General features: G+C 50.8%; 2 protein-coding genes across 16 annotated transcripts in view; both read left to right on the top strand.

Annotated features, from left to right (window-relative positions):
* The window catches only part of GHRHR (growth hormone releasing hormone receptor), a 19,892-nt gene extending 12,442 nt beyond the window's left edge, over positions 1-7,450 (top strand). For 2 of the 3 annotated variants that reach the window (XM_032286872.1, XM_032286871.1), the window contains exons 11-13: positions 14-143; positions 771-812; positions 2,616-3,024. In XM_032286872.1, coding sequence (XP_032142763.1) covers positions 14-143; positions 771-812; positions 2,616-2,741 — 298 coding nt within the window. In that variant the 3' untranslated portion in view covers positions 2,742-3,024. Of the gene's footprint in view, positions 1-13; positions 144-770; positions 813-2,615; positions 3,025-6,935 lie in introns of those variants that run through there. The other variant, XM_032286873.1, reaches the window with a different exon arrangement.
* A 64,235-nt stretch (positions 7,451-71,685) lies between these two features.
* Positions 71,686-128,877, top strand: ADCYAP1R1 (ADCYAP receptor type I). 13 transcript variants are annotated; one of them, XM_032286858.1, is made up of 19 exons: positions 71,686-72,033; positions 73,051-73,141; positions 82,480-82,601; positions 84,079-84,184; positions 96,097-96,204; positions 98,662-98,682; positions 99,748-99,789; positions 102,120-102,229; positions 102,696-102,793; positions 103,265-103,397; positions 104,326-104,479; positions 104,869-104,929; positions 105,533-105,602; positions 110,332-110,423; positions 113,386-113,469; positions 117,753-117,833; positions 120,825-120,954; positions 122,428-122,469; positions 124,050-128,877. In XM_032286858.1, the coding sequence occupies exons 2-19, from the start codon at positions 73,087-73,089 to the stop codon at positions 124,236-124,238; spliced, it is 1,698 nt and encodes a 565-aa protein (XP_032142749.1). In that variant the 5' UTR covers positions 71,686-72,033; positions 73,051-73,086; the 3' UTR covers positions 124,239-128,877. The 13 variants fall into 13 exon arrangements, with proteins under 13 accessions (XP_032142749.1, XP_032142757.1, XP_032142750.1 ...); XM_032286867.1 differs by lacking the exon at positions 71,686-72,033 and adding an exon at positions 81,580-81,709; XM_032286866.1 differs by lacking the exon at positions 73,051-73,141.
* The last annotated feature ends 12,560 nt before the right edge of the window (positions 128,878-141,437 follow it).

Below are 141,437 nucleotides of genomic sequence, written 5' to 3'. Positions count from 1 at the left end.
GTCTTTCCTGCAGGCGTCTCTCCAAGTCGACACTTTTTCTTATCCCACTCTTTGGAATTCACTACATCATCTTCAACTTCCTGCCTGACAATGTCGGCCTGGGCATCCGCCTCCCCCTGGAGCTGGGACTGGGCTCCTTCCAGGTGAGGGCCCCGCAGGCACTCTTTCTCTCCATGGGAGGTGCTAAGGGAGCTGCTGTTGCCCACAGGCCTTGGCTGGGTTCATGACAGGGTGAGGGCTATTCTTTTTCATCCATCTATTAAACTGTCTGTCCATCTTCCAGTCACCTATCTCTCTATTTATTCAACTACGCATGCGTTCATCCACCCACCCATCCATCATCCATACATCCACCCACTAACCCATCCATCATCCACCCATCCATCCATCTACCCACCCACCAACACACCCACCAACCCATCTATCCATTCATCCATCCACCCCCTCATCCATCCATCCATCCATCCAATCTATTCGGCTCCTACTGATCCCCTATTATGTGCCAAATGCTGTGCTCATCCATAAGGGATGCAGAAATAAAGTCAGAGAAATGAGGCCAACAGTACAGCCCTGGCAGGCTTGCTATGACAATTTTATGAGACAATATTCCTGGCACATAGTAAGTAATGAATGCATCAAAATTCCCATTTCAATCAGACCTGGCCCAAGCCATAGCCTGGGGGTGAGTAGGGAAAGAGCAGCAGGAAGACTGGACACCTTGAGGCCAGGCCAAAGTGTTCTGACGGGGTCTTTCCTCTTTGGCCACACAGGGCTTCATCGTTGCCATCCTCTACTGCTTCCTCAACCAAGAGGTGTGTGACTTTCAAGGATATCCCTCATGGAGTCCCCCTCCCACCAGACCTAAGGCCCCTCCTTCTCTCCCCCACTCAGGCCCTGTAAACCCCAGCTCAGGCCACACCTTGACTCCTATGAGCCTTTGTGGTAGTCTGTCCTGAGCTTCTGGATCAAGCTGAACTTGAATGCTTCCTGTAAACATCTCTTATCTATCCCTTCTCTGTGCTGGGCCAAGTTCTACTAGCCACTCTTCAGGAGATGGAGGCAGCTTTTCAGGGATCAGGAGCGGGATTAGGGTAGGGAGTCAGAAGGAATCCCCCAATTCTGTGTTTCTAAAATTGAACATAAAGGGAGCCCGGGAGGGAGTGTGCCAGCTGAAGGAGAGGCAATCAGAGAGAATGGATAGAGGAGCCAGGCAAGTCAGAGGTGAACATACAGGGAACTAGGATAATAATCAGATGCAGAGACAAAGAGGAAGATCTGGAGCCTGGGAAACAGCACGCGAAGGAAACAGACACACAAAGAGAATGGATGGAAGGGGAGACAGACATGAAAAAACAGAACAGATGGTGCTGCTGCACACGTGGACATGTGGAAAGATGCCAGAGACCGGCTCGAAGTGAATTCCACCCAGGAGACACTGTGAATTTCCAAATCTCCCCCTTAGGACAGTCTTGCTCTGGGGAGAGGGGCTGGGGAGAATTGATCTCAATGCCCTAGGCTCCCAAGTTCCACCTCTGTGCACCTGCAGGCCCCTGTGCTCCCTCTGCTGGCCATGGATTTGCCAGGGGCTCTGTATTCTGTGAGACCTGGCCGCAGGTGCCCTGTGTCCCTCACTGTGGAGTGTTGCTCCCTGCTCCCATCTCATCTCTCGCTTCTGTCCCTGACTGCTCCTTCTCCTCTCCCTCTCTTCACTCCTCACCAGGCCTCTCTAAGTCCCATGCAGCCTTATCTGGTGTCTGGGTGTAGCAGACCATGGGCCCTGGGGGTCCTGGGTGGGGCAAGCAGCAGCCCAGGCTGAGGCTGGTGGGGTGTGGAAAAAGTGTTTCCACAGAGGGTAGGGAGGGGAGCTGTCTTAGGAAGCAATGTTGCAGACCAGGTGGTTACATACTTCTGGTGATGGGGAGCTTACTACCCTGCAATAGCTCTTTCTGTTTCAGGCAGCTGTGTCCCACATAGATTGTCTCTGTGTTGAACAGACATCCGATTCCTCATCTTGCACCACAACTGTAGTTCCGCTCTACTGCATGGGGCAGTCTCTCCACACCCCGTGCCCCTGAAAGCCCCTTGGAGATGAAAAGATACAGACAGCGCCCCCTCCAATCCCACCCTTCCACATTGCCCTAGGCTACTTTTCTTTCAGTTCCTTTCAGTTCCCTCAACTGAAGCCCCGCAGACAGAGTTCTGAATCTTCTCTCCCTTCAGGTGACGTCCTCTGGACAGGTTTCACAGTGGCCAGAGTTGAGCTCACAAAATTAAGCCCCAGAGCAAGGAGTGGTCTAAGTGATTCAGAAGGAACAGGGTGGTTATTTGGCCAGGAACTCAAGAAAGCACCCAGAAATGCCTTTAACTGGGCTCAGACAAAGGCAGGGCTAAAAGGCAGAGAGAGGAGCTGAAAGAATGGTGAGAAATACTCACAGGAAGGAGGAAGTAGTATCCTCCAGAGGTAGTACTTAGCAGTGCCTGTGGCTAAGCATGGCTTTTCCTGCCCCATGTCTCTGTTTCTCTTACACGGCCTCTCCCTGTACCTGAGACTTATTGGGGTTGAGTAGCAAAGCCCCATGGGGACCTTCCTAACATCCTCTTCCTTGTCCCTGGAGGTGAGGACTGAGATCTCACGGAAGTGGCATGGCCATGACCCTAAGCTCCTGCCAGCCCGGAGGACCCACACTAAGTGGATCGCGCCTTCCCGCTCGGCAGCGAAGGTGCTGACATCTATGTGCTAGGCTGCCCCATCATGCCCCTGGAGTCCACACTTGAACTTGGGCAGCTATTATGCATTCACCACACTCTGGAGGAGCAAGGGGGCCCCCAGGGACCTTCAGGTCACAGCCCCATCCCGGCCCGGGACAGGGGCAGCCCTATCCTCCCTGTCTCTGCCCCGACTCTCTTTCGAGGTCTGCCTCTGACTTCTGTGGTCCCTCTGTGTCTGTTCTCATCCATAGCCCAGGCTATAGGCCTGGGGCTCTAGCCCAAGGCTAGCGGAGCCAATAAACCTGTAAATGAATAGACGCATGTTTGAGTGAGTAAATGGCCGCTAAAGGGTAGTGCACCTGCATTCTTTATTTGGACGGCTGGTGCTGAGTTGCGTTCATCGTTCCTCAGTTCATGCTACATTTTGATTATTTATCTGTGCAAAGGGCCTCTTGTTTTATTTGTTCTTAAACTGTGCTCTCTTTTGTCTTCATCACTGCTCCCATTCCCCTCCTCTCACAGGCAAGCAAGCATGTTTAATGTGAATACTTGTGTTTCTGGGTGTCTTGCAAAATACGTGTTTTGTGTGTCTGTACTTTAATTTACATCAATGCTGTTGGTCACTTGCCTCATCCTGCTTCTAACATTTCTCCCCCTCAGCACTGCGCTTTTAAGAGATGCTCTTGGGCTGTATGCATTGGCTCAGGTCTGTAATCCCAGCACTTTGGGAGCCCGAGGCGGGTGGATCATTTGAGGTCATGAGTTCAAGACCAGCCTGGCCAACATAGTGAGACCCTGTATCTACTAAAAATATAAAAAATTAGCTGGGCATGGTGGCAGGCGCCTGTAGTCCCAGTTATTCCGGAGAATTGCTTGAACCCAGGAGGTGGAGGTTGCAGTGAGCCAAGATTGCACCCTGCACTCCAGCCTGGGCAACAAGAGCAAAACCCCATCTCAAAAAAAAAAAAAAAAAAAAGATGCTCTCGTGTTGCCCTGCGCACATCTGATCCATCGTTTTGGCTGCATGTGGAGCTGCGTGGAGTCACCGCCCATGTCTTCCTGTCCTGTGTCCCCCGTGCTCTAGTGAACATGCACATGCCGGTTTCCTCCTGGACCTGTGAGAGTGAGCCTCTGTCCAGGACTCACATCCAGGAGGGGCAGTGCTGGGTGTCCTTCATGATTAGGCGATGCCAGGTTGCATGCTTCAGATCTGCACTACCACCAGCAGCTCTTGAGCTTCCTAAATCCCACAGCCCCACCAACATTTGGCATTACATGGCTTTTTAATGCTCGCCACCCAAATGGTGTAAAGTACCATGGCACTGTTGTCTTAATTTGCATCTTCCTGAAAGCTAATGGGTGTAAACATCTCTTGCTGTACGTGCTTGGCCTTTGCGTTTCTTCTGAAAATTGCTTGCATCTCTTTCCTTCTTTTTCTCTGGGGTGGAGATGCTGGAACTCCAGGCCTTTCTTTTATGTCCTCCCCATTGTGTGTCCTCTTGGGTCCCAGTGTACTGCCTGCTGTCTCCCACCCAAGTGAGGACTCCTTTAATGTAACACATCTGTAGAGTCCGTCCCTCTTCCACTCTCCTTCTTGGCAGCGGGGAGGAGAAGGAGACCTGGGCTCTGTCTGTGGGGACCTGCTTATTGACTGATAATGGTGGCGGGAGATTCCAGTACAGAGAACAGGCAGAAACCGACATAGTCAGGTTGGAGTGAAACCTCCCCCTTCTTGGTCTACCCACAACAGACCCGTCCTGCAAAACTCAGTTCCATTTCCCCCACTTCCAGGAAGCCTTCCCTTACTACAATTAGCCTTTCTGGCCATTGCTCCTTTCTCCGACTACCCTGAGAGTCCAAACCTTCCCCTCCAGCCTCTGCCTACTTGGGCTGATTGCCAGGTGCCGTTTGCCTGTCCTGGCCCTTGTCTGGGAGCCTCCCTTCTCTGTGATCCCTGCATGCTGGCCCTGTCCTCTGCATGGAGGATCTAGCTTGTCCTCCATGGTCTGCCTGGACCAGGTTTCTTTCCTCATGCACTGGGAGGAGAAGGAGTAGGCATCCCTCACCCTTGCTGGTGCACAAATGTGCTTCTGATGGAGGCAGTGGATGGACAGCCTCTTCCCTTACAGTCGTGAGAGTTCCAGGGAATGGAGACGCACCTACGTGAAGCTGCCCAAGGTCACACTGTCGCCCATGCCGCCCGGCTGCCTGGCACCTTCCTGGTCAGACAAATGTCAAAGTGTGGGCCCAGTCTGAAAACCCATCATGCATTCCTTCCTTCACTGTCAAACCATGAAAGTAATTCATATTCATGGCAGGCATTTAGGAGGTATCAAAGGATTTTTTAAAAACTCGATCATCATCTTATTACCCAGACATTCACCACTGATTCTTTTGTATGTTTCTGAAAGATTTTTTTTTCTTTGTTTTGGAAACATCTTGAGATCATATATTTATAAAATTGCATATGAATTGTTTGCATAAAAACAATATACATTATCTACAGATGCCCAATAAGCACATGAAAGATGCTCAGTATCATTAGTCACTAGGTAAATTAAAACCACAATGAAATATTGTTTCACATCCATGAGGATGGCTAAAAAAACAAAATAGCCAATAACAAAAATTGGCAAGAATGTGTGGAAATCGTACATTGCTGGTGGAACTGTAGAATCATCAGGCGCTTTGCTAAAAAGTTGCACAGTTGTTCACAAAGTCAAACACCGAATTATTCAGAAAATCCACTCCTAGGTACATAGGCAAGGGAATTGAAAATGCACATCTACACAAAGCTTGTATATGAATATTCATAACATCATTATTCATAGTAGCCAAGAAGTGGAAATAACCTGAACATCCATCAACTTATGAATTAGCAAAATGTGGAGTATCTGTATGATGCGATGACAGCTCCATCTTTTCTGTTTGAGGTAATACAAAGTTCTAAAATCAGTGATGATGGTTGCAAACTCTGGGAATACATGAAAACCACTAAATCATACACTTGAACAGGTGAATGTTATGGTACGTGAATTATCTCAATAAAGCAGTTATTAAAAATGAGTAAATGGGGGTTTGCTGGAGAATACTTACAATTTTTCTGCTACATAGTTTGAAAAGTCTATATAATATTATTTATTTAGCCAATAGTTATTTAACATATTGGTGAAAGTTTCTCTCAATTTAAAAAATCAATGTGTGATGGTAAACTTCCTTGCATACTTTTTTCCATGTACACCTTAAAAAGACATAAATTTAAACTCCTAGACCTTCAGAATAAATTCTCCTAACGTGGAAGAATGTTCGAACAAATGCAATGCACATAAGTCTTTTAGTACCTGTTGGCAAATTGCCTCCCAGAAAATTGGTCTAGAGAATTCTTGCACAAACAATTTAAGTGTGGTGGTTTTTCTGCATTGTTATTGTATTTTGAGACAGGGTCTCACTCTGCAGGCCAGGCTGGGGTGCAGTGAGGCCATCGCAGCTCACTGTTGCTCAACCTTCCAGGCTCAAGTGATCCTTCTGCCTCAGCCTTCCCAAGCAGCTGGAACTACAGGCATGCACCACTGTACTGGCTGGTTTTAAACGTTTTTGTAGAGATGGGTGTCAGTATATTGCCCAGTCTGGTCTCAAGCTCCTGGGGCTCAAGCAATCCTCCTGCCTCAGTCTCCCAAAGTGCTGGAATTACAGGCGTGAGCCACTGTGCCCGGCTGGCATTAATATTTGTTTCTCTGAGTTTTAACTGGTGTTAGCAGTAGTAATGGTGTTAGCATAGTGGTAGTTACTAGTTAGTGTTAGCTTGGTTAGTGCTCATTTAGTTGTGATTAATTTTAGTGGTTAGCAGTTGATAGGGTTAGTGGCTAGTCGTTAGCATTAGTTAAGGTTAGTCGTTTGTGTTAATGATTTACCAGTTAGTTTGGCAGTTAGCTGTTAGTTAACGTTACTTAGTGGTTAGTGTTACTGGTTAGTTAGCAGTTAACGGTAGTTAGAGGTAGTTAGTGGTAGTGGTTAGTTAGCAGTGAGTGGTTGGTGTTAATGTTAGTAGTGGCTAGTTGGCCATCAGCGTTGGCAGTGTGTGGCATTGGCAGCAGACAGAAGCCGCTCCCCCTGTGAATTGTCCATCCCTCGCCTAGAGGCTTCACAATGGCTGCAAGTTCACCACTTGCTCCCTTTTAGTTTCAACTGGAGCCTCAAACTCCTGTCACTTTTCTCTTCCGTGACAGGGATTCGCAGACTGGGCCTAGGATGCAGGTTCCTGGAAAGATCCCTTGACTGGCAAGCTCTTCCTCTCTCAGGGCTCCAGCTTCCACATCTGAGCGGGAAGGGGAGCAGGTTGCTCGGCAGGCCACGTCTCGGAGTCTCACCAGGGACACCGGACGGCCGGCAAGGAGTGGGGCTGAGACGCGCAATGCTCATTGCGGCCACCAGGTGGCAGTCTAACTGCAGCCAAGAGCCCTGGCTGGGCCGGCGGTGCTGCCTGCAGGAGCTGATGCTGGACGTGCACGCAGGACTCCAGCGGCCTGCCTGGGGCTCAGCGAGCCAAGGCTGCTTAGGTGGGGAGGGAGGGTCCTGGCAGGGGCGTGGAGGAGCAAGACATCTCCACTTCCCCCTCCGCCTGCAGGCCCCAGTGCTGATGAATAAGAAGCAGATTAAGAAGAGGGAGAACTGAAGAGACAGGAGGATCAGGGTCCACTAGAGCCCGCCTAAGATCCAGAGCACAGGGCCTTCCCTGGGCCCCGGGCTTTCTGCAGGACGGCTCCCCGCCACCTACCCCGCTGTCCTTCCAGCCAGCCTCCCTGCAGGTCCTGGGAGGAGAGCTTACTAAAGAGAAGAAAGAAACTTGGACTTCTCCCCTGTTAAACGTTCAGGCTCCTCTGTGGGAAAGAGGAGGAGAGAGGAAAATGAAGGGCCCGTTCTCTGTCTCCAGAGAGCCCCCAGAAAAGTTGGGAAGATCCACAAGGATGAGCCTGAACCTAGATGAGAACTGGCCTGCTGGGATCGGACCCTCTGGGATATGGAAGCTCCGAGGACCGGGTGTAGGTGTGGGCAGGAGCAGTCAGTGAAGGCTTCCTGGACGAGGGGACTTAGGCAGGGGATGTAGACCCTAGAGCCCCAACAGGCCAGGCTGCACAGTGGTCCCTTCCCACCATCTGCTGGGCAGGAAGTGGAATGGAGCTGATCTCAGTTTAGAGAGCAATACTTGGAGGAAGGTTTGTGTAGGAGGGTGGGGTCCGGTCCAGGCTTCATCGTTCTTGGGTATTCCTGCCAGGGCTGTGGGTCTGCATGTGGTGAGTGTTCACTGAGTACCTGGGGGAAGGCGCCTTGCTGGAGTCTGAAAATACAGCTACAAGCAACTCGCAAATGTTCCTCTATGCAAGGGGCTGAGGGTCTGGTTGGCAATGGCCAGTTTTACATGTCAACATGACTTGACCACGGGAACCGCAGGTATTTGATATCCAATTAGTCATTGTTTGTGGGTGTGTCTGTGGCAGTGTTTCTGGAAGGGCTTAGCATTAGAACTGGCAGACTGAGGAAAGCGATGGCCCTCACCAGTGAGCAGGCACCAGCCGGCCCTTGACGGTATGGAGAGGAAAAAAGAAGTCAGAAGGTTAAACTTGAGCTTTCTCTGCCTGGCTACCGAGCTGGAACATCTCTCTTCTGCCCTCCGGATCCTGGTTCTTAGGCCTTCAAATACACCACCTGCCCTCCGGGGGCTCTGGCTTGCAGAGGGCAGATTGACTTTTCAGCCTCCATAATTGTATGAGTCAATACCACAGAATAAAGCTCTTTCTACTGCGTGTGTGTGTGTGTGTGTGTGTAAAATGTTGGTTTCATTCTCTGCAGAGCCCTGACTGATACAGAAGGGATTATTTAGGGCTCTCTGTTGCAGACAGCTGGACCCACTCTGGCTGAGCTAAGCAAAAACATGACAGATTCAGGGACATCGGGTAGCTTCCCTGTCTCCAGGAGGGCCCGAGCTTGGGCCCAGAGGCAGTGTCCCTTCCACACCAGGGGCCACTGTGGCAAATTCCTCATTTCACCATTTTTGGTCATAGACACAGCTGCTTACACCACCAACACAGGGAATAGAATGCCAGAACCACCACATGGCTGTCCTGAAAAGCCAAACTCCTTCCCTCCCATGCTGGCAAAGATGTGATTCCACCTGGCACCAGCTCCCTCTTATTGCTCTCCTCCAGATCTAAGTTCCACAGTCACCCCTGATGGCACAGTCCAGTGACCCCGCCCCCTAGCTGCACGGAAGGCAGGTATAGCAAGTTCAGACCTCTAGCCCGGAGAGGGCCCTCCTGTTGTGGCAAGGTTCACAGACACAAGAAGGGCGATGGGAATATGTTGGCTGGCCGCAAGCATGACAGATGTGTGGCAGAGAGACAAGCACACCATCCAAGCAATCACATCATAATGGAGACAGATGCAGAAAGAGCGGCGAAGTATTGGCAGAACAAGTATCCAGAGCACCAGACCTAGACTGGAAGTGTGAAAAATAAGTAGGCTTCCTGGAGGAAGTGACAGCTAAGCTGAGGTTGGAACCATGAGAACGAGTTGACCAGGCAAAGAAGTGGATTTGAAAATCCCAGGTAGAGGAAACAGCATGTGCGAAGGCCCCGAGGTGGGAAGGAGCTTGGCGTGGGAGGAGATGAATATCAGCTACTGTAGTTGGATCTTAGCTAGAAAAGGGGAGCATAGGGCAGGCAGCACCCCGATCACACAGGGTCAGGAAAACCATGTTGAGGTTTCATCCCAAGAGCTGCTGAAGTGTGTGATGTGATGAGCCTTAGTGTTCTACATGGTCCACCTGGCTGGTGTACAAAGGCTGAATTTCAGCAGAGACCTCCGCTGGAAGCAGGAAGACTGGAAATGGAGGCATGGGCTAGGGTGAGGGTGGTGGAAGACAAGGATGGCACCCGGGGTTGTCTAACTCAGGGATGAGGCTGTGTGAGAGCAAGAAGATGGACGGAGGCTTCCCAGAAGCCTACGGGAATGAGGAGAGAGAGGAGCAAGCTTTCCAGGGAAGAGCGGGAGCTCAGTCTGGCCACGTTGGGACTGGGATGCACTGAGACAGCCAGCAGGACGCCCAGGAGTGGCTGGAGTGAGAAGCGAGGCGTGGCTCAGAAGGGGGGTTCTTGAGTGGCCGGCACATTGGTGGCGTTTGATGCCAAGGGCATGGCTGAGGCCACCCGAAGTGAGAGTGCGGATCAGGACAAGACGGGGACTGAGCTGAGCTGGAGGGAGCCACACATTCACAACCCCACGGGGGAGCAGGGGCCCCCCAAGGAGGCCGTGTGGGGAGCCGGGGGAAGGAGTATCCAGAGAGGTGGCAGGAGAACCAGACGGCTGTGGGATCCTGGGGCCCAAACAAAGAGCGTCCCAGCGAGGGGCTGGCGAGCTGGCTGCGTGCTGCTGAGCAGCCTTTAAGAGCGGATTCGGAAGCACAGCACACAGCAAGAGCGGATTGTCAGAGGCTGGGCTGGGAGGCTGGGCTCCAGGGTGCGGAGGGAGCGGCTGGGGCAGTGCAGGAGAACCAGCCTTTACCAACCCATTATCCAGGCTCTGCTGGGAGGGCGGGGGGAGCCAGAGGGGAAAAGGAGGAGTCATTTAGTTTTGTGGTAAGAGGATAGCCCAGAAATTACTAGAAGTGGATGTGGGATCATTGAAGAATGGGGGGCATGTCGTGGAGGGGGTGGCCGAGAAGGAGTGAGGAGGCAGGCCCCGAACCCAGCGTGGGGGTCTTGGCTGGGAAAAGGGGCTCTGCTCCAAAGGCTGGCAGGTGGGTGTGCGGCCTGGGGGTGTGCAGGCGAAGGAGGGCGGCTGCTGGCTCCTGCATTCATCATGAGGGTGGGTTCACGGCCTGCTGTGGTGGGAGCCAGGGGGTGGGAGGGCACGGTGGGTGGGTCTCGAGAGTGAAGAAGACTGGAAGCAGCCGCAGCGGAGGGGGGACAGCAGAAGGATAACATGCCGTGGCCAGGCCGTGTGGGAGGGAGCTCCCCTGAGAGCGGAAACCTGGGGCGAGGCCACTTTCTCTGGGTGGGATGTCTGGCACAGACAAAACTGACTGGCGCTTATTCAGGGCTGGGTTTTGCCCCAAAGGCCAAGGCTTGCGGAACTTCTAGGTATTTGTCAGAGAGCATTTGCACAAAGCCTTAGGGTCCCTGCTGGAGGGTCCGCTGGAAGGGAATGGAGTATTAGGTGGAAACTGGGTGGAGGTGCAGAGGAAGAGTTCTGGGAGGACAGAAGGGTGTGGTCAGAACAGGATGCTTTGCAGCACGGCTGGTGTGACTTCTAGCAGTAGCATGGGGCTCCGTGTTGGCATGGGAGGGGGTGTGTGCTGGGGGTCACGGAGGTCCCTGAGAGAAAGAAGGCAGGGACTGCAAGGTCATTGGGTGACAGGTCGTCAGCCTGAGCACTGCCGTCACCCAAGATGAAGGCTGGAGTCGAAGGGCAAGGAAGGCCTTGGAGCCAGAGCCTCCAGCCATGAAGTGGGTGAGGGGGGCTGCAGGAGCCTGGGGGCTGCAAAGAGGAGGCTGGGGCAGAGATAGGATGCATGGAGGCAGGAGGACGGGATGCATAGAGGAGAGTCCAGACAGGGTGGGGTGGAGAGGGCTTAGGGCTTGGAGCAGGAGCCTGGAAAGCCCCAGGCACTGGCCCCTGCCCTCCGGGTCCCGGGCAACCAGTCCAGCCATCCTGCCATGGCTTCACCCTCCCAGTTCTGGGGCTGCCAGAGGCCCAGACCTGGAACTGTTAGGAACAGGGCTGCCTTCGGGGCAGATCCAGGCTTTGGAAACCAACAGGAAACTGCAGATATTATTTTTTGACAGTCTGCTCTGTCTCATCTGTATGACACTGTCACGTGGATTTTTCTCTTCTGGCTTGCTCTTACACACTCTGTCTCTCTGCATTTTTTCCTTTATGAGGCCCCAGATTTCAGCTGCAGGGAAGCAACAGAGCAGCCCATCAGGCAGCTGCCCGGTCTCCATGATACCAAACATCTGGGCCTTAGGGCTGGCCGGAGGTGGCCAGAGCTTTCCACGGGCGTGCAGATGGCCTAGCCCCATCTGTCAGAATTCTCCAGAGTGCTCTCTGCCCATCCCCCATGCCATCCCTCCTTCCCTCCAACTCTCCGGTCTTCTCCTCATGGTTATCCCCTCCCTGGCAGGGTGCTGTGCACGTGACGTAGGGGCTGTGTGACTGTCAGCCTGCCGCTTCCCTCCCTGGTGGGGGGAACAGGTGGGAACTTGCTTGGGCTCTGGCTTCCCCACTGCCATCCCTGGGAGTAGGTCAGGGCCTGGGTGTCTCCCTCCCTCAAAGGCGTTGCATAATCAGCCTGAGGTCCTGTGCACATTCCCATGGTTACGGAGCTGGGAAGGCTGGCAGTGGTGGCATCGCCATGGCACCAGAGTGCCCGTTGGCTCTTCTGGGCGTGGCATAGGCGCAGAGGGGCTCTGGGCTCTGGCTGCTGGAGATATTGCTGCACGGACAACCCTCCTCCTGACTTCTTGCAGAGCACCTCAGCTCAGCGGCCACGGTGACCTGAGAGCAAACCCCTGCCACACTGGCTGGCTCAGCACAGACCAGACTCTGAGCTGTGGCCTCAGCTCCAGCCCTCGTCCTTTGCAGCCCCTAGCTCAGTCCTAACCTGGGCCCAGTTGGATCACTCAGGGAGCACTGCTGGGCCCTTCCCCCAGCCCTGCAGGCATTTCCACCTGCACTCTGGCCATGGCTGCAGTCCTCCTATCCCCTGCACACCCCAGCCCCCACCCCTCAGTTCAATGTTAAGGAATCAATAATACATATTAAATAAGCTGTCTGTAAACAGAAACAGACATAAACCAAGGTTACCTATCGATCAGTTGACTAAAATGTTGTGACCACAGGCTCACAGAACCTCTCTGGTTTGCTCCCGGTCGCCATGGCCACCTAGTGAGGTGCTCTGGAAAGGGTCAGGAGGAAGACGGTCCCGGCAGTGATCTCTCCAACAGCCAGACCCCAGAGCCCCTCCATGCCTGCACCATGCCCAGCAGAACTGTGGGCCATGCTGGTGCCATGGCGATGCTACCACTGCCAGTGCTGTGCCCATCACAACCAGTGCTGTGCCTGGGGCCTCACAGGGTGGAGGGGAAGAGCAGCAGACCCAAGTCTCGATTTAGGGGGCAGAGAGAGGTGTGTGTGTGTGACTCAGGCCATCAGAGCTGCGCGGGTTCAAAAGTCAGAGGTCAGTTGGGAGTTGGGGGTCAGAGTGGGCAGGAAGTCCTCCTCAGGGAGGCAGTGATGGGTGTGTGGGGCTGGAAAGGCTGGATGGAATTTGAGGAGGGGAAACGCCAGGGAGGAGGAACAGCCGCCATGAAGGTGGAGCGCCCAGAGACCAGAGCATAGGACCCGCAGATGGAATTTGATCTCTCAAAAACAGACTGTGTAGAAGCTTCTCCAGGCTTACCTCTGCGCAGCTCTCACCCAGGAAGCATCTGATGGCAGGGGCAGGTGTCGGTTCACAGGGTTCAGGGAGACAGGGAGACCCCCTATAGGCAGCATCAGCAGAAAGAGCTTCATGCAAGGCACACGAGAGACCCCCACGTATGGCCCCTCCTGAGCCCAGAACCCTCTGTCCCGCTGCCTCTTTGGCTGCCCCTTGAGCTCAACGGCAGACTCCTCACCACAGCCCTCTCGGCCCTCACAGGGTACAGCCTATACAGCAGTAAGGACAAAACAGATCCCGTCAACTCCCTGCTTTCTGATTTGACCAGAAAAAAATCAATCCAAGTTCCTTTCTGCAGCCTGCAAGGCCCTGGGCGTCCTGGGCCCATCCAGCTCTCCAACCTCATCTGCCTCCATCTTCTTTCCCTGTGCTATGCCCTGGCCACACTGGTGCTTTTGCTGTCTTGTGCTCATTTCAGCTCAGCTGTTGCTTGGAACACTCTCCTCCTAATGCCTCCCATGGCTGCCTTCTTCCATATAGTCCCCATTCAGTGCCAATGTCACCTCCCCAGAGAGGCCTGTCCTGGCTGCCTAGTGACATCACTGTCACCATTGCATTTCCTCGTTTTATTTTCTTCATGCCGCTTATCAGTAATTACAGACAATGCTCATTATTTGTGGTAGTTATGTTCCATCGCCACCCTGAACACTGAATTAGCAAGCATGGAGCCATTGCTCCTAGGGGATAGGCTCCTGTGAGCCTGTGGTCACAACATTTTTGTCAACTGAGCGATACAATCGATACTTAACCTTGTTTCATGTCTGTTTCTCTTTACAGATACCTTATTTAGTATGCATTATTGATTAACATTGAACTAATTGCCAACAGCACCGTGACTCATGTTTGAGTGAGGTTTCTCGGGCACACACGTTTTCCTCATAAGCCATATCACAGCCTTCTTGCACTTAGGAATGCTGGACAGCACTTCAGCCTACACTCGGGGGTCACTTGAAATAGTGAAATCAACAAAAAGCACAAAAATGTGAAACCCATGACACTCAACAGACCATGTGGTGACAGTAAGTAAACAAGGGTATGGACCCTTTTCCCAGTCTGAGAGCTGTGACAAGAAGTCAGAGCATCCCCTGCGTGGGCCTCTGCTGGGAGGTGTGCATTGGGCCAAATGCTTCTCCACGCTGCGAGGGTTCAAGAATGACGGTGGAAGCACTGCCAGTGTTGACGCTGGGGCTAGAGAGCAGGCGAATTCACAGATGGGGAATGTGTGAGTAATGAGGGTCAAGTGTGTGTCATTTACGTGTTTTTGTGTGATTGTTGGTTTTCCCATTGTCTTACTCTCTGCTGCATCCACAGCACCTGAAATAGGTCATGGTCAAGATTCACAGTAGATATCTTTTTATTATAATTTTTTATTTTTTTTTGAGACAGACTCACTCTGTCACCCAGGCTGGAGTGCAGTGGCACAATCTTGGCTCACTGCAACCTCTGCCTCCTGGGTTCAAGTGATTCTCCTGCCTCCGCCTCCTGAGTAGCTGGGACTACAGGCGTGCATCATCACCACACCCAGCTAATGCTTTATATTTTTTAGTAGAGATGGGGTTTTGCCATGTTGCCCAGGCTGGTCTCGAATTCCTGGCTCAAGTGATCTGCCTGCTTTGGCCTCCCAAAGTGCTGGGATTATAGGTGTGAGCCCCGAGCCTGGCCCTATTTTTAAATTTTTTTGAGTTGGGGTCTCTCAGTATCAAGCTGCACACAGGCTGGGACTTGGAGTGACTTCTCAGCACCCAATCCAGGCGGGAGTGCAGTGGTGTGATCACAGCTCGCTGTAGCCTTGACCTCCCCAGCTTGAGCAGTCCTTCTGCCTCAGCCTCTAGAGTAGCTGGGATTTCAGGTATGCACCACCTCACCTGGCTAATTGTTTATTTTTTGTAGAGACAAGGTCCCATCATGCTGCTCAGGCTGGTTTCAAACTCCCAGGCTCAAGTGATCCTCCCACCTCAGGCTTCCAAAGTGCTGGGATTACAGTCGTGAGCCACTGTGCCCAGCCTCACAGTAGATGTCTAGTATTTATTGATGGACTGCCCTGCTCCCCCCCCCCCCACACACACCATACACACAGTCCTCAGGAGTTCTCAGAGCAGAAAACAGATGGAGTATTCCTTCCTCTGGTGCTCCTCTTGTGGGCACCACAGGCAAGGGGGAGAAGGAAGATTCTGGAAGGAAAGTGGGGTAGGTGAGAGCCCTTGTCCTAAAGCGTTCCCATCTCTGTCCTCCATCTCCTTATGGTCAGACCTGTTGCTCAACACAGGGAAGGCTGGTGTGCACCTGTGGTTGTGTCCACCTTGGGAAGTATCACCACGGGCACAGGCAGTACGTGTCCAGCCTGGCCGAGGTCACCAGTCCTGGTCCTGAGGGACTGGTGTATGTGCATGCATGTGTGTGTGTTTGTGTGCACGCGTGCACTGAGGGTGCAAGCACGTGCGTGGGCATGTGCCCGAGCCCTGCCCTGACAAGGCCTGCTGGCTCCCTAGCAGCTGGAGCACCTACTGTGCTGACAGGGCCTGCAATCACGGGAAATTACCAAGCTCAGAACTAAAATTAAGGCTGCTGCTGCCGCTGCTGCTACAGAACCTGTTTGTGAGCCAAATGCCTGGAAGAGGCCCCGGGAGGAGGCACTCCAAGGAACTGGGACTGCTGGGGAGGCCATAGGGAGAGGAGGAGCCCCAGCTTCGATTTGGCGGGTGCTATGGAGTGAAGTGTTGGGGGCTGCGCTGGTAAATCTCCACGTTTTATTTAAACCCCCAGCACAATGGGTAGGTATGGCCCCTCTTATATCAGTAGAAAGCTGGGTGTCACAGAGGTTAAGGCTCTTAGCTGGCAGAGCTGGGGTTTGAAGGTGGAGCTGACACTGGGACTGGGCTGGATCTCTGGACCCTATGGGTTTAAGTGGGGATCAGTCCTGCAAAAGGTGTGATGCTCTGGGTTTAGTACAGTATTTGATGTAAGGAACACCAGAAAGCAGCCCTTGAGTCTGTAATAGCCGTCCCCCTGCCTGTGACATGACCGGTAGCTGGACTCTGTGGGAACTTACACATGCCTCCAGGAAGGACAGTGAGCTGAGAATTCACACCAATTCTAGGGAACCCGTTCCCACGCACAGTCCTCCCACCCACATCATCACCAGTGCAAGGCTCCCCGGTGTTTATATGGGGGCTTGGGAGGGTGCAGTATCAAGCTGCACACAGGCTGGGACTTGGAGTGACTTCCCAGCACCCTGTGACCCCAAAAGGCCCCTAGCCCCAGAAGGACCCACCTATGATCTATGAGAATTAATCTCTCCCTCCTCCCCTGGCTAGCTAGCAAGTGATTAATGAACTGTGGGGGGTGTCTGTTGAGGGCCTCTGGTTGAGGGCAACGGCAGGTGGGCACATACCCATGCTGTTCCCAACCCCGCCAAGCTCAAGGAGAACCTGGCTCACCAGGTTGGAGGCTGCGGAGAGAGAAAGCTGGGCCCTGAGGCCATATGGCATTTGTTGGCACACAACCTGGCTGCCTCCAGTCAGTGCCTTCATCTGACTTGGCATAAAAATGACAACAGTGCACTGTTCCAGGATGCACATACCAATACGCAGTCCTTAAAGGGCCCTTTGAGCAGGGATCATCATCTTCATCTTACACGTGAGAAAACTGGGGCATAGAGAGGTTAAGTGATGTGCCCACAGCCATCCAGCTGGGAGGCCATGGTGCCAGGACATGGACCGTCAGCCCGGGCAGCCTGGTAGCAGAAGCTCCGTGCTGACCCCCATGCTACATTTTCTCTCAGGTCCCCCAGTCCCTTGGTCCTTCCCAGGCCAGATTCACACTGTGCAGGTGGTGATGGATGGAGGGCCCTCTAGCCTCTACCTAAAGACGGCCAACATAGATGCTCACTCCGCTGCCCCTGAGCTGGCTCTGTGGGGCAGAAGGCCATCCTGGACAGGGCCTGAAGCAGCTCCCCAAGGGCATCGTCTGTCCACTCGCTTCCGCTGCCTCCTGGATCTGCCCCTCCCACCTCTTGGTGGCCCTCTGGGGACCTGAAGAGGACAGTCACGATGGCTGTGGACCTGCTCGCCCACCGGTCCACACAGCCCTGGTGTAGTCTGAGGGGCCAGTCGTGAGACCAAGTGTGCTCCAAGCCCAGGCTTGCGCTTTTCATTAGCTTTAAAAATTTTGTGTTTGCGCTGTGACCGGCGTATAATATTTTTAATGGAATAGAAGAGAACAGAAACTAGAGCATGAGAGTCAGTACTGCTTCTTGAAGGTTGTAATTCCGTGTTACATACATGCACGCGTTTATGCTGAGTCAGAGTGAAATGTGAACTTCTCGCTGTGGGAAAGCGGAGAACAAGTTAGAACGACATTCAGTCCTATAGGTTGCCTTCTTCCTTCTTGCTTCCTATTTTGATTCCTGCATTGACCTCCCCAGCCAGACCAGGTCTCTTCTCAGGCTGAGTTCAGAAGCTTCCCACTGCTGGCCCTGCTGAGCCAAGTCCAGATCTGGGCACACAGGGAGACAGGAAGCCTTGTGGACTGGGTGATGGGAAAAGGAGCCACTGCGTGATGTGCGCTCACCACGGGCCAGGCTCTGTGCTGAGTGCTCCACTTCCATTGTCTGTTAAGCCTCATGAAGTGGGTGGCATGTTCTCTCCATTCCACAGATGAGGAAATGGGTGCGGGGTGCTCCACCTGCTTGCTCAGTCATGCTGCTCATGGGCACGTCATCACTGGGCTCAAATCCGGGTCTGGGTGCTCCCCCAGTCACCCTGTTTGCACCTGCCTGCAGCACTGCTTGGAAGTGGTGGGCACCCAGGCAGGTGGTGCTTAGGTGCTTGCCTGACCCTCCCACCTCACCTCCCTAGGCACCTCCTCCTCCTCCTGCTCCCTACACCCAGAGCAGTGGCTCCTACCCAGTTCTTCCCTCTAGGGCCCGAGGGGTTCAGTGAGTCTAATTGGAAGCAGCTTCTTACTCCTATGACCCGGAGGCTTGCTGAGGGTGTGGTGAGAGGACCAGACTGTGGAGAGCCCGGCCTGAGGCCAGCAGAGTCTGTTGCAACCACAGACTGCACAGTCCCAGCCCAGGAATTGCACCCCTCCCTTTACCCCATTCAATCCACAATGGCGGCCTGTGGGCAGACATTGCATTCCTGGCACTGTGGAGGCTAAGTCACCAAGAGGGCCACACACTCCCTCCCAGAGCTGCTCAGAGCTCTCTCCACCCTGGTCTGGGGCTCAGCCTTCAAAGCCGAGGGCCTCTTCCTCATTTGCCTCTCCCTTCTCAGAAGCATGTGCTCCACAACTGCGTGTGCCATTAGTTACACTTGGGTTCAGGCCAGGGCTGGGGGCACAGGAAGACATGGTGGCTATTCAACCCCAACCCCAAAGAAAATCCTGCTGTGACTGAATAAATCCTATCATTTGTCAAGCCCTCTCCGTTTCACTCACAGTAAAATACCAAAGGCCTTACCGTGGCCTACACAGGACTACAGAGACCTCCAAATCTTGCCTCTCTGGATGAATCTCTTCTCTTTCATTACTCAGGTCCATCGGGTGCTGATCTCCCTGCAGTTCCTGCCCTAGGCCATTTGTACTTGTCACTCCCTCCGGAGCAGTTCCCTCGGACGCCCACGTGACTCACTTGCCCCTTCACCCTTGCTCCCCACGGCAGCCTCCGCAGTGGCTTATGCCCTTTCTTCAGTATTTTTCTCCATGGCGCTTATTACTAACATGTCACATAACTTATTTACTTTTTTATCATTTCTCTTTCTCCATTAGAATGTAAGCTCCATAAGGGTGGAGTTTTTTGTTTAGTTTGTTCAGCAGTGCCTAGCCTAAGAAAAATGTCTGTGGAATGAGAAACATGTTTGTGGAAATGAATTGAAATTGAATTAAAATAGTCATAAGTATGTCTAGAATTTGAATTTCTCCCATGATTTCCCTGAAGTTCCCATATCAAATTATTTAAAACCAAAGTCACCTTAAAAAAAAAACCTTTCTGCTTTCCTTTGGGTGAATTCCAGCTCTGATTCAGGGCACAGCCCCACCATGGCTTGTTACAAACAAGCGCTTGGAGGGCTCCTGAGGCCAGGCAGGCTCTATGCTGGGTGCTGTAAATAGAGATGCAAGAGAGAGAGACACCACCCCGCCCTCCGGAGCTCACAGCTTTGGGGGAGGCCCACAGGAGCAGATGGCAATGATGAGGGTGTGACAGGGAAGCCTGGGGCCGTGGGCGCCCAGGGGAAGGAGAAAGCTTCAGAGGAGGGAGTGGTCAGTGCAGGTATCTTAACTCCCTGGAGCTGTTTCCTCCCGGTAAGGCTGAGCCTGTGGGCTGATTTGCAGAGCAAATGAGAGACCAGCTGCGGGGAGCCCCGCAGGTGACAGGCAGGTGCTGCGTTTCATTTCTTGCTCCTCACTAGGGAGGCAGGAAGGCAGGGTAGAGAGTAGTAAGCACATTTTACAGATTTTGCCATGTTTATGATGTATGATAAATAATTATTTATTTATTAATATCTTTTCCTGCATGTAACTTCTTCCCCCACTTCCTCAAATTTTAGTCACATTGAGAATTCCTGAACGGCTGGGACCCTTCCACTTCTCTCCTTCCTTCTTGCTCCCATCTCAGTAGAACCCAGATCCAGCCTTGGTAAGTTAGGGCATTGGGACTCAGAGAGGGAGAGTCACTTGTCTGTGGTCACACAGAGAATCAGAGCTTGGGCAGGGGCTGAGGCCAGGCCTCCTGCTTCCTAGTGCTCTTCAGAACCCCTGTCTCTAGGGTTCCCCTGGAAGAAGCCATGGCCCCTGACCCTGCTAAGCCTTCTACTCTTCCAGCACCCCTGGGGCCATCAAGCTCCGAGCTGCAGGCCTGTGGGGCTGGCCGGAGGCGTGGGAGTCAGGGCAAAGCCGGTTCTCACTGAGGCCTTCGCGTGCCTCCGCCAGGACTCCCCAGTGCCCTGGCTGCTCCCTTCCTCCTCTGAGGATGGCCCGCTCACTGGAGCAGCTCTGGGGAAGACCACAGTTCGCCCTTTTGCAACAGACTCCCCCAAGCTTCAAGAAAACTGATTTTCAGGGCTAGATGGGCTACCATAAAAATTCAGCATCATGCTTCTTATCATATAGACGAGGAAACAGGATTAGAGAAAGCAGGTGACCTGCCCAGGTATGGGGGCCTGAGGCAGGACTAGGTCTGCAGTTAGAGTTCCGTGTCAACGCTGAGGATGAACGTATCTGCTCTTTTAAGGCCTCTAGTGTGTTTCCTCTGGGCAGCAGCCTGGACTCGTGGTGTCTGGCTAACCTCGTGTGTTTGTTCATTCTCATACTGCTATGAGGACATATCCGAGACTGGGTAATATATAAAGGAAAGAGGCTTAACTGACTAAGTTTTGCAGGGCTGGGGAGGCCTCAGGAAATTTACAGTCATGGCAGAAGGGGAAACAAACATGTTCTTCTTGACGTGGCGGCAGCAGGAAGACGTGTTCAGCAAAAGGGAAAAAGCCCCTTTTAAAACCATCAGATCTCAAGAGAACTCACTTGCTATCACAAGAATAGCATGGGGGAAACCGCTTCCATGATTCAATTACCTCCCATCAGGTCCCTCCCACGATGTGTGGGGATTATGGGAACTACAATTCAAGATGAGATTTGGGTGGGGACACAGCCAAACCTTATTACCTCACATAGCTCCAATGACATGGTGCTCACTACCAGTCTGTGCTCTCTCTCGGTTCCTCTCCATTTCTATTCACTTGAGCCCTGGACCCAGGCCTTAAGAGTCAGGTTTCCTGTGGCCTTCCTTCATCTCCCATAGGGTGCGCCTAAGGACCTCCCGGGCTTCTTTTTCAACTCATATTTATACAGGGGGCTCCTGACACCTCTTCTCTGCTCTACACAGCACTCTGGGGCCCAAGACAAGGTGTGCTCATTCTTGTCATTCATTTATTCAAAAATATCTGGGAGTGGTGGCATGCACGTGTAGTCCCAGATACTCTGGAGGCTGAGGTGGTTAGATTGCTTGAGCTCAGGGATTCAAGGCTGCAGTGAACTGTGATTGCACCACTGCACTCCAGCCTGGGTGACAGAGCAAGACTGTCTCTAAAAGAGAACAAACAAAAAAGCCACCAAAATGTTTATTAAACCTACGATGTACTGTGTACCAGGTACTGTTCCAGGCATCACGGATACACTAGTGAAAACAAAAATATCAGACCAAGAAAAGACGTGCGCAGACCCCAACTTAGATGTCTCGCTATCATTACAGCTCCTCTTACAGCTGTGAGACTGTAACCAGAGGGGCAGGCTGTCAAGGCAATCAAGAGACAGATACACAGGAGAAAAAAGTGTTTGAGACAGAAATAGGGTAAGGCACAGGGGAAGCTTCGCAAAGCATGGGTTCCGAGGTTAGCCACAGTCCTTCACTACCAGGAAATGACAAGGTTATCCTTTGACCCTCTTCAGCACTTGGAGGCGGAAGAGCCCTTGGGAACATCTGAAACATCTGTAAGCCATTCTCTTCCACTGAGGACGACTGGGCCAGGGCGAGTATGGGCAGGGGGTGGGGACTGGGAGGACAAACAGATCCAGCGGGACACCCCACAGGCCTCTTCCTGCTCCCAAACTCCAAATGTTGCTTCCAGAACCTGAGCGGCCTGGAGCTTTCCCAGCCTCACTGCAAGACTCCCTAGTCCTGCCTCTGGTCTCCACACCCTCTGCAGGGTTCCTCCCAGGCTGGGGGTGGTAGGAGAGAAAGCCGCAGCTGTGTGAGATCAGACGTGGAAGGGCAGACCAGGGAGGAGGCTTTCTGCGGGAGACGGCAGGACTCAGAGGAACTGAACGAGGTGGAGGCAATAGAGGGTCCAGGTAGAGGGGGGATAACAGAGGGGCAACTCCCACTCCAGACTGACAGTGACATGAATTGAAACTTGCCCCCTACCCCTGCTCTTAGGGTTGAAGCTTGAGGATGGAAGGTGTAATAGACTTAATTTTGTCCTCCCAGCCCCCAATTTATATCCCAACCCCCAGTGTTTCAGAGAGTGATGATTATTCAGACACAGAACCTTTAAAGAGATAATTACATTAAAACAAGTTCATTGTGCTGGGCTCTAATCCAATGTGACTGGTGTCGTCAGAAGAGGAGATTCAGACACAGACAGACAAAGGAGGAAGATCATGTGAAGACATAGGCAGAAAACATCTGTCTACAAGCCAAGGAGAGAGGCCTCAGATTCCTCAGAGTCAACCCTGCAGATTCCTCGATTGCAAACTTCCAGGTTCCAGAATGATAAAGAAATGACTTTCTGTTGTTTAAGTTCCCAGTCTGTGGAATTGGTTATGGCAGCCCAAGCTGACCACACAACAGTGAAGCTGTTCAAACAGGGCACCATCCATTGTCTTAGGCATGGGTACTTTCAGCTCACTGGGACACCCCACTGTCTGGGCACGCTCCCAGGAAAGAGACGAACACACCTTCAGGATCACAGTCCCAGCTTATGATTTCCCATGGATTGGGGTCAAAATTGGGGCAATGGAGAAGTTAATATTCCTCATTTGAACTAGATAGGGTGATCTTTGAAGGAAATCAGTCTTCTTGGTGGGTTGTATTTGCTTTCAAGAACATAGGAAAAAACCAGGCACAACATTGCCGTACAGAGACCAACCAGAGGTGGAAGAGCCATTGCCTTCCTCTTGGACTCTGAAGGGATAGAAGTGTCTTCTTCCTACACAGAGCCATCAGACTCAGGGACTCATAAACATATAGGAAACTACTGAGGCAGCGTGGTTCACAAAACTATAGGACGTACTGGGCTGCTGAAATGTCTTAATCTTGAGGGGAAGGGTTGGTTGTCCATGGAATAATTATGCAACTGTGAATTCTTTCCTATTCCAGACAGTGGTGACAGACTGCATGTTCTAAGCATGTCACATGTGTCACCTTAATCCTCACAAAGCCTCAGGCACTATCAGCATCTCATTTTACAAATGGGAAAATTGGGGCAAAAGCAATGATATGACTTGACCAAGGTTACGCCACCGATAAGGAGTAGGGGTAGGAACACTAGATGGAGAAGGCACATGAAGAGGGGACCTCCGGGGAAAGGGTAGGGAACAGGACAGTGGCTACGTGAGCTGCCTTCTGAAGTCTTGCCCCTCAGTTTGGAGTGCCTTTAGGACACTTATTTGAATGCTTCAATAAAAAATGAAGACTCCTTTTTGAGGTCCAGAGAGAATTTAGTCTGAGGAAGACAAGCCCTGCAAGACATGATTGTTGAGACAACCAAAAATGTCAAAGTGGACAGCCACAAACAATGACACAAAGACACCTTAAATATTTGAAGACAACTTAAAAAATATATAGATTCATTAAGCACTCTTGATGTGTGGCCAAGGCCTCTTTTTTGAACAGGAGTCTGCTGGCTGATGAGAGTTCTTTCATATTTTTATTTAAAAAAAAAATCACATGCATGATGCCTCATCTTTGATTTCCTGTTCTGGTTTCTTTATAGAGTAGGGAAAGCATAAACACCCTTGCTGGCAGTCATAAGGGCTGAGTCCTCATTCCCTCGTGCTCTTTTTGTGTGTAGTATAGAATGGCCCGTTGGTGCCCATCTGCAGTTAGTTATGGCCACATGACTTATTTTGAGAGTTGGTTAAGGTCAGGCATGGTGGTTCACGCCTGTAATACCAGTACTTTGGGAGGCGGAGGCAGGCGGATCACCAGAGGTCAGGAGTTGGAGACCAGGCTGGTCAACATGGTGAAACCGTGTCTCTACTAAAAATACAAGAATTAGCTGGGCACTGTGGCGGGTGCCTGTAATCCCTGCTACTCGGGTGACTGAAGCAGGAGAATCGCTTGAACCTGGGAGGCAGAGGCTGCAGTGAGCTGAGATGGCGCCACAGCACTCTAGCCTGGGTGACAAAGTGAGACCCTGTCTCAAAAAAAAGAGTTGGCTGGGCATGGCTCAGGCCTTTTATCTCAACATTTTGGGAGGCCAAGGTGGGAGGATTTCTAGAGCCCAAGAGTTTGAGGTTACAGTGAGCTGTGATCACACCTCTGTACTATAGCCTGGCTGACAGACCGAGATCCTGTCTCTGTTTTTCAAAAGAGTTGATACATACTTCACCACGTACCTACAACCTCAGGTACCGGCAAAGTTCAGATATTGGCAGAACCACCCATTTGGGCCTAAAGCGGAGCCCCATCTAACCCACGAAGGGCAGGTAACATGAGTAAGAAAAAAATCCGTGAGATTTAAACTACTGAGATTTTGAGGGTATTTGTTACTGCAGCCTACTCTTTCTTATCCTGACACACTCATGAAGTACTGTTAGTATAGTCTTATTCTTGGCTAGATCTATTTAGATATGTTTCTCCAGTATTTTAATATTTAGATATGTTTCTCCAGTATTTCAACATGGGTCTCACTCAGACCTCATTCCACAACGATTCTTCTTAGATACTTGCTTTCACTGTTTGATATCCAGGAACCCAGCCCTTCTTCCTGACGTTACTTCTATAGTGAAAATGTGGAATGGCAAGGAGGCACCCACTGTGCATGTACAAGGCAGCTCCTATGGGTATGGTCATCTGGAGCATCCTGAGGGCAGGCACAAGGCCCTTCTCTCCTAGTTGAGAGAGACAATTGCACCTGCTGTGAGAGACAATTTGCCATACCATGAGAATCCCTGAGCATTCTTGCTGAGTGTGCCAAGAATGCAAGGCTCTGGTCACTTTACCTGGGCTGTTTCTCAGGGCTGTATTTGCCATGAACAGCCACGAGAGATGTAGTAACACCTCCCACCAGGAAAAGACCAGGTTTCTTTCCACTTGCTAGAAAAGTGGCAAATGTTCCAAGCTCAGTGTTACTCTTCTGTAACACAATCCACTGGGTGACTCACCATCATGGGGCCTTTGCATTGTCTTTGTGGGACTTGGGTGACGTTGGAGAACCGAAGCAATCTTATGCAGCTCTGGCTAGTGCTTTTGCTGTGAGTGATTAAGTCCTTTGTCTCTGACCCAGGAGTCTTGTATCTTTCATTGGCATCCATGGAACAATAGCAGGCTGGTTAGCTCGTAAATTGGGTAAAAATCTCAGACGCTGCACTGTTCCTGACACCCGAACTCCAATTCAGCATAGGACTGGGCACGTAGTGGACTGATGGGACATATGTCTTGTGCTTTTCACACATTGATCTCGGGGTGAGGGAGTCCCAGGACAGCCTTTCTCTATACCTAATTCTCTGGTGGTCATTTCACTTCCTCAGCCTCCGTTTTACCCTCTGCAATGGCGATAACAACCTAGGCCCCCCAGTTTATACTCAGGGCTCTTAGATTTGAGAGTTTGGGGGAAGATGACTGCTGCTGTCTCGTATCCACCAGCTGACTTCTGCCTTTCCTTGAGATAATGCTAGTGAACTTAGACTCCTCCCAGAGAGACTTAGGGTAGAGGAAGAAGTCGCTGCCAGTGAGAAAGAGGAAAATGCCCAGGAGAGATCCAGTTGGCTGCAGAGTCTTCCCTTCTGGAGCTCCACACAAACAGGACAGAAGCTTGCATGTTTTCAGGAGGCAGGCTCAGACTGGATATCTCCCAGGGCTCTGTTTGGAATTGGAAGCATGACACCCAACTCCAGAAAGCTGATGGGAAGGCCTTGCCCTAGTTTCTAGCCAAGAATTTGAGTTTGCAATGTCAGGACAGCTGCAGTGGCCCAGCAAGGGTAGATGGCAGCCAGAAACAATGTGAGCTGCATGTGCCATCTCTCCCTAGGCAGTGCTGGAATTTGTCCCCAAACACATACCTAGCAATGCCAGAGTGCATGATACATTTCACATTTAATAAATCTTGAAAAAATAAGTCGGTGGAAAATTGGAGGAAAAAAGGGAAGGGATAGTTGTTCGTCTGTGCCCTCTTCAACTGTGGCATCTTTGCTATGCCCTCAATCACTGTCACATGGGAACCCATGTGCCCCTGAATTCCTCTGCTACACTTCAGGAAAGGAGGCTGGCTTAGGGACACTGATTTGTGCATGCTTACAGGTGGGACTGGAAGGCATGAGAGCCGAGGCAGGAGGATGATTGCAGCAGCCCTGGTGAAAGGGGAGGAGGGCCTGAACTAGGCAGGAGTTCAAGGACATTGCTGAGGTTTACTTCTCAGCTGGGGATGCAGCTGCTGACTGTCTGTGGGGCCCCAAGGTGACATCCATGAAGACCCCTCTGTCTACTCAGCCCCTGCACCTGGCTGAGGGCTTCCTCTTCTGCAGAGGATTCTGGGAAATGTTGGCCCTGCCAGCCTTGGTCCTCAGGGATGGGGGTTGGGCCAGGCTCAGGAACCCAGCCTGGGTCTCACCATCCCAGACCCTCCCCACACCGCACCAAGGAAGGGCCTGTCACCAGGAGAAGTATGACCCTCCCATGTCCGAGTCCCCATTTCACTTACAGCTCGGCGCTAATCCAATTGCTGGCTCTAACCTAATTCTCCATTGTTGCTAGAGTCCTTTGCCTGCCGATATTAAAACTCTTTTCATTTAATTGTGCAGAAGATAGATCCTCCTCAGCCGTCAGGTGGTAAATATAGAATAGCTGATGTGAAGCTCTAATTTCTCCCCTGGCAGGCCTCCTGCAGCTCTGAGTAATTAGGGACCAAGACGCTCTGGGTGGAAGGAGACAGGAAGGAGAGAAGAGGGAGGCAGGGCGGATAGCTGGGCCCTTGCTATTGTCAGGAGGGTACAGATCAAAGGGACCCGCTCAGTATGTCCCTTTCTGCAAGGCCAGTTGTTTTTCTCCGGAACCTCTCATGTTACCTGGTGACTAGGGTCCTGAGACATTGCATGAGAATCATGCATTCCTCCAAGGAGGAAGGTCATGGGATCCCCAAGTCACCAAGAACCACAGGTATTTGATACACCAAGACCCTTTGTGATGATTGAGTATAACCCTCTGATTTGGGGACCACATGGTTTCCCAGCTGGGCACTGAAAGACTTGATGACAGAGGGCAAGCATCTTGATTTTTAGCCAAGGTAGGAAAACTATGCGGAACACTAGCCACTGTGTGTTCCCATGGGAGAGGGACAGTGGCATTGCAATGATGTTCTAGGAAGCATTAGCAGACTCAGGGTCTGCTCTCATTTACCCAGCAAAGGGCGGGGCTCCCGTTCAAGTTACTGGCCTCACAATTGGCCACCAAGGAAGAAGGAAGCATCCTAGGAAGAGCCACTGGTCACCAGACACTGCCTCTCTGTCGGCTCAGTCCCAATGGGGGCCTCCCAGGAGTTCACAGCTGCCAGGACTCCCGGTGCTCTGGAGAACATGGCAGCCTACTTCGTCTCTTGGAGGGAGGGCTACAGCTTCCTCTTAGCTGCATGCTCAGCTCTTCTGACATCCCAGCTCCTCGTGACTGTCCACTGGTGGACCTGAGTTTCTGTGACTGCTCCTGCTGCACCTCAGCCCCTGGACCCCTGTTCTCTCCACACCACCCTCTGACAGGCTGCAGGGGCATTCCTCCTCCTACACGGGGGACCTCAGGTACCCTTTCCTTCCCGTTTCCCTCCTGCCTCAGAGTGAGACACAGATATTTATGGGAGTGCCTCTTTCCTGAGCACTTAGGGGATTCTTGGGGCTCCATCCCTGCCTGGCCCCGCCACCCCAGGCCCTCTGGGTAGGCCGGTGCTCTGACTCCACCCCCGTGTCCTCTCCAACACCAGCGCCTCCTCTCCCCCACCACTGGGTTTTGTCCCCCCTCTCCCCTACCCTTCTCTACCTGCTGATGCCAGATCCTTGGGGGAAGAGGAAGGAACTCTCTGGGCTAGGGAGCTGCTGAATCCTCTGACCAGGACCCGAAGAAGGTGACTAAGGTGGTTTCCAAGATCCTGGCTTGGAACATTCCCACCGCCCTTCCCTGTGAGTTCTTCTCCATGGCTCCTGCATTTTCAGAACAAACAACAGCAGAGCACGTGACTGCTGGAAACACCCAGATGGCTCCAGTCACAGGATCCCTGCATGTTCGGGCCAGAATGGCCGGCACAGCTGCCCCCTTCCCTGCTTTCAGATGAGGAAAAAGACAGCATGTGGGAAGGCATGCTCAACCAGGCTCATGCAGTGGCCCCATGCTAGGACCCTGGCTTTCTGGCTCCAGTCTAGACGCTAGGCATTTCTGTTTCTGTTGTCGGAATGATAGAGAATTCACAAGGATGGGGGTCAGGATGACAGAGTGCCAGAATTAACTCTGCCCTCTGCCAGCTGTGTGACCTCCAGCAAGTTACTTAACCTCTCTGGGCATCCATTTCTTCATCTGTAAAATTAGGGTGACAATGGTATCTGCCTCGTGAGGTGACACGAGAATCTGCTTAGAGACCTCTCCCAAAGCCCCAGAACAGCATCTCTCACATGGTAAGTGATGATTAGCTATCACAAAATTCAGCTCCACTGGATTGAAAATTTCTACTCAAACCAATGTGCAGAGCATTAGCTTTTCAAGCAATGAGCAGGCATTTACTTTACTCAGAAAATTAAAGGGTTCTGTGTCGGGGAACTATTTGGATGACTTTTCCAGAAAAAGAAGGTTGTGCAGATGTCTTTTTTCCCTCCATAGAAATTTCCCAGCATAGAACAGGGCAACAGAGTCCTGCTTATCTAGTGGCTGCCCCTGGAAGCAGAAGGAGCCACCCAGGCCAGGCTGCCACTGGTCCTTCTCTGGAAGGCCTGCAGAAGCTCAGGTGGGAAGCCCTGTCCTGCCTCCCCCGAGGCTTCAGGGCAATGACTACACCGAATTGTTCAGGCCCTGGCAGGGCTTCAAGCAAAAATGCCGATGTTTAGGGTCTGGGCTAAAGAGTGCCTACTCACTTGGGGTGCAAAAGTTAAGGAGTGCCCCAAACCCCATAATCAACATGCATAATGTCTTATATTTAAAAATCACAATTTAAAAATCCACGATGAACAAAACATCAAACTTAAATAAAGGCAGCATTTGACCTTGTCCCGGCAGGAGCCTGAGAACGATTGCCTTTCTCATTTCCCCATACCACAGCCCTGAGTCTTGGGACTCCTCCCACATCAGTGGAGTTGGCCTCTTTAGGAATGGAATCAAGATGGGAATATCTGGGAAAAGCTCTGTAGGTAATTCTGCTGTCAGAGGGTTGAGTACTCCCATTCTGAAAGAAATAATGAAGACCAAGGGTCGCAGAGGGGAAGGGATGGGAGATGACATGTGGCCCCTTCACCAGGGACTGCAGCCGTTGAAGAGTTATATGCAAGCAAACAAGAGAGGTCCCATTGGCCAAGAGGACTGCCATTCTGCTTTTCTGCCTCCATCCCTTTGGGGCTTTCTCTGAATTCTGTTAGAATTCAGAAACTCCTAGAATGATTGACTGACACAACAAATTAACTTGCTCTGTCGTTGAAGACCTTCTGGTCTACCCTACTGCCTCCTACTCCAGAAAACTGGGGTCCCTCCCTCTGCTCATCCATATCCTACACAGACCTCTAGGCCCCGCCTATGTCTTCTGTCTTCCAAGAAGCCTTTCCACATATCTCCTGTTCCGGGATCTCTCCCTCCATTCCTTCAGTAGAATACATTGAGATCCTACTACATGACAGGCTGGATTATGGATATACAGGGACTGAATCTTTAAAAACTGTACTTGGGGAATTCAGAATAATATTTTCACATAATTAAATTTTATGAGAAGGTTTAGCAGGAAAAGCAGCAATCTTTGGTCCCTGTTTCTCCAAGGCCCAGTGCCTCCCTTAGGCTCTAACCACCCTTAATTCTCTTGCTCCCTCTAGTATTTAGCTCAATTTAAAAATATATGCTTACGCAGCATTTTGTTTTCAATGTATCAATTTGTGCATTTGCTTTTGACTTCCTGCCGTGGTAAATAACAGGTAGAGCTCCCATCTCCCTCCTGCTTCCCCTCCCTCCCTCCTCTCAACATTGTTGCGTTCCAGTTTTTCACTGAGGACAAGCTCTATCGAGTCCATTGCACAGTATGACCAAGCATTCTTTTTCATCCAGCCCTCCTTTGTTCTGGAGTGAACCACCCCCTTTTTAACTTGCCTGATGTGTAGCATCTATTGTTAACTTTTTCTAAGTGCTCCGCATCTCTGCCTAATCAGAAATCGCCTCCCTTCAGTTGAATGCATTCCTTTTGTTTTCCCCTCTGTTTCCTGGCTCTTCTAGGAACTCCTTGCGTGCTGGACCTGCTACTCCACCGTCCTCTTAGGATCTCTCTTCAGTCTGAAATTTACCTTCACTGTCCTCTCTGTTAAGTTCCTCATTTCTGGAATCCCTTTTCTTTCTCTTCCTTGGTCTGTTCCCTGTTTTGGTGGCATACATCCTCCCATCGTGTTCTGAGACAGGGGACATGGGAAGAAGCATGTTCTATGCTTTTACATCTGAAAATGTTTCTCCTCTCTGAACACCTGATGGATGGCTTCCCAGGGCATAGGTTATCTAGGTTGGAAATACTTTCACTTCACAATCTCAAAAGTCCCGACTATTGTCTTCTAATTCCCTGAGTTGCTGAAGAGCAACCTAATGCCATTTTGAGTCTTTGTCCTTTGTGACTTGCTTTGTCACTGTGTTAGGCTGTTCTCACATTGCCATAAAGAAATTCCTGAGACTGGGTCATTTATTAAAAAAAAAGAGATTGAATTGACTCATGTTCTGCAGGCTATGCAGGAAGCGTGATGCTGGCATCTGCTCGGCTTCTGGGATGCCTCAGGGGACTTACAATCACGGTGGAAGGCAAGGGGGAGCAGGCAGGTCACATGGCAAGAGCTGGAGCAGGAGTGCAAGTGGGGAGGTGCTACACACTTTCAAATAACCAGATCAAGAGAACTCACTATCACCAAAGACAGTACCAAGGGGCGGTGCTACACCATTCATGACAACTCCGTGGCCACGATCCAATCACCTCCCAACAGGGTCCTCCTCCAATGCTAGGAATTACATTTCCATATTAGATTTGGGTGGGGACACAGATCCAAATCACACCGGTCACACCTTGGAGGCTTCTCAGGTGTTTTCACTGCCCTACCTCTGCTTGTCTGAGTATCCTTTTTCATCCATTATGCTGGGTGCTGAGTATCCCTTTTATTCCAGAAATCCTGTCCTTCTGTGCCAGTAAACTTTTATGTGCAGTTTCTCTGATAATTTCTTCATTTTTTTTTTCACCTTATGTTCTGAAATTTTCTTCAGCCAGATGTTGAACTTTCTACAGCGGAGCTCTAATTTTTGTTGTTCTATTTTCCTCTATGTTCCATGTTTTTAATTTTTTAAAAATAAATTTCTTATACTTTATTTCCCATTCTTAAATTGATTTGGTAATTTACTAATACTTTTTAAAAAATTTCCAAGAGCTCATTTTTCTTCTCTGTTCCTTCTTTAAAGCTTTCTTGTGTCCGGATGCAACATATATATATATATATATATATATATATATATAATTAAGAATGTTAATCATAGTTTCTGTTGTTATTTTTCTTCTGTTCCCTGCATTGTCTCTCTTTTCTCTAGGTTATTTTTTTCAGTTTGTTTGTTTGGATGTTGGTCTTTAATGCTGGAAGATTTTCTCAAATGTCTGGTGATCCTTGACTGCCAGTTTATATTTAAGAGAGACTCTCAGATGCTGACTGAAGCCTTCTGTGCCTGGGCAGGACAGGGCATGGCAGGACAGGGTAGGACAGGGAAGGGCAGGGCAGGGAAGGGCCACTGGTGGGATTCACACAGTAAGCCTGCCTTTCTGTTAGGGGACACCCAAATGTCAGATCTTACCTTTTTTTAGGGCTTTGTTCAGGCCAAAAAAAAAAAAATTCTTCTTGAGAAGAATCTAACATTCTGCCTGAGTAGGGGCTACTGGCTCACTGGAATGCAGGAGCAGTGGTGGGAATCACCTGGGAGATGTTTCAGAAGTGAAATTCCACAAGGCTTATTTCTTTCCTGAAGAATTTTTTGTTTGCTTGTTGCTTACTTATCTTTCTATATACCTATCATGAATTCTCCCTCAAAATCAACAAAACCTAAGGTGGCTTTCAATTCTGCCACTGCCTTCAGGGAATCTATAAATTCAAATTGTTTTTTTTTCTGTTTTTGGAAACATGTCCCTTAGAGCCTCCTGTTACTGCCTAGAAAGGATGCTCTTCAGGTCTCCCCAGCTGTCATTCTAGCACTGTCCTTCCTCATCTTGTTGAAGGCTTTCTTCTCTCTTACTAATTGACTCCACTGTGTCTTGGAGGCAATGACTTCCTGCTTCTTTGCTTGGGTGTAGCACATTCTCCAGTTACTTCCTGAAAAACGTATACAGAAGGTACATTTGTGACTCTTATGTCTGATTATGTATTTATTTTACCTTTCATTTACTCTTTGTTTTACCTACAAGATGTATAGTTTGGTTAGGTATGAAATTCTAGGTTGCAAAAAAATTTCTCAAAGATTTTGAAGGCATTGCTCAGTTTTCCCATTTCCAGTATTGCTGTTGAAACATGTGATGCCATTCTCAGTCCTTGTCCTTTGTATGTGACCCTTTCTCCCTCTTGTTTTTAGTTTTTTCTGCCCCTGATACTCTGAATTTCATGATTGTGTGCCTTGGTATGGGTCCTCTATGAGTTGTTCTATGACTCCTGAGTGCTATCAAAGCAGAGACTCATGTCCTTGTGTTCTTTATCTTGTATCATCTCTTTGAAAAATGTCCTTTTCCTCTGCTCTCACTTTCTGGAACTCCAATTAGTAAGAAGTTAGAGCTTAATGATTTGAACCTCCCATTTTATAGAAAAAATATTTGTATCTCTCTTATTTTTTAACTTGCCATCTTGTCCTATTTTCCAAAAGATGTTTTCAACTTAATCTTTGTTTTTCAATTGAATTTTTTTTGGGACATACTTCCTCTCTGTTGCCCAGGCTGGAGTGCAGTGGGGCGATCTTGGCTCACTGCCACTTCCACTTCCTGGGTTCAAGTGATTCTCCTGCCTCAGTCTCCCACACAGCTGAGATTACAGGTGCATGCCACCACACCTGGCTATCTTTTTTTTTTTAATTTTTAGTAGAGATGGGGTTTCACCGTGTTGGTCAGGCTGGTCTTGAACTCCTGATCTCAAGCAATCCACCCTCCTTGGCCTCCCAAAGTGCTGGGATTAGAGGTGTGAGCCACCAGGCCCGGCTTCAATTGAATATTTAATTTAAGCTATGATATTTTTCTTTTTACTTTCTAGAAACTTGTGCCTATTCTCTGGATGTTTCCTATAAAAATAGTATTCTGTTCTTCCCCACCCTGCCTGCCAACCCCCATATATTCAATATATTTTATTAATTTTCTGAGGGTATTAGCTATATTTTAAGTTTTTTTCTCCTACTTCTGTTTCCTTGAAGCCTGTCTCTGTCTGTCTAACCCTTTCCTAGCTCCTCCTCTCCGGCTACTGTCTTTCATGTGGAAGGCATTTCTATAATGTCTGGAGATGCTTGGCAAGAGTCCACAGTTAAGACAGAGGCACCAACAATCTGACAGGACAGTCCGTGTGCATAGCCAGGGTTTGTCCTGGGATGGGCTTTCGTGGAAGTGATCAGGCGGCAAGCACAAATGCCACTGTCTCTAGGTCTTTTTCCTCTTGGGCTGGTTAGCTTTTCCAGAGGAGCTGTCTAACTTCCCTCTGGGGGTCGTTAGTGTCCTGCAAGTGGAGTAGCAGCTAGGGGCTGGACTCCTGCAACCGTGTGTGGAATCCCCTGTGTTCAGTATGGTGTCTCATCCTCCACCCTGCTTCACAGCCCTAGAGTCACCAAGACCTGAGACTTCTGGGTGCACTTCTCCCGAGAGTAAACTTTCCGTCATCAGCCAGGTGGGAAGGGAATTTAGGGGTGCAATGGGGTGTGAAGTCCTTTTTAAAGGAGATGCTAACTACTGCTTCTGTGTCCAGCCTCGCTCCTGCTTTTAGAGGAAACAGGAGCTCTATATCCCGAGTCTTTCCAGGCGCCCAGGCGGAATCCATCCCCCGACAAGCACTTAGCTTTCTGCCTTCTCAGCTCTGCCAAGGCGGTTACTGTTCCTCCACCTTCCTTTTCAAACATGTTGCTTCCCATTGACTCCTCTGTCTTCTCCTGTCACTGCAGTGGAGGCTTTGCAGGGGTGTGTGTAGGGAACATAAATGACTGTTGTGGATCCAGAAGTCTCCTGAAGGCCATCTAGACAGGGCCGCATGAGCCTCCGGGCACCTCTCCATGCTGAAGACCCCTGGTTTCACTCACCACCCAGCTGTCTCCCCAGAACCCTGGGTGTGTGGTATGGACCACAGGCCTTTCACATTCAACACCCTGGAAGCTGATCTCATCACCACTCCCTCCAAATTTGCTCTTCATCTTGACTTCTGCCATAGGGGTACCCCTGCCATTCACCTCATGCATCACACCAAGACGGGCAACTATCATGCACTTCAAATTCCACTTCCTCTTGACTCTGGTCACCCCCTTCCACTGCCACCTTGACCAGCCTGGCCCATGCACCTGTCCTCCATTGGACTGCAGCTGCCTCTGAAGTGGTGTTCTCCTGAGTCTGGCTCAGAGACACCCCTCTGAATCTCACCATGCTGCTCATCCCCAAATACACACGGACGCTCCCAGCAGTTCCTCACCACTCCCACCCAGAAAGCTCATTGTCAGGCCTGTCTCATGCATCCCCACTTCTCACCCCAAGTGCTCTGGGGTCCAAACAGTGCTCATCACACCAGACGCCTCACCTCGAGCCCTTAGGTCGTCCCTGTCTCTTCTCCCTGTTCCTTCCCGGTCTGTCTTCTTCTCCTCACCTCTTTTCCTCTGCCTGACCTCCCTTCTTCATCAGGTGTCAGCTTAAACGTCACTCCCCCAGGAAGCCTTCCACAACTCCGCAGCTGTCCCCACCTCACCAAAATTGCATGGTGCCCCTTCTGCCCGTCCTTCTTCATGCAACATCCTCCCCGTCCTTGTCCTGTCTTCCCATTGGGCTGCAAGCTCCGTGGAAACAGACTCATGACCGCCATGCCCAGGGTGTATGAACCTGCCCGCCCTGCCTCCAGAGTGCCAGTGCCTGGCAGAAAGTAGGCATGGAGTTGTTAAACCCATTATAGTTAATTTATAATTATATATAGATTGTATGTTATATATTTTTGTAAATATATTTGGTATATAATTATACAGGTTATAAATTAATGTTACAATGTATTTAGTGTTAAATCAAGGACTTGTTAAATTATGGATGGGTGAAGTCCACTGCGGTCTGGGCAGGGGTAGCATTTTACCTGAGGAGGGAGAATCACCTCGGTTTTCAGGAGCCTGTGATGGGTGAGAAGTCCCTGTCAATTACTGAGCTCTGGCCTCAGAGGGACCCAGGTCTGGGTCATGAGGAACCCCAAGGAGAAAGGTGCGTCCTGAGTAAGTGGGGACATTGCTGCTGCTGCTCTTGCTGTGATGGTGGCCTCGCCCCCCGCTGTTGCTCCTCTCTGCCCTCACAGTCTTCCCATTGCAGCTCTAACTGGGACCGCAGAGAGGCTGGGCAGATCCAGGGCAGCTTGGGTGGGGACACTGCCGCTAGTGTGTGCCAACTCCTCCACCTCCACCTGGGCCTCAGTGAGAAGGTCAGCGAGGTGCAGCCACCTCAGTGGGGAACAGTCCCAGGCAGTGCCCCAGCCCTTTCCCCATTGCCACTGCTGTCACTGCTCCCTCACAGCCTCTTAATGAAACATCACCTCCAAGTATTTCCCCAAACCACCTCCTTCTCACTATTCCCACCACCCCTGCCAGCCACAGGTTAGGCTCCAGCATGTCTGGTCTATGTTTTATTTGCCCCCAACAGCTGACCCATTGCCTGTGCTGGGTGGGCAGGAGGCAGGAGCACAGGATGGCCAAAGGCAGAGACTTTGGAGCAGCTGCCTGGATATGAAAACCAGAGTCCCAACACCGCTCCCTGCCTCAGTGTTCTCACCTATAAACATGTATGAATATAACACTAGCAAATTAGATTGCTGTACAGATTAAACTAGCTAGTGTATGCAAAATGCTTAGAACTGGGTCCAGCACACATGAGCCTTACAAAAGTGTTGCCCATTATCATGAAGTGGGCACTGGGGAAATGCTGGGAGGAATTGTGTCAAGGTGCTAGAGGTGGGCTGTCCCTTCTGCTCGGGAAATGCTGGGTGGAATTGTGTCAGGGTGCTGGAGGTGGGCTGTCCCTTCTGCTCTGGACAGCCATGGCCTCCCGGGTGGTCCCCCCGTCCTGCTAACCCTCTACCAATCTGCCGTCTCCACTGTTGGACTGCCAAGGCTTTCAGGAGCTTGAGCCTTTCATGCTCTGGCTCCTTCCCACTTCTGTTTTTCTCAGTCATACACAAACACGTGCACACACACGATACATACATATGCACATGCACACACACCCTTCCCATGGAGCCCATCCTCTAGGCTTTGCTAGATCCTCTCTGCCTGCCAGCTGCTGCCCGTTTTTTGCTCCATGAGGTCCTCATGTTGGTCTTGTCACTTTCTCTGGGATGCCTCTTCTGCTCAGATAGCTCACATTCAGGGAGAGGTGAATCACATTCACCCGCCGCATTACTCTCTCCCAAAGCTCACTAAGGAGACCTTCCACCTCCCTGCGGTGATGGAGCTGTAACTGTTTACCTGGGGACCCCCTGTCAGTCAGTGAGCATCTAAAGCCCCTGCTGGGCTTTAGGGGCTGGTGTAAGTCCCACAGGGCATAGCAACTTCCTTCTGTCACTGCAGTTTCTGACTCAGGGACCATGGGGCCAGGAGTTCCAGGCAGAGGCAGCTCCTTGGCCTGTCCCCATTGGCTGGGCCTTGGCCACCAGCTGGGGCTCAGTCCCCACCTGCTTCTGCTCCTGACCTCCACTCCCACCACCTCTCCTTCCTCCTTATCCTTCCTTCCTTCATTCCACAACCTGAATTGGGAGCCTGGGGTCCAAGTGAAGGTGAGGTCCCACGGAGCCACAGTCTGGTGGGACATCATCCTGCCGTGCTCTCCACCAGGGTTCATCCAATTCTTTCCTCAGCCTGGAGGCTGAGGCCCAGGGAGGGGACACTGTGCAGAGGGAGCTGAGGGCAGAGCCAGGACAAGACCCCACTTCCCTGTGCTCACAGGTACAAATGCGGGTTCTAAGGCTGTCTGCCCTCTCCTGTCACCCTTCAGTCCCCACCGTTCCTCCCCCAACACTCCTCCCCGTCCTGCTGCCCAACCATTGTGTTTCAGAAGCTGCTCCACCCTAAGGGAATGAGGTGGAGGGCACGCTGGTTGTTGGTGATGGCTGTCCTGCAGCTCACACGGTGAGCATTCAGGCAGTGGCCCATGCTGGGGGTTGGTCCCCTGAAGGGACTGGCTTGGGCAGTGGCTGGGGTTGGGCAGAGTCAGGCTCGCTCCCTTCTTCACCATGTGGGATCTCAGAAAAGTAGAAAATGCTTCCTGATGTCCAGCCTGGCTCCTCGGGACTGAAATGCCACCATCACAGGCCAGCTTCTCAGGCCCCTTAATGCCTTATCAATCACTTACGCTTTGGTGTGAATGAAGGAAGGGGGAGTAGGGAGTGAAGTGAGAGGATTTAGGGAACCAGAGAGGGAAATGCCTTGTCTGAGATCACACAGCCTGGACCAGGCCGAGATGGGAAGCTTGGGCTCTTTCCGAATCTACATCCCAGGGCTAGAGCCGCTCCCTCCCCTGCAGTCCTCTGCCCACCATCCTGAATAGCTCCAGGTCAGGTAGATACTATGGAGAAGCCCTGGGGCAAATGTGAACCACCAGTCAGTATGCACAAAATGGATTACAGCATAGTAGGAAAAACGGAAAAGCCCTTTGGAACTGCCCCACCCACTCTGCCTCTGGTCCTGTGTAGATTCCCAGATTCCCAGCACTGTACTGCTTTTGGGGGGATGTGGGGGAAGGGCCTTGCCCTCCTTCCCTCCTAGTGGAGGGTGGAGTTTTGTTGTTTTTGCAGTGTTTTTGGCATCAAAGGTGAACTCTGGTTGTCATGGGAACTCCAGCAGAGGGAGTGAGGGAGGGAGGGAGGGAGAGGGCCTGAAGGGGATCAATTTATTCTGGTGTTGGCTGGTTATCCAAGTGGGAATGTGCAGGGGGAGGTAAGGAGTGAGGGTCCCAGGAAAGACCCTCACCCAGGAAGACCCCTTAGTGCCCCACGTGTCCCCTGCCCAGCCTGGCTCCCACATCTGTCATGCAAGCATTCCTCCTTTTGGGAGGAGGCATGGCTTCCCCTGCTGCCACATGAAGTTCTCAGTCTAGAGAAGGTTGTCTTAGCTTGGGCGAAGAAAGAGAAGGAGGGAGCCCCCTGAGAGAATGTCAGCAGGCTGGGGGCCTGTGCAGATCCCTCAGTCCTGTTGGGGCAGCAGGAGCAGCAAGTAGGGCAGGGTCAGGGGTTCTCTGAGGGACTTGAGAACCCCAACTCAACTGCTAGAAGCCTCAGGTTGGGACGTCCAATCAGAGCACAGGACCAGGCAAGCAGTGGGTGGACAAGTTGTACTTTGGAAGGAAATAGTCTCCTTTTGCTATCTTTTCTAAAACACACATGTCCTCTCATCCTCCAGTTCAATTTTCTACCATTGATAGTGACACAGTGATAGAGTAATTGTTCTCTACTAAAGCCACAGCTCCTGTCCCGTGGTGGATGGCAGCTGGCATTAGGGATGGGGAGCAATGGGGAGTGGTGAGCGGTGTGGTTAAGGGGAGAGCATTAGCGATGGGGAGCAATGGGGAGTGGTGAGGGGTGTGCTTAAGGGGAGAGCATTAGCGATGGGGAGCAATGGGGAGTGGTGAGGGGTGTGCTTAAGGGGAGAACATAAGGGATGGGGAGCAATGGGGAGTGGTGAGGGGTGTGGTTAAGGGGAGAGCTTTGGTTCTAGATGAAGGGACCGTTTTTCATGCTGCATCTGACAACTGTCACATGCTGGGTCAATGCTGCCAGATTGTCCAACTGTTCAGAAATCCAGATTATGTGGATTTCCCTGATGTTTATCTGTCTTATCACTATAATCCTCATTCCAGCTTCCTGTGCCCACCTAGAACCAAGACTTTTAAAGATCAGGAATGAGGGAACCCCTGCTGTTACCTTGAACAGTTAAGATACACCAAACCCTTAGAAATTGTCCCGTTTGTCTCATCCTGCTATAGACAGGGAAACTGAGGCCCAGTGGGGCAGAGACCTCCTTAGCCAAAGGCACTGAATGGGTTAGTGGCCAGCAGCAGCTGGAAGTATCCAGGGAAGACAAACAGAAGGACGACCCAAGACACAAGAATGCATGCGATCCTGTGAGTACACAGCTAGCGATGTACCCATGGAGGTGAGACGAGACCACAAAGGTGTGGGAATGATAATTTTAGCCCACATTTATGGGGACAGGCACCAGAACAAGCAGGGTTTGAGTCTATTGAAAACATTTTATTTTTGTATCACACAGCCCCTTTAAACTGCACTATGGGAGCAATCTTTGCTGGTTTTATGAGCTGAAAACTCAGGCAGGTCTCATGTCTTTTCTGCTCACTCTTATGTCACAGACAAGACGTTCATTAAAATTCTGAAATTGATTCAATGTCACATCTTTTCCCCATGCCACACTCAGGGCTGGAACCTGCAGTGGGAGGGGCAGGGGGTGGGGACATGGCCGGTTTCTTTGTTCTTCTTGGCCTTCTCTCTTCTAGCCACCCACCCTCCCGTTTACAAGCTGTTTTCTGACCCCTCCTGGGTGCGGGTAGGGCAGGAGGAAGGTGAGAGAGAGGGCTGGTAATAGAAGGCAGAGTCTGGCTGGAACTGGCTTTGCACTCTCTGGGCCTCGCAGGTGGGTAGCACTGGCTCCTCTTCTGCAATACTCAGTGGGGGCTGCATCTGTTCTGCCCTGCTGGGGAAGGAGATGGCATTCATCATAAGCAGCAATGCCCACCAAACCACGGGGCACACACCATCTGGGGCATGACTTGTGTCAGATATCTGATGCCCTGGCCACTGACTGGCTGTGGGACTTTAAGGCCTCACATAGCCTCTCTTGGGCTTAGTTTTCTCATCTGTTAAATAAAGAGCTTTGCATAAGGTTGTCTTCCTGTGGCAAGGAACAATCAGGTCCTCCGAGGAGCAGGAGGCAAGAGAGTTAACCTTTTCTCCTGGCTCTCAGCTGGGCCCAAGCAGAAGGCCAAAGCCACTTCTGAGCTGCTGGGGGACTCTGGAGTTTTTCCCCTCCACCATTCCCTAGAACGTTTAGAGCTCCTGCTGTCTGCCAGGAGCTCCTCCAGCTCCTGTGGTCTCCCACGCCCTGTCACTTTATGAACCAGGAGGGAGGGTAGAAGGCCCTGCCCTCACCTATACTTCCTCCCTAGCTCCACCAATGCCAGGAGCAGCTGCTGGCCATACGGGAGTGGGGCAGGGGGGTGGTGAGGGGCACCTGGGAAGATGCGAGGCAGGAGTACTTGACACCAGGTGGGGCTCTGGACTTTCCCCCCCTCCTTGTCCTGACCCTAGCCTGCCACTCAGGACAAGGCCATGCTGATTAGGAAACTGGCTATGGATCAAGGTGAGGACCCCAGAGGGCCAAGTCAGTGCCCAGATGTGTGGTGCAGGGGTACAGGGTGAGGGCCCTGGCTGGAGCTGGTGCTAGTCTTGGCGGAGGAGAATTTGCTATGATACAGAGGACAATGGGTGGAGGCCTCCCAAATGGGAGATGAGAACTTTGTGCTTTCTTTCAACCTCAGTCAGAACGCTGGGGAAGTAGTGCCTGCCCTTCCTTTTCTGTGCCCCTGGCCTCCCTGGGCATCAGCCATGCTGGCTGGGGACAGGAATGTGGGGCAGGGTAGAGATTGGGTGGGAGACGGGTCCATCCCCAGGAGTCCCTGATCCTCCTTCAAGCCTCAGCTCAGATGTCACAAATGCCCTGGTATATAGGTCATCAACACATCCATGTTTAAATGAGATGAATCAGCTCAGGGCCACCAGGAAATACCCTTGGTGGCTTTCCAAATACCAGAGAATAGGCTCATTCCTCAGGCTCCACGAGCCTCTCTATGGAGGCCTCTGTATACCCTTCGCACAAATTGCCACTCCTCTGCCACCGGGGCCTGGGCTGTGTCCTTTTCACCTCTGACCCCCAGGCCCAGGCCTAGTACCTGGCACAGAATAGGCACTGGATCGGTGTTTGCTGAATGAATGAATGAATGAATGCAGGAGGAAGGTAGATGGAAAGAAGAGAGGAGAGAGAGATGGGGCAGGTGTCCTGGAGGAGAGGCTAGGTGTGGGTATCACTTCTGGCCAGCTGGGATCCTCTGGCCAGAAATGACCAGAGAAGGTGGGGCAGGGGGTCCAGGATGCTCAAGCCCCAGATCTGCCCCTGCTGGCCTTTGTGCTGTAAGCTCTGCAGCCAGGGTCAGCAGCAACGCACCCTCCTCATCCTCCCACCCTCCTCATGCTCACACACTGTCCTTGTCTGGGAGGGGAAGCCACTTTTGTGGGGGAGCGGCAGACAGACATGCAGAGAAACAAAAGGGAGAGAGCAGGAGAAGTGAGCCAAAGGCAGCTCCAAGTGGAAGCGGATGGAGGGAGGGGAGGGGTAGGGCGGAGACGTGGAGAAAAGAAAGACGCCACGAGGGAGGCAGAAGGGAGAAGGGATGGAGGGCCTGGGAAGGGTTTCTTCTCCCCATTCCTTACCCTTGGTCAGACAATCAATCTCCCTGTGTATAGGAAATGCTAAAATGTGCCTTCTTCAGGAATGAATTCCTGATTTGCATGAGCTAGTGACCACTCTGAGCCATCCAGGTTCATTCTCTCTCTCTCCAGGTGTCTGGTCCTTGGAGTCACAGGGGCATCAGGTGGCCTGTGAGGGAGCATGGCCTGGTGTGCATCGGAGATCAGATTATCTGGGCTCAAACATCTGCCTGCTGCTGACTAAAGGATTCTAGGGGCAACTAGCTTGAATGCTGTCTGCCTCAGTTTACCCTGATGGGTAATAAAATAACCATCTCAGGGTGGTGAGTAGAGTGCTGAGCCTGGGGCATAACAAGGTCTACATAAATATGATTATTATTTGAGATGGAGTTCGCACTGTTGCCCAGGCTGTAGTACAATGGCACCATCTTGGCTCACTGCAACCTCTGTCTCCTGGGTTCAAGCGATTGTCTTGCCCCAGCCTCTCGAAGAGCTGGGATTACAGGCATGCACAACCATGTCCGGCTAATTTTTTTTTCATTTTTAGTAGAGTTGGGGTTTTGTCATGCTGGTCTCAAACTCCTGACCTCAGGTGATCCACCTGTTTCAACCTCCCAAAGTGCTGGGATTACAGGCGTGAGCCACTGCACCCAGCCAAATATGTACTATTATTGCCTAGGGTGCTTCAAACAGATGCAGAAACAGCAGGCAACATTTAACTCCTGCACACCTGTCTCCTTATTCACAGAAAGGAAGAGAACAAGCCTGGCTCAGACAGCCTGCCATGGATGGTGAGAGAATTCATGCTGATGATGGACTGTGACAGCGACTGTTTCCAATGACTGGCTTCCTCCTTGACTTTAAAAAATACTCACTCCTTGAAGAAGGTATAAATGCCCACTGTACAGATGAGGAAACTGAGGCTGAGAAGACGGGTGGTTTGCCCACAGCCACATGGAGGATCTGACCAGCTGGGGAGGCTGGGACTCTCTGTGCCTAAGAAGACTCCTTTTGATCTGATCTCTGGAGAGAAACCTTAGGGGGTGTTGAGGGGCAGGGACATGGCGGGGAAGAGAGGGGACAGGTTCAGTTCCTGCCCGACAGCTCTCATTATCTGTCCCACTTTATTGCTCCTTGCTGATTCTGAACAGCATGTTCCAGGTCTTAATGGTACAATCACCTGCTTATTTGAGGAGAAAATTGGACGAAAATGGCCTGGAGCTTTCAGCCTACAGTTCAGGAGAAAGGCGGGTGACAAGCAGCACATGGAGGAGGGAGGCAGAGAATAGCTTCCGAATCAAAGGGTGTCAGCAAGGCCCAAGAGCAGCCATCGGTCCCAGGTAGATGCCAGGGGAGAAGAAAATGCAAGACTCAGGGGGCCTGGCCCAGGCTTCACTCCTGCAAGACGCAGACTCCTAAACCCCTCCCCACAACAAGACATGGTACAAAACTCACCCAGAAGCACTGGGGACCCACAGTTCTTCCCCTGAGACATATAACAGCTGTTGTTCAGGCCAGGTAAGGGTCCATGGTAGGAAGTGGTCTTTCCAGATGTTGGAGGCCAGCTTGCACTGTGCTCCCTCACCTGAGTACTGACCCCCTTGGGAGACACCTCTAACTACATAGTCCAGCTCCCAGAGATCGTACCGTGTCCCAGTTCAAGGGTTGGCTGAGAGCTCCTGGCAAGAGTGAGAAGGTGGTCAGGACCCACACTCTGGGGACCACCCTCCTTGAAGGAGAGGGGCAAGGCTTACCCTGGGAGGTAGAGGAGGAATGGCAGTGGGTGGGATCAAGGAGGCTGAGGGGCATGATGTCCAGTGCTGCAGAGACAGAGCAAGGTGAGGCATGAGGCTAGGCCAGGAGGTCATGGGGACTCTCCGTCCTCCTGGGGGCAGCTAATGGAAAACCCCACCTCAGAAGCCAAGTCAGGCCTGCCATTGCCAGCACCCCTTGGGTAGGCTGGGATCTCCAAGCTGTCCTAGAAATAACGTGGGGCTGCACTACTCCAGGCCCCCAAAGTCCCATCTTGTGCTCATGGATGGGAAGGTGACTCACAGCAACTCTACCCTTTCCCAGCCCATTTACCCTGAGTCTTGGCTGTCTGCTCTCCTACCTGCTTTTTTCTCTCCTCCCACCTTCAGAGCCAGAGGACTAGACCACCGCAGCCCTGAGGGCATCCTCATTCCTGTCCCCTCCCAGGACCCAGAACTTTTTCAGGAGTGTAGGAGTTCTCAGACTGAACTCGAATTTTATGCTGCAGCTCAGACCTCTTATTGCATGGATCACTTATGACTGGGCTTGGGGGCTTAGACTTTTTAAGAGGCGGCTCAGGCTGAGACCAGACTTTGAATTGATAAAGTCTGCCAGCAAGCTGGCCATAGGAGAGCTGGCTGGGGCACATGAATGGCTCTGTGTTGCCCTCCCCACCACAGTGGTCAAAGATCAATGCTCACAGCCATGGCAAAGGTTGAGGGAGGGCGTCTGCACCTTTGATAGTGGGGAGCTGACAGCACAGCCTCCTTGAGGCGCATGTAGCAACCACCTGGTGATCTGGGAAGTGACTGTGTCATCCTTGCAGCCTCTGGGTCAGGAACATCCAGTCCCTACTGGTGGACAGGCACTTATCTGGACTATCTGCCTGTCCGCCTATGTCTGATGGGATCTCCTTCAGGAGCCTGTGTTTGTCTGCAGCACGGAGGCCCTGTAGATGTGGGCTAAGGAGGGGTGAGGGAGGGCCCTTGAAATCCATGGCTTCTGTATTGATCCCTTCTTACACTGCTGTAAAGAAATGTGAGGACTAAGAATAGCGATGCCATTTTTCTACGTTGGTGACACTGTTTTCTACCTTGGTGATGGTGTTCCCAGAAACAAAGCAAGTGTCAACCTTGCCCATACTTTTAACAGAGCCTAACAACCCTAACCACAGCAGAGCCTGACAGGCCCTTACCACTTCCTTCCTTAGCCCCCAACAGTTCCAACATGCCAGCACTTCCCCAACCCCTCCCCTATGGAAACTTTAATATAAAAGCCTCAGTTTGTAAGTGATTAGGATTTCAGCCAGATTCCTGACTGGGACCTCTCACAGGCTTATTCCTGTAAACAAACCTATTTGGCCATCGAGTTGCCTTTCTCTCTTCCTTTATATTTTCCTAACAAGAACTACCTGAGATTGGGTAATGTATGAAGAGAAGAGGTTTAATTGACTCACAGTTCTGCAGGCTGTAGAGGAAGCATGGCTGGGAGGCCTCAGGAAACTTACAATCATGGCAAAAGGTAAAGGGGGAGCAAGCACCTTCTTCACATGGCAGAAGGAGAGAGAGAGAGCGCAAAGTGGGCAGTACCACACACTTTTAAACCATCAGATCTCGTGAGAACTCACTATCATGAGAACACCAAGGGGGAAATCCACCCCCATGATCCAGTCACCTCCCACCAGTACCCTCTAATTTGACGTGAGATTTGGGCAGGGACACAGATTTAAACCGTATCAGCTCTTTAGACCAACGCCCATGTCTTGGGTCTTGGGGACAGACAGTGAGCTCCTACCTGAAGAGGAAAGGGATTCTGGCTTCTACTTTAGCAACCTCCACCATGTGCAAACCCCCGAACTGTAGCCCCCTCTCAAGGGATGTCCATCTCTCAACCCCTGTGCTCAAATGTCCTTCCAAGATCAGGAATGGCAGGCTATGCCTAGAACTGAGGCTTGCTGTGGATAGGCAAGCTGGCAACAAGAATAAAGGCAGAGGGCTTTAAACATGGAAAGTCCTTTACAGAAAATCTTGTCCAGTGTAGTTTCTCAAACATTTTTAGCAGCCCAAATGACCGAACATCTTAGAAGCTCAAATGACTAAAACAGATGAAAGTAAAGTCAGTCTGATCGCAGAGTGAGTGCAAGGCCTGGGCCCACTTATTGACCTGGCTCTTCCTGCCCACTCATGTCAGCCACTGAGTATCCTTGATGAACTCCTAGAGCTCCATGTAGCAGAGTTTGAAAAAACTGTCCTTTGACTTAAATCCTTCCGCATCTATATTTGGCCTGGCTGTTTTACGGATAGGCACACTGAGACTTAAGAAAGGAGTGACTTCCACAAGGTCATGCGTGGCACAGCCACGGACGTAAACCCATGTTCTTGCGTTCCAGCCTCATTCCTCCCAGCTGCCTGCTAGAACTCATCTTCCTGCCTGCTGCTTGGATCCCAACAGCTCTGTTTTAAAGAATAATTTTATTGTCCCAATTATGCATTTCAATATTCTAAACCACTTTACATTTGCTCTGGAAGCAGGAAGAGTAAACATCATAAATGCACACATAAAATCATTATGCTCCCTTTTGGCTTGACTCTGGGATCTGCTCCCTTGTGGGAGGAAATGAAAGAGGCTTGTCACCCCTGCCCTTGACAAGCTTGTGGTCAGGGTGGGAGTTTGGAGAGTGAGGGTAGTGGGGTCTGGGACTACTCTCAGGAGCTGCAGGCAGGGTGGAGAAGGGAGCTTGCACCCCATCACAACGGGGTGGGGGCATTCTGTGTAGCTTCAGGGTAAAGGCAGATGACCCACATTTTTGGTGTCACACAGCTTGAATGCTATTAAGAATATGGGCCGACACATAATAGCTACGAGCTTCAGCAAATTTGCTAACCTCTCCGTGCCTCAGTTTCCTCATCTGCAATTTATCATGTGTCAATTTATGCAAAACACTTAGCCTTGTATCCAGCATATGGTAAATGCTCAGAACAGTTAGCTGATAATAACGAGAGTCTGCCCTGGAGGGAGCTGCGGGGTGGGGGGCTCTCCCAGGAGCAGTCCTCTTTGAAGCGTAGCCACTGGAACTCAGGTTGAAGGTTGAATGAGGTTGCCTATTGCAGAGGAAAGAGCCCTGGCTCAGAAACAAGAGACCTGGAATGCCGATCCTCACTTGGCCACCAAGGACCTACGGCAGGACCGTATCTTCTCGGAGCCTCAGTTTTTGCATCTGTAAGATGGGTCATATTACACCAAATATACAGTGTTGTTGCTGTGAGTGTTAGATTAGATAAATGTGTAAAATACTTCTCATTTTACCTGGCAGGATGGAGGCATGTTAGAGTCAGGGAATGTTAGTTTCACTCCCTAAGAGAACAGGCAGGAGGACCCTGGATAAAGTGTCATCACAAGGATCCTCCTTAGAGTTTAGGGAGAAGATGGAGGTGGCAGCCCCAGCAGCTTAACCGAGGTGGAAGCCATGAGAGAGGCCAGGCTGGGAGAGAGGAAACTTTCACTTTCACCGACTTAGCATATTTCCAGGACATTGACCATGTCTGGGCCCTAGGCTGGATCCGGGGGCTGACAGACGAGACCACAGCAGCCCGGGCTGCCCTCTCCTAAAATGAACACACACTATGCCAGCTGGAGGTGCAAAGGCTTATTGGAGGCAGGTGGACCCCTTTAGCTGGGGAGGGTTGGGATTTTGTTTTCTGACTGGGGTTGGAGGGGCAACTAAGTTAGAAAAACATGTAGGCGTGCCAGGTAGCTTGAAGGGCATCTCAGATGGAGGGAACGCGTGGGGAAGCACGAAGACAGGAAATCCTGAGGGGTTGAAGACCTAAGTTATGATTATTTTTTTCCCCAAACAGAGACAAGCTGGATCTATAGCCACGCTGCATCCCGATGGCCGGCCCAGGCTCCCCTGTTCTACCAGAACGTTCTTCCTGGAGGAATCCACAAGTCTTCTAGCCTAGAGCCATCTCCAAAATCCCCACAAAGCAACACATGGTGTGACCCACAGTCTCACTCTGAAATAAACCGAAGCTCTAGGGCAGCATAAGGGAACATTGACTGAAATCTCACGGCGGGCCCTGGGAGGGTCAGGGGACCTGGCAGCTGCCCGGGCAGGGTCAGTTCAGGCCCAGAAGGCTTCTCAGAGGAGGTGATGCTGGTGGCCTGCCTGTGTCTGTGTCAGGAGGAAGCAATGTCCAGAACAGCGAGGTTGCTCACTCGCTTCCTATTGTGGATCAGAGCTGGGAGTTTTCCTCAGATTACTTCTTCCTAAGAAGACAGCTCTCTTCTCAGGCGCAGCTGCTGACATGTTTTGTTTTCCCCAGATGGGGATAATCAGCCTGTTTGGGAGTCGGGCTGACAGCTCAGGCAGCAGGCGGGGGCTGGAGGGCGGGAGGCCCTGGGCTGCAGGCAGCTCCGAGCTCTCAGGGAGCAGGCGCTGCCTGCGTGACAAGCTCCAGCAGGTGGGGATTTCCGTTTGCACCACAGAGGAGCGGGCTGTAGAGTGATTTAGCTCAGTTATGTGAACCCTTGAGAGGCTGTCCGACTCCTCTCCCCGTTTAATTTATGCTTGAGTGCCAGTGCTGAAGAGCTTCAAGCCGTCCCCTGCCATACCGGAAGGGACCCATCAGGATCCTGGCTTGGAGCTATTCTGGGTGATTTCCAGACGTTCTGCAGAAGATGGGGAACAGGGCTGGCTGTGCCCTCTCCCTCCCTCTTCTCTGGGAAGACTTCCACAGCTTCCCCGTCCCTTCCCGATGGCCCCACCCCACCAGCTCCAGCCCTGAGATTCTCAGCCTCACCCTCAAACCCTTGCGCAGGTCCAGGTCTGGGCTTTTCACTGAGTCAGGTTTTGGAGGAAAAGGGACAGTCACCCACTGGCCTCGGGGCTGTCTGAAGGCAGGCCATAGGTGCTCTGACTGCTGGAAGCCGGCCTGGACTGCTCAGCATTTCTAGGCACTTGGCCGGAAGGTTGGCATCCCAGGCATAGCAGGGGTGAGGAATGGCTATGTTAGAATTGCCTTCAGTGGAACCACCGTGCCCACCTGAGGATCATGGGTCCCCTCCTGTGCCTGGGTCTCTGGAGGTCTGAGGAGGCCCCATACCTGCAAGCAGGCTGCAGTGGGCCCTATTTTGTTCTCTTTATTCCTCAGTCACGCTTCAAGGAGGGAAGACCAGGCCAGAGACAGCCTTCCTGAGAGACTTGCACCCTCCCTCACCACACACACTGATTTCCTCCTGCGTGGAATGAAGCTGGTAGGCTTCCCATTGCCAAGGCCCAGCCAGCTCTCGGTTCTCTGGTTATGGATCCTGCCCCGAATCTCAGCACCGCTTTTCTGACTCCCCACTGGGCCTCCACAGAGCCCAACCTCCATCTTTCAGTGCTTGCCTACTTACTTCCTATGCATCCAGAGCTGGGAGCCTTCCTCAGACTCTGGGCCTATGCAAGGCAGCTGCTCCCAAGGACAAGGGTTAATAGAGGTCTTTGATGGAGTCTGAGGTCTTTCCAGAAGGAAATTTAGCTCCCAGAGGGGCCCGGGTAGGGGCCTTAGAAACCTGGCCACAGAAACCTATGTGGCCCTCTGACCATGTTCTTGGCTGCAGCCCCATGAGGCCATCGGTGCCCAGGGCAAAAAGCAGGGCCCTGGTTCTGTCCTCAGCTCCCGGACACAGACCTTCAGTGGCAATAAATCTGTCCTTCACCCCCTGCACCTCAGTTTCCTTGTCCAACTCGCAGTGTCTGTGGGACCCCAGCAGTGTGAATATGGGACTGTGGCCCCGGGAGAGGAACCTCTGGGACCACTGGCCATCTGGCCCTCAGTAGCTGTGTGGCGCAGATTTCCTCCTCTATGGTCTCCCAGGCAACGTGGAGCTGCCTGCCAAGCCTGCTGCTGGGCCTGGCTCCCATGCAGATCTTTAGTGCCACACAGAGATGGCTGATGGCAGGAGCCAGGGTGAGACCCAGCCTCCCCAGCTGTCACAGGGAGAAAATCAGACAAAGGCTGAGTTGGGAGGGGTGGGGCACCGGAGCCAGGGGCCCTGGGAAAGTAGCTCAGAGGCCCCAGCTGCCCCCTCCCACCTCATCCTCCCAATGCTGCCCTCTCAGTGACCCCTGCTTCCCAGAACACTCTTTGAAGTTTCTCAGCCCTGGACCTCAGTTTCTCCATCTGTCAAATGGGAGGGGCCAGGTCTCTGACTCTCCAGACAAATGGCCTAAGACAAGATCCCAGCCTGGATGTCAGAGGCCTGAGGAATGGACAGACTTTGATGGCTGATGGCCTTCAGGCAGACACCCACACTGCCACTGCATGTGGCAAGTGACTTTGGAGGGTACATGTCTCCAGGGCATTTATTAACGAATGTCTCCAGGGCCATTTGCTCCAAACCACCCACTGCTTCGCACTCCATGCCACTGGCGAGGACTCTTCTCCCAGGGCTGGCTTTGCCCTTGTAGTTTTCCTTCTGCTCCCAGGGCTTGCGGGCTCTGGAGGCTGGGCAGTTCTGTTTTAGATCACAGCTACTCCTGCATTGAGGTCACCATTCCATCCCTGTCCCGAGTGAGGCAGAAGCTGGAGCTGACCCTGGGACGTGGGGTTGAAGGTAGGGTTTGCAGAGAATAGAGACACCTGGAGACTGCTTCTTCTGTATATGAGTAGCTGGATCCACAGAACAAGGGACAGGGAAGGAGGTGCTGTCCTACCTACAGCAGACCCCTAGGTCCAGAATGGAGATCCAGGCATTCCCTGCTCCAGGTTGGGTCCCACAAATGACCCAGAGGCCTGCAGCATCAGCAGGGACAACTGCTGCAGTGGGGAGCTCCCTTGGGAGGGGGCAGCTGGCATCATCAGGCAGCCAGGTAGGCAAGGATGCTGTCGGCCCTCAGGGCCCCTTTTATGAATTAGCATAAAAGACGCCCTCTCTTGGCAGTCCTGGCCCCGCAGTACATGGATTTCAGTCACTGAACTCCCTAGGGTGCCATTGAATGGAGCAGAACCTGAATTGCTGTATATAGCAGTCTGCCAAGCAGAATTGGAGAGGCAGCAACTCTTTGACCAAATACTGGAAAATCAAGGGAGATTTCTGGCATGGCTGCATGGGGGAGGCTTTGTTGACCGTGAGCCTGAGACCCAAAGGCCAGTGCAGAAAGGGCATGGGTTCCTTCAACAAATGTTAATTGAGATCACCTTCCCAGTGCCTGGCACTCTTTCGGATGCTAGGAAGAGTGATATCAAGATAGACCAGGTCCCTGTGGTCCTGGAGCTTGTGTCTTGGAGGAAAGAGTCAGACAGTAGCAACCTAGAAAAATTATCAGACAGCATGCAGACTTCAACCCAGGATGGATAGTAGGTGAAAGGTGATGTTAGATTTGGGGGCGGGGCTCAGGTATCGGCAAGACTCACTGAGCCTCAAGCTGAGACCTGAATGATATGAAGGAATCAGCAACATAAGCATCAAGGAGAGAAGCAAGCATCAAGGGCAAGTCCAGGGACCAGCTGAGATAAGATTGCACTGAAGGAATGAACTTGGCCTTATCCAGGAACTAAACAAGGAGGCTAGGAGGACTGGGGGGGTGCAGAGGAGAGAAGAGGAGATCCACTCAGGAGGCAGGGGCCAGATCTTGGAATTCGGTCACCCACTGTGAGGGGTCTGGACTTTTTCCTCAATGCAATGAGAAGCATTCGAGGAACTAACCCAGAAGAGACTCTAGAACAATGATTCGCAACCAGGTGTTATCCCTACAACAACTGGGGATACTCAGCAATGTCAACAGAGGGTGGGGGCGGGGATGCTGCTGGCAGCTGGTGGGTAGAGGCCAGGGATGCTGCTAAACATCCTGCAAGGCACAGGACAGACAGCCCTCCACTCCCAACAAAGAATTATCTGGCCCCACATGTCAATAACACTGAGGCTGAGAAACTCTGCTCTGGATGCTGGTGTCCCCTGGGTCCTGCTCTTTAGAAAAACCCTGGGTCACTGAACCCAGGGTTTGTTCCCTCCAAATCTCAAGTTGAAATGTGATCCCCAGTGTGGGGGGTAGGGCCTGGTGGGAGATGTTTGGGTCATGGGGGCAGATCCCACATGAATGCTCCATGGCCTCCCCACGGTAATGAGTGAGTTCTTGCTCTGTTAGTTCACTTGGGAGCTGGTTGTGTCAAGCGTTTCAACTACTCCAGCCTGTGGCTCTTTCTATATATACTCTGGGTTCAAATTTTGTCTCCACTGCTTGCCCAAAATGTCAGTGGTGCAGAGGTTGAGAAACCGCTGTACAGGAAGAAGGGAAGCATCGCAACTACTCAGACCTGTGCTGAATGCCGTAACCACTGGCCACATGTGGCTTTTGAATACCTGAAATGTGGCTAGTCCAACGTGCTGTGAGTATAAAATACCAGATTTCAGACTCGACACAATAAAAATATCTCACTTGCATTGTTATATGGATTTTTAAATAACAAAATTTTGTATATGTTGGGTTAATTAAAATTAATTCCCTTTTTGTTTTAAATAATGTGGCTACCGGAACATTGAAAACTTCATGTATAGCTCCCATTTGTGGATCACAAATTATGTTTCTGTTGCACAGCTTCGAGCTGGATAGTAATAATACTCATTATACTGGTTCCTATGTCCAATCACTCTTACATTTTAAGTACATCACTTAGTTTTCACAACAATATCATAAGGGAGCTATTGTTACTATTTTTTGGCTTATATATGAGGAGTTATGGCCCTGAGAGGTTAAGTTACTTGCCCAATGCCACACATGGAGTAAGTGTAGGGCTGGCTCCAGGGTCTGGGTGTCCTGAGGTTGGTGGCTTGGCTATGATGAAAATGGTGGAGACATAGCGATTGAGTTTGGATGTTCGTTCCTTCCAAACCTCATGTTGAAATGTGATCTCTGGTGTTGGAGGTGGGGCCTGGTGGGAGATGTTTGAGTCATGGGGGCGGATCCCACATGGATGGCTCTGTGGCCTCCCCGTGGTAATGAGTGCGTTCTGTTAGTTCACTTGGGAGCTGGTTGTTTCAAGGCACCGGGCACCTCCTCTCTTTCTTGCTCCCTCTCTTGCCATGTGACATGCCTGCCCCCCCTTTCCCCTTCTACCATGATGGGAAGCTTCCCGAGCCCTCACCAGAAGCAGGTGCCGATGTCATGCTTCTTCTACAGCCTGCAGAACTGTGAGCCAAATAAGCCTCTTTTCTTTAGAAATTACCCAGCCTCAGGTATTCCTTTATAGCAATGCAAAATGGATTAACACATGGAGAGAAGGGAGATGGTTTCGGGTCCACAGGGGCCCTTCAGGAGTCGCTAATGGAGTGGGGGTGGTGAAATGTAAAGGAAGAAAATCAGGAGGGCATTGCTGTGAATAGTGAGGTGAGGGGTGATGCCTTTTGCTGAGATTGGGAAGCTGGGGGTGGTGCAGGCTCAGAAGAGGAGCTCTAGCGTTCTGTGTTGGTCCTGCTAAGTCAGAAACGCCTACAGACATATAAGAAATCAGCTGGATTTGCAGAAGACATCAGGGTGGACAGAGACATTTAGCATCAGTGTTAGTACACTGACAGAATTTAAAGCCGTGAGGGGCAATGTGATCACCTATAGAAATTGTAGATGTTGGAAAAGGGTTGCTCAGGATAGAGCCCGACACACACTGGCAGTTGGAGGGTGAGCCGTGAAGGATCAGTGTGGGAGGTTGGGAGAGAGAATGCAATGAGGCAAAAGGAAGACTAGGCACGAGAAGACATATCTCAAGAGGGATGGTCAGTTTCCAGGCTCGCTCACATTTTGCCTGTGAGCCTCGGGCCGGTTGGAGCAAGAGAGCAGCAGGGCTCATTGGCCCAAGGTAGGGCATCTGGGGAGCTGGGCTCATTTCCGGGCCCAAGCCCTGCAGGTTGGCCAGCTTCATGCTGAATCCCTGCAGCTAGGCATTTCTGGTTCCTGAAAAGACACAGAGGGGCAGGAAAGTATTGAGTGGCCCCAGCTGAGGGCAAGAGGAAGGCCTTGAGGTATGGGCAGGGTGGCCCAGGTAGCTCATTTGAAGCAGGTAACCCTACCTGCTTCAAAGTGATTTCTGCGCTTAAGCTAAACTTAGCTCCTACAGATCCTTCTTTTGGGTGAGGACAAAAGACACAGGGAAGGTCTAGAGAGAATCATGCCCACACTGGGTAGACGTGGGGTCCCTCCCCTCATCTCTCAAACATGTCAACCCCATCTCCCCCACACTACTCCATCTTAGCCCACAGGAGAGGCCTCTCCTCCTTGTAAAAGCTGCACACAGTCAGCTCTGGGCTCCGACAGAGTTTGGGGTTCAGGACATGAGGGGAAAGGTGGGAGCAGAGCTTTCTGTGTCTTGACCCTGGCACTAGAAGCTTCCAGTTGGCACATATCCCTCACTCTGGCTGTCTCCCTGCTGATTCACAAGGTCTCTGTCTCCAGGAATCTGTTCTCTGCAGCACGTGTTTCTGGCTTGGCATCTGCTCACCGCCACCTGGATCCTGGCACCACTCTGCCTGGCTTTTGTCCTCAGTCTGCCCACTCTTGGCTGCACCCCCACCTCTAGCCCAGGCCTAATTTTGTCTCTCCCACCTCCTCGTCAGAGCTGCCATTCCAGCTTACTAGCCTCTGCACATTCCCCAGCACTCATCTCCCCATCGGCAGCTTCCCTTCAACCGCACTGCCCACAGAACCAAGTGCTTTGTCGATGAAAAAGCCCTTTGGGGGCAAACACAGGATGTTAAAGTCTCTGCGCAGGGTAAGAAAATCCATTCTCTTTCATGGATTTCTATAGTCCGATTGCTTCTACTTCTGCTGAGTGGCTGGGATTTTCTGGTCACTCACACCCATGGGGGCTGGCCAGCGGGGGTGATGTTAACCAAGGGGGCCTCTGTCTGCGATTCCATCATCCACAGTTCATCACTTTGGGGCATGGAGGCTGCCTCCTGCATCACCAGGGTATCTGTGACAGGACAGCGCCTTTGAATCATCGTCAGAGGTAAATACCTAGAGTGGATGTGTTGCTGGCTGAGAAAGAGCATGCCCTGCTGGAGGAGAGGCACACAAGTCCAGCCTAGCTCTGTGGTTCTGAGAGCAATGTGCTAAGGGAACAGCCTTCTCCAGGGAGAAGAGGGAACCACCTTCCATATGTTCTGCTCCCAGCAGGTTAGTACTTTTCTTCCTCTCGTCTCAAAAATAAAGGGGCTTGGATCAGATGGTGTTTAAGTTCCCTTCCAGGTATAATTTATTCAGCAAACACTGGTGAAGCTATATCCATGTGCCAGAACTCTCAGGAGCCTCAACTAATTGTGCCGAGGGCCCCAAATCAAGCAGGCAGAAGCTGCCTCTCTCTTACCCCCCAGGATCAACCCCTGTGGAAAGGCCAGGCTCAGGCTGCAGCCTGGAGAACGAGCTCACTGGCCTCAATGTTTGAAAGCCTTTGAGCCACAAAGGGGCCTCAGGGACACTCATATCAGGCGGGCATCTTCTCTGAGAACTCCAAGACCCCATCATGGGCACTTCAACACCATGGCCAGGCTCTGAACACAGAGGTGGAGACTTGGTCACCAGAAAGGTAGGCCATGTGCTGGGAGAGGAAGGCAGGCAACTCACTTAAGGGAGGTGGCAGAGCAAAGGCAAACACAACCTCAGATGGAGATGCACCTGCCCCCCACCCCAAAGAAGGAAAGAGCAGGGGACCTGGAAGACTCCTTCAAGTTACTTAGGACCTGCCAGCGTGTCCTGGTGGAGGGACTGGGAGCTGAGGTTGCAGCCAGCCCGGGGAGAATCCTTCAGCTCAGGGATCCGGGTGGTGGCCACAGTCCGGGCATTGGGAGAGCAATTCCTAAAGGGCAGGATAGGCCATCCTGGTCCCAGAGGCACAGCAAGAGGGGAAGATGGAGGGGCTGGAGAACCAGTCGACATTAGGGAAGGGGCTTAGCAGCCAATTACCCAAGTCTGTCCGGCACATGGGGTCCAAGATCCCACCCGTTCATCCATGCATCTACCCACCTGCCTTAGTCATTTGTGCTGCTGTAACAAAATACTTGAGGCTGGGTTATTTCCAAATAATGAAGATTTATTCCTCACAGCTCTGGAGGCTGAAAGTCCAAGATTAAGGCTCCAGAACATTCCGGGTCTGGTGAAGGCTGGCTCTCTGCTTCTAAGTTGATGCCTTGGTGCTGCATCATGTGGTGAAAGGCAGAGGGCAAAAAGGACTAGGCGGCTGCCTTCAACCTCTTTTATAAGGCCACTAATCCCACACATGAGGGCTCCACCCTCATGACTATCACCTCCTAAAGGTCCCACCTCTTAGTACTATCACATTGGCGATTAAGTTTCAACAAATGAATTCTGGGGTGCACATTCAGACCACAGTACCACCCATCCAGGAAGCATTTTCTCCTAGGCTTTCCTTCCCCCGCTATTCCCACAGTGCTCCTGTCCAGTGGGTGCCTCCCACCCCCTCCCACTGTGGGCATGACTCTCTCTAGACCTTCCCAGTGTCTGACAGGTCCTCCTAGCCCCGTGTCTGACCTTTCACATCCATCCTAGCAGCCTAGATGGATAATCAGCTTCTCACACTTGTGGGTGCTCACCCCAGCTCTGTCTCACAAAGCCCTCTCCCCTACAATCCATAACACTGCTGGACATCTCACTGTTACAGGATGTTGACAGTCTTCTGGGGCTGTACTTGGGCCACACTGAAGGTTTACTTGATTACATTTAAATGAACAAGAGGAACCAATATAAAGTGAACATCTAATCTGGGTCAGAATTTTTGCAATTTCACTCACAACCCTCTGAATGTGGTATAATCCTGTTAACAAAAGTAGCTAGTATTTACTATTGACCACTACTATATTCTAGGCATTAAGCCGAGTGATTTGTAGATGAAGAAACAGGCTCAGAAAGGCTAAGCAATTGGTAAATTTCCCAGTGGCACACAACTGGAGAGTGGCAACACTGACATTCAAAACTGGGGCTGGCCGACCCTTCGGAAAATGCTTCTAGTGGGCCTCCCTGCATCTTCCCTTTCTCACTGACCCCAGCCCTGTAAACTGTGGCCTCCTCCTGATGCAAATACTGTAAGCTTTTTCCCTTCTGGACTTTCTCTTGCATTTGGCACATTCTTCTGTAAGGTCCCTGAGAGCAGCAGAGACTTCACAGGTCCCATTCATCTCTCTGTCTCCCTCTCTTGCTCTTCTGTGCACTCTAATCCAAAGAGCAGTAGAGGTAGGTCCAATGAAAGGTACTTCATACATTCTTGTTTTGTTAACAACCACTTTGATGCTCACAAAAAACATGTCTTCTTAGTAGTGTTGAGCACAGCTATTCCATTTTATAGATGAGCAAGTTGAGGTCCAGAAAAATAAAAACAAACACTGGCTGGTTGTGTAACGAGAAAGTGGTGATGTCCCTGAGTGTTCATGTGTTTGCAGTGCAGCCCGGCCTGGTACTTGCAGACAGAGCAATCGGCTGCAGTGACAGAAACTCGTGGTCTTGCCCTGGGGCAAGGGCTCCTTCCCACGAGGGATAGTGGAACCCACTCCCTGTAAGCCTGTGGCCAGGTCAGTTGTAAAGACCAGAGTGGCTTCCTCGTGGCCAGCAGGCAGCCCTGGGAGGGAGGGAGGAAGGACAGACCAGTGCAGTCACTCCAAGGCCCTCTCTGAGAGGACTACTGTGCTTCCTGTCTGGCTTTCCTTGCCACAGTCCCTATGGGGACTGTGCTGGGGATGGCTGGACAGTTGCTATGTGTCACCCACTCTTTCTCACTTCCCAGCAGGGCCCAGGAGACGTGAGAGGCACTGCAATCGATGGGACCTGAAGATTGATTCTTTCCTTTATCCTTCCTCCCTGGGCCATCTCATCTACTCCCATGGTTTTCATAGCATCCATACCAGTGGTTCTCAGCCCTTGTTGCATGCTAGAATCACCTGGGGAGCTTTTAAAAACATGCCCATGCCAGGCCCCCATCCCAGACCCGATAAACTCAGAATCTCTGGAGCAGGGCCAAGGTGTCAGGATTTAAAAAAGTTCTGTGCAGTCAGACTTGAGAACCACAGATTAATTCACCCTCTGATTGCACTCTAACTCCTATTGCTCTTCCGAGAGCACTGCCTGCTCTCTTGACATTTCTGTGTTCTACTTAAGGTACCTCAAACTTTACTTGCCCAAGTCAAGTTCATAATCTCTACCACCATTGCCTCACTCCATCTCAAAGCCTGTTTCTCTGTCCAGGACTCCCCATGTCAGTGAACATGACCACCATACATCCAGTGGTGTAAGCCAGGGACCTTAGGGCCAGCCAGCCTTCCCTCTCTTTTCCATCATCTTCATGTGTAATCCACCACTCTGTGAATATTTGATTCAGCAGCTGTAGCAGAGACCCAAAATAGCAGTCCCCAAACAAAATAGAAGTTGCTTTCTTCCTCACATAAAAGCGTGAGTAGGCAATTCAGAGCTGGCATGCCAGTTCCGTAATCACGGGTTTGGGCAACGGTAGGGTTGGGTGGGTGGGGAGCGGGGTAGGAGTTGGGAGGCTCCTGATAAACCACATGAGTTTTCTCTCCTTACAAAGCAGCTTTCTCCTCTTGCCCAAGAGTGCTGCCCTAGTTCCCACCATCACATCGCCATTCCCGCCAGTGGGGAGGGGAAGGAGATGCCCTATCCCTCCCTTCAGGGGCATAAACTGGATGTCGTTCCTATCACTCCTGCTCACACCCCGCTGCACTGAATTTAGTCACACTTCACACCTGGCTGCAAGGGCCTCTGGGAACTGTAGTCCCGCTGGCTTTATCTCCTACGGTGGTCTCCAGTTCCTCCATCTCTCTCCAGCTCTCCCACCATTCCAAACCATCATCTTTTGCCTTGTCTACTAGCAACAAGCTTCCTAATTGATTTCCCTGCATCCTTCAACCCAGTTTTTCCCCTGCAACTTGGGTGATATTTTAAAAATGCAAATGAGGCTTCATGATGTGTTCAGCAGCTTCCCACTACTCCGAGGTAAAGCCCTAGGCTTTGATGCACCCTCAAGGTCTGACCTGGCCCTCTGGCCTCAAATCCAGCCTCCCGCCTTTGCTGTCTGTCCTCCAGCCATGCTGGTCTGAGTCCAGTGGGCTGAGTGTCTGGTGCCTCCCTCTACTCGTGGCTTTGCTCGTTTCTTTCTCTGCTGCAGTATCCCCACCCCCGTCCCCACCCGACTCCCAGCTCCTTTCATTTGTTCTTCAGATCTAAGATAAACTATTTCTCTGGGAAGCCTCCCTGAGCCCTGGGTGAGATGTAACCCCTTGTTACATAGGCTTATGGCACCCTATTCTTTATTTCAGTATCACAGGTTGTATTACATTATTTGTGTGATTGTTTCCAAGTCTGTGTTCCACATCCGACTATAAGCTTCAGGAGGGCAGGGGCCATTGCCACCTCAGTGGTTGGCACTGTGCCACTGGCTGCTGGTTGCTCAGGTGAATCATGAGGGCTAGAGACGTGTGAAGGATGACTCCCAGGTTTCCAGCTTACCCAGGAGATGCATGTGGTGCCATCTGTGGAGACGGGACATGGCGGGGAGGGTGCAGATCCTGTGTCGGTGTTGGAAAGGCTGGGCTAGATGTGTGTATGAAGCTATTGGGGTCAATAGGCTGCTGGGCATATGGCTCTGGACCTCTGGGGACATGTCCTATTTGAACCAACTGACATTGGATTCTGGATCTTGATAACCCAGGTCATCAAGGGTCAAGGCTGCTAAGAGGATAGCCATTCAGAAGATTCTGGCATGTGTCCAACTTTAGACAGGAGGAATCTGGGAACTGGGAACTACTCCAATTCTCCTTACTGAATTCTAATCTTGAAAGGTGCTGTTCTGAGCCCTTCACATGGTCAAGGAAACCAAGGTTCTGAGTAGCCAGTACAGTGAGCACAAGACGGCGGGATCTGCGCTCCCCCTCCCGTGTAACATCGCACGCTTCTCACCATAAGTTCAAATCCATGAGCAGCCTAGCTCAGCAAACACTCATGGAATGTCCACTGAATGCCAGGCCTGCGGGATGGATGATGATGGGTGTGGCAGTGTCAGAGTCCTGTAGTGGGAGTAGTGATAGCTACTGTTTATAAAGTAGACTCAAACCAAACACTGTCCTAGGCATTGTAACATTTAAATACTTAATCTTCACAGCAACCCTATGTGCCATTATTCTTCACATTTTACAGCTGGGAAAACTGAGGCAACAAAAAATTAAAAACAAGATCACAGCTACTGAGTGGGAAGAAATAAAAAGACTATAGTCCCTTTGTTAAAAACGTTTAGAGATGGAGCCGTCTTCTTGGATTCTCTGTAAATAGGGAGAATAACTATCGTCACTCCTATTGGACAGACAGGGAAACTGAGGTCCACAAAGGGGTTTCTGGTAAGTTTAATGCTTAGCTGCACGCATTTTCACTGCTTTTCTTTTGTCCTTCCCATTTTGTACATGTTAATACTAATCAAGTGTTCCTTGGAAGGGACTAAACTAATTTTAAGACAGGTAGCTGACAGCCTGGCGGCAAGTCAGTGAATGGTGAACCACTTCCAAGGATAACTTTCAGCAATCTGATGGAATTCACAGAGCCTGGCGGTTTAAAAGGTCCTTTACAGAATTTGACCCTGTGAGATATAGTATCATCTCTGGGTTACCAATGAGAAAGTGGAGACTCTGAGAAGTTAAGTGACTTACCGGCATCCTAAGGCTGGCTGGTAGGTAGTGGAAGGGACAGATACATGAACACAGAACTCTAGACTTCCAGCCTAGAGCTCTCTGCCACCCCTTCTTATTGCTTCTGTCTGTATCAGCTCCTCCTAGTAGGTGTCCAGATTTATTCCCAGCTATCTTTCATTTTCCTGGTGGCACATTCTCCTTTTTCCTCACCCCACCTAACACCCATTCTTTAGTGCCCTGACTATGCTAAATTTTAATTGCCGTATGAATGAATCAGTGAATTTGTGCTAAAATGTTAATGACTAATAATGGCTCAAGGTATTCACTCTCCAGAGGGTTTTCCTATTTTTCTTTTTAAAAAATATGATAAAAAACAATAAAAACTTCCTGTATGGGTCTTGCCCTTGGAGTTTTCAAAAATGGTTCCCATTCATTTATCTTCTTATCAGATCCAGACCTGTCCTTTTCTATCACAGCCTCTGCTCACCCTTTCAGCATCTGTCCTCTGGACTGTTTCAGTCGGTTCCCAGCTGATCTCCCTGCCTCCAGGACATCCCCCATCCTGCAGCCCAAGTGATCCTGCTTAACATTCCTTTCTCTAAGCTCTTCCCTGGCTTTGCATCCTCCAAGAATAAATTCAATCTCTTGGGATGGCATTCGTGGCCATAACCTGGTCCTGCTCACCTTCCAACTGCTGATCACACTGTGCTTCTTCTAGCACCTTACTCCCCAAAGTCTAGTGTTCCTCCTACACCTCACTCTGGGATGTGTCTCTGTGCAGTCAGCTCCCCATCCCTGAGTCACCCAATTTCAGGGGAAACTTTCCAAGAGCTCCAAAGAGTCTTTCAGGTTTTTTTTTTTTTTTTTTTAAACAAACTTCAGAAATGTTTATTTGAACTGTGATAGAATGCTTCAATTTTAAGAAGAATACTCTATTATTAGGTGTACTTTTTTTGCAATTACTTTTCCAGAATATTTAAGGTAATTTGATTTACAAGAAACTTATGAATGTACCCATTACTTAATGTCAAAAAAATGGTGAAATTAAGTAAAAGTTTTCCTCTTGACATTCCTTATTATCGCTTTCTTTATTCTACTTTATTACATTTTCCTTTTTGGCACCCTTTGAGTATTAAATAAAACAGGAGGAGAAGGAGGAGAAAGAAGGAAAGGGAAAGAAGAAAATCGGTGGGCAGAGAATACAAGTTGGATATAGTGCAGATAATTTTTAAGCGTATACTTTTTCAAATAAAACTATCTAGTTCTGATTTTTTTCTCAGGTTTCTTTTATTTGATTGAGGTGACAGAAGATTCCCTTCCTACCTGCCTTTCTTAGATGCCCCCAAATGTATCCTCAGATTTTCACTTTCTAAAGTCCTCACTTTCTGTTACCTGCATGTGGTGGTGGGGTGTGTGTGTGGGGGGATGATGTTGGCTAAACAGGTTTGAGGCCATTCTCTTTCCAAGTCTTGCATGGACAATCTCAAAATCGTTCTCAAAGGGGTTAAGAGTGGGCAATGCTGGAAATGTGTGGGGGTGTTTTGAATGTTACAGTGACTGGGCAATGCCCCTAGCATTTAGAACCAGGGCCAAGATGAAGGGTCTAAATGCTAATCATGTAGGATGCTAAATGGTTTTTGTGGCAAAGGGCAGCCTACTAATAAAGAAGTGTCCTGACCAACACACCTACAGTGCTGCCCTCCTTGAGAAATCAACATGGGGTCAGGTGGCAGAAGTATGAGGAAGGAGCAGGGAATTGGAGCTCTGAGAGGGTCCATCCGTCTTTCCCTCAGAACTCCCTTGAACTTCTGGGAGTGAGCAGGTGTATCAGACCGAGTGTCGAATGGGGAAGCCTCCAGCTCTGCTGTGCAGCCATAGTGATGGGTAGAAGGTAACTGTTCCTCCACCTTGGAGATGCTGAAAGAAACTGGAAATGCGCAGACTCAGATGTGTTTTTTTGGGTTGTTACAAAATTCCTCCTAAAAACTTCCAGACTCATGAAAGAAAAACAATGAGAGAAAAGAAAAGTTGAAAGACGCACATGGGTATGTGGCTGCTGCCAGGTTTAGGAACATTCATCCATAGCTCCATCTCCATTTGTTAACATCATCTGAATCTGCTTCTCCACCTCCAGGATCACTCGCCCACTACCACAATCAACATCACCTCCAAAATTGCCGACTCCATCAGCAAAACACCGTTCCCTGTGTCTTGACCCTGGGTCAAGTTAACTGCCTGTCCACGAAGCTCCTTCCAGATACCCTTTCCCATATTGGGATAAGCTCAGGGTGCTGCTTTGGAGCAGAACTGTTCCAGGAACAGAGGCTTCCCTTCATCAGGAAGGGGATGAGTCAGCTTGCTGTGGGCTTTGACAGGGACTGCAGCTCAAGTCTTTGTAGCTAGCTGTAGGTTTCCATAAGCCAGTGTGTTTAGGGGGCTCCATTCGATCATTTTAAGGAAGTCCACTGGTCTTTCAATTTTTTTAAGATGAATTCTGTTTTCAGAGATCTGTGGGCTCATCTCAGCATCATTTGGAGGAATCTGTAGTTGGGATCAAGACTTTGCCTTGAGTCAGGGTTAGAGGTCAGTCTGTGGCCAGAGCAGGAGCTTGTTCTGAGGCTGGGATTAGAGGCCAAACTGAGATGGAGTCAGGGTTGAGTGTCTGACCTGGGCCAAAGCTCTGGCTGGGGTTGAATTAGTACTTTGGGTAGAAATAGCATCAAGGTCATTAGTTGAACCTCTATCATATGTCCAAAATTTCTCACAAAGTACCCCCATTTTATCCTGGGTGAATATTTCCTTGAGGGATTCCTCTACCCTCCAAACCCCGAAGTTTGCTGGGGCTCAAGGTACAACCACATTCCTGCTCTGAAGTAGGGACTTCAGAACAAGGTGGAAAACCTTCCGACTCCAAAGCCCTCTGCTGCCTGAGCTCACAATTGGAGGAGAAGAGGGCATAGCCAAGGCCTGATGCCTGCCAGCCCTGGCAGCTGGATGAGCAGCTGTAATGGGATTAGGGCTGGCCATGCCCGCCTCTCTGTGTGCACCCCCAAAGCCCTCCCTCCTTTCCTCCCCCGGGACTGATCAGGATTCAGTCCTTGGCTCTACCTACCCCGGCCAGGCCAGCTCCATTGTCCTCTCCTTCCCTGGTGCCGGTGCCTAGCAACACTCACGGGGAGCTCTTTTCCCACCACCGTCCTGGCCCCTCACCCTGCCCCTCGGCTCTGAGCACACACAAGCACCACTTGCCTTTTTATCACTGCAAAAAAAAAAAAAAAAAAGCAAGCCAGTGAAAGGAAGCCAGCTGGTTTCACCAGATTCTCCCAATGATCCAATTCCAAGCCTCTCTTCTGAAATTCTGGGCTTCCTTCCCAAGATTCCTAGGTCCTACTACCAGCAATTCTCAGATTATATTTCAAGACTGCAGAGTTTCATTCTGGAATTCTCAAGTCCTGGAGTCCATTCTAGGACTCTGTGAATTCTAGAATTCCAGGACTTTGTGATGTGGGTTTGCAATGTGGGTCTCAGACCGTTTAATTGTATTCTAGAATTGAGTTACTGTATTTCAGGGGAGTCTGTGATTCCAGAAATGGACTCTGTGGCCATGAATCAGGGTGAGAGGGGTTAATGATGGGGACATGGAAGTTGCATTTTAATTCTCTTTAAATTGCAGTTTCTGAGAGTGAAGAGAAACATGAACCTGCTCTCTGAGGAGTGGGAAGGTGGGATTCATTCACCAACTCAATAAACACTATTAGCTGCTTGAAGCAGGGGGGACAGAGCAATGAGTGAAGAAGGGCCCTGCCCTCAAGCAGCTTGCATTCACCTAGGGAACAGATCTGAAACAGTGTGCAACTTGTCAGATAAGTTCTTTGAAGAAATACAGCAAACAACGAATAGCTGATACTATATTGTACTTATTCTGTGCTAGGCACTGTTCTAAATGCTTTACATGTATTCACTTAAATTTCACACTAACATTTAAAGGTAGATGCGACGGTTCAATCACACTGAATAGATGAAGGAACCGAAGCACAGCAGGTTAAGTAACTTGTCCAAATGGCAAAGCTAGGATTTAAACCCAATAGTCTATCTCCAAAATCTGTGGGCAACCACTGGGTCCTAACGCAGGGTTGAAGGGTGGAAAGTGACGGAGGGCGTAGCTTACACAGGGTGGGCAAGGACATTCGAACAGAGACTTAAAGAAAGTGAGGGGGTGATGTATGTGGATATCTGAAGAAGGGAGGTGGGGCAGACGTGTCCCTCAGGGATTGAACCAGGGTTCTCTGTACTGTGGGGCTTTCCATGGGGACCTGGTGGGAGGGGCAGGCTCAGAGAGATGCTTATTGCTGTGGGTGTACAAAGACCCCTTTGCTGGCTCCAGTCAGATTCCTGTGTGTCCTTTCATCCCTGGCTACTGTGGATGGATTCCTTCTTTAACAGAGAAGTGTCCTCAGAACACAAAGAGCTGGAAGACAAAAGCCCTCCTGACAGGACTAATCAGGCAGGCTAATTATGAGTAATTAGAAACACCTCTCTCCCCCGTGTTTGGCCCTGTCCCAGTGTGAAACAGAGTGAGGACTTAATTCCTCTGGGAAGGAAGTGGGGCAGGGCAGAGGCACGGGAGAGAGGATGCCTCCAGGAAGCCCTGGCTCTCCCTGCACACCCGGCCTTCTGACCCTGTGCTCAGTCTGTCCTGCCTGCGGACACAGACAATGGCACAGAGAAAAGGGAGCATCAGGGACATCTGGGTGGAGCCAAGAGAGCCAGCAGCATCTCTGAATGAGCTGTTTCACCTCTCTGAGACAGGGTTTATCTGTAAACCTGGGATAATCATAATTCCTCATCACAGCTTTACAACAATCTAAGGAGACAAACAAGCAAGAAAGCCAAGCACAGGGCCTCAGTAAATTATAGCACTTCTCATTATTTCGTTTTGTCATCTGTGGCTCTGGATGACTTAAAACAGTTCTTTCCCTTCTCTGGGCCTCAGTTTCCCCATCAACTATGGAGGTAGTGGCTGGTTACTCACTAATTCAATCAATAAATGTTTCCTGCACACTGACTTTATGCCTAGTGCTGGAGGTGGAACAAGACTGACACGGGCTCTCACATTCCAGGGAGCTTGGTCAATGGGTTGTCCCCAGCTGTCACATTCCAGGCTCTAGAAGGTGGGGACTGTAGTAGGCTGGCTTCTAAGGTCCCCAAGGATCCTGCCCCCTAGAATACAAGCCCGTACAAGCCCTTCCTCTTGACGTGGGCAGGACCTATAGATAAGATGGGGTTTCAATCTCCTGATCAGGTCAGTCATGTGGCAGAGGGAAAGGGATTCTGTGGATGTTATTAAAAGCTCTAATGACTTGTCTTCAAGTTTATCCAAAAAGTTAAGATCCTGAGAGGGCCTAGAAATCCAGGCTGGAGAGGCAGTGGAGTCCCTCTCCTGTGGCCTTGACAAACCACACTGCCCCGAGTGGAGAGAACCAGATGGCAGCAAATGGTGGGTGCCCTCTAGAAGCTTGGGGCCCCAGTCCTATAACCACTGGGAACAGAATTCTGCTAAAAACCTTGGGAGGATACCCCAAGCCTCAGATGAGACCCCATGCCTCACTCACTTTGACTGTAGCATTATAAGACTTTGAGCAGGGGACCCTGACCCATGGGAACAATGAGATAAACAACGTGTGCTGGTTTCAGTCACTATTATTGCTGTAACTTGTTAGAAGGCCCTTGAATGTATGCAAGGCCTTGAGCCAGTCCCATCCTGCCAGCTCACACTAACCTGCCCAGCCCAATTGGGGTCTAGAGTCCAGGGTGCCTCAATGAATTTCTTGCAGACAGTCCTTCCATCACCCATGGCAAAAGATTGTTTCATCAGCTGCCAACCTGTTCCCAAAGTTGGTTATCAAAGATTGTTCTATTTGCCCTACTTTTAATATAATTATCAGCATCATTTGCATGATACCGAGTCAGGGCCCAGGCTGTCACAGGCCCCATATTATCCTGAGCTGCTTTTCTGGGAAAGGCTGTATTCCCTGCCTCATGCAGGCTGCTTCCTCCCACACAAATTATCTGTAATTTCCACACCTCTGTGCTTGCCGTGGCCCTGTGTTGAAGCCAGGACTTGTGTGGGGCTGGAGCACACTTATTTCCAAAGCAGTCAAGCCAGGCTCCAGGAAGCTTCACGAACAGCAAGTGGGACCTAGGCTTTGACTGCGGCACCTGTAAGCAGGAACAGGCAGGGGGGTGCAGGTGTTTACCCCAAGAGTAGCCAGACCCAGACCACTGAAAACAGCAAATATGCCAAGCACAAGACATGAGCCGTGTGGCTCCTGAACACACATGATATGGCCTATTTGTGGGATACTCATGAGGGTCCCTTCTGTAGCCAAAGAATACTATGCACGAATGCCAGGATGTGCAGAAGATGGAGGAGAGGATGTGGCAGAGATAAGAAAATAAAGTCCTGTGGATAGAGATTTGGAGGTGAGACTAGAAATATTTCATTCTCCTTCAACCAGGAGCCCTGGAGAAGACTCAAGCTTCCACGAGTAAACAGCCGAGTCTCTGGGAGGAGACTATAGCAGGTGAATGGGAAGTGTCACTCACTGTCCGACAATGTCCTGACAGTGACGAAGCTATGCCTCTGCAGACAGGCCCGCTGCCTGCCTGAGAGTCTGCAGGAGAGGGAACATCTCTATCTCAGTAAAGATATACTTTCCTATTCCAGATTTGTGGACGGCGTGCGTGTGTGTGTGCGCATGTACCCACACACACACACGCCTGTGCATCTGAGTGCATGCACATACTTGGACTCTATGTAAATGCACCTCTGGGCATACATATTAAATGGAAATCTACATGTGTATGCATGCTCAGCGTACTCAGGTGTAACAATAAGTACGTATATTTGAGTGTATGCTCATATGGGTATGAGAGTGCATTTGGATATTTATGTACACGGAGGACAGAGACTAAGGGCATTTGGCTCTTCACATGTGTCTCTTGCCATTGCTCCAAGTTTCAAGAAATTACTTCTTCCACCATCCCCACCCCCAACACATCCACACTTTCCAACTCTGTGGAGGCGTGTCATCCCTTCTAAGGTCATGATTCTGGGGATAGAGTACAGGACTGGCATGCTGGCCCCGCTCTGCCACTAGCTAGCCCCGTCACAGAACAAATCACTTCTGTTTCCTGACTCTCATTTTCTTCATCTGTAAAAGGTGGTGCTAAATGGTCAAGTCTGCACTTAACATTTAGGGTCCAAGCAAGTCCTTTGTCCCCTGGTCCCACCTGCCCCCACTCCCAACAGCCCTTCTCCCCTTGCTCATCCTCATCCATCGCTGTGCCCTGTGGTGGGTGGGGGACACAGAGGACTCCGGGCTAATCTTTGAGGAGCTCCCAGGCATCTCTGAACATGGGTATCTCTTCTTCACTCCAGGCTTTTTTTTGTGAGGCAGCTTCAAGGATTTCCAGAGCATTTAAACACAATTTGACAATCATGGATCTAGGAAACCTAACCTTCATTCCCTTGGTCTCTCAGAGGATCCCAAGGGTCCTGGAGATCAGGGGCCAAGGCTCTAGATGGCATTGGTTCATCTGATGAGGATGCTACCTCCTGGCTCCTCTATGACACAGCAGGGGACAGGAGTGCACCTAACTTTCAGGGACCTGCTTCTGGGGTGGGTGGCCTCCCAGGGGAACTCAGCCCTGTCATTGGAATATCTCTGCAGCCTGTGTATTCAGGGACAAAAGGCCTTAGTGGGGCAATGGGCATGGCTTACCCACCTTAGCGGGGGGCTAAGCTTTCCAAAGCCTGTCTGCTGCTTGCTCTAATCTGTCTAACACTTCCCAGCTTTCCAGGGAGCAGTCCCTGAGGCACCTGGGGCTTCTCAGTCTCTCTGGCCATCTGACCAGAGTGCAGATATAGGAGACCAGAGGGCATTCTGAATGAAGCTTTCCCATAGACAGAAACACTATTTCACAGTCTGGCATTCAAGGCTCTCACCATTCCCCAAACAGGAATTAAACGGGCCAATGCACAAATGGCAGTTACTTCCCAGCCTTACCATACCCTGCTGCCTGTAGAAAATGAAAGCCTTTATATGTCTCCTGAGGAAAACAGAAAAGGCTGCTTATGGCTGCCCAGGGGGCTGAGGGACCAGCATCTCAGCACACTTCTAACCTGTTCTGGAGATAGGAGCATGCTACCTTGGGATGCTCGCCTGCAAAGCATTAGCAGACGGCTAAAGACAGGGGTTCTTAGCCGACTGCACATTAGCATGCTCTGGGGAGTTGTAAAGAACTCTTTGGCCCAGGCCTCATGATGGACCAATTGTCTAATTATCTTGGGTGGTGAGGCCTGGGTGTAGGTATTTTTTAACAACTCTCCAGGGGGAGTCTGCAGCACCCAGAGGGTTGAGAAGCATTGGCACAAGACGTTGTGAGCATTCGGTCAACGTCAGCTATCAGCTATAAAGCACCTGTGTCCTTATGTGTGCTGTTCTTGCCTGAGCAGCGTGAAAGCTGACGTGGGGTGGGGGCCCTGCAGTCAGGGAGGAAGCTGCTGCTCAGCAGAGATGAATGCTGGGTAGGGTGGCCTGGCATCCGTCTCCCTCAGCCACGTCTCAGAAAATTGAATTAAAACCCTTATTTTTCAGCTGCTGCCCGCCTGGCTGGCTGGCTTGTGGAAGGGAGTGAGGCAGTGGGCACCTCAAGGTAGGGAAAAAGCTGGTGAGGGGGCCCCCTAGCCTCCCTCCCTAGGAGAGAGAAGGCAGCTCAGGGGGTCCTCTGGGAGAAAACCCTTCCCAGGGTGGTCCCTTGCCTCCAGTTTTCCCAAAGGCTGGCAGGTAGGGGTAGGGTGGGAGTGGTAGGCTGGCTGGCTTAGAAGGTCAGGGCTAGGTCTTGAGGTGAAGCTGATTATTTGGGTGAGTTTGTGGGGAGGCAGAAGAGGGAGAAGACCCTGGCCGTGTCCTTGGGTAGGCTTAGTCTTGGGGAACAGAATTGGCATAGCTCCTCCTCCAAGGCCATTTGGAGAGCCCACAGTGGCATGGCTGAGACAGGTGAAGAATAATGCGGGCTGAGAGAGGCTGGCCTGATTTCCATAATGAAGGGGGTGGGGAGAGCTCACAAAGTGGAACACTACTAAGCTGGGCACCAGGATAAGATTTCTAATAAAGTTGCCTGTGTCTCCTCAGGCTAGTCTTGTTGCCCCTCTGGGCTAAGCCACCCCACCCATAGAGAAGGGGACTAGACAACCCTCCTGGATCCCAGCTCTGATGTTTGTTCCAGGCTGATGCTACTGGAGGCAAGTGGGATTAGAATCTAAGTCTACAAGTGCTGCTAGCCCACATGGCAACTTGGAGAGGGTTAGAGAGGTGTCACCGCCAGGTGGATCTACCAGAAAAAAGTGCCCCTTTTTGGGTAGATGGGGGCATGACTGGTTTGGTGGGTAGTGGGCAGAGGAGGATCTGGATTTCCAACCCCACTGACCCCTTCCAAGGCATCTGGAACCCACAGTGGAAACTGGAGAACCAAGAGAATGGAAAGGGAATAAATCTGGAAGTCAATGCTGAACTTTAGAGTGGAGTGGGGGGCGCTCTATCTAGAAGCCTGGCCATACCCATTCCCAGGACCAGCTGCTCTGCCATAGGTGACCTCGATCTCCACCCTTCCTCTCACTCCTAGGCCCACTACACCCTGCACTGAGTCCCTCGACTGAGGCTCCTGGCAGCCTTCCTTCCCTCACACTTAGTTTCACAGTTTACAGAGAGCTTTTACACACAGCCTCTCATTTGATCTTCACAACACCAGAGTTGGACGCAGATAAAGCAAGTAGCTCTCAAGGGTTAGGGCAACAAGCTAAGAAGGGTTTAGCCAGGATTAGAGGGAGGTCCTGTGTGCGTATCTGATTTTAGCACAGTACCTGGCCCTCTTCTCTCCATTCTTTCTTCTATCCATTCTTTCTTGATCTAGGCAAGACAGATATTCTCCTCCACCAGGAAGCTTTCCTGGACTGAAAGGAATATCAGCCAATCGGACTACCAGTGTGTTGTGCCAGTGGGCATCAGTGGCCATTGGTCAGCAAAGAGAAACATGGACCTAGGAACCTCCACACATCTTTCTGGAACCTTGGATCACTTCTTCAAGTTTCCATATGGATTCCTCTCCATCCGCAGGTTCTTTCTTTTTTGGCAGACTGAAGTCCCCAAAGGAAGGCTCAGGACTCTCCCTCCTCCTTCCCCCTCCTTGAGGCCTCCTCAACAAGGTGGGTATACCTAGAACTTGAGCCCAAAGGGAAGCTGAGCAAGAATTTACTTGAAAGGGCAAGAACAGAGCCTGGTTCAGAACTGAGCAGCTCTGAGAGTGACGCCTGAGGCAGGGACCAAAAACTGAGAGCAGAGGCGGCAGGAGCGACTGTGGGCTGGGTGGGGGCTGGTGGGGGGCAGAGGGTAAGAACTTGCCTGGGAGTGGGTGACTACTCTCAGCTAGTTTTGGTTTTGGTTTCACCGCCAACCCCCAATGCTCCCTTTACCTGTGTAGTTCTTCTCATTAAGCCATTTGTACTAGGAGGAGGTTGGACAGGACTGTAATAACAGTATTAACAGTAATTCATTCAGCATCAATGAATGAATGATACCAGGGAGAAACTACTATGGGGTGAGTGCACCATTTTTATTTAATGCTGCTGTGAAGAGCCCTGGGGGCCAGTACTTCGGTTCCCCTGTGCAGATGAAGAAGCTCAAGTTCAGAGAGGCCGAGTCACTTATCCAGGCTCACAGAGCTGTCCTGCAGCAGGGACTGGAGCCAGGCAGTCTGATATTTGAAGTTGCCTCTGTCCTGCAAGCATCACCATCCCTTTTCTGGTCGTTCTGGGGGGGGGGTCACATTTGAGTACATCCCAACAGGCACCTACTAGCACACAAACTAGCTGACCCTCCCAGGCCTGAGTTGTAGGGGCAAAGAAGAGCCCAAGGAGGGTCCGAGACTTGCCTGGTAAGGAAGGCTTCGTGGAGGAGGAGGAGGAAGACAAGCTCTGACACACGGGGAATTTTGAGGACCTAGGGAGAATAAAGACGGCTTTCTAGTTCCGGCTTTGATGGGGAGAGTAGAAAGAGGGTGGTTGGCCCTGGAAGCCCACAGACGGAGGACATGGGAAGGACATGGGGCTGTCGCCTCCGCCTCAGCGCCCCCCACCCCACCACTGGGATTTCCCGCAGCAGCTCCAGCTCAGGTCTGTGCTGCTGATGGGGTCGGGTCGAGCAGCCCCACGCCGCGACCACACGGCCCTCGGCCTAACCCCACCCCCGGGCGCTCATTGGTCTGCAACGCCCCCTCCCCAGCCTGCGAAGTGTGCAGTGGGGTGGCGGGGGTGGGGGCGGAGGCGGTGATCGGTCGGCTCTCTCCAGCGCCCGGCCTGGCTTGGTGGCGGAGGCTGCGCCTCGCCCGCAGGACCGAGACGGGCTGGACTGCCGCGCCGCGCGGGACGGGCGAAGGGGGGCGCTGCGCTCGCCCCAGGCGGGGACCGACAGCGGCGGCGGTGGCGGCTGCTCCGGGCGAGCGTGGTCCCCGCGTGCGTACACGCACACGCCGCTGCGCAGGAACACACGGACCCCGGCCGCCCACGGCCACACAGGCGCGGAGACCCAGCTTGGCGCGCGCTCCTCCGCACACTCGCTCCCCATCCCCGCGCGGCGCGGGCCGCGGACTTGCTGGCTGCGCGTCGTTTGCGGAGTCTGCCCCGGCCCAGCCGTGAGCAGGTAAGGGTCGCCCAGCCGCGGCCGCCCCTCCACGCCTCAGCCGTCTTCTCCCGGCTCCAGAACCTTCGCCCAGCCGGGACCTCGGATCCCCTCCTCTGGCTCGGCGGTCTCAGCCAGCCGCGACCTCCACTGACCGAGAGCTGGCCAGGGCCGGAGCCGGGCAAGCCTCCCCAGATCCGAAATGAAGCCCCCTCCGCCGCTGCGCCCTTTCTGCGCGTCAGGCAGACACCCTCCAACCCAAGTGTCTGGCGCCACGCCTGGGGCAGCCGATCACCGCAGCCTGCCGGGGTGGGGGTCGGCCTAGATATCTTGCACCCTCCCGATGCGGAGAAGGGAGACCAGGGGCAGCGAAGCCATGCGGCTGGAGGGACCCAGAGGGACATGTCTCCCTACCCCTAGGCAGACACGCCTACGCGGATCGGAAGGCAAGGCTGGAGGGTCCCCCGGGGTTAGGTACCACAGTCCGCATGGGGTTTGAGGGGTGGGCAAGCAATGTGCTAGGTAGGGGTTGTGGTAGGGGCCAGCGTAGAATGCTCCTCTGTGGCGACACATTCAGGATTGTTCAAAAGAGCGTCGTCTCGGTTTCCCGCGGTGCGGAGGGCTTGGGGTTGGGGATGCTAGGGCTTAGGTGGTCCCCAGAAGAAACGCCCTGCGGGGTTTGTGGGGAAACACACCGGCCTCCCCAGGCTGAAATGGGCCTGCCGAGACCCCTGCCTGCCGTTTTAAAGGCAGAGGCTTTTTAAAGCGGCAGCTGCTGGGGGCAGAGGCCACATCCTCTGTGGGACCTTGGCAGGTTAGGGGGCTCAGAAGGGACAGAGGAGCCAATGGATGCAGCTAGACACTCAGGAGGGAGCCCAGCCGGAAGCCGATTGCATTTCACCTGGAGCTGAGGAGCAGAGCCTCACCCCTGGATGGAGCTCAGCCCCCCTTTGGAAGATGCTGGGGGGGGGGGGGGGGGGGGGGGGGGGGGTGGACACCTGCTAATGCTTCCAACCATTTTTATATTTTTGAGTGCAGGTGCGTCAGACTCCTTTTATCTCCCCCAGCCTTTCAATGACCCACAAAGCCCCCCTGGCCCTTTCCAAAGACCCAGCGTTTGGTTCTTTCTGTGAGCAGCCCTGGGGAGGAGTTGGGGGATGGGAAGGGGCTGGACGCAGCATGTGGAGGGCAACTTGCCCTGAGACTGCAGCTGGCCCCAGAGGCAGGCAAGGCGTCCTGAAGGTCAGGCTAGAAGCTTTTGAGTGGCTCTAGGATTCTCAAGAAGATGGAAAACTGTGTTTGAGCCTTTGGGGGCAGGGGCAGCAGGCAGCACTCAGGTTTTCTCAGGAGACCCCAATTAAGTGAGTTTGGTGCTGGGTACAAGTGGGACTGGTGGAGTCCCCAGTCCTAAGCTAAGCCCTGCTCCTCATTGACCTTGGGGAGGGCAGGCAGAGGCACCAGTGTGGACACAAGCTGAAATCTGAACATACAAATTAGAGACGGAACATGCTGAGTGGGCCGTGGGCCAGATCTTCCAACCAATCCATCAACAAGTGTGTGTGGGGTGATGGTGAAGGCAGGCCTGGTCCTTCTCCTTTCTGGCCATAGGTGTCTGGGTGTCTGGGACAAGACCCCCAAAGGTCTGTTTGCCCCCATGTGCGGTGAGGGGAGGCATCCGTGGGGAGCCTCTGGAAGGATCCCTCTCCCTCACTCTAAGAACTGATCTAGGCTAAGGGGTGCGTTAAGTCCTGTTTTGTATAAGGTTCAGGCTGGGAGGGGATTGACTGGAGAAACACTTTGGGACCCATGCTTTTTCACATGGCCACCTCTCTCTGTTGTGCATCAACTTTGGGGCACTCCCTCAATTGTGTTGAAGAAATACATACATACACACATGGGGGTATATGTGACTGAGAAGCTAGGAAAGCTAAGGCCACAGGGTGGCTTTTCTACTGGGGACAGGGCCTAGGCTCGAGTGTCCCAGGTTGCCGCCCTCCCAAGGACAAGCATTTCATTGACCTAGGGCTGGCACCGATTAAGTGGAGGACACCTTGTGCTGTCTGCCACGGGGAAGAACCAGGGTGTGCCAAGTGCAGAGCTAGAGCTTAGCTCGGTGCCAGGAAGGCCTTGCTTTCCTGAGACCCACCCACCTTGGGGCAGACACTGGAGGTGACAGTGAGTTTCCTGTCCTGGGCAGACTTGTGAGCAGAGGTCTGATGCCCCAAACAAGGGCTGCCAAGTGGCTTTCCACCCCAGAAGGCCTAGAGGCCTTGGAGACCCTCAGCCATCCCTGAAGAGAGGAATCTAAGATTCCAGGGTCTGAATGGTTTGGGTTTAGTGGTCCAGCTGCCTGGCAAGATGGAGACTGGAGACTCCTCTGCTGCAACGTGTTTGTACCGAGCTCTGGATGTTGTCAGAGGCAAACGGTGGCAGCCACCCCCACAGTGACACAGAGAGGGAGTGACACACAGCTGGGGAAGCATATAGGCTTTCTATGACACCTGCCAGAGAGCTGGCACAATAGTGACAAGCAACACCAGAAAGACAAACGGACATGGAGACATACCCTCTCACACAGATCTGGGCACACCCAGGGACTCGGAGATATTTGTCCAAAGAAGATCACAAAAGTCTTCATTAATCAAAGTCCAGCTGCATATTGAATTGAATCGAGGAAAGTGTGTAAGACAGAGAGAGAGAGAGAGAGAGAGAGTGTGTGTGTGTGTGTGTGTGTGTGTGTGTGTGTGTTTATGTATGTTGCATGGGCCTAGAACAAGGGTAGGCAACCTTTTTCTGTCTAGTGCCCGATAGCAATTATTTTAGGCCTTGTGTTCATACAGTGTTGCAACTACTTAATTCTGCTGTGTCGCCTAATGCAGCCTTAGATGATGTGTAAACAGCCTTATGTTCTAATAAACTTTATTTATGGACACTGAAATTTGAATTTTATACATTTTGCCTGTGTCATGAAATATGATTCTTTTAATTCTTTCCAACCATTTAGAAATGTAAAAACGGTTCCCGGCTCACTAGCCGTGTAAAAATAGGCTATAGCCTGGATCTGACTGGCCGGAAGGGGTTGCCAGCCCCTGGGTTGTAAGGTTAGGAAAGAGAAATGGTCAGAGAGGTTGACGAAGGGAGGGGCTTAGCGTTGAAATAGCCAGAAATGCCCAATGGCACCTTGGATGCTTCGCCTCATTCTAGGAGCCCTGAATGCCCATCTGTTTAATGGGTCAGGCCTAGGAGAGGCTCCCTGCCTGGCTTCAGCACCCTACTCCAGATTGGGCCTGTGCTTTGTCCCCGAGATCAACTTCCCCCACTCTAAAGCCTGGAGACGACATTAAAGACTGAAAAGCTGACTGCTGTCACTCGAGCTTGCTAAACAGTTCCTGAGCCCTTTACCCTTCACCCTTTGTATCCAAGTCTATGCCCATCCCCATGGGCGGGGAAGCCACGTGGAAACCTGGGCATACCCCTTGTTTCTAGACAAGACTTGAAACTCACAATGAACATGAGGAGACCTGAAACAGCTCAGAGGAGAGGGGCTGCTCATCTCAGGGTTGAGGCTTCTCAGTGGAGGGCCAGGTCACAAAGGGCAGGGGCTGTCTGAGTGGGCTTCCTGGAGGTGGCATTGGGGGTTGGGGGTTTGGGTGGGACACTCATCCCAGCTCTCCAGACTCCATGTATTGCCCTAGCTGCCCTCATCTTCCCCTCCTGATCAATGGGCAATGCAGAGGTTTGGCTGAGACAAATACATACAGATAGTAGCTCCTTCCTAGGCACCGCTGAACTTCTCAGCCACTGATCTAAGGCTTGTGTAGTGAACTACGCCCTGCGTTCTGTCTCTTGCTTTCCTTCCTGCCACCTGTGAGGAGGTGGGCCAAGGAGACGCTCCTCTCTCATTTTTCCATGTCTCTGGGTTCTGTCCCCCACTTTCCATCCCAACTGCCTCCCTGCTCAGCTTAGTCCGCCATCACCTCTACCCTAGACCCAGAAAAGGGCCTCAGGGTACATTTCTGCCTATATTTTCCCCCTTCATCTCTGCTCCCCAGCCTTTGAAGGGATATTTTCTAAATGGAAAGCCGATTATTCCACTCCTTTGCCCACAACTCTTCATTGCTTATGACTCTTCTGCTGGTGGAACAACTCTCCAGCTTCCACGGACTGGCACCAGCCCTCCACACTTTCTCTCCTCTACCTCATCACCTCCTGGTATATGTCGTGTGCTCCTTGACACCCTGGAATCACCTTCCCAAACCCATCCGGGGGCACTTGTCCAAGTTTTCTGGGCACTCATGTGTCTTGCCTGTGCCAAGTGCTGTGGGCACACACACACCAGAGCTGGGCTCATGCTCACTTAGAGGCTGCAGCTTACCCAGGGTCTGCACAAAGGGAGAGGCTGTCATGCAGAGCTACTCCTCCCCAAGCCACACCCCCTCTGCCTGGTGGGTGCTCAGGGCACTGTCCACAAGCTTGTGCCTCCCTCTGGCCAGGCCTCCTGTTCCCCTTCCTCCACCTCTCATCCTCTCCCCACCCTTTCCTTTCCCACCTTCCTCTTCTCCCTGCATTTATCTTCTGCCTCCTTCCTCCCCCTCCTCTTGCCTGGCCTAGGGGGAGCACTCCCTGACTCCTCCAGGTCAGGGTAGGTCCATGTACTATACAGTACGGAAGAGGATTCCTCATAGGACACATTTTTTGGGAAGAATGACTCTGCAGCATGGCCTTGGGGAAGTTTCCCGGTCTCCTAGGGCCTCAGTGCCTCACCAGTGAGATGGGATGATACTGCCAAAGTGCACGGGTGCCCCAGCCTGGCCCTGCCCTGCCTTGGACCTGGTTTCCCACCCAAGCTTGTGCAAAATGCAGGGCATGAGTGGGATCATCACTGGGGGCCCATCTGGTGGCCTAGCTCCTGTCCCTCACTGTGGACAGGATCCAGTGACTCTGAAAGGGGAAAGTTTGAACAGCAGAGAATAACAGCAGCATTAATGATTCATCTTGAGATTGCCAGGAGGCCCCTGGCCCAGGAGTTTTTGTGTGCCCTTTATCAGCTCTGGTCTTATTGAGGAGAAAACAGGTTCTAGAGAGTTCCCCCTTCTTCCCCGCAGCAGCTTCTGTCCCTCCCTTTGAGGGGTGAGAGGGAGGGGGACAGTGTTTCATCTTTCAGCTTTCTCTCTCTTGTTCTTGGCCCTAGGAGGGAGAGGAGGAAGTAGGGGCGGTCTGGCTCCCCTGTCGTGAGTAAAGGGAGCATGGGGAGAGCAGGGGAGGCGAGTGATGTACTTAGCCTGGCCATCTCCTTTCTGGTGTCCAGGCTTGCCCTGCCCTGTGAGGGGAGGGATGCTCAGTGGCCAGAGAATTCCACTAGGAGGCGACTCGGATGGCCCCAGCCCCATGAGGGGCAGATCTGAATCCCAGGGCTGTGTGGCCCAAAGAAGAGGTGGGTACGCTGTTCACACACCCCTGTAGGGGCTTACAGGAGGCAGGGGAATCTGTGCTGCTCAGGGCTGGTTGGGAAGGGCACAGGGACATCAGAGCTTCCCACTGTGGGCATGGGCCAGCCGCTGGAGTGGGGCGAGTGCCCATCTCAGGAGTGGAGTTGGGAGTGGAGTTGCCTTCAGCCAGGGGAAGCAGAAGGGATCTGCTGGGCTTTGGACAGTAGGGGGATGGCTAGAGGGTCTCTGCCCTCCGCACGGAGATATGGAAAGTCTGCAAGCCCAGTGAGTCACCGCTCACTCCCGTGTGCTGACTGATGACGCCATCCTCTGTGTGCAGGGGCCACTGCTGCCTGGTGCAGCGACTCAGCGGAGAACATGGCTACTATAGTCAGTTTCACTCCAGGCTCAGTGGCTGGGCTTAGGAGAGCTGAGGAGGGAAGGGGAGATGCTGTGCTATTGGGACCCCCCACCCCCAAATTCCCTTACAGTCCAGGTATCTGTCACACAACCCATTCCTGCCAGGCAAGCCTCCAGGCTCCATATTGTGTGACCTTAGGAAGTGTGTCTCCTTCTCTGGCCTCAGTTTCCACATCCGCACCTTTAGAGGTCGGCTTTAAGTTCTATTTCAGGTCTGAAATGATGTGTCTGTAACTAATTCTTCCTAAGGAGGAAACTAGACATAAATATGTGGACGGGTGTAGTGGCGGGCCTGACCAGCCCCTGGAGGTGTGTGTGAGGGTTCCTATTGGAGTTCCAGTGGGCTCTGAACTGATCTTCCTTTGACCAGTAAGAGGGCACTGGAAGCATAGGGATGGAGTGCACCAGCTCTGAAGCCAGACTGCTTGGGTTTGCTTCCCAGCTCTACTGGGGCCTTGCTGTGTGACTTTGGGGAAGTGGCTTACCCTCTCTGTGCCTCAGTCACCTCTGCTATAAAGGCTAATGCTAGTAACTGTTTCAGGCAGGTTAAATGAGTTCACACAAGTTTTTTTGCTTGCAAGAGTGTCTGGCACATACTGAGTATTTAATAAAAGTTAGCCACTAGTAAATAAAAGTGCAGGAGGCCTGCTCCCATTTTGAATGTGACAAGGTGCCGTGGGGGTGGAGGTGACAGCAAGAGAGTGCAAAAAGTCTGAACACAAAGTGGTGAGATATAGTATAACCCTTACTGAGTGCCAGGCTATAGTAAATACTCTTTAGTTTATTTGTATAAATTTGCTGATGCCTGACAGTATCTATGAGATAGACATCACTATTATTCCCATTCTACAGATGAGAAAAAGAAGGCACAGAGAAGTTAAGCAGTTTTCCCAAGCTCCTAGGGCTAACACATCTGGCAAAATGGTCCCAAGTCTGCCATACTAATTGCCAGGAGGTGAGTTTAATTGTCCTCAAAAGCTATCTGCCGCAACAAAGCCTGGACCTGAGAGACAGCGTCAAGGAATATGGTGTGACCCACTTCCCCATCCTAAGCCAGTTTTGTGGCTGGGCTGAAATCCATCCTCAGGGAGGGGAGAATTCAACCCCAGGCTGCAGTGGTGGGGCCTGTCCTATCCCTTGAGAGTATCACTAGCAGCCTGGGGGAGTCCAGAGGAGAGGGCTGGAGTGGCCAACAAGGGGGCCGCATCTCAGAGGGACACTGCGGTGAGAAACACTGGGTTTGGGGCAGGCAGCCTACGTCTGTACACCCTGAGCGCTGTCCATCAGGGGGCAGTGCAGGGTTGTGGTGGGGGCAGAAATGCCTATAGGGGCTGAAACGATTACCACGCAGAGAGGGGAGAGGCTGAGGGAGGTGACTGTGATCCCTGAAGTCCCCAGTAAAGTCTAGGCCTGGGAACTCCCAGGTTCTGTCTCTCCTCCTCTTTGCTAGCGGGGGTGTCTGTGTCCGGTTAGACAGGGAGTGGATTGTAATCGGGGGGCACCAAGAGAAGGTAACAGAATCAAGAACCCTGGGTCTAGTTCCAGAGGAGGTGCCCTGTGAAGGTGTCCCAGCTCCCTTGCCCTGGGTCACTGGGCTGGGGGCACATTGTCTCCTGGTAAGCAGCCTTGTGATGAAGCGGAGGGCTGGGGCCTCTGCTGGAGCTTGTCTTCAGCCCACTGCAGCTATAGCTGAGTTGCTGCCCTTAGCACAGCAGGGGTGAGGCCCCTGCAAGTCTGGGTGTCCCTGTGTGTGTGCATGCATGTGCACACGTGTGCACATGTATGCTGTGCTATGCCTGCACCCGTATCTGAATCCGAGTATATCCGATTCCCTCTATATCTGAATGCCTTTGCAGGGTGAGTGTGTGAATTGTTCTGCGTATCTACAGTCCGATCTGTGACATATCTGAATATCTGAATTGCTGTGTGCTTGCATCTGCACATATTTGTTCTGTATGTGTTTCTGTGAAGGAGTATGTGTGTATATGTGTATGTGTGCATAGTTGCCTGTCATGGGAGTGTATGCTTCCACCTGTGTATACCATCATGGGAGTTTGTATCAATACCTCCAAGTGGTGGCCCTGGGGATAAGTGTCTTTGTCTCTGTAGGGTTGACATGTCTTTATGCTCATCTCTGTGGACCTGTTTCTGTGTATTTTTGTGTGTGTATGTCAGAGAGAAACAGAAGCAGAAATCCACCAGTCCTCAAAACACAAACTCACTCTGTCTGCTTGCTGCCACCTGCTTTCCCACCCTATCAGAAGCTTTCAAAATCCTGGTTCCTCTGTGCCAGCTCCCTGGGTTCTAATAAAGGTTAAAACAGGCTTTATAATCCTAACTATACATGAGCATCACCTGGAGAACTTTAAACAACACTGCTGCCCGAACCACAGCTGAGAGCTTCTAATTCATTTGGGCAGGGCTTTTTTTTTTTGGGAAGCTCAGATGACTCTAGTGGGCAGCCCAGGTTGTGTACTTGGGTCAGAGGTTAGGACTTTGCTGAGGAGGCAGTGAGCATCCACTGTGGGGGGGGTCAGCCCAGTTCCGATGGGGGTAGTGCTGCTGCCATCTCAAGGTGTTGCTGAAAGCAAGCAGCTGTTTTCACCTTTTTGGCCTGAGGTTGTGGAAGGTACAGGGAATCAACCCCTGATCGTGGAGGCTCTCTGCCTTGCAGGATTTCCCCACAACCCTCTGCTGGCCTGGAGAGTGCTGAGGGTCGCTGGTGCCCGGCACTCCTCCATCACAGCCAGGCAAGCCAGGAGGGTCCTCTCTGCAGGCAGAGCCTTGGACTTCCCAGGGCTAGTAGAAATGACCAAGCCCTTTGGGGTCCACTGGTGCTAGGTCACACCAGAGGCAGCCTGTGGCCACCAGGCAAGCCTTGGGAGCTGGTACAGAGATCGAAGCCCGAGTGCCCGGCCTAGATGGTGCCTCAGGGTACCCAGGAGTGCTGAGGCCAGGCAGTCTGCCCTGTCCTCCCTGGCCCATATGAAGAGGCTAGGCCAGCGTTGCCATGCCCCCCAGGCTTCTTGGAGCATCACTTGGGGACATCTGAGGCCTCTCTCAGCATCTGACTGAGCCCTGGTGCATAATATGGGGAGTGGGGGCTCCCTTTTTTTGAGCCCTCCTGCAGCTGGTTTTATTTCTCCTTTTTGGATGCTTATCTCCTGCCTGAGCTTGGAGAGGCCCTGTGGAGGCAAGGAGAGAGGGAGGGGACGTGGTTAGGCAGAGAGTGAGGGACACAAAGGCCCCTGGGGTGCAGCAGCTCTGCCCTGCTGGTAGGGGGTGTGCAAGGACTAATGGTTGGAATGCACATGAAGGATTTGCTCGGGCCCCCCATGGCCTCCTGGGCCAGGCACCTGTGGGTTAGCAGTGCCCTGAGATGGGCCTACTCAATCTCTCTTATAATAATAGTAATAATTTTAAAATAATCATAACCATTGTACGGCTGTGCCGGAGCCTATTTAGCAGTGCCTGTTGATGGATGCTTTGCTGCCCTATTTTTTATTGTTGATGCTATTTTAAAGGATGATGTGGTGAATATGCTTGCATACGCTTCTTTTTGTCCAAGTGCAAACATTTCTCAGATGCAGAATTGCTGTGTTGTAGGGTATATGTAGTAATGATCAATTTTAGAAGCAGAGTATGCTCTTCCCCTGGAGAGTGCTCCTGCAGACTCCTCTCTCAACTCCCTGTAACCTGTCTGTCTGGTCCCCACCAGTGGCTCCAGTCCTTGCAGACCTGCTCCCTTGGAGCTCCTGCAGGTCTGAGGCCTGAGCACACGCTTCATCTGTCACTGTGTTTCCCATGTCATGGTTCAAGGCTTTATCCCGAAGATGAAGTAGAGTGAGGTAGGGCATGTTAGGGTACCAGGCCAGGCAGCTGGAACAAAGAGGCCCTTTGAGAGGGTCAATTAGCTGGAAGGTGGCTTCCCTTTGGCGTAACAGTCTGGAGGTAGGTGAGCCCTCCAGGCAGGCCCAGAGGCTGGGATCCACGAGGTCACCTGGTGATCCTGCCTCCTCTCATAGTGTTGCTGCCGACACCCCCGGATACTGTTCCTGTCCACACTGTCAAAGTGGGGTTTGGCATTTGGGAAGGGTGAAAGAGCAGGAGCAGAGATCATGCCACGCCCTCATACACAGAGGGTGCGGATGTGGCCACATGCTGCCACCCACATTCCATAAGTGCTAATAACTTCATCATGTACTCACACCTCCAAGCAAGAAAGACCAGGAAATATGTCTAGATGAGCATGCACGTAGCCAGCTAAAACTTTGTCAACTGTGGAGGAGGGTGAACATGCAAGGATTTGGGGAGAAAATCCCTCTGGTGCCAAGGAGAAAGCCATTCCAGACCATGCCAGGAGAGTGATGGAGCTGAGCCAGTGTGTGCCCACAGTATCCCCAGCACCTAGCACAGGCTGAGTGCCCAGCACGTTTGCACGGCAGAAGAAGAAAGCGCAAGACGGATGCAGGCATGGAGGCGGGATTATCCTTGGAGGCTGAAAGCCATGCTGCAGGGAGCTGGGGGAATGAGGAAGGCAGGTGGTCTCGCCCCCCCCCCCCCCCAACCCCGCCACAGCACTGGGCCCACAGGATTCACACCTTTCCTCCTTCTCTAGCCTGGAGACACATTGGGGCTGACCCGCCGCTGCTGTCAATGGGAAGCCAGCAGTGCTGGCCAAGAAGCGTCATGGTTGGTGTCGTGCATGTCTCCCTGGCTGCTCTCCTCCTGCTGCCTATGGTAAGAGCCCAGGAACATCTCCTCTGGGAGCCTCAGGCTCACCTGAGCCCCTGCTCTAGAGAACCCATGTCTTTTGTGTGCCCTCAGCTCAACTATTCACTTGGCTGGTATTTCTGCCACCACCACCACCGGGCCCCCCAGCGCCTTTGTGTGAATCAGAAAAGATGCGCTTTCCTCAAGACCCTATATTGATTTGACCAGAATTTATTACAAAATGTACAAATCTTTATGATGGTAATGTGTGGCAACATTTAGAATTGCACAGTACACACTCTGCTCAGCTGAACGCAGGATCTCTGGTCAGGGCTGCCGAAGGCTCTTTTGATTTTCTTGCCACCAGCCCACCAAGCCCTCCCAGGGTAGAACTCAGAAGACTGCCCTCTGCTCAGATCTCTCGCTGAGCAAAGGTAGGGATGGGGAGTGAACAGAGGAGGACTCCCAGGAACTGGTCCCATCACTCGACCTGAGATTTCAGAGTAGCAGTGGGTGAGGCTGTCCCCAGGACCCTGGGTACCAGTTCTATCTCTGCCCTGACTCAGTAAGTGGTCAGACAAGCCTATCCCTTTCCCTGGAAACTGCCTGCACATCTGTGAATAGTAGGGATTGGACTCTGTCCCCAGACATGGCCCTTGGCAAGTCAAATGCCTTGTGACTGCTTCCTCACTTGCTGACATCCCCCTGGGAACCATCCCTGCCCTGGGGGTTTGAGTTAAAGTGACAGCATTTGGAAGCAGCTGTCATGATAGCAGTGCATGGGCTGTGAAGTTACTTGGTCCTAAACTTGATGCCCATATCTGCTGTTAACCAGCTGTGTGATTTTGGGCTGGAGTTTAACCTCTCTGAGCTCCAGTTTCTTCTTCTGTAAATAAGGGTGGTGAGTAGGCCCCACTAAATGGCACCACTGCTCCTTAGCCTGCAGCTGCTGGGGGCACCTTCTCCCTGAGCTCCTGGAGAAGACAGACAATGAGATTTCTCCGCCCGACTTCTCCCTTCCACTTGTTTCCTCCCCTAACCTGCAGCTGTGGCCTTGTGGCCCCTGGAGTCAGACCTCCTGGGTTCGAATCCTCGTTTTTCAGTCTCCTGAGCCATATGACTTTGAGCAGGTGACTTAACATCTCTGTACTTAAGTTTCCACATCTGTGAAATGGAAAATGATAAAAGTAGTACTTCATAGTACTCTCCATATGCGTGCACCGAGTCAAGTGCTATATATGCTTCCTGTAAGATGTGGAAACTGAGACCCAAGGAGGGAATGGGACCTGTACAAAGCCACACATTGAGTTGGTGACTGAAGAGCCCTCATAGTATCTCTCAAGGTGAATGCCAGGGCCTCTGCTGGCCCTGACATCTCTTGTCACCTTCCTCTTTGGTTCTGTTCCCTACTCCCCCCAGGACACTGCCCCTTGGGCTTTGGTAGGAGGGCTTGCAGACAGGCCTTCCTGCCCGCCCCCACCATCTATCCTGTGTTCTCCCACAGGCCCCCGCCATGCATTCTGACTGCATCTTCAAGAAGGAGCAAGCCATGTGCCTGGAGAAGATCCAGAGGGCCAATGAGCTGATGGGCTTCAATGACTCCTCTCCAGGTAAGCGGGACAGCAGGGAACATGCCATGTCCCCAGTGCCAGCTTGGTAAACTGTTTTCCTGTCCTCAGGCTCACCTAGCAGAGAGTGGTCAAGGATATGGGTTTCTGGGACCTTCAGAAAGCCCTCTGGAATACTGATGTCCTGGATCTGCCCTGGGCAATGATGCTGGGGCCGCCCCCTCAAGGCTGGTGTGCCCTGGATGGCTCGCGGCTGTTCTGGGTGACTGGACATGGCTGCCTTCTCTCCCACAGGGGCCGGGATAGCACTGGTGCCTGGGCTGGGCAGTGGCTGTCAAGAGCTTGTTAGCAGGCAGCATGGGCCTGGTGGCAGCAGGGACACAGCTGTTGCCTGTGGCTGAGCTGTAAAGTGCTTGGTCAACCCAGGGCGGGTAATGTGGGGTCCTTTCCCACCTCCTCTGCTCATTCCATCAGCAGCCAGAGAAGCAGCAGCAGCAGCAGGAACTGCAGTCCTGAAGCCTCGGGTACTATGCTTCTCCTGGGGCTGCATTTGAGGAGGGTCCTGCTTCCCTGTGCCAGAGGAAGCACACATTGCAGGACACTGAGCATTCTTGGCCTCTCCCATTAAATGCCCATAATGTCCCCGACCACAATGACAACCACAAAATGCCTTCCAACAGTTCAAATGTCCCAAGGGAGTGGTATGACCCGTGGTGAGAACCAGTGGCCCCATTGAACGCCCCCCCCAAGCTTCCCATTGTGCAGATGGGAAGCTAAGGCGCATAGAGCAAAGGCACTGTCAGCTTTTGGCCTTAGGGGACGTTGGGGAGTTGGGGGAGGGGGCATCATAGAGGCCTCGCCAGCCTCACTTTTGCCTCAGTTGTTGGAGGACTGGCTCCGTGCTGCCTAAGCAGGGCTCTCTGCTCAGACCAGAGGGATTCATTTTTCCTTCTGGATCCTCCTGGCTGCTCTGAGCACCATCTGTTTAAACACTTGATTAATCTGCAGCCCAGTTAAATGTAATGGTCCCACTGGATGGAGCTCCCCAGCCAGTTGCTTCTCAGTGAACATTAACTAGTAAGGGAGCTACTCTGGGTCATGCTGGCCTTTGCCTCCATCTGAGCTCTTGCTCAGCCCTAATCAAGGCTGAACGTGGATTTGGGGCCCCACCAAGTGAGGGAAACTGAGGCAGGGGGCCCAGAAGTGCACACAGTTGGAGGAGGCCAAAAGAATATCCCAAGGTTATCTGGTCTGAGTCTCTGTTTGGCCCTGGGAATGCCGAGTCTGGAGGGCAGGGATGGTGTGGATCACATGGAGGATCAGGCTGAGGTAGGTCTGGAACCCGGGTGTCCTGCTCCAACCCAGGGCCATTGTTCCTGCATCTCATGTCTCAGACACATCTGGGGTTGAACAATAAAAGCATTCAGTATGGAAGAATAGAGGCAGGGGCTGGGGTGGGACAGGGACCTCTGGATAAGCTGTGTGCAGTTTAATTGCACACCTGCTTGTTGAATTCTGGCTGAGAAGTCAAGATAGTCCTGTGGCAGAGACAAGGGAGGCGGATGCCCGGCTGGACATACAGCATCCCAGGAGGGGCCAGGCCAGTGCTGGGGAGGAGGTCTCACCCGCAGGCATGCTCTGGAGAGGAAGAGATGAGTTCTCTTGGGAAGGATTCATATATTGAAACTGGATCCTTGCTTCTCAAACCTGGCTGCACATCAGAATCACTGGGGAACTTTCAGAAAAATGCACTCAAGCCACAATCCAAACCAATTAAATCAGAAGCTTGGGTCCGTCATAGTCACCGTAGATTTTAAAAGCTCCCCAGGCAATTCTAATGAGAAGCTGCTGTTGAGAACCCTTGAGTTCGGCCCAAGGGATTGGTAGGCATTTGAAGGCAGGGGAGAATAGGGGGCTAGATGAATGGGTGAACACCGTAGGCTGAGGAAACCACAGGAGGCGGGAGCCTGGTGTTTTTGGTAGTCTTGAGTAATGTCCTGTATCTGGAACTCAGAATTGGAGCAGATGGGTTGGGCTATTGAGGGGGCATGGCAGAGGGCCCAGGGTGTGTATTTCATGTCCATTGCTGCTGGAGTTGAAGGCAGGGGAAAGCAGTGGCTGGCTCCCATGGAGCTGGCATCTCTGCAACTGCCTCAGGGGCTCCACTCACCCCTCCTCAGAGACCCTGCGAGTCAGGGCTGGCCACAGGAGGTTGGGGTGTGAAGGATTCTCCAAGAGGTGAGTGAATCTCTCTCCTTTAACCCTGTCCAGTTGGGAGAGGAGGCTGTAACCCTCTCACAGTCTGCCTAAGGAGAGGGTCCCTCATCTCTACCTCTCCCCTCCCTTGAGTCATAGAGTAGGGTTTTATAAAACAGAGCTAATTAAGCAGAAGCAAAGGGCACCCTTTAGGTGGGAAAGAGGAAAAGACTAAAGGTCCAGCTGGACCACAAACTCCGTGGCTCTTTCTTGCTGTGGGCCTCAGGATCTCCTCCTTTAAAATGAGTGGGATGGAGTACATCATGTAAATAGCCAGGCCCTCTGTGGACTTCCTGTGTGCCAGGCTCTATGCCAGTACTTCATTCTTCCACCACAGCAGCTGGGCAGGGGGAGGTGTGTGGGTCTGTTATGACCCCAATTTCATAGATAAGGTAACTGAGGCCCAAGGAGGTTATGTACTTTGCTTAAGGACATAGTCTATTAGGAGGCAGAGGTGGAACTTGATCTCAGGCAGCCTGTACCCCTGACTGCTGGGATGCACCGCCTCTGAAGAGTGACACGCTCTGAGTCCCAGCACCACTCCCCCCTGCCCCCACCGCCCAGCTGCGGCACCAGACGTGGGATCTTTGAAGGGCCCTTAACACCTTAATTTTCATGTCTGAAAAATAGTGGAAAAGTAATACCTACCACATAGGATTATTGCATTAAGTGATCAAAGTCTGTGAGAAGCGCGAAGGACAATGTATGACATTTGCTAAGCGCTTAACTAAGACACTGTAGTTATTAGGAGCTGTCATCTTATAGTGTTGGGGGTCTCCAGGGCTCCCACCTTTTGCTAGATCCCAGTTCTGGGGAGTAGAGAGATCTCTCTAGGAAGCAGGTCAGTGCCACTTGGAACAATCCTGGCAGAGCAGGGGAGAGGTTGGGGACCAGATCTGGGCTTCAGAGGGCAGATGGAGGGTACAGGAAGATGGAGAGAAGTGTTCGGCTGGGGAAAGGCAGAAAGGGAGCAGTAAGGCAGGTGGGCACTGGGTTCTCTCAGACATGCATGCATGTGCACACATACACGCACACAACTCATTTAACTCTCACAAACCTATAGGCTCGGTAGAGTTTCACCCCCATTTAACAGGTGAGGCTGCTCAGACAGAGAGGTTAGCTTGCTTGTCTCTTATCTAGTAAACCCCTCAGCCGGGAAGGGGGAACCGAGGTGTGTGTGTGGATGGTTCTGGAATCTGCCTTCACCACTGGGCTACATTGCTGCTCAGAAGAGGAATGAGGAGACACCCTAGCCCTTTAAGCTTTCCCCTTGCCAGAGTGAGAGGTCATACAGCAGAGGAGGCTACAGTGAGGCTGGAAAGAGGCCTTGAGGGAGAAGGGCCCTAAAATGTGCATGAGGTCTGCCCCTTTCTTAGCTATGAAAAGGCCAAAGGGCGTTTGTGTTTCTAAGGCCTGGTATAGAATGCCTCGGCTTCTAATGACTTGCTTGGGAAGGAGAGGGGCAGGCCAGGGGGAGGGGCGGCCCCTGGAAGAGCATGCCCTGCAGGCTGAGGTTGGAGGACTCTCCTCAAGGGGGCCTTAAGTTCTTGGAGAGCATTGACCTTGCTGTCACCCACCAGGGGAGGCCTTAATTTTCCCCCATTGTCCTTTAAGAACCTCTCGCCTGCTCTTAGGGGCACCCTGGCTGAAGCTGGGCTTCTTGGCTGCAAGTCCAACACTCTTGGGCAAGATGGGCCTCCACTCCTGTCATCACACCTGCAGCACTGTAGAGCCCCCAGGAGCATTTAAAGATGCTGATGTCCAGGCCCCTCTCCAGACCAAAGTCTTCAGCATTTGGGTGGGTGGGTGGGTGGGGGGGCTCCATGTAGAGTTAGAAGCCTCCAGGCAATTCTAAAGTGTATCCAGGTCTGAGAACCACTGGCCAGAGCACAGCATCCACCAGGTCACTCATGTCATCTCAGGCAGAGAGCAGCCAAACCAGGCTGGGGAGCTCACCACTGGCCACGTCAAATCTGAGTGTACCGAAGAATCGATGTCTGTGTGTTGTGTTATTAATCTGTGCCAGCCTGCCTGCTGCATCCATTTCCTGTGCCTTCGCTGCCCGTGTGGCCCCAAGCACATACGCCATACACAGAACGCTGGCCAAAGCTCAGCTCATGTCCTTGAAACACCCTTGAAAAAGGAAACCTGACAACTTGTTCCAGTGCCTCCGAGTGTACTCACAACAGTGTCTTTTATAGAGTTTAACATGCTCATATATATTTTGTGTGTATGTATTCAATCTGGTAACGTGAGTCAATTGGAATAGGAGTCTTGAGCTGTTAGGTGGATTATGTCTGTGGCACTGTGTGTGGCTGGGGGGATGCAGGGAGGTTCCAGGAAGTACGTGTTTCCTTCAAGCCCTTGCTCCTCACTGGTCCTGGGACCTCCACCCCAAAGAGAACCTAGAATGGTGCTGTGCAGAGTGGCTTTCGGAGTGGTGGCCAGGACACAGATGCGCCGGGGGTAGCAGGCGGGGTAGCAGGCAGCTCAATGAGGGTGAGAAATAGAGCCCAGAGAGGTGGCCGTGGGGAGTGAAAGCAAGTTTGCAGCCTGGCTTGCTTTGTTTGCAAAATCCTTGGCATGTTTTAAAGGTGTTGATTGAGGAGAGGAGGGGGTTTGGAGACGCAGCCGTTTTGTCCCTCATTCCAAACCCCCAAATGCTAATGGGATTTGAGCCAATACCAAGTTGGCTTTGTCATATGATGCCCAGGGAGGCTGAGGCCAGAGGTGGCGGTCACTGACCAACCACACTGGGAGCCAGAGCCAGCTACATGGGACAGGACCCAGGTCTGCCATCTTAGCCAGGGAGTACCTTTTCTGCTGCAGTATTCCTGTGACCAGATGGGAAGGACAAAAGACGCCTGTACCTGGGAACTGGCTTCATGGCTTAGCATCCCCAGGCTCTGTTCCCTCTGCAGTCTGCCTGCCGAGGGTGAGACCAGCACCTCCACTTTGCAGGGCTGCAGGTTCCCATCAGCCCGGAAGCCTTCTCTGAATCTAAGCAGGGTTGGTCAGTGTGGTCCTCCATGGGGGTCCCCACACTCTGGTGGAAGAGGAAGAGGAGTGGCCATGGCAGGGTCAGCAGAGAGCAGGCTTGGAGGGAGGATGGGAAGGCCTGCTCATTGCTATTCTGACCTGGTCTCAGAGGCCTGTCCAGGGCACCAAGCGCCTTGAACCAGTCCTCTCTACCCCACTAGAGGGGAGAGAAGCACATCAGGCTGGGTCCAGGCTTCCCCACCTTTAGAGGATGAGGAGCTTCTTGTCTGGGTCTCAGCTGCTCTGAGACCCAACGGGCATCAAGCCTGGGGAAAGGGTGGTGTCTGCAGGGACCCTCATGCTGAGGAACTTATTCCCTGACAGAGGGTTTCACTTCTATCCAAACTTGTGTTTTCCAGAAGTCTGGTCATTCTCAAACTTGAATATCAGATTTTCTGTTAAAATGCAGGTTACTGGGGCCACCCCCAGAGCTTTTGATTGAGTAGATCCAGATGGGGCCTGAGCATCTGCATTTCCTGCAGATTCCCAGGTGGTGTTTCCCATCTGCGGTCCACACCTTGAGAACCACTGACTTCCAAAGGGAAGGGCGGCATCTTTAATCCTCTGCCACCCCCAGCACTCAGCTCACAGCAGAGTCCTCATGTTGTGGAACGGAAACATTGGCTGTATACGTTTTGGCAAATTGAACTGTTTTTACTCTTGGATTGCATGCTAAAATGGGGACCTTGTTCTAACAATACCCGGGCATCCTCAGGTGGCTTCTCAAAGGAAGGACCATGGCTTTGTCTGAGTCTTTTTGGCGCCCTGCCCTATGGAGTTTTGAACACTGTGGAACTGGACAAAATCATCTCCATGACAACCCAGGATTAGCTCCTTATTTTGTTCCAGACAAAAGCTAATAGCTCGTGTGTTCTCTCTCAGTCGCCCTGCCTGAGCAGATCCCTTTCCTCCTGCTCTCACACTTCACTGCCACTCCTGGGCACTTTATAATGTCTTAGGTGGGAGCAGCTCCAGAGAGTGTATGCAGCACTCCCCTACCCACCCTTAGGCCTGCATTCCTCTGCCCACATCTCCCAGCGGGGGCCTTTATACAGATGGAGCCACGAGGCTTGGAGTGCCGTAAGGATTGGAGAGGTCTCACGGAGAACAGGACCTGTTCTGATTTTCAACCTCTGGAGGAGGAAGGGGAGGACGGGAACTTGGCCTTGGCTGCACTTGGCCATCTCCTCCCTGAAACATGTTTTCCTGACTGCTGCATCCCTCCCGTCCTGGTTTTCTGCCTCAGTCTTCTTTGCCAAGGTCTCTTCTAAATGCTGGCACTTCTGTTGGGGCCAGGCCTATTCTGTCTTCTTTTCTTCTCTGATCTCTGCTCTCACTAGACAAAACATCCATGTCTGCAGCCTAAATATCGTCCCTGCACTGCCCATCCCAGGCCCTCTTCTCCAGTTGTTACTTCTCTAGACTCCAGACTGTTATCCAGCTGCCTACCTGACAGTCGTCTCCTCTTGGCTCTTAGCACCATCTCAAACTGAACATACCCAGACTAAGCTCTTACTTTCCAACTTGAATTCCTCCAACATCTGCTTCTCACCTGGCCCTTTCCACTGTGGCCAATGATCCATCCATTCATCCATATATCCACCCACCCACCCACCCACTCATCCATCCATCCAGACACCGAAGCCAGAAACCTGGGTGACATCCTTGGTACCTCTCCCCACTTCAGGATATGTTAGTCAGGATGGCCTCGACTTTGCAGCAGTAACACATCAATCTTAAAATCTCAGACTTAGCACAATAACATTTCTTGCTTGCATGTATCAGACCAGTAGGGTCAGCCGAGGTAGGAGGTGGAACTCAACTTCACCCAGTCATTTAGGGATCCAGGTTTCTTCCATCTTGGAACACTGCTACCCTTAACATGTGGCCTTCAAGGGTGGTACAGAGAAGGAAGAGAGGAAGGCTGTGGAAGCCTGCTGGGGTGTTTTAGAGGCTGGGTCTGCACTCCACCTACTCACCATTGGTGTGTCCTCAGGTGATGTGGGTGAGAACTAAGACTTTTGCACATTTGCCAGCCAGGTGCAGCCAGTGTCTCCCCAAGCCCTGTCAGCCCTGCTCCTGACTCTGTCCCACACAGGACTCCAACTCTGCTGCCTCCCTGTGTCTGCATCTCTGCTATTGGACTATATGATCTTCCCTACACAACCAAATCAAAGTGTGACTCCTTTAAAGCCCATCTGTGTCAGGTCAAATAATACCCCTCACCCTGCCTCAAGATGCCCACATCATCCTAATCCCTGAAACCTGTCAATATGTTACTTCACATAGCAAAAAGAATTTTGCAGAGGTAATTAAGGTTCTTGAACTGAGAATTTTATCCTGGATTATTTGGGCGGACCCCGTATCATCACGTGGGTCCTTATAAGTGAAAGGAGGAGGCAGGACAATCAAAGAGGAGAGACTTGAGGCTGCAAAGCTGCTGGCTTCGAAGAGGGAGGAAGGGGCCATGAGCCCAGGAATGTGGGTGGCCTCTTAAATCTGGAAAGTCCAGAAAATGGATTCTCCCCTAGAACCTCCAGATGAAATGCAACCCTGCTGACATCTTAATTTTAGTTGAGACTCATTTCGGACTTGTGACCTGCAGGAACGTAAGATGATACTTGTGACATGCAGGAATGTAAGATAAGCTTTGTCATTTTAAGACACTAAGTTTGCTTACAAACTTACAGCAGCAGTAGGGAATGAATATACCACCCAGTGACATCTCTAAGCATTGAGGATAAAAATCTCAATGTGTTAACCCACCGGAGTAAGAACTCTGTGCACGCAGAGACTGTGCCTTTTCTATTCACTCTTGTGTTGCTCTGCAGTGTCTGACTCAGTGTGTCTTGAATAAATGAGTAATTAAGAGAAAGAGGGAGAGGAAAGTGGGAAGAAAAAAAAAAAAGGTAAAAAAGGAGAAGGGGGAGGAGAAGGAGAAAAGGCATCTTGAAATCTTCCAGTCTCAACAAAACTAAATTTTGTTGTGGAACATATGGGTCTGTGGAAGCTGGACGTACTGTGTGTGAGTGAAAGGAAATCAGTTGCTGCTTTTAGTTAGAAAAACCCAAGGCTGTCTCGGGAGTCCAACTCCCATCCTCCCAACCTCCAGGGAACAGGGCCCTGGGAGGATTCAGCTCTAATCCCCTGAGGCCAGAGCAGTTTCCATTCAATGGAGGAGTGAAGGTGGGAGCCCGCTGGGCCTTGCCACCTGTGCTGGGCTGGGAGGTGGTAACCAAGATAAATGGGCACCAGGGCATTGTGGGGAGCCCCAGGGAGGCAGCTCAGAGTCTGAGACTGCAGCAATGCAGACTAGAGGACTGGGTAAAGGTCTTGGAGCTCCCAATAGGGCCAGGGACATTGTCTTCCAAACCCAGACTGGGATTTGGGTCCCGGGGTCCTGAGGCTCATTCTAGGTTTCCTACCTACCTTGGTACTATGGCAATTGTCTTTACTCTAGAGGGGGCCCAGGCTGGGGACTTAAGGGGTACCAGGAAGGCTTTGAGAGCTGTGGCAGATACATCCTGAGAGCTCCCACGCCCCGGGCTGGGGTGAAGCACCGTAGCAGATGCCCCTTAGGCAGCTTTAGCCACCCCAGCCATCCCCTGGGCACCAGTTGGTCCTGGGTGAATCTGTTTCAGATTTGAGCTCTGGTCACTCAAAGCTGGGAGTTCAGACTCAGTCCTCCCTGCACACATAGGAAATGTGAATCATGGTGGAGGGGGCGGTGACTGGCCTGAGTCACCAGTGAGCCTGTGGCAGAAGGAGATCAGAACTCGAGTTTTAGGGCTTCCGGTGCTAATGCTGTGTGGAGAGCTCCTCTTCTTCCCCTCAAACATCAGTTTCACGGCTTTGTGTTTTTCTCCAGCACCGGCCCTGGTGCATAGATGGTCCCTGGCACAAGGCAGGCACTTAGTACATAGTAGTTAAGAGAATGCATCCCCTGTCCTGCCAACACGAGCCCCCCATCTCACCTCGTGCCACCTGCCCGATCTCTGCAGCCCTCCCTGCCCTCAACCCTCACCACCCTGCTCGTTCTGTCTGAAGTGGCCCCGTGACCTCGGCAATGTCAGATGGCAGCAGCAGCTGGCTGTGCCAGGGCCTAATGTTCTCCATTAAGGGAACATCTGTTGGCTGGGGCTCCTGAGGCATGGGCCAGACGCAGCCACGCTCCATGGCCGTTCCGCGATCAACATGGGCTGCAGCAGCCAAAGATGTGCTATTGGTTCTCTTTCAAGGACGTGATGTCACAGCCAGGCACATGCTGGCTAGATGTCCTCTGCTAATCGTTACACAGGAATCACCGATGACTGGCCCATTGCTCTGAGACCTGGTACCCAGCTCCCTTCATCCGGCCTTTAATATCTTTGCCTTCTTGGCTTTCTGTTCTCAGAGCTTTCTATGGTATGTCTGGCTCCCAAACTCTGCCATTTATGAACAGGATGCTATGGGCCAATGTGACTGGGTGCAGATTCCAAAATAGCCCGGTGTGAATTCCGAGACAAGATTTTCTCAATCTACAAGCTGTGGATGCCTTCTGGTCCAAATAGCACTCAAGCGTCATGGACCCCAACAAAGACTGTGAGCTCATGGTGCCTGCTCCAGGCCCCTCCTTCCCAGCATCTTCCCGGGTGTCCTCTGGGCCCTATCAGCAGCCCTTCCCCAGGCCATCTCACCTTGCAGGTCCCTGCTTCACCTCCCTGCCTATGGAGGCCTCTCGGGGGAATGGTTCCCAGAGACACCTAATTGGGATAATGAAATTAATGATTCTGACAGCCGTGAACAGGCATTGAATGAGCCTGGCTCTGTTCTGAGAGCTTTGCACATGTGAACTCATTAATCCTCACAGCAGCCCTATGAGGTGGGCACTGTCGGTCACCCGCTGTCCCTGATATGGCACAGAAGCCTTCATAGCCTTCGTTTATAATCCCCTAACAGATGGAGGCCCCTTTCCTGCAAGTCTCCTCTGCTGCCTGGCACTCCACACCCCTGCCTCCCACCACACCTTTGCCGCTCTCTCCTGCTTGCATCACTACATGCATTTCCTCTGCCTGCTCCATAAATACAGGGTCTCCATGCTCCGTCTCCATACGGAACCCATAGCAGGGTTCCCTCCTCCATGCTCTTCTCACTGTACATCCCTTCTCACAGTGAGCTGTCTCATCCCATGGCCTCAACCACTACCCATAGGCCAGAAGGAAAAACGAGTGGCAGGGCCATGAGTACCATATTAAGGATTGAGGATACCAAAATCCTGGAAAGCATGGGATAGTTGGTGAGGTCTTGTGACATGGCCAGATACTCATTTTGAAAAGCTTGTGGTTGTAGCTCTATGGGGTTTGTGTACCTGTGGTCTCAGTGAGGGATCCTAATCCCTTCACCGGGTAGGGTGAAGGGATAGAGAGTGAGGCAAGGATTGCATAAGGTTTCAAGGTGAAACCACGAAGGGCTCGACCAGGAGCACCAAGGTGAAGGAGATGAAGTGGGGTGACTCCCAGGTTTCCAGCTGGGGCTGGAACAGGCAATCAGGTTTGGGCAGGAGATGCTGCATTGAGTCTTGGACTGCTGTGTTTGAACCATCTTTGGTCCTTCATGGTCGGGGTATCGAGCAGGCAACCAGCTGTGAGCTCTACCCTCATGGGGTGGACAGGACAGAGGACTGGGAGTTGTCCACATGCAATTCTGTTATACTCATGAGCAGGGTGAGTCCTGAGGTTAGCAGAGTGGGCAGCCAAAGGCAGGGCAGCTACCAGCACCTGCATTCAGTTGGGACTGCAGGGTTGGACCCAGTCAGGGCTGAAATTATACTTTGGATTTGGCAGCAAAGAGGTCACTGGTGACCTTGGTGAGAGGTGTTCCAGCATTGTGGGAGGACAGAGCCAGAGAAGTAGGGATGGAGCAGGAAGAGGTGGCGGCAGGCAGTGCAGGGAGCTCTACAGAGGCTGGTAGGGCTGGAAAGAGGCAGGCACAGGAGGAGAGGGGTCAGGGGAGCCGCTGGGCCCCCAGACCCGAAAATCTGGTCATCAAGCTTGACAGTTTCCTTTTCCTCACTGCTCATGTCCAATGAGGACCAAGTCTTGGGGATTCCTAAGCATCTCTCAATAGGCTTGTCCCTTCCTGTCAGCCTGGAGATGCTGCCGAGGCCTCTGCAGCAGTCCCTGCCTCCACCTTTTCTGGTTCTGGGTCCTTTCACAATTCTAGCCTGATGCGTGCAAGCTTCTGCCTGGCTGGCTTTCCCCCTCTTCTCCAGCTGATGAATTTGTGTCCCCTGCTGGGCTTGCCTGCAGGTAGGTGGAAGTAGTGGAGGGGCAGTCTTAGGCCAGCCTGTTCCTGCCCCTCCCCCTAAGGCAGATAGGGGGCCTTGCTGAGGGGTGGATCTGAAGTGGGACCCCTCAGGGGTTGCTGAGGAGCGGCTTGGGTGAGGGATGTGGGAGAGGCTGCTGCAGAGACACCTGCATCTCAGCATCTCATTCCTAGGGATCCAGCCTGGCCTGGTGTGTCTCCCCTCTCCACAATCTTTCGAGGTTGTGGGGCTGTGGGGTGGTGTAAAAACAGGTAAGGGAGATGTGTGTGGTGTGAGATGTGTGTGGTGTGAGAATGTGGTGTGTGTGATGTGTGTGTGTGTCTGGCCCCTCTCACCATGGCTGTCTTCTCCACAGGCTGTCCCGGGATGTGGGATAACATCACGTGTTGGAAGCCCGCCCACGTGGGTGAGATGGTCCTGGTCAGCTGCCCTGAACTCTTCCGAATCTTCAACCCAGACCAAGGTAGGTTTAACCCAGAGGCTCTTTAGGTCACACTGGTCTAGGCCGCTCCCCAAACTTGGCCCCAGGCAAGCACCAAGGACAGGGAGGCCACCCTGTGGGCAGAGAGTCCCCTGCTCCTGAGCTCACATGCGGTATGGGGGATGAAACCAGACATGCATACATGGGGACACAGGTACATATGGGGACCATCATTGTGGGTAAGAGCAAGGCTGTGTCCTCAGGTGTGGGATCCATCCCAGCTATCACTCATCCTCTAGCCCGGGCCCCTGTCAGCTGGGGAATGTGGCCCAGTGGTCCCCTCCCAGGGTGCCTTTGTGAGGGTAACATGAAGTGATGCCGTGGATGCCACTTAGCACAGGACTTGGTGCGTTTTGAATGTGCAGTAGTAAATGTTAGCTGGGATTGTCACCATCCTCCCACAGTGACAGATCGATCCTCAGCGGCCCAGCGGGAGGCATGGAGAGAGATGCTGTAGACATCCCCCTCAGGCAGAATGAGACGCGTGGGGAAGGCAGCTGGACACAAGACACCCACGTCCACATTCAGAGCCACTTAGACGCTGGCACAGGGCCTGGTGGGGCGGGCACACACTCATGTTTGCTCAACAGAGCATTTTCTGGGCCCTCGATGCCCTCACGCAGTTACTCGGACTTAGATGGGGAGGGGTCTGGCCTTGGGCTGCCAGGGGAGAGGGTGCCACACATGGGAAACAGTGCCACAGTGCTGTCGGTAACTCATGGACATGAGCTTGGAGGCATGCGTGTGCGATGGCACTTCCCTGAGAGGGAAGGCTGGGAGGGTGCAGTGTCCTGAAGATCTGAGTTTGGGGCATGTCTGTGTTTGAGATCTTGGGGGCCCCTAAAGTGCTATGGAGGTATCCAGTGGCCCCAGAATCATAGAGGAGCCTGTGAGTTGGGCAGAGTGGCCAAGCTCTGTGCCCAAGTGGCATGTAGGGTGAGGGTAAGGGAGAGAAGGAGATGCTCTACCCACAGGCAGAAGCCCCAGTAGCCCTATCTCCATTGCAGGGGGCATCTGAGGGGAAGGGATGGCTGCAGATGGCTCCTTTCCATATGGGTCCCATGGGCTCTTTCAGGAGGGTTCCTGCCTTTCAGCTGGGACCTGTGAGCCTTCCCACAGGCCTTCTGCCTCTTCCCTGTGTCACAGGAGGCAGGGTGGCCAGCTGAAGGCACTGAGTTGGGGCTGGGCAGGGAGAGCTGGCGGGGTTGGCTTCAAGCAGGTGACTTACTGAGCCACATCCTGGCCATCAAGCCATGGGCGGGGGCTGAGGGGATCAGAGGGGTCCAAGTTTTGTGTGGTCATGGACCTGGCCTTAGCATTCTCCTTTTCCAGCCTGAGACCTAGGCTGATGTCCTTCTAGAAGGGGCGAGTTTCCAGGCTCTACTCTGGCACCGAGTCCTGCCTGTGGCAGTCCCCTGACCTCTCTGAGAGGAAAACGGCAAATTTGCTCTCAAACCTCAAATTCCAATAACTGACTCTGCCCTGGAGGGGGAGGGGCTTGCAGGAGGTAGCAGAGAAAATAGTGGTGTGTGTTGGGGTCCCAGGCCCCTCGTCTCTGGCTCCCACCCCAAGGTTTGTCTAAGATGCACTGCACTCTGCAGCATACCTCCACCTCCAGACCACCTGTCGGCCTAGGAGGGGGGCATGGAACTCTCCCACCTGAAGGCTTGGGGACTGGGTGTGACCGGAGCAGGCCGCAGTGAATACTGAAAGAGGATACAGGCACTGGAGTGAGAGATACAGTAGGACTGGAGGGCCGTCAGGCGTGGTGGCACCAAGTGATTCAGCCTGATTTCCAATTCATTCCTGTAGAGCCAGCTTAATCACTTCCTCCGTTCATGTATTCCTTTCATTCCATCATTCCTTTAAAGTTTATTGAACATCTACTCTGGGTCAGATTCCATGCCAGACTCCTCCTCCTCATCAAAAGGCAAAATGAATCAACAGTAAAATAAGATTTTCCTAAGATACACTTTCCTCCACACTCCCCCCTTCCTCTGGAAGTGGCACAATGAAGGTGTTATTCACACCTGATTCTTAATGGTTCATTATGGCAGGGCCTTTTAGCGCCTTTCTTCACAAAGCTTGATTGGTGAGACCTGCTTTGAATACTTGGCAGGGAGAGAATGGAATTCCTGTTTCTTCTCAGTTCCCAGGTAGCCTGTTGTGATGACTGTGGCTGTGTAGGATATTGGAGACTGGAGATGCGGGAGCACTCATCTCCTTCCTCCTCTCAAATGCCTCTGCCCATTTCTTTTCTGGAGGTCTCCAATATTCTCAGCTTATAGTCCTCATACCTTCTGGGTTCCCCAGAGCCCCTTTTTAATGTTTGGGGGTGGGAAGGAGGAGGAAGTGTTCAGCAGGGTCCGATGAGAGCACCACCTGACTTCAGCCCCACTGCTTACTTCTGACCCCTCTCTCTCTCTCCCTCTCTTTCAGTCTGGGAGACCGAAACCATTGGTAAGAGGAACCTTGGTGAGGACAGACCACTGTCTCTCTGTCCATCCAGCAGGAGCCCAGCCTCAGGAGATCCCAGGATCTGGCTGCTGGGATTGGGGCGGGGGTGGGGGTGGAGTAAGAGGCTCATTGGGGATCAGGCTCTTTCCTCCTTCCTCCCTCCCCTTCTCCCCCACCTTGGCCATTCTGGAGGTGGAGGGTACAGGAAGATGCAAGACACAGGTGGGACCTCGGGGCCCTCACAGGCTTGTTTGGGAGGATGGGACTCACCAATGGAGGGGCTAAGAAACAAGCTGACACATAAGTGTAGGTGCATGCATGTGCATACGTACGGACCTGAACATGTGCCTCAGTCCATGCAGATGGTGATATCCCTGACACCTAAGAAAACAGAATGCACAGTGAGCAAGAGAACAGAAGAGTGAATGATGCAGCATGCAGGCAGAATAGTGGAGTCAGGAGAGGCTTCCAGGCAGAGGTGGCATGTCAGCTGGACCTTGGGAAAGGAGTTTTGAGAAGTGGGGGTGGGGGTGGAAATGGGGTCTCATTGCTAGCAGGGGTTTGGCATGAGAAATGGGAATGAAGAGGAGAGAGAGAAGAGAAATTGTCTGAAGATGAAGTCTTCTGGATTCCCTTTGATGAAGAGCAGTTCTGGAGGCTGAGGTGGAGGGCTGAAAACCAAAAAGGAAACCCCAAGCCGTGCGCCCTCATTGCTGTGTTTCGCCCTTTTCTTGAAAAGGCCCAACCATCCCTTTTCATTTTCTCCCATTCCTCTCCATTCTGGAGGCCCTCCCATCCTCCTGGCAATGCCCATTGCCATTTCCTGTTGTGGAGACTGAGTCCTGGACCGTCCTGAACATCACAGAAATGCAAAGCAAGTGAGACTGGTGTTAGAAGGTGGCATGTGAGAAAGGTGTGCGGCTGCTGTGTGATGTTGCCTCTTGGCCAGGACCCCTTCCCCCTCCTTCCTGTAGACCAGGGGTAGCCTGAGCCTTCCAGGGTGGACAGCAAACAGTAGCTAACTGTAAGCCAGGCATTTTGATACCCGCCTATGTCTGTATTTTGCAGGAGAGTCTGATTTTGGTGACAGTAACTCCTTAGAACTCTCAGGTAAGGGGTTAGGCGGGGGTCAACCATGGACTGGCTGGAGGGAGGGCATCTGCCGATGTGCCAGCTTTGAGAGCCCCATACGAGACTGGGCTCTGCCCCTCTGTGGCTGGGTTATCTTTGGCCGGTGACTTTCTCTGATAGAGGTACAGATTATCTTTCCCAGAAAAACTCAGACAGAAAACTGCATAGAATTTCAGGGGATCCACAGATGTCTTAGGGTCCCCTTGTGGACTTGAAGAACTCCTGGATTGTGTCAGTCTTGACTGTTTCTGAACTCCAACATGTAGAACAGCGGCTCTTAAGCTTTAGCTGTGTGTCAGTTACCTCGTGTGCTGTTAAAATGCAAGTTCCTGGCAGTCTCTAATTTATTCCACCTGGGCTGGGGCCTGAGAATGTGCTTGTCTCGCCAGCGTCCCAGGCGATGCTGCTGGGCTGATTGGGTAGGGCAGCCCTTTGGGAAACGCTGCCCGAAGTTCTATGTTCCTGTGCAGTCTCTGGGGCAGATCAGGCTAGTCAAGTAGGTACAATCACCCAGGGGTTTTGACAATCTCAAGAGCACTCCATCTTCCGGAGATTTCTGTTAGAACAATGCAGTGGCGAATTCATGGAACAGCTCTGAACAAAAGGGTTTATACTTCTCTGAGCCCACACTGTTATAAAAAGGAAAAAAAAAGGAAATAAAAGAAAGGAAACGGCTTTTCCCTCTAGAACACTTTTTTCAAAAAATATTGTGTTTCAAAGCAGCTTCCCTTTCCTCTTCCCACCACCCTGATGTGAGCAAAGCGGAGAGGAAATGAGGCCCAGGGAGGGGAAGGAGCTTGGCCACGGTGGTGATTTCCCTGGGACATTCAGACTTTCTGAAAGAAGTGTTCAGAGGGACTTAAAAGGAGGTTGCCTGAAACAGATTTGCTGGAAGAAGGGACAGTTTGGCATCAGCTGTGGGACAGAAGCGAGCTCCTTTGCTCCCCCTCGGCCTGCCAGCTTCCTCCTTAGCCTGTGCCATAGAACTCAGAGTTGGAGAAGGGCTGGAGCCCAGGCTCCCTGTTGTGGGCAGAACTCTCCTTTCTGGCAGAGTTACCCACATCCCAGAAAGTTCATTTCTGACTTTCTTGGCTAAAGAGAACTGGCCTTAGATCTTCTAATGCAACAAATGAGGGACGCAGATTGGAAAAGCGGAAGGATCTCCTCTCCTGGCCTCTGCCTCCCACAAAGGCTGACCTGTTGCCCCCTTTGCCTCCTTCCCGAGTTCCCTGGAGGTGACCTGTCCAGCAATATGGGTACTGGAACCCCTTTTCTGCAGGTATCTCTTGTTTTGTGTAACGTCCTGGTCTTTGAATGCTGTGAAGGGAAGAACCAACCGTATGTGGTCCTGATAGACCAAGTACACTCCCAGTGTCAGGCTGGGGCCACACTCAGGTGCTGGGCTGGAGGAAAAGGGGGCTGCTTGCTTATCCCCATCCCACCCTCGACATCACCCACCCACCATTATAAACCATCGGGTGAGGGGAAAACGAAAAAGCAATCATGAAAGGCTAACAGCCCCATGCAGGGCAAAACCCAGCCTGGACTCTACTGCGCAGCCAGCAAATGACTCATTTGATGGCCATGACTGAACCCAGCCCCTCGAGTGTCCCTATGAATGGCCTTAAAGTCAATCAAAAGAAAATTAAAGTACATTAGTGACAGGAGACAGTCCCCCAAATGCTGAAAGGCAAAATTTTACAAGAAATCCCAAATATATATCTTCGTAAGATCCAGCCCTAGGTTAGTGGAGGTCTGGACCTTGTTAATGAAGTAAGCCCTGTGTCCCCTCGTAGGATGTCGCAGCTGCTGTGAGGCTTAGAGCTTAGGGCTCCGAGGGAAAGCATCACATCAAGATGTGTTCCCAAGGTGTGCCAAGGATATCACCCATACCCTACAGTCACCAGAGGGGATTCCTCAAAGTGCCCAGATCTCCTGACGGAGAATCTTTGGGGGCAGGTCTGGAATCTGCATTTGTGATCAGTCTCCCAGGTGGTTCTGCACACTGACATTTGAGAAGTGCTGATCCAGAGCCCAGGGGAGGACTCAGGCCCATCCCTGATGAGCATTTGGAAATGTTCCAGTGAGGAGGGATGCAGGGCTGCTGGATTCAGCTGGTGCAGTCTCCCCATCTTTGGTTGAAATGACCCTGCTCCTTGTCTCTCCAACCCTCCGATTAGCAATCGCTGATTTCTAAAACCTTCCCCCGTGCTTCCCAGTTGGTTATAGGGGTTTCCAGGAATTCCCATTGAACACATAATTTTCACAGATGAATTTCAGGGTCTTGCTGCATTTTCTTTTTACTGCAGACATGGGAGTGGTGAGCCGGAACTGCACAGAGGATGGCTGGTCGGAACCCTTCCCTCATTACTTTGATGCCTGTGGGTTTGATGAATATGAATCTGAGACTGGGGACCAAGTGAGTGTCTGCACCCTGCTCCCCAGAGGCGGTGAGGGCAGGGCTGAGCAAACTCAGGTCAGTAGGCGGCATTCATCAGCACCTGCTGGGGCTGAGAAGCAACTGAGATGCTGGCTGTGCTTCCCATCCTGGCTACTCTTCCAGGATGCTGGGTTAATGCCAGGCCCAGCAGGGGGCTTCCTGGACCTTTGTGCAGGCCAAGGCTGCTGTCTGTTCCGATTGGACAGCGCTCTTGCCTTCAACAGCATCTATCGAGCATCTGCAGAATGCTGACACTGTGCAAAAGGGAGTAAGAGACTTGGCCGGGGGGTGAGAGGTGGTGGAGATGAGATCAGCAGAAGAGAGGGAGGAGGAGCTAGGCCTGGAGGTGGGCAGGCGCTGGTCTGGGAGACTGGGTGCAGGCCTGAGGGGGGCTGGCTGGGGACAAGTCTCACATGAAGCCCTGTATGTCCTGTACCCTGTCCAGGATTATTACTACCTGTCAGTAAAGGCCCTCTACACGGTTGGCTATAGCACATCCCTCGTCACCCTTACCACTGCCATGGTCATCCTGTGTCGCTTCCGGTGAGACCCCCAGCAGCATTCAAGCAAGCACCAGAGCTGGCCAGGGCCTCAGAGGCCTTGGTCCAGCTCTCCCCTACCCACTTGATATCAGCCCTAAGAGGCCCCTTGGAAGGCATTTCCCCCACCCCAAGGGTAACAGATGGGAAACTTCACCCCAGAGAGAATAACTGACATGTCCAGGGCTACGCAGCCAGGCAGAGCCAGGGCAGAAGATCTGCATTCCTTGCTTTCGTGTTCCTAGTCTAGATAGACAGAAGCCACAGGAGGGAGAAGTCTGGCCATGTGGGGTGGTGGAGCTGGATTATAGGGGCCTGGGAGTCAGTGAGGATTTAGAGAGGTGGCAGGAAGGAGGGTGGTCTGGGTGGGAGACCTGAGATAAAGCCATGGAATCGGCCCACCGCGGATGCCCACATGGAGGGCGTGAGATGCTGTGGGGTCCAAGGCCTCTTTCTCCCCGGCCCACTCCTGTAGGAAGCTGCATTGTACACGCAACTTCATCCACATGAACCTGTTTGTGTCGTTCATGCTGAGAGCGATCTCCGTCTTCATCAAAGACTGGATTCTGTATGCAGAGCAGGACAGCAACCACTGCTTCGTCTCTACCGTGAGTGAGCCAAGCAGGCCAGGGGGCTCTGCCAGGAAGGCCCCACACCATCTCCTTGGTTCTCCGGATGCACATTCCCTGCCTGACACCCTGCAGGTCAAGTGTGTTCCTGTAGGTGAAGGCATTGTCCCACCACCCTTGGTTTATGTGAAAACTCAGGAATCACATAAACTAGTAGCCAATGAGCCAATGTACATCATCACTTCCAGCCAAAATGCTTCCTGTCCCTTGGCTTGAGTGTTGTATTTGGTAAGGCAGTGGAGGAAGGTCAGGTGGGAACACCAAGTCCCATGTGACTGAGGTGGAAACTCAGGCTGAGAGAGGGCTTACCCACCCTTGGTCATTTAGCCTGGGATGGAGCCCAGGTGCTCATTGGCCAGGGGTCTTTCCAGACACCTTCCCAGGTCTCATACCTCTAGAGGAGGTGACATGAGGAGAAGTTGGGCTTTGAGGAGGTAGGTTAGGAAGAACAGCGTAAAGTCCAGGCCTTGACCAGGGGGACATGTGTGGGGGGCCTCCATGTGTAGAGATTTCTGGAGGCCAGGAATAGAGATCTCCCTGCTTGAAAGGTGTCCAAATCCTCATTATACTAAGGAGCCTCCTGCAGGGTCCTCTGGCTGCTTCTCTCCCTCCTCCCCTCCGCTGAGGGAGATAGGGAAGGAGCAGGAAAGTGAAGGGGAGTGCGCTGGCAGCGGCGAGGCCTGTGTCTGCCATCCGTCTTCGTCCTGTGTGTGCAGTTTTGCCTCCATGGGCAGCTTTGACTGAGAATCTTGGGATGCCGCAGTTTCAGCTCTGATCCAGGAATGCTGACTCTTAGATCCTTGGGCTACTTGAGCCTGTGCATGCCAGAGCCAGTGGGCTCTAGGATTCTTCCCTGCTTCCGTTCCTACTGGTCTCACGTCCCTCGCCCTGACGCTTCTTCCTGCAGGTGGAATGTAAGGCTGTCATGGTTTTCTTCCACTACTGTGTCGTGTCCAACTACTTCTGGTTGTTCATCGAGGGCCTGTACCTCTTCACCCTGCTGGTGGAGACCTTCTTCCCTGAAAGGAGATACTTCTACTGGTACACCATTATTGGCTGGGGTAGGTTCCTGGCTATGGCTTGGACAGGCTCATGCCTCACGGCCAGGTGTGTCCTTGGTTCCGCCTTCAGGAAGTGTCAGGTGAGGAGGGCTGCCCTGCCCAAGGCTAATGGCCTGGGCTCTTTCTTGGACTTGTTCTCGTTCTTCTTGCCTGTAGAAAGCCCACTATCTGAGGGAGGAGTTATGCCCAGGAGTCCTCAGAGAAACAAGAGAGCCCTTGGTTCAAGGAAGATATCAACTCTCAGGAGGCCTGGGTGTGAGGGACAGTTAGAATTCCCAGGAATTCCAAGTCTTATGGGGGAGCGATAGCCCCCGGGAGCCCCTGGTCTGAGGCGGACATTGGACATGTTGGTTTTTCTGTTGTCATGAACCTCTTTTCTGTTCTCTCAGGGACCCCGACTGTGTGCGTGACGGTGTGGGCTACACTGAGACTCTACTTTGATGACACAGGGTTAGTACATGCTTGAGAGTCAGGGCCATAGCACAGAGTAGATTCTTACAGATGGGTTCTCAGTGGCTGCCCTGACTTCACATGAACTGCCCCCAAGAAACCATTCAATGCCAGGCCCAGACTAAAGTCCAGCACTGGGCACCACCTGAGCCCTGGCTCCATGCAGGTAACCGATCCAGCTGCATCTCAGCCAGAAACCCAGCAAGAGAATGTGCTAGGTTTCTGAGCCCTTTTTACTTCTGCACTCAGCTCTGAGTGTCTGCTTTCCTTTTAGGGAGGGGAGGAAGCATGTTAAGGGGGAGGTCACACCCTATGAACTGTAGGTCTCACGGGGGAAAAATGGTCCTTTCCCAGGAGCTCATTGGTGATCCTGACTTTTGGGCTTCATGCCCAAAAGTGGAGGGCAAGACAGAGGCTCAGAAGGAAGAGATTTTCAGAGCCAGGACCAGGCTGGAGTCTGAAGCCCACTGGAGAGCTCTTCTTCCAGCCAGCCCCTCAGAGAACTGCAGGGCTGAAGGTGTTGGGCTCCCAGCTAGGTGGAGCAGTGTCCTTCGGGCATCCACATCACTGACTCATGGATGCGATCTCGTTTCTCTCTTTCAGCTGCTGGGACATGAATGACAGCACAGCTCTGTGGTGGGTGATCAAAGGTCCTGTGGTTGGCTCTATCATGGTGAGTGTCCTTGGGATAAAGAGGAAGGGAAGAGACGGGGTCCCGGGGAGCAAGGCACAAGAAGAGAAATGAACACACAACCTAGTTTCCTTCTGTCATTACAGTCTGAAACAGGGATGTACAAACTAGCTATTTTCTTAGCATTAGAGATTTATGTTGTTCCATTTTCCTCATTACAAAAAATAGAAATAGTTTTGTGCATAATTTTGAGCATGTGGAAATATTTCTTTAGAATAAATCCTTAGAAGTGGAATTGCTGGGTCAAAAGGGGTAGACATTTAAAGTTTCAGATCCCAAATTATTGCTTTGCAAAAACCCTTTAACAATTTATGCCTCCTCAGGAAGAATGGCTCGTTTCCTGTTTCATTATCTATACTTATAATACCAATCATTTAATTTTTGCACAGGCTTAAGGAGGATAATGCTGGGTCATCATTTTGGTGTACATTTCTCCGTCTTGCTAGTGTGACTGAGCGTTTGTTGCCAAACATTGACAATTTGTTTTTCTTGTGAATATTCCTATTTATCTTGTTCAGTTTTCCATCAGATTTTCTTACAGTTGAAAGGACAGTTAACACTTTCTTTGTTGTATATGTAAGTATATTTCCATTTCTGCATAGCATTTGTAGAGACAAATGGTCAAGATTTCTCTTAATAAATTCCAAGCCTTATTTCTGGTTGATGGAGGCCTTTTCCAACCAAGATATAAAAAGATTATTCTTGTCCACTTTTTGTGGACTATTACATGTGCATCTTTAATCCGGCTGAAATTTTATTGTTTTGTCTGGTCTGAAATGATATTCAATTTTATCTAATTTTTTCAGTGGATGGACATTCTACCCTCTCAATCCTTTTTATTGAATCCTTTCTCCATTATGTTGAAATGTCATTTTATTATAAACCCTCAACATACTGGTCTTTGGTTCCAGACGTACTAATCTATTTGTCCATTCCCGTGGCAGATGCACCATTATGCTAGTTACTGTAACCTTGTAGCATGCTCTGGTATGCAGATTTTCCCTTTGTTATTCTTTTGTTTTCTTCAAATTTTCCTTTCACGTTTACTCTTTCTGGTGTACTTTTTAATATCCTTGTCAAGTTGCACCAGAAAGTCTAGTGAAGATCTCTATAGGAATTGCATTGCAATCACAGACTAATTTGGAAGAGAATTTATTTTCTTAAAAGATTGAGTCATCCTCTCCAAGAATATGGCATGATTCTCCATGTTTCAGTCTTTTCTTATGGAGTCATTTTGGTTAAGTTTTTTAGTTTTCTTCCTTGTTCTTGTTATGTTTCCCTCTAAGGGGTTTTCCAGTTTGGGCTTTAAGTGGGTCTAGGAATCATTCTTTCATTGTATTTTCTAATGGGCTATTGCTGCTGTAAGGGAAAGCTATTGATTTTTATGTATTGTGTCTTTGCTTATGTTTCTGAACTTTTTCTTTTCAGTTGGTTTTCATGAAATTTCTAGGTAGAAAATTATATAATCTTCAAATGAAAATAGTTTATGCTCTTTCATTCCAGTGTTTACATCTTCTAGCTCTTGTTTTTCGTAGGGATGGTGTTTGCTCTAGTTTTGGTGGTTACCCTTCATCAAATTGGGAAAGTTTTTCTTCTTGGCTTCTTTTTTGTTTTAATAATCAAGAATGGGTGTTTAATTGTATCAAATGTGTTTTGGAGACATTTATTCAAGTAATCGTTTATTTAGTGATGGACATTTATAGTATTTCAGTTTTCCTTCATTATAGACAGTGCTACGATGAATACATTTATTCATATCTTGAACATATGTGAATATGTCTTTAGACTAAATCTCAAGAGTGGAATTTTTGGGACAAAGGGTATGTCATTTAACATGTTCATGCAGATCAGATTGCTCTTTATGAGCAAGCTACAAGAGTGCCAATTTCCCATGTCTTTGTTGGTGTTTCTGTTGCTGAGTTCTACTTGCTGGTCTTATGGGGCATAATGGAAGCTTACTGTTTTCATCTGTTATTGTAAAAAATATTAGATTTCTGGAGGTGTATTTCTGGAATAAAACCTTTATTAACATGATCTGCCTATTCTTTTACTATGTTGCTAAATTTTGTTAATATTTTAAGTTTTTAGCATTGTTCTTCATAAAGTTCTATGGTCTTAGGTACATGGGTTGTGCGTACCTGTGTATTTTCTCTCCGTATTTTGTTTTTGTAGCAAAATTTTGTTAGCCTCATAGGTAATCCAGAAGGTTTGCTTATTTGCCTTGAAACAGTTAAGCAGTATGTAAATGACATCTTAATGTTATTCTGGAACTGGTCTATAAAATTATCTGAGCCTGGTACCTTTTAATGCATACATCTTAAACTACTTTTTAATTTCTTCTGAGGTTATTGCTCTACTTAGATTTTCTGTATCTTAGTTTTGTTAATTTTTATTTTCCCATTTTGTTTAGTTTTCTCTCATCATTTAAAATACTGTGTATATCTATTGTCTTGCTCTTTCTCATTCCTAAATTTGTCTAATTACATTTTCTCCTTTTTCATTGACTAACACATACAGTTAGCAGTATTTGCTAAGTACGAGACATTGCTTTTTTCCTTTGTTTTAAAATATTTCCAACTTCTATTTTAGATCTGGGGAATACATGTGCAGGTTTGCTACATGGGTATATCACATGATGCTGAGGTTTTTGGGTACAATTGATCCCATCACCCAGGTAGTAATCATAGTACCAAATAGTTTTTCAACCCTTGCCCCCCATCCTTCCTGTCTAGTCATTCCCAGTATCCATTGTTGCCATCTTTATGTCCATGAGTACCCAAAGTTTAGCTCTCACTTCTAAGAACATGTAGTATTTGGTTTTCTGTTTGTGTTAATTCACTTAGGATAATGGCCTCCAGCTGCATCCATGTTGCTGCAAAGGATGTGGTTACATTCTTTTTATGACTGTGTAGTATTCCATGGTGTATATGTGTGACATTCTTTATTCAATCCACTGTTGATGGGCACCTAGGTGGATTCCATGTCTTTGCTATTGTGAATAGTGCTGTGATGAACATCCAAATGCATGGATCTGTTTTGTAGAATGATATATTTTCCTTTGGGCATATACTCGGTAATGGGATTATTGGGTCTAATGGTGGTTCCGTTTTAAGCTCTTTGAGAAATCTTCAAACTGCTTTTCATGGTGGCAGAATTTACATTCTTACCAACAGTGTTTAACTGTTCCCTTTTCTCTGCCGCCTCCCCAGCATCTGCTGTCTTTTCACTTTTTAGTGACAGCCATTCTGACTGGTGTGAGATGGTATCTCATTGCGGTTTTGATTTTCATTTCTCTAATGGTTAGTGATGTGGAGTATTTTTTCATATGTTTGTTAGCTGCTTGCACTTATTTGAGAAGTATCTGTTTATATCTTTTGCCTACTTTTTAATGGGATTATTTTTTGCTTGTTGAATTGAGTTCCTTATAGATGCTGGCTATTAGACCTTTGTTGGATGAATAGTTTGCAAATATCTTCTCCCATTCTGTTGGTTGTCCGTTTACTCTGTTGACAGTTTCTTTTGCTCTGAAGTTTAATTAGGTCCAACTTGTCAATTTTTGGTTTTGTTGTAATTGCTTTTTAGGAGATAGCAATAAATTCTTTCCCAAGGCCTATGTCCAGAACGGTGGTTTCTAGGTTTCCTTCTAGGACTTTTTATAGTTTGAGGGCTTACATTTAAATCTTTAATTCATCTTTAAATCTTGAATATGGTGTAAGGAAGGGGCCCAGTTTCACTCTTCTGTATATGAACCCCCGATCCCAGCATCATTTACTGAAATAGGGAGTCCTTTCCCCTTTGCTTATTTCTGTTAAGTTCAGTCACTGATTAAGCTGAACATGTAGCAGAGAACAAGACTGACAGAACCCTGCCCTCATGGAACATGTTTTGTCATTCAGTTGATCTGTAAAACAAGGTAAAAGCACAACTAAAACTTTATTTTTGTTGATCAGTTCTCCTACTTTTTCTTATTTCTTTCTAAGAAAAAGAATTGTGTTACTTTTGTGGTAATCTTTCCCTAGCTTTTGATTTGAATGCTTAAGTGTTTTTCAGTGTTTATTGTTTTCGAATCAGTTCATTTTTGGCTCTTCATTTTTTTTCCTCCAAGGGCTGCTTTGGCTATGCCCCAACGATATTGAATTGTAAGTCCTGTCATGGTGCCTTGTTTCTATTTCTTTGCTCCTCTTCTTCTTTGTCACTGTTCACATAGCTTCCTACTTTGTTTAGGAAGCTTTTGTCCCCGGTCTATCTGAAGGCAAAGCTGCTATTTCCACTCCCAGGTAGTCCTTTAATTAGCATTGCTTATGGATGTCCATTCTGGTTCCCCCATCTTCCATGACTCTGAACTTGGAATTTTTTCTAGAGAAAAACTCTCACTTCTACAATAGCCTTGCTTTCTCTCTTTTGGGCTGTAGTTTTCCCATCACCCTGATCTTACTTTCTCTTTCAGAAATAGCTTACTTTTCTGGCTTACTCATGATGTCCTTTCCTATTTCCTGTACTCCTATGAAGTTCTTTTTCTACCTCTTCCATCATTTCAATGATACTATGGGAGGCTGGGGAGATAAATGAGTTGTTATGCCGCCATCTTGGACTAGAAGTGTAGATGGGATCTGGACTAGGTGGGGGAATAATAGCCTATGCTGAGGCAGAGGTATATAAATTCTTTGCCCAGAATCATGTCCATCTTTTTTTTTTTTTTTTTGCTCCTCAGGTTAACTTTGTGCTTTTTATTGGCATCATCGTTATCCTTGTGCAGAAACTTCAGTCTCCAGACATGGGAGGCAATGAGTCCAGCATCTACTTGTAAGTACCATTGTGTGGATGCCACAGCTATTTCTGACAGCCACACGGCCCCTGCATTCAGGTCACAGGCAGAAGGCGGCTTTGCTGATAAGGTGGCCTAGCATTGGCGTTTCCAGATCATCTTCTGATTAAGTAGCCTTTAATATAGTTGCCCTTCCAGCCTTCAGCCAACCCAGGAGCTCCTCAGCTGCATGGCCATCATATGGATGGGCCGAGAGAGACGGAGAACGAGGGAGACAGAGCCTGACAGATACTGACTAGGAAAGTCAAGATGGAAAACACCAGATTTCCTAGGGGAGTTAGGGATCTTGGTTGGTTAGAAGTTGAGTTTCCTTTGGGGTTCCTATTTCTGTGGGAAGCTCATGAATACCATTGAATACACTGTTACCTGATATTCTCACCCCGAGTCCAGACTGTGGAAGTTGCCTAGTTTCTACTAGCAAGTCGGATGGACACATTCTCACTGATCTGGGTGTTGGAAGTGGGGTACTTTCTCTCCTCCACTGGCCCTAGGGGCAGCTCTGCCTCTGGCATCTGGTTCTGTTCCTTCAACTCCTTCCTTCCTTCCCGAGGAGCATCTGATTGGTTGGGGATTATTGGGTTAGAGGGCAGCCTCTTACCATAGAGTGTAGGGCTTTCTCCACTTCCATGGCCATTTGATTTCCAAGAAGTATTTCTGGAGTCATGTCCCTAACAGCCTATCTTTGCCTGCCCTTCCCCACTTCTCTCTCTGTCCTGTCTCATATCTGAAATCAGAGCACCTTCCACCTCCCACCTCTGGCCTTGTGAATGGGAACATGACCAGCTGGTTGTGTGGGGTATGGGGACATTCTGATGCTGGGGAGGAAGGTTGGTGGCCCCCTGTGGTTTGCTGGAGGGGTGGATGGGCACACTCTGGTTCTGAGGGCAGTCCCTGGGGTCCATCTGTTGGTAAGGCAAAAGCCCTATGTGTGGCTTCCTCTGCTCCTTTGAAAGAAAGTGGGTGAGGAGGAGCTGAGGTATCTTCACTGGGTCCATCATTGGGTGCATGGTCCTGCCTTCATCAGAGACCCCAACCTGGGGTCACAACCTTGATGGTGGCCCAGTAGATGACAAGTGGGACAGTGAGAGATCCCAGTACAGGCCTCCCCAGGACCCCTTTCTCAGCCATTCTCCTAGAGGGAGAGGCAGGAACTGCTGAGACCACATCCCAAATCCTTCCCTAAGGATCCTGGGGGCTTCCTCAGGGAGGAGCAGCTTGCTCTTGGTCTGTCAGTCTGTTCAGCCTGGGTACCTCCCTGTGTGGAAGCCCTTCCTCAGGGGTGGAGGACTAGCACAGGGCCTGGGATATTCAGCCAAGTTTTCTCTGCCTATACAATGATTAGACAGTAAGTTTTTTTTTGCTGTCCATTTACTGTTTTTCTTTTCTTCATGTTTTACAAGCTTCCCACTTCTCTCTCAGCCCTGTCTCAATTCCTCAATTCTTGCGTACACACACACACACACACACACACACACACACACACATTATATAGCAGTAAATTATTTATCAATGTAAGTCATAGTCTTAGAGGCCCTGCACTGTGAGGTGGGGGGCCAGCCCTCTGCTACTATATAACCTGCCCTAAAGAAATCACTCCTGCCTTCATCTCAAGGATTTACAAAATAGGGCTCCGCTGCTCCCCTTGCCTTCTGTCTAGTGTTGGACACTGCCCTTTTGTCTGGCCTCAGTTTCTCCTGCTTGGGTGTGGATTGGGGCACACACTAACAGTTGTCTCCCATATTTGAAGCTGGCAGGGAGCTAAGTCAACCTCATCTTTCATTTGAGCTCTAGTGGTCTTGATTTCCTCCCCTTCCTGGTAGGATTTGTTCTAATGAGGACCCCCAATGTCTTCTCTGGGGGGTCCTCTCAGCTTTCCCTACTAAATAGGATATCATACTGAAGCCTGAACACACTTTGCCAGCTCAGACGTTCTGCTTTGGGCAACAAGAATCCCTAGGGTCTGGTGGGAAAGAAGTGTGAGCTAAGGTTTCAGGTTTCCCACAGACCAGGAGCTTTCATCTTATTAGGTCTTCCTAATGCATACAGAAGAACTTGCAATTAGCACATGGTTTATACAAGTAAGTACTGTATTAACCTGGGACATTTAAAAGAACAAGCTAGTTGGTTTGCTTCTGGCATTAAAAAAAATATCTTTTTGCAATCTCAGCAAATCCTTTTTTTTTTTTTTTTTTTTTTTTAAGAGAAAGCCAAACCTCCGCTAGTCTTGAGCATCCATGATTAAAATCTCATGTGGATGAAGTCTGTGAGCCAAGTGGGAGTTCCCACACAGGAGAGGGGATCAGCTTGATCCCATTAAGTCCAACAGTATGTTTAAGTGCTTCCAGGGTCAAGGAGACCCTGTCAGCCAATATGAGTAGTAATCCAATTGACCATGCTGCTGAGAACTGTAGAGCACTTGGAAACGCTCATGACCACATCCATGCACATTTAACACTCGCAAACATCCAGTGAATCTGGTGGAATAAGTAAGCCACTGTTAAATAGAATCACCATTTTGCAGCTGAGGGAAATAGTTATCAGTGAAGTGACATGAAGCCAGGAGGTAGGAGGCAGCCGTGGCTATGGTGCAGGCAGGTCTTTCACTCCAAGCTGGACAACACCATCATCCTGTCCTCAAGGAATTTACAGATGGAAAGAGAGCATTAAACCAGTGCACAAAATTAGGCTTCTTGGAAGAGGAGGTCTCTGGTTCTAGCCTGTGTGAAAGCCCCCTCGGCCCAGAGTGCTTGGAAGAGCTGGCTTTGAGCTGGGAGGTGTCTGTACTGGGAGGAGGGGAGGTGGAGAGGGCAGGGATTGGTGGCAGAGGGAGATTCCAAGGCTGTGCCGGAGTCACCTTGGGTACCAGCGTTACGTGTGGGACCGAGAAGCCCCTTCAGATCTGCCCACAACAGCTCTCCGGTTTTTTCCTCTTGTTTCCAGAACAAATTTAAACCCGCGAGTCCCCAAGAAAGCCCGAGAGGACCCCCTGCCTGTGCCCTCAGACCAGCATTCACTCCCTTTCCTGTAGGTTGGTTCCAGCTGTTCAGGTGATAAGGGTTTGTCCTCCATAGATCAAGATGGTGTTCCTGGCCCAGCCTCAGAAGTACCTGTTGGGATCTGGGGCCCCTGCAGGGGGACAGTGGCACTGAGCCACCCATCCTCCCTGACCTGATGCTCCAGGTAGAAGCATCAGGTGTGGCTGGGGACAGGACATGGGCAGTGGGCATCAGGGTTGGGCCAGGGCTCAGCATGTGCTCAGGGTTGACTTGGTCTGGGACAGGGGTGAGGGCTTAGCCCTTAAAAGCTGGGGTTGGCACTCAGCCTCAGGCAGGTCTGGCCTAACTGGAGTTGACCTCTGTGAGCAGGTAACTGGTTCAGAAAGGGGAGAGGTGAGGCTTCCAGGGTAGACATTGACTGTTCAGGGAGGGCCTCGACCCCCTGCCTTGAAGTGAACAGGCTTTACTCCAGGGGTCTCCTCCCTGGAAGATAGCCATTGGAAGCTACAGCTTGGGTGGAGGAGGGAAAACCCATCTGTACTCCTGTGGGGTCTCCTTGGCCCCACTGGGAAGAATGCCCACATCTCTGAAGGTGGCTGTGCTGGGGCCAGGCAGAAGTGCAGGAAGGCAGCTTTCAGTCTAGGCTTCCTCCACAGCCAGAGCCTTCCAGTGCACACGGGCTCCATCTTCCACTTTCACGCACCTCCTTCCCTGCCGAGGAGCACGCGATCCTCAAAGTTCACTTTAGGGGCTGGCAGCAGCCAATCGTTACCCTCATGTTGCTGAAAGAGAAACTAAGGCCCAGAGAAGGAAAATGGAACCACCTAAGATGACCCAGCAGTCAGTTGCCAAGCAAAACCTTGAACTCAGGTGCCCAGAGTTCCCAGCTGGGACCACTCCAGGCTGGCTGGGAGCATGGAGGGGTAGCTTGTCCTTGTGGTTGGTAAGGGGGTGGTGGTGGGCAGGAAGTTCCCCAGATCTGTGAGCTGTGCTGCTAGCTGGGGTGCCAGGGTGGTAGGGAGTACTTCTGGGAGTGGGCAGGGCTCTGGGTGTGCACAGCATTTTATCATCAAGAGAGATCCTATGGAGTGTGTTCAGTTCAGTCCGCCACGTTCTGTGGACCACCACGTGGCCAGACCATGCTGATCCCTAGGATTGCAGACATGAAGACGACAGAGATGCTTCCTGCAAAGGGCTCCCTGCAGGCGTCTCTGTCTAGTGTTCTTCTGGGTGTTTCCCAGGGCCATAGCCCAAGTAGCCCTGCATACGAGGACGATGGAAGCATTTCTGGAGTTTGGCCCTCAAAAACACCATGTGCTGGATCACTGGCTGACAGATATGAGTGCTGAGACATGGAAATGGCTGTGACCTTCCTGTGGACAACACAGTGAAGCCATGGTGGAGCCAGTCCGGGAGGCCAAGGCTCCCCGAGTTGCAGACATGGAGGTGGACCCTGCACCTGTGATGGGGTCTCCCAGCTTCCCAGTCAGGCTGCTCTGCTGTCCAGACAGCCCCACCTAACACCCTTGCCTGAGCTGTTATTCTCTCTTGAATCCAGCCCAGAATTTATCCCATCAGCCAGTCTAGGCTCATCTCTTCTTCCAATTTTCTCTTTTCCCTAATTGTCCTGACTTTTCAGATTCTGAAATCTTTCCTTCTCCCACCCCTGTCTTGGCTTTTCTGCACGATTTGTTCTCTTTCTTCTCCATGAGTCCTTTTGTGCAGAGCCACTGAAGGTTTGGGGAAAGCCTTTTCCTTAGACCCACCTTCTTCAAGAGCCCTCCAGGGCTAGTCCTCCCCACCACCCCGAAGCTGCTTCTTGATCTGCCCTCCCCCACCCCTAGCAGAGCCACACAACTTCACCAGGTACAGGGTTTCCCAGTGAACTTGTCACTAAATGGTCTTTAGAATACGTTCAGAGAAGTCTTTCTTTACCATAGAAACATCTGGGGTCCAAGAGGGACAGGAACAATCTGAAGCTAAAGAAAGCAGGGCTGCAGAGGAGAACTTTAGAATTCGGAGTGAGAGTTTAAGCCTGACATGTAGGAGGCAACGGCTGAGGTTGGGGGTCTCTTGGACCCCGATTTCTGTGGTTTACCCAAGCCCAGGTTGAGGGGTCCCTTGGCCATAGGAGAGGCTAACCTAACCAAGGTTTTTTGTTGTTTTGAGACAGTCTTGTTCTGTCGCCCAGGCTGAAGTGCAGTGGTGCGATCTCAGCTTCCTGCAACCTCTGCCCCATGGGTTCAGGCAATTCTCCTGCCTTAGCTTCCCAAGTAGCTGGGTCTACATGAGCCTGTCACCATTCTTGGCTAATTTTTTGTATTTTAGTAGAGATGGGGTCTCACCACATTGCCCAGGGTGGTCTCAAACTCCTGAACTCAGGCAATCTGCCCACCTCGGCCTCCCAATGTGCTGGAATTACGGGCGTGAGCCCCTCCGCCCACCCTGAGACTAACCAACGTTTCAGCTTGGGCAAGGTAGATAATAAATTTGAAGAATAGAATAGCTGCTATTTCTGTACACCCAGTTAAGCTCTTTTAAATGATTGAGAAAAACATGCTTATTTGAGTCTGTCTCTTTGTATGTGTATGAAACAGACCTTTGACATTCATTGAGGAATCATGAAGAACCTTCTCAGATAAATACCACACCTAACAGCACTTCTCAAGCTTTGGCATGCATGTGGACCCCCCAGGGATCTTGTTAAAATGCAGATTCTGACCACAGGTCTGAGGTGGCACCTGGGATTCTGCATTTCTAAGAAGCACTCAGGTGGTGTTGGTGTTGCTGGTCTGGGGACCACAGAGTAGCAAAGCGTCAAACCAAACCTCAGCATTTCTGTTCTGGAAAAGGGGATCTGTAGTGCCCACCTCACAGTGGGATATGAATTGTAGCTGCTGTTTATTGAATGAGAACCCCAAACCCATTATGCACAGATGCAGGGAGGCCTGGGCTTGCCCCATCTTGGAAATGTGACACAAATTCTGCCCTCAGCAAAATGACATGTCACCACTTGTCAGGTACCTTCAGGCTTACTCTTGAGGAGCTGGAATCACACAAGGCAGATCCTGAATGCCAAGGGTGTGGTCTCTGTATCTGTCCTCATTTGCATCATGTCCAATCTGATTAATTCACTGGCCAGCACCAGGAACCACAGAGCCATGTGGTACCTGGGGAAAGTCAGCAAAGTAGCTATTCTCTTGCAATCGGAAACGATGACAGCTCTTCAGCTACCTCTGACACATCTGTTAGGGAAGGGAAAAGTGTCCATGGCTCGTGCCAGCCTAAGCCCAAACAGGACCATGGTGGGCTGGAGAGACCTCCCTGAGAAGGCAGGCCTGGGTACACCCAGGAGAATGTAGACCAGGACTGCAGCCTGGGCCCCCCTCCTTGAGGTGTTTTTTTTTCCCTGCAAACCATGGGGCAGTGCTGTCAGTCTTCAGTCCCTGCCCATTGAACTTTTATCAAGAAGTTCAGCCCAGCACTCTCCCATAGAACTCCCTGCAGTGATGGAAGTGCTCTATGGCTGTGCTGTCCAATATGATAACCACTAGCCCCATGTGGCTGTTGAGCACTTAAAATGTGGCCAGGACAACTGTGGATGCGAGTTAATTTGGTTAATTTAAATTCAGATAGTCACATGTGGGTAGTGGCTGTTGTATTGGAATAGTTTAGGTCTGGAAGAGTGAGCAATCTCTTCAATCTGACTTACCTCCGCCCCCTATGTATGTGCTGATTCTGAGTTGCTGGGGGGCTCAGAGGAAGGAAGCTATGGACCAGAGGAGAGGGAGAGGGTAGAAAGGAAAGACCAGTGGACACCCAAGTTGACCCCTTCACAGCCAAGCCCAGAACTGGCCTGATTCAAGGCTCAGGCTGCCTGTGCTGGGCAGTGCAGAAGGTCCGCAGTGTGAGTTTCCAGTTCTCATCTTGTTGAGTGGGACCTGGACGAGACTGTGCTCTAAGCTTATAGCCAACTCTGGAGGCAGCCTCTGGCTGCCTGTGTGAGACCCAGCCCAGGCCACCTTCTGAATACACGTTTCCTCTAAGCCCACCCACCTATCACTGGCCCCAGTGTGACTGCTTCTGTGTATGTGCGTGTGCGGCCATGCACACTCATGTCCACGTATAGGCGTGCATTTCTCTGTCCAGAGCTGCCCATGTCTTGGCCCTCGGCTCCCTCATTCTCCTCCACATGACTGCCCTGGCCCTGTTTCCATACCCTCCTCTTTTCCGCCTTCCTTGTAAACTGAGTGTCTTCGCTGCCTGGTGCCCCCCAGCTGACAGAAGTGCTAATCTTGTCACACCCAGCAGCTGCGTGCAGAAATGCTACTGCAAGCCACAGCGGGCTCAGCAGCACTCTTGCAAGATGTCAGAACTGTCCACCATTACTCTGTAAGTGTGCGTGGCCCAGGCTGTGGCCGGGAGTCCTGACGGGGTGGGGGACGCATGCTGCCACTGCCGCTGCTGGAGGACAGTGGAGAGCCGGCCTGTGCCTCCCAGCCCCAACCCATTCCCAGCTGTTGCATGTTTGTGTCGGTGTGTCTTGTGAGTTCTCTGCAGCCTCGTGGTCATGGGGTGGGTGGGTAGGGTGTGGGTTTGGAGCTGCAGCAGTTGTGGGTGCTTCCTGAGGAGGCAGCAGCCCCGCATTCTCTGCCGCTGCTACCTGGTGTGTGGTTGTCCTCAGTCCCCAACTTCTCTGAGCTTCAGTGATTTCAACTGCAAAATTATTTCCAAGAGTCTTAGAGCCTGAGTTCATATAGACCTTCCCCTGCACAGGGAAGGGAACTTCACTCCAGTGTTCACAGCACTTTGTGAGTGAGTCAGCATTAACTCACTCAATCCCCATGACTCTATGAGCTGGGTCCTTGTGTCATCACCATTTTACAGATGAGTAAACTGAAGTGCTGAGAGATGACTTCACTCACTCAAGGACCCCTAATTAACAGAGAGGATTTGAACCCAGAGAATCCTAAGCACTTTGCCCCAAAGAGTCTATGGCTAGAATAGCAGACTCAATTTGGACGTCCCTTTTATTAAGGGTGCCTTTGTCCTCCTGGGCAGCCCACTGTAATTTTGGGCATCTCACATGCCCTTATTGGTATTTTAGGACTCTTCTGCCCATTGCTGTCTCCTCAGGGCAGGAGGACAGAGGCCTGGGCCCTGTGTCATTATGGATAGTGGCTCACATCACATGTTCCCATTCCAAGACCTCAATCAGCTTAGAAGTACAGTCCCAGAACCCCGGGCTCTAGAGATCCTTTGTCCCTACTGCCTCATCTGCCAAAGGAGTCACCGGAATGTCCTGGCTCCCCAGAAGAAGTCCCCAACTGTTCTGGGGCTGCTGCAGGGCTGCTGGGGAGGAACAGTGTTGGCCTCAGACTGTGCTGTGGGATGCCCTCGCTACCATCCCTGCACCCACCTTGTGGCTGGGAAAGGCCTGAAAGGTCAGTTTCTCACACTCTGAATCCATCCCATGTGATGCCACCACAGAAGCTGGAGAGATTTGACCTCTTGGTTTCCAGGGCCCTTTTCAGACTGCAGGGACAAGTACTTGGAAGTGGTCCCTCCTGTGGGAACGGAGGCCAGGAAGGGGAAGGCAGGGGCCACAGGGAATGTTCTGAGGCCACCTTCCTTTCCTGGGCTCCTTCACTAGGCAGCTTTTTAAAAGTAGCCCCTATGGTTAGGGCCACAGAGGAGTCCCCAGGACATCCATGTCCTCTGGCCATTTTCCTATGCACTCCTGACTTTCATTCCTTCTACAAACATTCCCTGTTGCCTTCTGGTGCCAGGCATGGGCAACCAGAGATGAACAAGACCCGAGTGCTCAAGAGAGAATTCCGTTTTGAGGATACCGAGGCTCTCATGCTAGGTCTGTGTGCTGTATGGATTTCTTCCTGGAACAGGCATTTTCCCAGCATCAGCTCCCTGCCACAGATAAATGAGGCACCACCCCCACCTTCAGAGAGCTACCGTCAGAGACAGATAAGACGAAGGCTAGAAGGATGGACCGGTCAGGATCACATCTGGGCTCAGCACAGACCTGCTCAGATCCTGTTGACCCTTGTCTGTGAGCAGGGCGGGAAGGGATGGGCACCCAGTCACGGTCCTCCTTCCTTTCCAGGCTGAGCTTCCTCTGCCTGAAGATCTCCTCGGGCTGCCCCTCCTCCCTCTGTGTCTCCTCATTCCTTCCTTCCTTCCTCTCAGTGTAAGCTAGGAAGTCTAGGGCCTCACGCAGACTCCAAGAGTTCGGCTTCTCTAGACCTCCAGAGCTCCTGTGTTCAATAGAACCTTCTCTTCCAGAAAAGCTGGATGAGGGAGAGGGACATGTGGTGTGATTGCCCCAAATCAAACGGCTGCCTGATGCCTGCTGTCCATACCCTGGGACTTAGCTCTGATGGAAGCTGGGGAGGCTGATCCTCTGGAGAAGCTGGCAGGGTGCAGCCTGGGGACAGGCCACATCTACAGGGCAAGGCTGACCTCTCTGGGGAGACCCACAGGAGCCAGTGTGCCCACTCTGGGAGAACCCTTGGGAGCACCCCCCATAGAGCAGGTCCCGCAAGTTCACATGGTCCCAGTGTCCTAGCTGTGGGCTTCTGTGGCCCTGTGCCTTCAGAACAGAGTCCCCCCCTGCTGTCAGCCTAGGGCCAGAGGCAGGCAGGCAGGAGAGCCCCAGGAGAGCCACCTCAGGAGATACTCTCTAGCCATTCCTCCCCTGCCTGGCCTGCTTCAGAGCAGATATTCTCCTCCACGTTTGACTCAGTTTCCCGGAAACAGGCTCCTCCTGCCCAGATGGAGATTGCCGATACCCAGGGTCACTAAGTTCCTCTTAGGATTCCTCCTGAGTTTCTTCCTCTGTGGTCCACTCACTGTGCCTTCCTTCCCTCCCTGTCATCAGCAACTCCCCAACATTTGGTGAGTGTCTGGGCTAGCCCCAGACTCTGAAAAGCCAACTGTTTCTGTGGCCCATCGAGGGCTGCTCCTTTCAGGCACAGGGGCCTTCCTTCCAGAACAGGAGAGGCTGCTCTGCCTGAGCACCCCGTATTTCCCTCAAGCCTTCTCAGTCTGATCCCTGTGTTTTGTCCTGATTTTGCTTTTCCCAAGGGTTTTACATGTCACACAAGGGGTCCTTGTAAATAATTTTCAGTGGTTCTACAGGCTACTGACTGTGTGGCCTGCAGACTGTGGATGCCCCCCCACCCCAATATCCCAGAGAGTCCTAGCAGCCCAGGACACTTGCACTGGAAGAGAATGCTGAGGGGTCTGTGGACAGGGGACCCAGCTCGGGGAGAGAATAAAGGACTGGGGCCGAGTTCTCTGCCCTCCATGGCTCTGGCCCTGAGCCTTGGAAGTGCCCAGAACAGATGTTTTGCTTTCTCCTGACAGGCGGCTGGCCCGGTCCACCCTGCTGCTCATCCCACTGTTCGGAATCCACTACACAGTATTCGCCTTCTCCCCAGAGAATGTCAGCAAAAGGGAAAGACTCGTGTTTGAGCTGGGGCTGGGCTCTTTCCAGGTAGGTGTGGCCCGTGGAGAGGGCAGGACTCACTGGGAGCCAGGGCCGGGTTGCTCACCTGCAGGTGGTGCTGGAGCCTCTTTAACCTGGACTGTGAAATGAGTGCTAGAGTAGAGGTGATGAGGGAGCTGTGTCTGCTGTCCACCCGTGGGGCTCCTGTAAGAGGACACACCGGTGTCTGGCCATCACTGCATCTGAGTATCCTGAGACAGCTGCCCCTGCTCTCAGCCCCCACCCTGGGCGACCTGAGATGGTACCTCCCAGCAGCCTGGGGTGCAGGGTGGAGAGGCCTCAAGAGCCCAGCGTGTCCACATCCTGATTTCAGCTTTCTAGGCCATGCACCCCTGGAGTTCTCTCCTACCCACATCTAGGTCCCCAGCGGAGAGCCCAGCAAGCTGCCCAAGTGCATGAGCAAACAGACGTGAGTGAGTGAGGGAATGAGAAGCGGGCAGAATGCTGCCTGTGTGCCTGGAGGAGTGAATAGACTGGAAATGAGTAAGGGGCTAGGTGAATCACGGTGAGGAATGAGCCGGCGGGAACAGCAGTGGGTGGATCAAGGCAGGGCAACTCCTGGAGTGTCCAGGGAGAAAGCACATCTCCCTAAGCCAGCTGTTTGAATTAGGATTTGATCTTCATGGTCAAACTTACTCTCCATATCTGATTTGACCTTCTCCACCATTTTAATTCAAGGCCATTTAACCTGGCCCAGGTTCTTAGTCTGGTGAGACTGAGCATGGGTCTCACCTGAGACTGGACTCACGGGCTCATACAGAAAGCCCCAGCCCAGGAGTCAGAGCCCAGGGCTCCTGTCCCTGTGCTCTCTGACCAGTTTTGGGGTCTTTGAGCTGTCATTCTTCCAATACCTTCAAGCGACAGTACAGAACACAGCGATCACAGGGAACTAATTTGCAGTATTCAAGAAAATGCTCCCGCTTTGTTTGGTGTAGATTTAAAGACCATAGAGAATAGCTAAGTGCATACTCTGTGCAAAGTACTTGCTCACTCTGTGTGGTGTTCTGCATGGCTGTGTATGAGTATCTGGCCCAGGGAGGGCAGATTGAGGAGATGGTGGACAAGGATGGCATAGATCTGTTTTGTTCTGGAAGGGTCCTACCCTCAGAAGCCTGCAGGCTGGTTTGAGCCAAGAGAAATTCTAGGGCATTCAGGGAAGGCTTCTTGTAGAAAGTGGGGTAAAGGTGGCCCTTGGGAATGGGAAGAATTTGATCACGGGAATGTGAAAACCAAAGCTAGAATGTATCTGTGGGACAGGACTCGGCCACCAGCCACGTGGCCTCATGGGTGTGCCCATCTTGGTAGTGTAGAAGTGTCTCATCTTACCCCAGACCTCTGGGCAGGTGCCCCCATCCAGATCATGGTATCTTCTTGCTTCCTGGTGTCACCCCCTCCATGCCCCAAACAGCATTTCAGAAGCTCCTTTGCCAGCATCCTCAGGCTCATTTCCTCTATTCCCAGGGCTTTGTGGTGGCTGTTCTCTACTGTTTTCTGAATGGCGAGGTAAGACTTTGGCCCTCTGGCTTCTTTGCAGTGGGGGTGGGGGTGGGGCTTTCTGGGGAGCAGATGGGAAAGCCACCTGTTGGCCACATAGGACTAACTCCTCATAGAGGGCTCTGCCAGGCTCCCAGCACTGCGAGGAGGGGCTGCTCACACAGCTACCGGCATTGTGTGGTACCAGGGCCTCCTGACGCCCACACCCGGTGCTGGAATCCATCCCACTTTGCCTGCTGTGCAGCTAAGGCCCCACCTGAAGAGCAAAGCTCCTGGTAAAAGCATCGGTTCTGCTGAGCACAAATCCCCTGGAGATGGTCTCCCTTAACACACTCCGTGATGAGGAGGAATTGACAATAAGGAAGGGCGGGGCACAGGACACAGGACCTACAGGTCATGCTGTAGGACCTACAGGCAGAGCGGCTGAGCCAGGAGCTGTCCAGCACTCAGGGCTGCCCCCAGCTGGCTGACTAGCCAGGCCCAAACTCCCCTGGTAGAGTGGAAACTGAGGATTTGGAAGAGACCCCAGGGAGAGACCTGGAACTTTCTAGTAATACTCCATTTCCAGCGCTGTGGTCTGAGGGCTCCCTCTAGCCTGTTGGAGTGAAGCCCTTGAGCACAAGGTAGAACAGAGGTGCTGGGGCAGGGGTGGGGACTGAATGGCTAGGGTGGGCTTGAGAGTAGTCAGGAGCCTTTGCGCCAGAGCTTGGGTCTTAGCTGCGTCACCTTGCCAGGCTCCTCCCACTTTTTGCATCTGAGGAACAAAGAGATTGGGCTCTGTGATCACCCAGACAACCTATAGAAGGGTCCGATTAGGACAAGGAGAGGCAGAAAGGGCCCTGCAGGTCGTGGCCGGGAGAGCTCAGAAGTGTAGCTTGTTCAGAGTCTGCAGTGGAAGCAGGAGCTAGAACTGGAGAGGGTGGGTGCAGGCGCTGCCTCCAGTTGTGCAATCTGTGCACTGCACAAAGGTACTTGGCTGAGAAAGTACATGGAGGCTGAGACTTGGCACGGCCCCCACTCACCATGCTAAGAGCTACCTGGGTGTGTTTACCCAGAGGGGTGCGTTATTTAGTGGTTCCCAACCCTGATTACCCAGTGGAGTCACCTGGGAAGCTTTAAAACAATACCACATCTGGGTTCTGTGCAGAGATTTTGATGTAATTGTTCTGGGCTATGGCCTGGGCATCTGGAATTTTTAAAGCCCCCTCACAGGTGATTCTAATGTCTAGTCCACTCTTACGGCTCAGCCAAGAGTGGCTGTCCTTCCCTGAGCCGCCTGCCCTGCTTGCTAAAGGTTCTTTGAAAGACCCGATGCACTCATCTCTGCCTGGCCTGAAAACAGGAAGCCGTTAGAGAGTCTTGCTCAGCAAATGGCAGGGGAAGGGCTGTTCAGGTCAGCTCCTCAGAGCCTGCCCATAGCTGCTAAAAGCCCCCCATTGGAGACCTTGAGGGCCGCAGGCTGCAACTGGGTAGTGGGAAGGGTTCTGGGGGTGGCAGTGCCAGCCTGGGAAGGGCCCCAGGCCAGGACAGGGCCTGGAGGCTGGAGAGGATGTCTACCTGGAAGTGACCGCCCAGTTTGCTTCCTGCAGGTACAAGCAGAGATCAAGCGAAAATGGCGAAGCTGGAAGGTGAACCGTTACTTCGCTGTGGACTTCAAGCACCGACACCCGTCTCTGGCCAGCAGTGGGGTGAACGGGGGCACCCAGCTCTCCATCCTGAGCAAGAGCAGCTCCCAAATCCGCATGTCTGGTCTCCCTGCTGACAACCTGGCCACCTGAGCCGTCCTCCCCTCCTCCTCTCCTCCATCCACAGGCTGGGACTGCAGGCAGGCGCCAGCCCACGCATGTTCGCGCCTCCTCCCTCCCCTTGGGCAGGCCCTGGGTGGGAAGCTTGGCTCCCCGAGGGGGAGAAGGAGGCAGGGCACAGACTAGGATTGCCCCCTCCTTGTTTTGGTACTGGGCCCCCCCACTGTGGTCCCCGGGGCCCTGACCCCAGACATGTAAATACTCCTCAAATTTGGAGAAGTTGTCCCATCCCTTTCCCCTTTGCCCCAGTGTCCCTTCTCACCTCCAGCCAGGTCTCAGCTCCACCCATCTGCGTCTCGGTCAGCCTCAGTGATGGCCTGACCCCAGCTGTGAGGCCTTGTGAGCTAAGGCTGGAGAGCGCTTGCCTGTGGGAGCTGGGGTGGTACCTGCCCCAACAGCCCCCTCATCATCTGATTTTGGATGTGACCCCTCGAGCGTGCATGCCACCGTGGGGCTCCTCTCGGTCCTGGGCCCAAGTCCCTGAAGCCCAGCAGAGGACCAGCTCGGGTGGCCGGAACGCCCCTTGGTGCACATCTCCTGGCACTCGCCCAGCATCTTGGTGTCTGGGTGCTCAGCTCCTGGGTCCCAGGACAGTGGGACAGCTCCAAGGCTCTTCTCATCAGAGACTTCAGTTTGGGTGGGGAATCTGTAGGTCAGGGAAAGTTCTGGTGCTTTTCATTTGATCCAAGAGGAGCTGAGAGCCAGAAATGTGGCTGTGATTGGGAAAGAGACACAGTTTGGGAGACCCATGGAAGAAAACCTTTGCCATCTGCATTGTTTTAACCCCAGCTCAAGATGGGCGGGGTTCTTCTGGTTACTTCCCGTCCACCTCTCCTACCCCCATGGATGCCTTCCAGAAGCTGTTTCCAACCACGCCCACCACAGAGAGCCCCTAAGCCCTCCCCATTTCCCCTAAGTCAAAGCCATGACTAGGATGAACTAGCCGCCTGCCTGTGATGTCAGTGCATCCTCAATCACCTTTCGCCTCCATGCACCTGAGTCTGGGGCCCAGGGCTCTCCCCCCCACCCCCACCCCCACCCCCATGGATGATAAGGTGTCCCAGACACCAGATCCTTGGGCCTGGACTCAACTATTGAAATCTGAGACCTCTGCAAAGATGTCCCTTGTATGCCCTTGATCTTGACTCACCCTGGGCTACTAGGGTGTCAGGAGAAGCTGCACCCACCATGCCCATTCTGATGGGGCATTTGCTTCCCACCACCTGCCCCTGGGCCCCCAGCTGCAGGTTGCAAACCCTCAGCCTGAGAATGTAAAATAAGGCAGTGCCCAGCTGGGGAGGTAGAGGGAAGTGCTGGAGCACATGGTCCCTGTGTGGCCTAGTTTTCCACGTCAGCATTTGGTGTTACTCCTGTCCAAGTTCTGTTTGCAGACTTGTCTCATGATGATGTTCTGGAATGCTTGGGGACTTTGGGTGGAAGAGGATTGTTACTTCATTTTATAAAGAAGAAGGGGCCTGGGGAACTTGGGAAAATGTTTCTGGAGAGGCTTTCAGAGTGGCTGGAAAAGGATCTTATTGCTGTAATTTAGAGAGGAGCCCGTGTCCTTGGCCAGTCAAGTAAGTCCCTGAGTCTTTGGCAAAGCCCGAGGAAGAAAGGAGGTACCTGACCTTTCCTGGGCATGCTTGATGACTCAGACTGATCATGGAGTGTGCAGTGCCCCTTCTACCCTGCACCTGACCTCATGGTCCCCTCCGCCTGCACTAGTGTGTATTACTGAAGCAATGGTTCTGTGGCCATCTTGCACTTTGGACACTAACGGGGCTGGGCTGCCTGGAAGGAGCCATGGACTGGGGTTCAGGGAACTACACTCTACCCCAGTTGGGTTCAGACTGCTATGACTGTGAATACGTTGCTCCCTGCCCTGTACTGTGATTTTCCAGTTCAAAGCCAAGGCAGGTAAAAGGGCATGCATCATTGTGCCTCATATCAGGTTCGAGAGAGAGAGAGAGAGAGAAAGAGAGGTGTGTGTGTGTGTGTGTAGAGGGATGGACAGAATGCCATTTATTTCCCTTTCTTAGAAATGGACCTTCTGTCCCTTCCATTTGAACACCACAGTGGAAGCTGGTGGACTAGAAGGAAGAACTAGGTCACGGACATTTGAACAGGTGCCTCGGGCCTGACGTAGAGTCAGTCATATATACCTGGCTGGGATGTGGTGCCTCCTCCAGATCCAAGGAGCAGCCCCTGGGGATGGACCCCACTCATTCATCAACACTCCCAGCAGCAGGTCTGTTTCATTGTGGAAGAAGAAACTTTGGCATTATAGAGACATCATCGCAAAACAGCAAAAACAAAATCAACCCTGAACCCCATGCACTGTGCTGCTTCCTGAGCCCTGGCCCTGTGTCCTCATAGAGGTTGCTGGTTCCTATTCTCTGATTTTTCTGTCTGAATTTTTGCCAGTCTTGTGAGCAGATGTACCTGATGTATTCTCTGTGTTCCAGGAGGTTCTGGCCATCAGGGTCACAGGCAGTAGGTGGACAGCATAAGGTCTGTGTAAAACTCTCCCCTCTCTGACCCTGTCTTCAAATCTGTAAAATGGGCAATAAGGCTAGATGATTTGTATATAGCCCAAAGCATCTCTGGAACCGTCTAAACACCAGCCATCTACTTGAAATGGGCCCCAGAACTGTGGTATTTGCCTGGGCCAGGAAAGGCTAAGAAATCCCATCATGTGAAGACAGCGTGAGAGACTTGGGAAAACTGGGGCTGGGGAGGAGCAGCCTTGTCAGACTTCGTCCCTGTTGAGACTCCATTCCTGGAAAGGGGGTTTTCATTTTGTGCAATCCTGAAGGACCAAACTCACCCACAGGGGCTGAATTGGGATTATATAATGCCAATCATTCTTGGGATGAAGAAATCTCTTTCCCTGTCACAACTGTCCAGCAAGGGAGTAGGCAGAGTGTCAGGGCAGGACTCTCATCCTGGTGGAAATGGGATTCCAAGTCAAGGATGCTGAGGCTGTCAGGGAGCCAGAGAAGGGGTCTAAGTGTGGAATGTGGGTGGCTGTGGTTCAGTGGCCCTGTGGTGGCCCCTAGCACTGCAGACTTAAGGACTCCCCACTTAATGCTAAGCCACATTCTCTGTGCCAGTGTGTAGCTCTGTCGCCCTGCTTGACACATCCAGTGGCTTACAGTGACTCCTAACTCAGCCCCCTCCAAGCTGGGTTCTTTGCTGAGCAGGGCCAGGGAACTAGAGCGAAGCCGGAGGCTTGAGACACACCTGTATCTACAATCCCCGTCAAGGATGCCCACTCACCTCTCTCATCTGACCCTCACTGTTTGTGGAAGGGAAAGCTCAAGGGGTCTCTTTTTGAGTGATAGTCTTGCCTCCTTCATGGCTACTCCAAAGTGAAGCCAGCAAGTATTAATACTTTGTTATCATAAAGTCTTCCTGGAACCCAGGGACCACGGAAGTCAGCTAGAAGAGCCCTGACCAAGGAGCAGGGACTTGGGCTTGAAGCTTGGCTCCTTGCTTGTGTGACCTTGACTCATTCCCCCTATGTCTTTGAGGAGGCTTACAAAATGCTAAAGCTGGGAGGAATATTGGACATCTGTAGGTCAAACCTCCCCATTGGGCTGACGAGGAAACACAGCATGGTGCCTGCCACCATGGTGGGATCCAGTATGTTTTATAAACCTAAGTGGCTCACATATATGCACAGCCCTACACATGAGCAGAATGTGACACTCAAAGCAGCCATGCAGTATATATGTAACCTTGCACAGGAGAGGGGCTCTGGTGACAGAAGGTTGTCCAGGACTCTACTGCAGGAGAAGTAATGGAGTCAGCGTGGTATGGGGAGACCTACTTTTCAACCCTGGCTTAGCCACCTGCTCTGTGATCCAGGGCTTACCTTCTTTGGGCCTCGGTCTTCTGAGTAATGGGGAGGACCATGGTTGGCATTGTTAGTCCCACAGGCCAAGGATACGGTTGAGATGAGATGGCTTGTATGTGAAAAGATTTTAGAAACAATACAGATGGAGGCTTGTTACTGGGATGAAGACGGCTGAAAGGGACTCCTTGCTGTCTGCCTACTGCTTCGAGCCCTCCTGAGTTAACTTTTGCCCCATTTGTAAAACCACCAGCATCAGGAGTAAGGGGGAGGCCAGATGGCTCAGATGGACACAGAATTCTAGCTTCATCTGCATCAGCTGATTCAGTTTTCTGTTGGAATCAGAGTGAGCATACTTCCATATGGGCGATAGCAGTATTTCCTTGCCATTGCCCTGGGAGTCAACTTCAAGGATCTGGGACATTTCCCAAGTGGGTGTTGTGTCCATTCCTCCTCCTTCTGAACTCAGTCTTGGGATGTGTCTGTACTTGGCCATGTGTGTCTTATCTGATGTCCGTCTTCTGTAGCTTTGCCTCTGTCAGGGCTAGAGTGGTGCAGCCCCTGGCATCTCAGACATGGTTCCTGGCTCACTCACAGGAGCTGGACCAGCCTGAGTTTCATCTCCCACAATAAAGACAAGCCCCACAGACCTTACTGCTACCGCTGCCGCCATTAATGCTGTGCTCACAATCTTGTCCAGGATTTTAAGGATGTCACACTGCTGTAGATGACTCAATAAATGTTTTGCCATTTTTCCTGGTGGCTGTACCTTGGCAGAAGTGGAGGTAAGGGAGGAAAGGAGGTGGAAGGGGAGAGTACTACTGCCCCAAATTTGATCATCCCAGAGTAATCTAGTCTACAAGGCCGAGTGGCCTTTAAGATTCCAAAGGAGAAATATGAGAGTGGGCCTGAGTGAACCTAGGATGGACTTCAAAAAGTAAATTAGAAGTCTTGGCCTCAAAGGATCTCCAGGGATCATGGAAACTGAGTGGAATCATGACCTTCATCCTGTACCTCGGGAGTACCTACCAGATATCCCAAAGCCTTGACTGCAGGGAGCATTTCATCCCAGGTAACTACAGGTACACCCTTGGCTTCCAGGGTCCCATCCCCTAATACTTCTGGATATTCTGAGCCACCAATCTCAGCCAGACCAGATAACCAATTCAAAATAATCCTCATTTCCTCAAGGTTCTGTTGACTGTCATGATCCCAGTGTCCATTTTCATGTTGGTCATAATGTTCAGTTGCTAGCAACAAAGATAATTCTGGCTAAGTCAGAAAAGGAGTTTATGAAAAAGATAGAGCTGGTCATAGAATTCTCATAAGGTTGGAGAAACTAGAAAAGGTATCTGAAGCCATATCGTACCACATGACTGATGACAAAACTGCTGCCACTGTTGCTGCTGCCACCCCAGTGATGTCTCATCCATGCCAGGGACGTGACCTCACAATTATTGCCACCTTTGAAAGCAGAGAGGTTTGCTGCTGTTCTATCAAATCAGATTCTATTTTCAGTCCTCTTCCTCAAGTTGCCCACTTCCGAATCAAAGTGTCACGTAACACCATTGGATTGCTGTGTCCTCACTACAAGGAAGACTGGAAATTGGACTTTTCTGGATTCTACCTGGAGAGTCAGGCTCACAAGCCCGGAGATTTTCTAAACATAACAATAAAATCTTGGGAATAATAAATGCCCACTAAAACAGGCCTGAGGTCTACATCAATGCAGGGCCAGCTTTCTTCCATGATCAGGTGGTCCACTCTGAAGAAGTCAGTGGAAAGACGGATCTTAGCCCCAATAGCATGTGAGCCCTGCAACCAGCTAGCACTGTATAGGTCACCAGAAGCCCCCAGGTGTCCAGGGGATTGTTCCCAAGCTGGGACGCTGGTTCTGCTTTCAGAGGCTGTGTCTGCTCCTTTTTATCCAAGTCCACCTCTTCTTTTAGTTCTAAAGGAGATGACCAGGCTATGTTATATTACCCATTTAGCAGATATTTTGATCTGCTTCCAAAATCGAACTTATGCTCAAAGGCTGAAAATTAGTCTCCTTGTGTGTCAGGAGCAGCCAGCAGAGCCTACAGAAGACTTCCCTAGTGTTTAGAAAAATATTATTTTCACTGAAGTGACCCTAATGAATTGAGCTGCCATATATTTTGTTCTTTGAAAGAGGACACGTCCAAAAGCTAAGGTAAGAGCCAAAAGTTAGTTGAAGGGCTTGACTTTCACATTAAACTTGAAGGTTTTGGGAACAGTGAAGGTCATCAAACTCCTTAGTCCATGTGAACGTTTATTAAATCCTGTTTCCTCTGTCTTCTCCCCAACATTGATGGACTAAGCCCTCATTTCTCCCAAGTCCCTCAAAAAAAGTGCCTTGAATCTTGGCTGTTCCTGATGATGCTGTTTTGCTGGTACTGTGTGTAATTCCTCTTGGGAACCCAGTGATTCTTAGACATTATCTTGTATTAGACTCACCTAAGGGGCTGTTACAACACAGATTGTGGGACCCACCCCCAGAATTTCTGATCCAGCAGGTCTGAGGTAGGGCTGGACCATTTATATTTCTTAAAGGTTCTCAGCTGTGGCTGTTGTTGGTCTTGAGAGACCACTTTAAGATCCACTGTTCTACAGGTTCTGACTGAGGGCACTGAAAGGGCATCATAGTCTCTTGTCTGTGAACCCTGGGCCTGGGCAATGATTACCTTTCCAGGGGGCAGAGAACAAGCATAGACATTTGCAGCAGGAACTTTAATTTCCTTTTTTCTCTCAGACTAGTGTCTTAGAATAGAAAGCAAAGAGTTCCAAGAGGAAACCAGCCTGCAGATGTCCATTCATCTCAACCAGCATAAGTATCAGACCATCTCTGAATCAATTGGTATCAAGTTCAGTGAGAGGACAGCAAAAAGTCCAATAAAAAGTGGCTTAAAGCAGACACAAGTTTACTTCTCATATGAAGTCGGAGGTAGACAGTCCGGAACAGGTGTTGTGGCTTTGTGGTGTCTCAGAGGACTCAAACTTCTCTTTTTCTCCTCCATCTTTAGCAGGTGAGTTCTAGTCTTGAGGGCACCCTAAGCTTCAGGGCCCCCTGGAGCTCTGGCTGTCGCTGGACTTAGGGGTAAATGGGAGAAGGCAAAATAATTCTTCTTCAGTCATCTTCTAAGAGGCCTGTATCTGCTTACATCGCATTATCCAATGTGTAGTCACATGGCTACACCTCACTGCAAGGCAGGCAATGCAGTACAACCTTAACATTGGAAGGAGAGAAGGGATGTTGATTGACAAACAGTTTGTGTCATAATCTCCAAATCTTTGGGCAGCCCTTTGTGGTGGGTTGGGTTTATCCAACACCTGTGGAAAACCAGAGTCACAATGGCTATATGTTTGTCCTGTTTTACTATATTGGGAACAAACCCGGGAATGCAGTCTCCAGCCTGGACCACAAAGCCCCCTGATCAGAAGTGGGGAGCTGTGTCTTCCCACATGTTGAAACCTCGTCTAGTTTCAAGGGATGAGAGCATGTCTGCACCATTTCTGGTATGTTCTCTCTCATGGCTGCAGCCCGAGTGGATTCTGTGCCCTGGTGCTTTCTACATTAAGTAGTCTCTTTTTAATTTGGGGGATCCTCAGAGTAGTGATGGGGGCTTGGGAGGGATGAAGGTCTTATAATTTCTGACTGTCAGTTGCTCTCAAATGAACTCATGTAGATGCTCTGAGCCTCCCAACCTTGTTATACTGTGCCCTTGTGGATATCCCATTGCAGTAGTTATTCTGGTATGAACCTGCCACTGTCCTGAATGCAAGGTTATAAATTCTCTGTGTGAAACCCAGTCACCAAGAGTTCTTCCATGTGCTCTTTCTAGGCCAGAGAAGCAGTTCTTAGCAGATAGCAGACCTGTACAAAAACATCATGTGTTTCTGTTTCGATTCATACATGCTCTCAGCTAATGGGGACTTCGCAGTGAGATCTCAGCTTCAGTCAGCAAATCTCCCACCAATGCAATGGGCAGGGCCTTTGGCTGACCCTCAGGGCCCTCTCAGGACCACCCCTCTCCATCACCCTCTTCCTCCTCCTCCAAGAGAGCCCCCCACCTGCAGCGTATTGTATTCTAGGTTCTTCTCCTCCCTCACCCCAGGCCCCTCTTCCCCTCTGTCCCTGAAGTAGACTCAGGCATACCTTGGGGTGAGTTTTCCTTGAGCTGACACTCTTGGTGTCCCTATCTTTTGGTTGTCCCCAATACTTGAGAGTCATCTGTAGTGTTCTCCTTAACCCTCTTGAGATGCTTTTTCCATGTACAAAAGCATCCATTTCTATGACATTAAACCTGACTTCCGTTAATCAACCCAGCTATTCACCACCAGGAGCAGTTTTGGCTTGGGCAGTAAGTACCATGGAGAGAGCCAAGTGAACCTTAGGTCCAGCACCACAGACAGTTCCAAGACTGTACCTACTTGGCAGTCTGCGTGGCCTATTTTTATCCGGTATGAACAAAGGCAGATTTAGGTTTTGTGAAGCTGGAAACTCATGGTTTGGGGAGTACTCTTTAATACAAAATGAAAAATTTTAAATTCAAAATTAGGTATGAAAAATAAGGGTGTTTAGAATGAGAAAACTTGACAACTATCATACACATTATGAAACCCAGAAAAACATCTTTGTATTCATTACTCTGATGCTTTTTGCTTGTTTTGGCTGCATCCTCTTTGATCATCTCTTTATTAGATGACTTTTATATTTAAATTTTATGCAAAGAAAATGATAGAATTTAGTCACATAGTTAATAAAAATCGTGTGTTTTATTATTGAACATTTGGACTCAGCACCAATGAAAACAATCTTCCAATTACAGTTTTACACATATGATGACTAGCACCTGGCCCCCTACACATCCAGCTTTGTTTCTCCAGCACTGTGCACTGCCAGGCACTGCAGGACATTTTAATAGACATGGTCTGATTTCTGGCCCTCTGCCTTTGTGCATAGTGGTGAATGAACAACAGGAGTATTCCCGGAATGAGAGTATAACTGTATAAGGAAGCAATGGCACACACTCGTGTGTGAAACCCACTGAGCCTAAACCAAGTGTCTAACTTAACCTCCCCTTCGCTGGATCCCCAAAGTGTTCCTAGCAGTTCAGCGCTACCCAACATTTTAAGAAGGGGTGGTAGAGAAGGTGTTAGGGTGGAGAGATGCTGCAGGCTTAACTAATTTAGGGCAAATAGCTTGCTTTTTTCAAACTTTCCCAAACATAAGATCTTAGGAACACATTTCTGAGGTTCAAGCGAGAGAGGGACTTGGAAACTAAGTGCTGGATATAACCTGCATTTATCTGTTTGTCATCACAGGAATATATTTTTTAGTTTTACAAGACTTAGGCCTGTAGTGCAGAGACCCAGAGATCTCTGAGGTCCCTGTTTTCAAGTGATGTCGTGTGGTCTCTGGAGTATTCAGGTCACTGTTTAGATGGATGGCCGTTACCCCTCCATTTAAAAATTTCTTAATGGGAACTGTGTGGTAGAGGCACTGAGGGCACAGCTTGCCATCAAGAATGAACCAGAAACATTTTTGTCCTCATGGTCAGGTGGAGAATACTAAAAAAATCAGCCACATATGGTGTGCGATAGGGTGTAATTAAGGTGTTAAGGGATCTGTGGTTAACAAAGTAAACATTTGTAACTGCTGGTTCCGCCTCCATTGCCCTCAGCTCCCTCCAAGAACCCTGCTTTTGTTTTATGGAAACTGCCCACCTCATGATCAAACACAAAGTTTGTTTGGGTGCCCATATTCCTAGGCTCAGGGGTGCATCCAGATAAACCAGGCCACATGACTTTATCACCCATTCCTCTGGCTATAGAGGCTGGCTCAGGGACAGGTACACAGGCCATGTGAGAAGTCTATTTCTAGGAAGCTTATTGGAGAGGCCCTCTCTCCTCCCCCTGGAAAGCATGACATGGGATTCTGAGGCTTGCAGGTGCTACAGTCACTTGCAGTTATGAGAGAAACAACTGGAGCTGTTCAGAGAACATGGTAGGGATTTTCAAGATGAATCAGACAACAGGGGAAGCAGAGGAGAACAACAAAAGGAAACAGGGTCCTTTGCATTGTCATTGGAACAACTTGATCAGGCCTCACCTGAAGGCTGATCTACTGATAGACTTCCCTAGGGACTGGTGGGTAGGAGGGTTATTTGAAGGGGGAAGAGATAGAAAAGGCATGCTTTTATCATGCATTTTTAAAATAAGTGCACTAAAGTACAGAGACCAATACAACAAATTCTGTGTCCACCCCAGAATAACAATATGCTCTTATGCTTGATTCAGATAACTTTTTAAATGAAAGAACATAACAGATGAAATTTGGTCTCCATTGTGGTATTTGATTTCCCTCCCTCTCTCCTTCCAGAGGCAGTCACTAATGAGAACTTTGTATTTATCCGTACCATTTTTGTTTCTTTACTTATGCTAAATATCCATCAACACTATTTAGTATGTGTGCCTGTGTGTTTTTAAGCTCCATCAATGGCATCACACTAGATTTATCATTCTGCCTTTGTTTCTGAAGTAGTTCAATGTGCTATTTATTCATGCTTGTACATTTAGAACTAGGTTATTCCCTTTTAATTGCTGTATATTACATCATAGGAACAGGCCAGGCATAGCCGCTGTCCTCCCTGTGGCAACGTATGTAGTTTCCATTCTGAAGTTATTCCAAACAGCGTCTCATGAGGATCTTGTTATTTGCATGTGCAAGAGTTTTTCTAGACTTAGAATTGAATGAGCTGGATCCAAGGGTGTGAAATTTTCAACAGTTCTCAGAGAAGACGGAAGGAGAGGCAGATAGCATTTCATTTTTACTACTAAGGGATGTCTCTGTTTCTATTAAGATTTACAGCAAAAAAGATAATGCATTATTTTGGCAGTAATATAGTTCAACAATTTTCTGGTTAATGTACACATGGTATATCCATTTCTACCCATTCACCTGCAGTTTTTTTGCCCCCTTTTTAAAGTGTGCAGTAACATAAGTTTATTCAGTTTATACAGTTTTTCAGATTTATAAAGTAAAAAGCTAGACTAACAGGAAAAATTTACATTGGTATCAAAATATCTTCTAGCCCCCATAAATCATCTGCAGTCACTCGATAGAGAAAACCCATAGCCAGAGGTTATGCAGATTTTTAAAATGCTATTTGTATTGTTTTTTTCCAAACATACATTTCCAGAATTGTACTTATATTAATGTTTCTTCCCATTTCCATTCATTCCATTGTGAATAAAACAGGAGTGAGATAAGAGGGGAGAAGTTCCTTGAATGCTTCTTTTTCCTTGAAATAAACTAAAATTTTTAATAAGTCATAAGGATAATAAAAGATTCAGTTTTTTAAATAAAAATATATAGTAAATCAGTATTAAAATGTTAGTAACCTAATAGGCCCTGATACAGCTTTCAGAAAGTTTCATATTAGCAGGGAAATATTAGCACAGAAAGAAGTTTTCCAAGAGGGACTCATTTTAAACATAAATCATTAGTTTAAATTACTACTATACAGATTATACTGAGCAAAGACTGAATGTTTTCTTCCATTCATGAACTGTGTAAGGCGACATTACAAAGTCAGAAAATGGACTGCAAATCACCTACCATACTAATCACTCATGTCTATTTAAAGCTTTCTTAACATTAGACATTTTTAATGGGGGTGTGTCCTCAAAGTGGAATAGCTGTCTATTTTTTAGGCATATGTTTTCTATATAACATATTGCTGAAAAATTTTTTAATGCAAACTGATAGCCTGTGTTTAGATGGCCATAGTCTATGGTTATTCACTATGACTGAGGATATTTTGAGCTTATTTTGTTATCTTACATTCTATATGCCTTGCCTTTTCTGCGTTTTACCCCCTGTACCTGCTCACCTGCTTTTTGGCCTTTCGTTGCATTATTTCCCTTCCTGTTCTTCTACTAATATGCAATATGCATTCTATTCTAATTGTGTTGTTTACTTTTAGAATTTTAACAAAATACATTTTATTTTTCCCTAAATTAAGTTGTTCATCCTTCTTTCCTCCTCCTAAACAAGATACATGCTTGAGCATGTGTAACTTTCTCCAAGATTCACATTTCCAGAATCTGTTGTCTACTCCTTTAGACATATCTTATTTAAAATTCTAAATATAGTTATTACAGTTGTTTGTAGTTTGCGCTTACTGAGCTCTATCAATGTACTTCCTTTGGTTAAAATATTTAATTTCAACAAGAAAGATTGGAAACCAATCTTTTAAAGTAGTTCTGCGTAGGGGCAAGCATTCAGTCTTTATAGGACTACGTTCAGGAAGTGGCTATGTCAGTCAGGCAGTGATGTTCTTCAGCATTTTTACACCATCATTGCTCCTAACATTTATTGTTTTTGAAGATTAAAATAGCCTGACTCTTTTTTCCTTCTTTGGTTGCCTTTAAGCTTGGTCTTTATTATTGATGCTGTACAGTTTCATTCTTACCCTGCTTGGAACATGTTATGCCTTTGCCAATCTGTTAATTCAAGTCTAATTCTGGAAAATTCTTGATGAGGATATATTGGAATCATGCCAGTTGACAGCAGAAATCCAGAATGTGTATTTAAGAGGAAAGCCAGGGGAGGGTAGTGATAGGGAAGGTAAGAAAGGGTTTCTATTCTAGAAGCAGAGGACGGTCATCTGGATCAAATGCTGCTGATGGTCTGAAGAGTGGCATGGAAACCAGCAGCTGGCTGAGAAGGAGGTGGCTGGGTCATCCCTCACCCCAGGCTTGAGGGGCAGCCTTGAGAATCTCCATCCTCGGCTTTGACTGGGCCCCCCAGGGAATGGCTGGATTCCTATCCCTGCTTGGAACCTCACACTCAGCTTGAAGAGGTCGGCGTGCCCTGTAGCCTGTGTGACACCCAGGCTGCACTGAGCATCGTGGCAACGCCAGGCCCGAGTTTGGGCCTGGCCCACAGGGCAGTGTTACAGAAACCGGAGTAGCTTTCCCCAGGAGGGTCCAGGACTCCTTCTGGCTCCCCAGGGGTTCCAGACCTAGAAGTCATCTGACAGTGGGGACCTGGTTGGTCCTTTTGCAGTCCTCACTTATCTTTGCGGTTAGGGGCAGGCTCCATATCTTCAGGAACCAGTGGGCCACTCTCACCAAAGCCCAGGCCTCAGCCCAGCCTGCCCCATGGCTCCAGAGTTGAGAACCAGACATGACTGGGTGGGGAAGAGCTGGCAGCTGGCTTGGAGCAGGATGGCTCAGTTGAGTCTTCTGTTGCCTCTAGGATCCACTGGGACAGGCCCCAGGGTTGGTAGAAGCTGTGGAGAGTTCTCCCATGAGAGTCCAATCCTCATCCCACCTCCTCAGAAAGCAGTAGGCAGGTTCCAGGCCTCACACTCGGGTCCTGGAAATGGAGTGACGGCAGACAGGCCCCTGCCTGGTAAAGGGACCTGGCATTTTGCAGCCCTTTGTTGCTCCCAAGAAAGAATTCTGCGGCAAAGGAGTCCCCCACCAGAGCGAAAGGGATACAGAGGAAAGGATTAGGTTGGGAATGGAATGATTTCTACCTTTGGGGGACTTTAAGGAAACACTGCTCTATGTCGCCCACTCAAGCAATCAACGTATCAGACCTAGCCCTGGTCCTCAGAATGTCCCCATCTTTAGCTTTGACTGTCCCCCCCCCCCCCCCCCCAGGACTGGCTGGAGCCCCATCCCTGACTGGAACCACACACTCAGCTCTGAGGAGAGGTTTGCATGCCCTGTGGCCTATGGGAGACCCAGGCTGCACTGAGCTTCTCCGCAACAGCAGGCCTGAGATTGGGCCCGGCCCATGGGGCAGTATGAAAGAAAAAGAAATTTCAAGACCCTTAAATCACTAAGCTAAAGGGAAAAGTGAAGCTGGGAACTGGGTCAGGCAAACCTGTCTCCCATTTTATTTCTAAATAAGATAGCCACAAAGATTAAAAAAAAAAAAAAAATTCTCCCTCCCTCCCTATTTGCCTACTGAGAGATTCCTTGTGGGTCCCCCAGTGTCTCAACCCTAAAACAGATTTGTTGAATTTCACCCTGACAAAGTACACTGATAGCTTCTCTTCACAGATACAGGACAGAACAGAACTCAAAGTCATCCCTCTGCCCACCCCTGCCCCACCAAGACAAATGCATATCTGATTGCTTCCTCTGCCCTATGTTTATTTTATCTTAGGAAAAAGTGCAGAACCACTGAGCTAGATGAATGCATAAGTGACTGTTCCTCTACCCTCTCACATGTAAAAACTCAAAGACTCGAAAGAACGCAACTGTTTGGCTCTAATGTACTCACATCTTTAAAAAATGTCTTTTCCCCAGTAGCTGCCCTTTCCCCTCTAAATACTGAAGTCCTCAAAATCGTCTTTGGAGAAAGGCACAGGCCTGTCTCCCAGGAACGATTCCTTAACCTTGACAAAACAAACTCTAAACTGAGACCTGTGTCAGACACTTTGATTTACAGCAGCAAACCTGGAAGCAGAAAGGCAGATCCCAAGCAGAGGAACACTCACAGTGACCCAACCATGCCACTCAGCCTGAGCAGTGGGTGAGGCAGCAGACAATACGTTATGTCTGGAATTCAGAGCCACTTCCTCCCCCAGCCAAGCTGTCCCTCATCAAGTTCCCCGACTTTGGTTTCTTCAGGGCAAAATTCAGTGTCTGGATCTGCACTGCCCTCTTCTGGTCATTCAGTTAACACGAGGAGCCCCTTTGGAAATCGCAGCAGCTCTTCCCAGTCCCGATTTTTCTGCCAACCAGGCTTGTTTCCACACAATGACTCATAAGTGAGATAATGAGGGGCAAGAACAAGATAAAATATTTACTGTAATTTACATTTGGAGGAAAAACTTTAGTCTTAAATTGCCTGTAGAAAGAATGTGACCTACAGAGGATTTTGCAATGATTTAACCCTTTGTATCTTTGATAAAGCATACATTTACATTTTTTCCCTGATCAGAGTATTTATTGAGACCACATAAATATAAAAAGGTGTCATTTAGAAAGTGAACATGTGTCTAAGAATTTTCACACTAGCTTGTAAACACTAACATAACTCATCCATCCATCCTTGGATTTTCCTTGAGATATTTACTAGGTCAATCATACGATGCTTTTGAGGACATGAAAGCGAGAGATAAGAATCTCAATCTCAAGAAGCTTGTTTGTAAGAAAGTTAATGACGACTCTAAAAGAAGACAAACAGGGTAATGCGTCCTTGCAGAAGCTGCTAGTGCCGGGCTAGGCACCTTCCCCAGTCCAGCAGCTGCAGGCTGGGCTGCTAAGAGCTTACCCTGACCTCTTCCGCAGACAACAGCTGGCAGATGCCTAAGGGGTACCACCACCCACTCTCCACCCTTCCCATCCAGGGTGGCCAGTAGCCAGTGACTGAGGGGGGTCCTTTCTCTGGCCTCAAAGCCTGGTGGCAGGCATGTGTTTTATTTATCTTCCTATGCCTCATGGCCACAGGAAAATCCCATTACAGAGGAGTGAACCTGTGGAAATAATTGAACTCCAGGGTCCTTCCTAGTGCCCATTTGCCCTTTTCCTTCTTAGGATCTCAGTAGCCAGGCCAGATCCTCTCTCCATTCAACAAGCCTCTAGCTTTCCAGCCACTGTGCCTTGTTAGCTCAGGCTGTTCTGCTCAGAGGCTACCTGGTAGAACAGAAAGGAACCGCAAAGCGCATAATTTAGGGCAAATCACTTCTCCATAGAAATCTTGCATACAGTGTCCAGCTCCTGTCAGTATACAGTAGGTGCTCAAGATGCTTCATTCTCTAGCTCTCCACATTACGATAGAACACGTTTGTATCCTCCTTCCCACCCAAATTCACATGTTGCAATGTAACCTCCGTTGGAGAGTATTAGGAGGTGGGGGCTTTGGAAAGGGATTAGGTCACGAGGGTAGGGTGCTCATGAATAGGATTAGTGCCCTTAGAAGAGACCCCCCCGAGCTCCCTTCCTGCTTGCTATGTGAGGACACACAGAGAAGTTAACCGTGGGCGAACCAGGAAGAGGTCCCTCACCAGACACCTTGATCTTGGACTTCAGGTTCCAGAGCTATGAAAAATGAATTTGTTGCTTATAAGCCACCTGTTCTCTGGTATTTAAAGCAGCCTGAATAGTATCCATCTTCCACCCAGTCCACTTTTGAAGAGTCTTCCTCTGTTCCCATAACCTAACAGCCCCCCTTGCAAATCTCATCTTTTCCAAAAAGGCTCCTGCAATGACTGATGCTGACTGATCTTAGAGTCGAAGTCATTTTTCTCCAATTTGCATGGGATAGGATCTTTCTAATGTAAGAATTAACTCTACAAAATCTAATATCCACCCCCCCTCCCATTTTTTTTTTTTTTAAACACTTGGGTTGTCATTAGGGCTTTCCCAAATATTCTGATTTTTTCAGGGAACAGAGTTGGATGACTTTGGCCCAAGGTCCCTGAAGCTGGGTGTGACCATGTGGAATGCAGTGGTCAATGAACAGCAGGGAGCTGAGCCACTTTGTTGTTGAAACACTAAAAAGCTGTGTAATATTTGGCATGTTCTTGTTCCCTCAGCTGGAGCAAAGAACAATGTGCACTTGTAATCTGAGCCAGAAATCTTTTCTGCCCAATGTAGCTTATGATGACTGTTGCACCCAGTTTGCTTTCACGAGATGAAATCGACAGTATCTATGTGTCTGTGTATGTGTCTGACCTAACTGCAATGTAAAGGAGAAAGAGGGGGCATTACATTGTAACACTATGTATTCAATATGTAAAGGCACTCGGCTGACAACACCAAGACGTAAGGAAGTAGAGGCTTGCACCTACACATCTCATCACCTCAATGCACCGCTTGCAAGGGCAGACTCTTACAAATGTGCCAGTGACGCAAAGACCACTGCTGTCGCCGACATGATTACCCAGAAATACATACACGTCTTAGGGAAGTTTTTGACAGGAGAGAGTTTAATTCTCCCTCCACTGGCAAATGCAGTTACATTTCTGAGAAAATGAAGTGGATTTGGAACTATGCCCCAAATACTTTGTGTTTAAGTATAAACAGGAGTCTTTTTTTTTTCTTTTTTTTCCCTTGAGATGGAGTCTCACTCCGTTGCCCAGGCTGGAGTGCAGTGGTGCTATCTCAGCTCACTGCTAGCTATTCTCCTGTTTCAGCTTCCTGAGTAGCTAGGATTACAGGCGTATGCCACCATGCCTGGCTAATTTTTGTATTTTTAGTAGAGACCGGGTTTCACTATGTTGACCAGGCTCGTCTTGAACTCCTGACCTCAGATGACCCACCTGCCTTGG

This window comes from Sapajus apella, unplaced genomic scaffold (genome assembly GCF_009761245.1).
Source record: "Sapajus apella isolate SASKATOON/1434 unplaced genomic scaffold, GSC_monkey_1.0 scaffold19, whole genome shotgun sequence".
Classification (NCBI taxonomy): Eukaryota; Metazoa; Chordata; class Mammalia; order Primates; family Cebidae; genus Sapajus; species Sapajus apella.
Note: the sequence above shows the minus strand (reverse complement) of the source record. Positions and strands in the feature narration are given on the sequence as shown.

Coding starts and splice junctions, on each gene's coding strand:
- ADCYAP1R1 (XM_032286858.1), top strand. CDS start 73,087: ATGACCCACAAAGCCCCCCTGGCCCTTTCCAAAGACCCAGCGTTTGGT. Junction 96,205..98,661: donor AATCTTCAACCCAGACCAAG/GTAGGTTTAACC, acceptor CCTCTCTTTCAG/TCTGGGAGACCGAAACCATT. Junction 98,683..99,747: donor CTGGGAGACCGAAACCATTG/GTAAGAGGAACC, acceptor TGTATTTTGCAG/GAGAGTCTGATTTTGGTGAC.